This window comes from Aedes aegypti, chromosome 2, assembly GCF_002204515.2.
Source record: "Aedes aegypti strain LVP_AGWG chromosome 2, AaegL5.0 Primary Assembly, whole genome shotgun sequence".
NCBI lineage: Eukaryota > Metazoa > Arthropoda > Insecta > Diptera > Culicidae > Aedes > Aedes aegypti.
Window position 1 is genome coordinate 418,125,327 of NC_035108.1, and position 112,240 is coordinate 418,237,566.

General features: G+C 37.1%; 3 protein-coding genes, 1 non-coding gene and 1 pseudogene across 4 annotated transcripts; 3 read left to right on the forward strand and 2 right to left on the reverse strand.

The window, feature by feature from the left end:
• Positions 1–8,985: 8,985 nt before the first annotated feature.
• On the forward strand, positions 8,986–10,738 carry LOC5573696 (trehalose-phosphate phosphatase B). Its single transcript, XM_001660971.2, has 3 exons — positions 8,986–9,361; positions 9,428–9,755; positions 9,818–10,738. The coding sequence occupies exons 1-3, from the start codon at positions 9,138–9,140 to the stop codon at positions 10,241–10,243; spliced, it is 978 nt and encodes a 325-aa protein (XP_001661021.2). The 5' UTR covers positions 8,986–9,137; the 3' UTR covers positions 10,244–10,738.
• Positions 10,739–35,603: 24,865 nt separating this feature from the next.
• Positions 35,604–79,108, forward strand: LOC5573693 (ras-related and estrogen-regulated growth inhibitor). Its single transcript, XM_001660972.2, has 5 exons — positions 35,604–36,845; positions 68,865–69,001; positions 69,063–69,221; positions 76,302–76,647; positions 77,199–79,108. Exons 2-5 carry the CDS (start codon positions 68,867–68,869, stop codon positions 77,432–77,434), a joined length of 876 nt encoding a protein of 291 aa, XP_001661022.2. The 5' UTR covers positions 35,604–36,845; positions 68,865–68,866; the 3' UTR covers positions 77,435–79,108.
• Positions 79,109–83,440: 4,332 nt separating this feature from the next.
• Positions 83,441–98,529, reverse strand: LOC110677020. The gene is made up of 9 exons (XM_021847431.1): positions 98,350–98,529; positions 86,446–86,807; positions 86,241–86,386; positions 85,109–85,199; positions 84,860–85,039; positions 84,633–84,794; positions 84,454–84,571; positions 84,269–84,387; positions 83,441–84,205 (listed from the first exon to the last, which is right to left on the reverse strand). The coding sequence occupies exons 1-9, from the start codon at positions 98,405–98,407 to the stop codon at positions 84,152–84,154; spliced, it is 1,290 nt and encodes a 429-aa protein (XP_021703123.1). The 5' UTR covers positions 98,408–98,529; the 3' UTR covers positions 83,441–84,151.
• LOC110677021 lies at positions 87,818–88,379 on the reverse strand (annotated as a pseudogene).
• On the forward strand, positions 90,695–90,766 carry Trnad-guc. The gene has a single exon. It is a non-coding gene; the product is annotated as a tRNA-Asp (tRNA).
• Positions 98,530–112,240: the final 13,711 nt, after the last annotated feature.

Sequence of the window (112,240 nt, forward strand, 5' to 3'; positions counted from 1 at the left end):
AGCAAAACCGATTTTTTTAACCACTTTAATGACTACCCATGTTTCTGAGTGTACACAGGACCCAGAACAAAATTTTGTAGATGACTGTAAGACCAAAATATCCTAGTGATGGGTACTTTTTCACCCACTTTGAGAGAAACTAGTTTAACTCATATAAAGAGTAAGTCCTGTACTCTTTAATAAGTAAACCACATATACGTCAAAATATGCATAGATAATCCGTTTAAGACAATTTTGGAGGAATATATCAGTTAAATCTTTAATAAAATCAGTAAAAACGCAAGAAGAAGTTTAAAATAAATAAAAATACGTTATGAATAAATTTACCAAACTGGCGGCATTAAAAAAAACTGGATAAATTTTTAGATGAATTATTCGAAGGAAATTCTTCGGTAAATCCAAGATGATTCAACTCTTTAGCATTTGATGTTTTCCATATTACTAATAGGAATTCATGGATTGCTTAATGAGCAAAGCGATCTAAGACAAAAAAATCCTAGATTAATTAGATTAGATGCGGACATAATGAAAAAGTACAATGACTAAAAATCCTCGAAAATTGCTTTACTCATGACAATAGAAACATAATTATTGCGACGGATATTACATCCCTGAAAACAGAACCTTGAGAACCAGAATGCTTCGCAGTTGTTTGATCTAGAACAAATGTCGGCCAAATCCTCAAACTTTTTTGATTGGCTGAATTTATGTACTCGACATATTTTATACCTTGTTCATGCACTATATGGGATCATGCACAAATTACGTCACGCTCCAAGGGGGGGGGGGGTGAGGTGGTCGAGCCAAGCGTGATAAGCCTTACAAAATTAACGGATGACTCATACAAATAGTTTGCCAAAGGGGAGGTGTTCGATTAAGTTGAAATTTAGCGTGTCATAATTTGTGTACCATCTTTATGGACTTTTATAGTGGTTATCACGCCCAATGGTATGAGTGCCCTAGTGTAGATGTAGTTGTGAACCTTAGAGGAAAACAATATGCACTCAGTCTAGAAAAACACCCAGAAACCGGGTGTAAATATTTTAAATTGGGTAATATTTCCATATGCATTTTGATGAGTCTGGAAAGTGTGTGCAAGTTTCTATGAGGAAAACAAAAACAAACTGTGTATGACGAGCGTATGCTAGTCTACATGTATTCAAATGTCACTAAGCTCTATTTGCAAACGTTTCTTGTTTTGCGCTGATGATTAGAATATACAGTGTTGGAAAATAGTTTCACAACTTTTTCAATTCTCTATACAAAATAATCAACTTGGACAGGCCAGAACTTATATATTGACCGATTTAAATGAAATTTGTACAGCACGTCTGGCATTACAAGAATTTCAACATAAGTTTGTCAATTCCTACATTTACATCACAATTAAACTTGTCCGGCAAACGCCGGAGTTTTCAAAATAGATTTTGCAAAGATTAGCCTCACTTTTATTTGTTAATAACAATTAGACTAAAGTGAAATTTTAGACAGAAAATTACAAACGTTATCCAAAAATACTGCTCTAAGCAAATCTGTTCACCTCGTCTAAATCTATAACTTTGCAGAAGCTGTAATAAAATATCGCCCATTTCATCAGTTCCAGCATTATTATTATGCGTGGGCGTAGACAGGATTTACATCAGGAGAGGGCGAGCGACTTAAAAAGTTCATTTACAAATTTCACGCAAAACGATAATTATACACAACCTCTGCGCGTTAAACTAAGAGAATGCACATTCTTTTTCTTTACCTGTGAGCAAAGTGGAGTCTGAAACGTATCTTTGTTAAATATGTTGGCTGAGTAACGGATCCATAAATATCTTGTTGAACTTCGGATTGGGAAAAAATGAAGATTTGATTTGTTAAAGTCCCAATAACCGGCAGGATAGCTAGTTATTTGAAAGGGATATAAGGATTTCAAACAATTCCAAAAACTCTCCAAAATAGTATATATTTCTTCCAGGAATAATTCCTGAATTTCTCCAGGAATCGCGCAAGTCCAATAAAATTCCGTGGAGGATTTCATCCATCCATCTCTCAGGAATTCTTTTAATAACTTTTTCTAGCATAATTTAAAACATCCTCCAGAATTTCAGAAAGAGGTTTCCACACAAATTTTCCCAAGAATGCTTCAAGAATAAACATAGGAGTTTTTTACGGAATACAAGAATCATATTTTGATAAATTTCCTTTGAACTCTGCAGATGATTTTTTTTATGTTTAGGAGATATTCATAAATGAATGATAGTAAAACCTGAAGAAGCATTATATCAAGTCCTGAAAAATCTTCGAAAAAATTCCTAATGTATCTTAAAAAAAATAACTGAATATTTTGAGAAATTCTGAAAAAATCACTAGATTTTTTCTAGGGAAATCACAGGATTAATTCCTGGACAAATCAATGCAATTGAGGTACTTCTGGTTTGAACTTTTTAACACTTGATAGTTTCTGAAATCTCTATAAGAATTTTCGAGGAATTTTGAAGTGAACTCTAGGGAGAATCCCTAGATTTCAATTTTGAAAAAAATCTCTGTTGGAATTCTAAAGAAATTCCTGGAGAAACTTATGCCAGGAATCGTTATTTAGCATTTTTTTTGTTATGTAGTACTTGGAGTAGTTCAGTGAATAATCCTGAAAAACAAAACGAAAATTCCTATAGAACAATCCTGGAGACATTCTATACTTTCTTTGGAGCAGATGTAAATTTGTTTTCTGGAGATAACCCGACAAAACGATCCAAAAACAAAAACAATAATCTTCTAAACAATTTGTTGGAGAATCATTTCTATAGCAATGTAATGCGTATGATGTTCTAAGCAAAATTTCTGATTATCGTTGAAAAATTCATGCTTAAATTCCTGTAGGAATACTTCGATAGTATTGGCGTTTTCTTGAAAAAAAAAACCAGAATGATAGTAGACAATTGAATCTGGTGAAAATTACGAAGTTACTCATGCATATCAAGAGAGTAATGAGCAGCAATTTCTAAAAATACATGGATTTCACAAGGAATACAAAAATACTACTCAACTTGTTTCTAGAAATATATAATTCCTAATGCAGAACTCAGGATTTATCTCCTGAGCGAGTTTGAAAGGAAATACATGAAAAAAAATTCCTTATATTTAATATGCAGAAAAATCCCGGAGGTGCCTCTTTATAACGAATAATTTAAGGAATCCCTGTAAATGGCCCAGTAAAATCTTTGTTAAAACTCTTGAAACATTTCTTGAAATTATTTCTGATCTGATTTTATTACTGAGTTGCATTCCCAAGAGATACCTTGAGGTATTGCTGACAACACATTGAAAAAATTCGAGGTACTACCAGTGCCGTAGCGTGCGGTTGGCCAGGTTGGCGCCCGCCAAGGGCGCAAGCGATCAGGGGGGGCGCCAAAATGCATGACGCTTTGGTCAATGTTTTGGAAATACATATAAAGTAACGGCATCTTTAAATTCAATGTTTGAATACATGAACATTACAAGTTCTGAAATTTCTGAATCAATTATAACAAAATATATTGTAAGCATCCCACAAGGTGCGGAAGATTCTTTAATTAAAATGCATATTCGAATAATGTCAAATTTGTTAAAGATTGCCTAAAATATTTCTTCATGACAATTATTTGTGAATCAGTTTACGCATGGTGCCTGTGTCAAAAATTAGGCAAATCGAAGCTAATACAGCGGACGCCACAGAAGTCTTGGCTTGAATTTCACACAATCTTAGACGCAATTCCCATTGGAAGTCATGTCAAATAATCCATAACCCTAATAAAAAAATCAAACAGGATGCTTTAGTATTACCTACTGGACGATGTTCTCATGGAACTTGTATAACATTCTCATAGAGTCTTAGCCAAAATTTAGATGAAATACTGAGCACAATTATAAATGAATCGTAAATATAATTCTCAGAGAATTGTTTACCATTGAAAAAACATAAAGTTGATTATTATTCGTAACAACAATCATTCTTTTAAGTTTCTCCAAACCAATGCTTCAAACTGACTGATAACAGTTCGAATTTTCGAAACTTTTCTAGAAATCATAGCAAAATTCTCTAACATTTAAAAAATGTTTTACTGATTAGTTTCAAATTTTTGTTCAATTCCATGCCTCTATTTTTAATGAAATATTTAGATTATAATTTTGTGGAATTTAGGGTAAAATCCTCCTATTCGCTTTGAGTATGTCATTAAATATAAAACTTCATCTATTTTTTACACAAATTCTTTGAACAACTTTCATAAAAATAAAAACCTTGGAATTATTTTAGAATTAATTTATTTATTGTTAATTCTTCAAGAAGTTGAAATTCATTAAAAATATTCACTTTAAAAATATTTTTTTTTCATTTCAACAAAATGTCGATAATATAAGAAATAAGATAATTTAAGAACATTTAAATTGGAATATTGAGCAAATGTATTATACTTATGCAAAATAAATGGTTTGGAAATGCCTACAGAAAAATTTAAGAAAAAGAGTTTTACCGAGATTTTAACGATGATAAAAATACAATAGTTGTTACGAATTCACTTCTAACCATATAAACGGTAATTTTATTAGCTATTTATTAAAGGTTCAGATATTTAAAGCTATACTTCAAAACTTCAGCGTTTCGAAACTTGATCGATAGGTCATTATTAGCTTAAACGGTTGTATGGTTCTCTAGCTTATCTAATTCTCTGTTAATGCTTAAGCTTTATCATTAAGTCTCCATAGACTTTCAAAATTTGATGTTTTTCTGAAATTTTTAGCATTAACTTGTACAATGTTTTGCTGAGATGAACATGCCTTTGGCAGATAATCCGTTAAAAAAGAGAAAGGAAAACATTGTGAACTTTGCTTTGAATAAGGGGCACTCAAATGGTTGTTCGCCTAGGGCGCCATGAGACCACGCTACGGCTCTGGGTACTACGAGGAAAGATTTCTGAAAGAGACCCTGGAGAAAATTTTGATGGAATCCTAGAAGATTCAAAAGCAAATCAACTAGAAGATTCCCAGGATGAATTCCTGGGTAATGTTATGTGGAACTGTCTCTTGCTAAATTCTTCGACGTATTCATGTATGAATACTTCTTAAGAATACTTGACAGATCTATGTTTTTAACCTTTTGAGTTTCATAATAGTTTTTTGACGGATAACTCTCAAGATATACTGACTGTTGATCAAATTTTCGAATGATTTCTGGTAAAATTTTGTACTGAAGTCTGATTATGTGCCGAAGTCCAAGAATTCGCGAAGAAATTAATCATAATGCAATTATTTTATAAAAATGAAGGCTGAAGATAATGTTTGAGAAATTCATTTTTTTTTTCATCGGCTAGGAAGGGGCGAGACAACGCCAAATTCTCTGAATAATTTGTTAACAGAAGTCTGATTTTAAGTAGGAGTCTGATTATTATCTAAGAAGTGATGCATTGTTTTCATTAATATGAATGCTGAAAATTATTTTTGAACAATTCGAACATAATGTATTGTTTAACAAACTGACTGATTTTACTTGTTTATAATTATGAATCGTGGTTTACGGCCAACCAGTCGAGTGGAAGTTTAACAACTACCGAAAAGCTAAACATTACATATAATTTGCAATTGGATTAGATGGACAAATTGATGTGAAGATTTGCGAAAAAGTTACAAGTTTTCTCAGTGAGCATCGAACTCACATCAATTTGTCCATCTAATCCAATTGCAAATTATATGTAATGTTTAGCTTTTCGGTAGTAGTTAAACTTCCACTCGGCTGGTTAGCCGTAAACCACGATTCATAATTAAAAACAAGTATTTATCGAGCAACGGACTCATGTTCCGTAACCGATCGTTTGAGATATATATATATATAGAAAGCGTTGTGTTTGGATGGGCATCTAATTCTTCCGAAAGAGGTGCACTTTGCGAAAAAGGACCACGTGATTATTGAGCTGAAATCGAATTCAGGTTAACTTCTGCGTTCATGAGTCCTCTCATGGCGTAGTGGTAACGCGCCCCAACTAGAGATCGGGGAGTCGTGAGTTCGATTCTCACTGAGAAGACGTGTAACTTTTTCGCAAATCTTCACATCAATTTGTCCATCTAATCCAATTGCAAATTATATGTAATGTTTAGCTTTTCGGTAGTTGTGACTGATTTTTTTTTGTTGGTCATAGGGGGCAGCCTCCCTCTGAATACGCTCATGTTATTATGTCTATAGTTTCGGTCTGTTCACATACTTTTTTTTGGCAATAAAAGCATGTCCATGTAACAAATGGTTTTTCAATTTTGTATTGTTTTATCTGGAGGCTGCATTCCGAAAAAGGAACTTAATTTGACCATCCTAATAAGCCGAGACGATTTATGTTATTGTATTTAACGTATTTATTTAGTTACAATTTTATCCCAAAGTACTCTGACATTTAAGGAACTAAGTAGAGAAATTCTTTTCAAATGCCATACTTCTAAAATATGCCTTGTGCAGTTTCACGTTTTACTCAATGCTGGTAAAGTTAAGTTTTTAATTTTAGCTGAATTCTTTCGTCTTATTCGTTTTTTTTTTATTTCAAAAGCAAAAGAAAGTTGTTTTCATGATTCTTGGATGCATTTATAACACGATGTAATCTTACTACTCGCTGTTATACGTACTACTCGCTGTTATGCCATGATTTGAAACTACTCCTCAATTATATATTTATATAACTCATCAAATGATTGTAGGAGTGTGTCCATAATTACGAAATAAGGCTGATACAAATATTAAATTTCTTTTATGTCCGAGACCTCTTGGAAGGTACGAGGGGGGGGATAAAAATATATAAGGAACAAAAAAATAAAAATGAAAAAAAAGTTATTTTTTCGAATTTTTATTTTTGATGATAGTTGTTAAACTGTTTTTAATCGTCCTCTGGATCATTATTTTACTTGTTTTTTACTTTAGAAATTGAAAAAACCTAGCTGATGTCAAAAAAATGATGAATCTTTTTTTTTCTCCCCTTCAAAATTTTCGGATTTTCGAAGGGGGGGGTGACATAAAAGAAAATTAATATTTGTATCAGCCTAATGTTATTTGAAAATATGATACTAAAGGCGGGATATAGGTATGGATTGAAATGGTCAAATTTTGCGTGAAGTACCGTTTTTATTCATATTACGGACACTTAAGGCCTTAATGAAGTATAAGTCAACATAGAGCACACCAAATAAATCATTCTGTATAATTTTTCAGTGTTATCAAACATCGGTAACCTTTAGTTTTCGAATGGTGGGTAAAGAATACGCTTCCGCAACTTGAATAATTTTAAATAAATTTAAATGTGTGGCCTTTTCATGATTTTTATTCCGGACGCTTTGATTCGAATTCCGGACAGCTCATAGAAATCATTGATAGAAAAGTCAAATCATCAAGCCTCTAAAGAGACGTCTAAGGCAGTTGAACATTTTTAGTTTACATAGATTTTTATGGAAAAAGCTTATTAAAAGGAACCTCGAAAATGAGAACGTTTTAACGGCAAAAATTTAAACGTTTCGCGTGAAATCTTTTCCATGCAAAGTAGAGTGTCCGGAATTTGAAGCTGTCCGTAATATGATTTAAAACGGTAACTAATTAATCTGTAAACCTGTTCAAATCGAACAAATAGGGTAAGTGTTCCCTTAGTTGTGGGTGTTCCTATAGTTGCGGTAGTGCCGTTTTCACTGATTTTATTGCTTGAAAAGAGCGTTCAAATTGCTTTAAAACTAAAATTGCTAAAACTGTTCTTGCTTGTACCAATAGTTGCGGTAAAGTGTTCCTATAGTGGAGGATCCCATAAGAAAACCACGGATATCGTAACTATAGGAACACAAATTAAAAATATACCGCAACTAAAGGAACAGTGTACCGATAGTGGAGGTATTATTTTTCACTGACAAGCCGTGGATTACTGCGATGAAATCATTTTTCTCATTAAGTCAATGGTCGTTACTTCCCGTTACAACATTAAAATGTACTTTAATTGCGCTTCTTGAATTTAGGCGATTAAATGAACTTCAATAGTGCTTAGTACCTCCACTATTGGTACATCTTCCCTAACACCACATGCCATTCATGGCAACTACGATTGCAATGGACGTTTAAGTATATCAGAGTACCTATATCACATAATTCTTTATTCCGAATTGCGCTCCGTACACCATCAAATGTCTATCGCAAAATTCCTCAAAATAAATTGTACCCTTCTTGAAAGCTCTCAAATCAACTTATTCTCAGGGAACTTCCTAAAAAAAAAGTATGTGTTTTGAGGAATTTTTATCCCAACTTACTTTTTATGAATTAAATGATTTTTTTTTAATTCAGGTGTACCTTTTATATTCACAAACTTCTCTAAAGATACCGATGCGGTTTGAGCACCCTTTAAATTCATAAATAGCTGGTGAATTATTTATCGCAAATATAAATTTTCTAGAAAAATCATGTCCACGGTCCCCTCAAAGAGTTGTATAAAATTTCAATTCACCTGTACAAGTTCTGAATAAGCGTATAGATTTCTTACGCGTTATACAAATTATTTTTATTTTTCATACAAAAAGTCTCACCATAGGGAGGGAAGGAGGGCGGGTTGAAAAAATACCAAAATTGTCTTATGTAATAAATGGACAGCCCCTAACACTGATATTTGAGAAAAAAAAAAATAAAAAATAATGATTCAGCCTGTACCTATAGCGTTAGAAAAAACTAGGTCATTTTAATGGTTTAAATCTAATCCGGCTTATTACTGTTTTTGAAACGCGGCTGAATGAATTCTCTGGTTATCAGTACAAAACCTAAATAATAACAAAACGAGACAGTTATTCGTACCAAATGATAACGAATAGAAGAGAGATTGGGAACCAATCTGCTCTCAAAATTCGATTGATGAATTAAAAAGAAAGCGATTATTTAAATGCCTTTGCCTATATTCTCTCCTGTGTCATTATTTTGACAAGGAAAAAATCTCTCGACATTATTTGTCTTCGAACGAGCACTGAGACCACTCGCTGAGCTTCCGTATTTACAGCAGCATCCGAGAGATTAACTATTGTAGAAAAATCACGAGAGTTTTCTCTGTAGTTTTTATAGTTCTATAGATGTAACTATAGACGTTACAGTCAAGTGCGAGCAAATATACCTATTCATCATTATGACGAAACACAACAACACAACTAGCAGAGCCGCGCGGTCGTTAATGATTAGTGTTTTTCTTCTAAGCTGCCTGATTGTGTCGTCTAATTGCCAAGTTGAGCTATCGCAAACTACGAACGCTAGTACGAAAATGCCGGTCGCCGATGAAGACCTAAGTCACTTGAAAGTCGTCAGCGGCGGTGATAAGATGTCACTCGAGGATTTTGATCAGTATCTTGGAAGGTAAGATTCATTCATTACCACACGTTAACCTGAGTGAAATGAGGTGTCCTGTGTGTAATTTCACAGCTATATTGGCGATGAGAGAGAGTTTGCTTTGGTGTTGGATTTTGATGGCACCCTGGCAGAGCTTACGTCGCATCCAAACCTCAGCGCGATGACCCCGGAGATGAAGGAAACTTTGGAGAACATCGCCAACAGTGGACGAGTGTTTGTAACGATCATATCCGGACGTGACGTACATGGAGTGAAAGAAAAGGTCGGGATCAAGAATATAGTGTATTCGGGTAATCATGGCCTAGAGGTGCTGTATCCGGATGGAAGAAGGCATAATCAGGGGATTTCCAAGGAATTGTCAGACAATTTCGGCAAAATGGTTGAGCAACTCACCAATGAGGTATGCGTGTTAAACTAAGATCTACTTAAGTTCTTATATTTGAACTCATGAATAACTTTCAGTTGGCGCATGACGGAGCCTGGGTGGAGAATAAAAAAGTATCACTAACATTTCACATCCGTCAAGTGGATCCCAAACTGGTTCCACAAATGGAAGCGAGAGCGGCGCAGATAATCGAATCGTATGGATATCGGGCAAATAAAGCGCATGCTGCCATAGAAGGCAAACCACCGATCCACTGGAACAAAGGCTTGGCAGCGGAGTTGATATTGAAGTCGAACTTTGATCGCAATTGGGAAACTCGAAAGGTGATTTTTGCCGGTGATGACACCACCGATGAAGATGTGATGATTGTCATTAAAGGATTTGGTAGATCGTTCCGGGTGAGCAACGATGCCAATGTGCAGACCAATGCTGACTTTAGGATTCCTTCGGTAAAATCGGTGTTTTACATGCTCAAATGGATCGAACAGAAGGTGTGTGCATAGTCGAGAAAAGTGGCACGTGGGTAACGGTTGCATGATTCGTGTTTATATTAAGTGATTTTATTAAAGAACTAGTTTGAAACAAAACAAAATACAATTGTTAGCAAAAATAAATGAATTTTCTGAGTGAAAAAAGTGTGGAACGTTCAAAACAACAAACATTATTGAAAAGGCTGTGTACGACACAAAGGTTTACAAGATCTCCTATCAGTTTAACAAAAACAAAAATAATAGTTTTTCGCTATGTTTTGTATCAGTTTTTGTTGAATCTACGATTGTAATATTGACAAATATTTTTTTTTATATGTGGACACCGTGGCGCCCCAAGACAATATTTTTGTGATGGATGATTTACTTCTGATTTTTCTTATCATCATTCGTCTTTGTCTAAAGCTAGGTATGCTACATGCCTTCAACTTGTATGCATGTTCTGCCACAATGCTCACAAGCATTACATATAGAGTTGCAGACAGATATGACGACAGATCACGGCCTTTATATTGCCAGAAAACTAGGATTTCATAGAGGTTTGTCTAGAAAAAAGATGTTGATGAGTCACAGGTTGTTTTTGGATGTTTTTCTGGAAACCACTTTCCTTCTAGGAGGAATATTTCAATAACCGCAGAACAATTAAATGAAAAAAAAAAGATATATCTTAAGTTATGGTATATATCGTAACACAAATAGTACATCGATCTAAAAACTATTGATAATTTCGAAGTAATTAAAATTAATTAAAAAAAACACAGATAATTCCGGTTGCAGTTCTTGGACATACCACAATGCCCTGTTCTGACCACGACCATGGATTTCAGAACATGGCGTCTTGAAGATCACAACATTTTCGTTTGATAACATATGTGAAATATTACAAGGACATAGTGAATTGCCTTCCCTTGTCACGCATTCCGTACGGAATCCCTGAAAATGTTGTATGGCTTGTCACTCTTTCCCTTACACGTCTCTTTTTGCTTCTATAGATTTTTAAAATGTACGTTATTCATCGACGGATCCGAGGAAAGTCAAGCCATATCAAAGCACACCTTCACATCATGTTACTCATCGCAAACAGAATCCATAGAATTCGAAAATGCAACGTAAAAAAAATGATTGTACCCAACTTTCATCCTTTCTCCCATTCACAGTATCACCAGACATCACATTGGGAAGTCTGCCGTTTCCGTTTCGTGTTGTTTTGACCGAAAGCCTGCACGTTCCACGAAATTCCGCTTCCGCGAAAATTATATCTGTTCAGCCATCGCACCTGTTATTCGAGCCCACTGCCTTGAGGCGCGTCGACCCGACGTTCCGACGAAAAATTGGCATCTTGGCTCAAGGCCACCAATTCATTGAACCCGTCATCATCACCGTAATCCCCAAAAAGTAAGCAAGCAACCCAACCTGCCTAACTCGGAATCCCGAAATCCAGGAGCTGCCTTGGGGATCGTCCATGAGCTACGTGGTCATCTATGGAGGAAGGGGGAAATCTAGCCTAGACCACGGTCCATATAAAGTTTAAAATTTGTGTATGGACAAAATACCACTAGGGAGGAATGGGGGGCTGGTTAAATGTCCACGTGGATAACGAACAGCCCCTCACATACTGCTGCATTCCTATCTATGTAGTTCACTGGGCCTGACAAATGATGGCAATTCCATGATCGCCTTTCGCTCACCAACAGAGCCCATGTCATCGGTTTGCCGCAAATCGTCGAGTGATTTTCATCGAGGCAGCCGCTCATAAATTATTCGCGAAGTTACCTATTTTTGCCGGCCACCCAGTTTTCCATGTCCCAAACCAGGTTCAATGGATGGCTTTGCTCTATTTGTGGACTGGGTCGTGAATACGAAAGAAAGGCGTGAGGTAGTTCAGTTGAGGGTTGAAGCAACTTTTCTTGACAGAGGGACTTCTGTTTGAAAATCTCGCATTTAGCATCATATCGAAGGAGGCAAAACTAGAATTGATGATGAACGACATACCCAAGTAACAATGAAAGCTGGACAGCAAGAGTATTTGCTGAACATTGGCTGATTAATGGTGTACAATGCTGAACACCATGACAGCTGAACAATAATTTGAAGAAAAGCTTATTAAACACTCTTATTTAGCAGTATACTCAAAGTTGAATATCAAGTTGAACAAACTATTTTCCATCTACACTTTTTAACCTTTATTCAGCCAACCTGAATGATATTGATTAAAGGTTATTTGAAGCCATTATCGGAAAAATTGTCCAGCTGTAGATTGACAAAAATATACACACCAATGTTTAGGTCAAACACTAAATTAATGATTATAAAACTGTTTCATCAACAAATTTTTACATCCCGAAGCGAATATGCTTTAAACGCTCACGGGCCTATTAACTTTCGAAAAAAAAATCCTGAATTCAAAAATTTCCAATTTTAGCGTTACATAATAAATGGACGCTGCCTAATAGCATTCACCATCGAAATCTTTTGATGGTATCCAAACTGTCTTTTCGACAACCAGTTCTCGCCTTCCGTGTAGATCGTCAGCCTGCCGAAGATGACGTTCTCCAGAAGTTTACCAAGAGTATCCAGCAACAGCAAGCGTATTGGTCTATATGAAACAGGATATCTTGGCAACATCAGCTTCCGCAACTTCCATCTGTCTGGGCAAATTTGGCCAGGTTACTGAATCGATTCAAATTCAATATGTCGAATCGATTCACCGATTAAATAGAATCATTCGAATCGATGTTTTTGAGTCGATTTGTTGTCAAGCTCATATGCAAATTTACAAAAACAAGCTTTCTAAATAAGACCAAGTTAGATTGTATATGATTGTCAAATTTCTTCGATTGAATAACGTTTGAAATTAAAAATTTTATATTAAACATTATAAGCCTTGATATTCAAAACTATGTGAAGTCATCAAAAAATTCTAATGAATTACATAATTTTTAATCGAAACAAAAAACGAATGAAGAATACCGATTCACTCGATTATGAGTGCTCCTAACATCGATTCAAAAAATCGATTAATCGGAACGAAAAAAAAAACGATTTTCGGATTATCGATTCAAAATCGCCCATCGCTACCACAGCGTAACAAAAATGACATTTTTGCGTGTCTCAAGGATCAAATTATGTGTCTCTAGTAGATTTGGGGTTGCTGAATCTGGTGCCATTCTCAGAAAAGTTCCAGCACGTCACAATTTTTAGCTACAGGTCGCCAAAGTTGTATAAAACACTGGTTTTATTAATGTTTACATCAAATTTGAAGTACAATTTATCAAACTTTTTTTGTAATCTAATCCACCAAACATGCAAAATAGAACTTGAACTTTCATTTCAGACATAATTTGATTTAAATTGCGCGATTAAATTTCGATTAAACCTATTTTTTCAACATGCTTGCAGTCTCCATACAAAATTCTTCGTTTCTTCTATATGGCAAAATACAACAATTCTCTAAACCATCAAAAAATAACTTTTCCGTATCGAAAGTAATTCAAACTTTGATGATAAGTATTGTTATACACATAAAGTTTGAATTCTGTGGCAAATTAAGCCAATATATTACCTTACAAGCTGGCAAACTTGCATGCAAGTTGGCTAAAATAGTCATTTTTTGCATTTTCAACAGTCAATATCTCAAAAACTAGACGTGCTATGATATTTCTGAAAACGGCAATGGATTCAGCAACCCTTAATTAAGTGAATAGCGGTATTTTGGTGCCTTCTTTGCATCCTCTTGTTGTCCAGGTGATTCCCTGATCCATTTCTACGAGCGGGTATTTTTATGACTTCTCGGCGTCTCCTGAACATCCGTCGTAGGTCGTTCCGCTGCTTCCGTAAGAGCTTTCTCAGCCGTTTCCGCTCGCATTCTGAGCGCATTCTGCTCACGCTCAGCTGCTGATACGGCGGACCTAATGCTCGTCACCATGTGCTTAATTTTCAAGTGCACATTATTTCTCTCATTCACGAACTCGTAGAGCTCGTTAACCTTCCTCCTAATGTCTGCCAAACTCGACTTCTCTAGTCGCGACTCGTTGTGGGTAGTGCTGCTACTCGAATTGGGTGTGAACACGCGGTTTAGCAACGTCCTCTCCTGCTGTGTTGCTTGTGGCTCACTATGTACTTGGCTAGTACTCGCTACGGTGTCCAGTGGTGTAACTGGTGATCTCGCTACCCTACCACTTCTTGCGAACGCGTTCGCGTCTTCTCCAACTGCCTTGGTGTCATCAATACTCTCCATTTTAGTGGGTCCCCCCTCCGATCCGCTATCTTCATCCGTCGTACATAGTCGCCTTCGCGATCCCATGGTTATCTCGTACCTATGAGCGTTGTAGGCAGTGAGGCCATGCGTGGGTTGACACGGACCCTTATGGGGGCCGGGTACAGTGCCAGATCGGCATAGATCGGGGATGCTACATCCGAACCTATGTACTCATCACGCTTGATGGACAGACGTCGAACGTACTAGAAGGCCTGCCACGGTTTTAACGGGACGGGGGCAACCGCACTATTGGCCCACCCGCCGTTTCAGGGAAGTGTTACCCATCCTTACTAAGGGAGTAGAATAGTGCGGCTGTCAGCTCTGTAGCGTAGATATGTCGTGTTCCTTGTTCCAGTTCCTCAGTCCATGCCGCCAGTATGCCGTAATTAAGATCTTACTGGCGTCGATCCTAATGTGCCGGTTGGCACTCCAGATGATGGGCTAAGGCACTTTGAAAGCGGTACCAGGTCGCTTGTTCAGGGCTACTTGCAGATCTGTGGTTTTTTGTAGAGATTCACAAGAGCCCACTGATGAACCCCCGCCACATCCTAGGTTGACCATGCTTGAGCCCCTGTTCAGATGGACCAGATGCTCGGCCACTTCCCAAGGGAAGTACTAAAGGTGGATCGCAGTACCTAGTGGATCGCTTGATTGTCACTATGGATGTTTTCTCCGCTAACTCTCCAGTTCAAGATCAGCGACGGGCTGCAAAACGTCACGTCGATTATGAATTCCCTACAGTTTTTGCGAAATATGCTAGCGAGATCGTCGTTGCACAGCCTTACGTCGAGCATCGCTAAAGATTCCAGCAAACTGTACCGCCTCGCGTTAACTAGTCTGCCACCCCACTCCACGGCCCAAGGATTGAAGTATCCTTCAATGATTACCGGCGTACGACCTATCAGCTTGTAGATTAGAACATTGAACACCTAGTGGCGTAACAGCTACATACGTGTCCGTTTATTTTGACGATCACAAAATCCTCGTATAAGCGTCCGACTATTTCTTGGATGGAGAATCGGCCTATTACTTGCCCCTGTCTGCTACCCAAATGATGTTATCGGCAGGAACCCGATACGGTTCGCACTTTGTTTCCGTTATCGACTGCCACAACAGTTGTTGTGCGGCGTCACAATGAATGACGGTCACCTGCGATATCTTCATCAACATTACTGAAATACTTTCGCCTCCTGATATTTGGGGCATTTGCAGCCACCCGTCGTTTAGGCGATACCACGCTCCACTTTACACAGCATGTACCTGCGTATCTTCAGACAGTCCCTGCCAACGTGAACTTTCTCTCCACATTTCCTGCAGTGTTCGGACCTGTCCGGGGCTTTGCAGTTATTTTTCCCGGTGGTTAAAATTCATACATCTGCAGCATCTCTTCGCCGAATTTGTCTCCCGAGGGGTCAATTTCAACGGACAGACGGACCATCCCACCTTGATCTTGCCAGCCTCGGCGAGTTTTTGGGTGCTGCGACTGGTAATCGGATCAACGCTATTTGCATACCCCCGTACGCTTTCCTCAGCCGGATGAACTGCTTCGTTGCCCAGCGACCGTCACTTTACTTTCTTCTTCGGTTCCTTTCTGTTTTGTCTTCCTTGTCTTCCGTGCTACATTCTTCTCCTTCTGGCTTTTCAAAGTGCGCCTTTCACTGCCGTTATTCTGCTCGCTGGTGCACTCATTGTCTCTTCTAACACTAGCATATAGAGCTTAGAAGAAGTGTAACAGTATTCGAGGAGATCTTTGAGAGGGGGGGGGCTTCCATAGCCATTTAAGGTATTGCGTTTCAGCGTTTGGGTTGGGGCAGTGACGTTGGATCGATTTTACACTTTTATGTTACCCCTTTACAACCTAGAATTATTTGCATTTATTCCAAAAGTGTTGCCATCCAATGACAGACATGTATCATTTATGGTAGCCTAAGAAAGTCTTCAAGTTTGTGTACAACTTTGCGGGACATCATTACCGTCTAACTTTATACTATGTAAACATATTAAATATTTATAGAAACGGGTCCTTGTAACCTTGTAGTAACATCCACGTTTACGAAGCATAACCATGGTGAAGGTGTCTGAGTGGGGTGTCTGAATTCCTGATCGGTCCAAGATGTTTTCGTAATGGAAGTTTGCTCGACTTTCCTGCGCTTAAGGTATCATTGTATCTTCCATACGATATACGAATGCGGAAACGGCCAAGGTTTGCAAAGTAATCTCTCTTTTAATCACTGTGGAAATATCCATAGAATACTTAGCTGCGAAGCAGGTTCTGTCCCAGTGGGTACTGAATTCCAAGAAAAACAAGTAAAATTTAATTGGAATTTCGGTCGTAAAAAGTAATAAAAGTATTATAAAGCAGAAAAAAGAGCTCTTAAATGAATGTTCGAATCCTCTGAGCAGAATCTCAAATAGAGAAACTTTAAAGTAGATGGAGTACCGTGTACCTTTTAATTCCGCTCCTAAATGCTTATCTTTGACAGATACGCGTATTTCGACTACCACTTGCAGTCTTCTTTAGTGTCAGTTACTCGAAAAAAGAGGAAAATCTAAAAGCCGTTCAGGATCAGGAAGCAGATAAAATAAAAAAAGTAGAAACTCTAAAGAATATAAATGCAGGAATTGTTAAAAGTCTTCTGAAAATAATATTTATAATGATTTATGGCTGCTCCATCTACACCACCGTAAGCTATGAAATTGTGTGGAAATACGTTGACTAAGATTCTCGAATACTGAACAGTCCTGTCGTCCTGCTTAGTCGCGCTTAGTCGACGACTAAGAAGCTTTTCTCAAACTTTTTATTAACGCCCTTTGGGACATCAGTTGAAAATTCAAGCTGTATCATCGACCTGAATTAATTTAACTTTGTTGCATGTAGATCAGGTGCAACTAAACGCCCTGTGTAACATCAATCGAAATTGTCAAGCTGTATCAACGCCCTGGAGTAATTTGACCTTGTCACAATTAGATCAGTGGCGTTTAACGCCCTGTAGGATATCATTAAATAATAACAAGTTATATTAACGCCCTGGAATAGTTTGAACTATGTAGATCAGGTGCATCTTAACGGTCTGAAAACATCAATTCCTAGTTGTATCAACGCCCTGGAGTATTTTAACTTTGTTTAATGTAGATCAAGTGCAACTCAACGCTCTGTATGACATCAATCGATCAAGCCGTATCAACGCCCTGGAATAGTTTGACGTTATTATACATTATATTTTCTTGCTGTATCTAACCCCTACGGTTATTTGACTTTATCCTATGTAGATCATGCGCACCTAATATCCCTGTATAACATCAATCGAGATTGTCAAGCTATATCAACGCTTTGAAGTAATTTGATTTTGCCTCAAATAGATGAGCTGTATCTAAACGCATCATTTAATAAATTAATTGCTGTATCAACGCCCTGGAGTAATTTGTCCTTATCATTTGTCGATTAAGTGCATCTTAACGCCCTGTAGAACTTCAATTGTAAATTACAGGATGTATCAACACCCAGGACAAACTTGACAGTATTCCAAATAAATCAGGTGTATTTGAACGTCCTGTATCAAATTAAAATTGGTCCAACATCAATTAAAATTGGTAATTGAGTATTTGGCCCTTGAGTAATTTTACTTTATCTCACCTATATCTTTGCAAGATCTGAATGATCAAAAAACCCCTTTGGAAAATCAATCGAAATTTTTCATGCTGCTTCAACACACTGAATTTTTTTATCTTGTGTTATGTGAATCAACTGCATTTTAACGTCCTGATTAAGATCAATTGCAAATTCTAATCGGTACATACGACAAATTTGCCCTTATCCTATGTAGATAAAGTGCGCCTTGACGCCCTAAATCAATTAAAAATTCCAAGCTGTATCGACGTCCTGGAGTAATTTGACCTTAATTCAAGAAGATTAGGTGCATCTTAACGCCCTGAAGGATATCAATTGTAAAATACATGCTTCTAAAACACATTAGAGTGATCTGACATTGTCAGACCTGAGGACATAAGCTGAAAATTCAAAGCAGTATCAACGTTCTGGAGTAATTTGACTTTATTATATGTAGATCGGCTGCATCTCGTCGCCCTGTAGTTCATCAATTAAATATTTCAAACTTTATCAACGCTCTGAAGTATATTGAACTAATTCCATGTAGATCATATGCATATCAACGTACTGTATGGTATGTATCAAAATTGTCAAGCTGTATAAATCCCTTGGAGTAAATTTTAAATCAGCTGCATCTTTAATATTGTCTCAGTAACTCAGAATCATCTTAAGTAACTCTTGAAGTTTGATGAGATGTATGAAATTTTTAAGCAGAAAAAAATAATGTTCCTAATATGTTCTAAAGACAATCAGTTCGTATTCTTGTTCATTTTGGGCCAATAGTTAGCCACGGTATTTCCTGAAATGAGTTTGAAAACCTGCTGTAATGAATAATTAACAAGTCTAAAATCCACTAATAGATCCAACGCCAAACTACTATTATAAACGCGTAATATTTTGAAATCATGAGCAATTGTCAAATTTTTTGTACTTTGATATCACGTCAAGAGCGACATTTCATTTTAAAATTAAGCGATATATTTGGCTGAAGTTCGAACCTCTTGTTTAATCCAAAAATTAGGTTCAAACTTTCTAGATGTCCTGCTTTAAGAAACCTTGAGTATTTGTTCGTGAACTTAATTTTTGGATTCTATTTTTCTATCAAATAATATGAGGGAATTTACGCATTTTCAGAAATCTAAGCGAATGCCGTGATTCATTTGTAATTTTATCGGACATACGCAGACCCAGATAGCCGTAGCGGTAAACGCGCAGCTATTCAGCAAGACCAAGCTGAGGGTCGTGGGTTCGAATCCCACCGGTCGAGGATCTTTTCGGGTTGGAAATTTTCTCGACTTCCCAGGGCATAGAGTATCTACGTACCTGCCACACGAAATACACACATGCAAAAATGGTCAATCGGCAAAGAAAGCACTCAGTTAATAACTGTGGAAGTGCTCATTGAACACTGAGCTGAGAAGCAGGCTTTGTCCTAGTTGGGACGTAACGCCAGTAAGAAGAAGAAGAAGAAAAAGAAGAAGAAGAAGAACGCAGACAAACTAAATGTCAGAAAAAAAATCACCATTAGTGCACCATTCGTTTTTAATTTTGTGGTCAGCATCAAAAAGCTAACTACCCGTGCAAAGTTGAATAGCAAAATGATAATAAATCTTGTTACCTGGTTATCATCATTTGATAACTGATTTTATTATGATCTTGGCTGAATTAACAGCCAACATAAAAAATTGAGCACTCAAATTTGTTTGTCAAATAACAAAGTAATAGTAAATTATGTTATCTTTGACTTCATGTTGATTGCCTAATTTACAGTATCATATTTTTATGAAGTTTATGGTCATAAATCACGGACAAGTTTTGGGAAGTGAGTGTTTTGGATTAAACTTATGCTTCAAACAATTTTACAAAATTGTGTATGGCAAAAAGTCAACTTTGTTTATCAACACACACTTTGTTAAAATGTTATTGGAAAGAAGTGTGATAACATATTTTGTTATCAATCTGTTATCAATAATGTCTGTCACGGATACAATTATAACCAATTATGTTATCATTCGGTTATCATTGATAACAGAATATCAAATTGATAACAGTGATAATGAAGGTTGCTATCATTTTGATATCATCCAGTTATCCGCCTTTGCTCGGGTAAGGGGTCACCCAAAAATGACATTCATCATTTGAGGGAGGGCGATGGTCTACGAAAGTGTGACAGTGCTTTTATTAGATATTAAAAGGCATGATAGAGGGAGGTGGGGGGTCTAGAAAATCAGAAAAATGATGAACGTCATATTTGAAACTTCCCTAAGAAAAAACTGAGTTAGAACAGCTGCAAAAACTTGGTGAGCAATGGTATTAGCCGTTTGAAATGAACGGTTTTCTAAATTCATGGAATATGTTGTTTCGTACAACAAAGTAAAAAGTATTGAATCGCTGGTTCTTTCCTCGAGTAAACTGTAAAATTGGATTAAATTTTGGGTAAAAAATCTGGCGGCCGTCTTAATTTTAAGCAAAAGTATGAGTTACTTAGTATGATGATACTCATCATGTTGAAATAAAATAAAAATTGAGTTGAAGCAAATACTCTCCATTTAAAAAAAAAAAACTGTGTGAATTATGATCATTTGTCCCTGGTTTTGAAGATATTCCGATGTATCTAGAGTGCTCGACATAATCCAAATATTTTTTTTTTATTTATAGGTGTTTCTCCGTTTGACATTTGAATTGGAATGAGCATTGAACACAAACTAAACACGTGCAAACGCATATTAGTTCTCATGTGTTTGGAATATATATTAATTTGGTACAATTTTCGTGTGAGACTCCCTCATTAACGCCTGGGAGTACAACCGCCCTCTGGGCTAAAGCAACGCCCTCCTCAAAAGGGAATGACTAAGAAGCTCAAATTTTACGACGACAGGGCTGATACTGAAGCTGTTATTGGATAAACAGTAGAATCCAGTTACAAACGATACCATTACCATTACAACGGCCAAAAAAGTAAACCGATATAATCCTTCTCTGAGCAACAACGAATAACTTTTTCGCCGGCACTGGAATGATGGCGCGACGTGTGCGATCACCGGCAGTGGTGATGCGTATTAGTTGCACTTGATTTACCACGTGTGGGTTAGAACCGAGCAGTCACCTGCCAGTGGCAAGTCACTTGTTTTGATATCAATTTACATAATGCTTAGCACCGCGTACCAAAACCCCCCTACACAGCGCGCAGGCTGAGGGTGTACGATACGATTTTTTTTTATGGCGAAACGAAATGAAACGATACACGGAATTCCTAACGAATGAAATTCCTAGAAACGAAATATGAACGTGTTTCGTTGAACTCGATATAAAATCAAGGAATGAGCGTATTTTTTTAAGTATAAACATATAAGCGCATTTTATTTCCAAATTCTCGATTAATTTTTCAAATCGACGGAAGTAACATCCATACGGTTTTGAGAAAATTAATTCAGACGAATCACAACATGTCTTCTAACTCTGTTTAAAAATGAATCACCTTTTCAACATTTTTTCGACGTGAACATTGCTTAAATTTTGCATACAATGAGCTCGCGTTTGAAAACTATGCACACCAACAAAATCTTAGATTTACACGTAACGTAATTTAAGCTTCAATCATGCAAAGCCATTTCTTATGTATTATTCAATGATAAAACCTACAAACAAATCTATTATATTCAACATTGCTAGCAAAATCCTAAATATTGAACACGAAACGTCTTCTCTTAAAGAACGTTGCATGCAAAACGTCTCGGTTTCACGCTGAAAATTCAATCATAAATAATGCACATCAAATGACAAGCCGTCGATTCATCCATGTGCATTATATATGACAGAATATTTAGCTTAGAATCATGTAAACTGAGAAATCTTGTATGCAATTTCACTTTCTAGATGCAAGAAAGCATGCAATATTGGCGAATGTTGGATAGAAGATCATGGAATGTTTCAGTTTCACTCAAGATTGCAAGCATTTTTGAATGCAATAAGACAGTTAACATCATGTATATATTCAGTTTTAACTTGTTTTACATGATTATCATAAAAGCATACGTGTCACGTAAATTTGAGATTTTTTTGCTATGGAGTTCCTATTATTTCACACAAGAATTTTATGACAAAATGATAAGCCGTTTCATTCAGTTACTTGCGACGTTTTTCTACCAGTGTAAAATCGACTCAAGTAGTGTTTTGTTTTGATTCGTGGTTAAGTCACTTTGTCTCTCCATACAGCGGGGCGGCAAAAGTAGTGGTTAAGTTGCGAAAGTTGAAAATCTTACTCTCGTCGTTTTGTCAATCTGAAAATTAAACGTTCTAAAAGTGAAAAATTGTGTTGGTTGAGAGCGAAAGGGATTCTTAAAGGGGACTGAGTAAGGGCTTCAGAGTTTTCAAATTGGCTCCCAAAAGATTATCACGAGTTTCCAAGGGATTACGAAGGGTTTCCGATAGTTTACAAAGGATTAAACAAAAGGATCTTAGATGTTTTCAGGGATTCTCAAACTCCCCCTACAAAGCCAATAAGGTCATTTTTGAAAAATGCTGTACAGGAAAACGGTTGAAGGTCACTTTTTGAAAGTTGAAATATTTTCTTCGGATTTTCAGGTATCAGTCTTAATAATTGCATTTAATTTGTTTACCGGAATATCGGTCTGTTTTTGCTCAAAGTAATAGGAAGCAAGGAGAAGAAAGCAAAGATAAATATATGGATAACTTCCGTAAGGGAACGGTGAGAGAAATTGGATTAGATATTGAAGAGGACATACCATATGAAACAGTATTACTTGAAACTTCCTTCCCCTTTCCCTATGGGTACGGCTTGGCGTGTTGTTCGAATTAATTAATTGCGTTGCCTAATTTTTGACCGTCACTGACGTTTAGGTCCATATATTAGACCATTCTCACGGCCTAACATTTCTTAGAAATTGGTACAAATAGTAACTCCAACAATTAAATAAACAAATAAACATAACAAAATTCACTCGATACAACAATTTAAAATGTTGGGTTTAAAAGGGTCATGTAGTCTGCTATAATGTTGGGCCATCCGTTCTTTGTAGTTTTGGGAAATCTCTAGTTGGTGCTACTGACTAGTTATTACGAGAGTCAATTTGAAACGCTGGATTAAATTAAGAAAGCACTGTGATGGCGTTTGGGATTGCTGGGAACAACTTGATAACTTCATTTAGAATCCCAGGAAATTTTCAGGAACTTCTGGGTCCAAATAAACTCTCCGAAATATCATAGAAAATATCAGAAATCTTCAAAAACACCCACCCTGGTATCACCTTGATTTTTTTTTTAATCTATGAACACTCTGAAATCCCTACGGTAACTATTGATATGTCCTGGAAGCCCCTTCAAGGCTACTGATAAGGTAATCTCTGGGATCTGCTTATAAAGAATTATTGGAATCAGTGACAAATTCCTTGCAGTCCGTTAGGAGTCACTTGGAAACGGATTTTTTTTTAATTAGACAGAACGAAATTGAACGCCTTCATGGAATTCCATGGTGTTTTGTTTCGCACAGTATACCCTTAAAGCAGGGAATCAAGGTGAACCGTACTTACGTTCGTTGTCGAGACAACGTGTGGAACCACATTGGCGCGAAATTTCCCATTTACAGTTGAATGATCTTGAAGAAAAGGATCGTTCGTGCCAAACGAACTTGGGTCTTTGATTCTAATACTGAATAGCTTTTCCTATTTTCGAAAGATCTGCAAAACTATTGTTGATGGAAGACCCCGAGCAGATCATTACATCGCTTATGAATGACCCACGCTGGGCAACGTGGATTTGCCAAGTGTTCAATTTAGTCACAAATGTGCGTCGTTTGACGCATGATTGGGAGAGATTGGGTCGGTACGTGACCAGCACGTGACGAAAGTTGCGCGGACGTAAGCCCAAAGATGTGACGCTTGGCGGTCGTGATAATCCTAGCACTCAGAGCACACTTCTTAAGAAGATCAATATTTACGCACCACCCCCTGTGCACTGAATTAAAAGTTCGTTGACGGAAGGAAAAGTTTTTTCTAGTAATTTTGGTGCTTTTACAGCTATTAGGATAGCTGTGCACTGTTTTTGTTTGCTGGGCTTTGCCCTCTTCATTCGGTAGGCAACAATTAATTAGAAGGAAAAGCGCAAACAGCCAAGTTCCAAGTTTGACGATCTGCGATTGGGAAATTTCCGGTGCCATCATAAAACGAAAGCAACAACAATAGTGGAGCTGGTTTTGGGACAGCCGTTGAACTTGTCGGGAAATTGAAGCTATGCGGGTGGTTTGAACAGTGGCTGGGGTTCACGGCTGCCGGAGACCTTAGATTTCAAGATTGATCTAATGTAAATATATGGAATCGTTTCTGTGGCACAGTTTTGCGCAGTTATAATCATAGAATTTAATCGCTCATTTTAGGTTTGCGTATAAAATCGTCTGTTTCAATTTCGTAATGACTTTTTTTCAACAAAAAATAATAAACATGAAATTGAAAAAAGTTGAATAAATTGTTTGAATAAAACCTTCAATTCAAACTGATTGACAAGTACAATAAAAATTTTCTTATTAGAAGTTATAAACCAAAAAGAGTAATATATTAATGATTGAACTATCAAAACAAATCTAAAAATAATGAATACGTTAGTCATCAAAAGCCTGAGCATAAGCGGATTTTTCATTCCAAAAATAAAGAATTTATTAAATTGATCGAGCAAAACATTGATTTTTTTCCGATATTATCTCTCTTTAGATATTAAAAACAACGCAACGCTTTTTCCTGTAATTATTAATAAACTTTTTAGAACTGAAAATCGAGTGTCACAATAGAGATCTGATCGTACTTAACTATCTAACAAGGAATAATACCATTGAAATTCAACTGGAGCTTGTATCCTTTAACAAATACACGTATTTCGACCTCAACTGTAAGGCCGTCTTCAGCGTTCCTATGGACTCGACTTAAAATGTACACGACACTGAAGACGGTCTTACAGTAAGCGTCGGAATCTGTCAGGAGATAAAAACTCTAGATGGAATTTAATGATTTCATTTACTTACAGGTATTCAATTAAATATCTCTTAGTTTTTTTTTATTACAAATTTTTCTTTAACTCTTAGCCAAATGCAGATATTCTAGTTGAAACTAATAAATAACGATTTACGATTACATTTATAAAAAAAGTGTTTCACGGTAAGAATTATTTCGTAAGATGTATCACTAGCATATTTTGATAAGAGCTTCCCCGGTATCCTTACAAATCCTTCATAACACTCTGCCAATTCGTGTTTTAGCGGCGGGGGCTCACCTCATCTTCATCCATCTATGGGTCAATATCAAACAATACATCTTTAAGCTGCCGTCTGATTGACAACGAAACAAAATCTATTTTCCAAGAGTTTAAAGCCAAGAGAAAAATTCGTTGGAAAATGAAATTATCCGGCATTTTTCTATATTACCTACTTGGCTGGGCTACTGAAAGAGCCAAATCCGCGGAAGTGGATAAGCTAGAGAGAAAAAAACCTCAAGCCAATAGCATTGTATCATTGAATACCTGGATGGATGGTTTTGATAAGGACATAGTCTGAATTGCTCAGCGGTCGTCGTCGTCGTCTTCGGGCATCGTGGTACACTGCGGAACAAGTTCTCTGTTGTCCACACACCAGTTGTCTGCCACAGTGAGCGGGTATAATGTAAACGTTGCCTCAAATAATATGTTCAACAATGCGCAGTAAGGCGGTTCAAAAAACTGTTCTACTTCAGATCAAATTCTGTGTATCATCCCAACATTTGATTTAGGGCCCTATTTTATACGACTCGACTGGAGTCACTGTCGACCAAAAATTTAGCTCGACTTGGCTATGTCACTCGAGTTTATCGACAGTTGTCACTCTATGTGACTGAATTACTATGGGAGTCAACGGGTGACATCTGAAATATGCATGCTTACTTTGATCAACAATGATTACAGACGAGTCACGTGAATTCGCTCGAATTACAAAATAGACCCCTTAATTTGATTACAAATTGAGACGGCATGCCCTCCTAAGTTTGTATGGGATTAGCTACTCAGCTAAAATATGTTGTGAATTTCAGTTTATTTTCATGCACATATTTGGAGCATAAAAAAATGAAATGTTAACGAGAAATCTCTTATTTTTCAATCGAATGCACTTTAAATTTTCACGATCATGTATTGATGAATTTGATTTACTTTTACTATACTCTTCTGTTCACGCTACATTGAAATTTAAATATTTTCATCTGTGTATGGGAAAAGCAAGCAATTTATTAAATCAGTTATAGGGTTTGCCCAAGTGGGTTACATGTTTAGAGCAAAATTGATTCTGTTAGATTCATATTTTCTGAAGACCGTTTTCAAATCGGACGTCTCAGTAATTGTTATAGATTTATTGAGTTATTGATTAATATCTAACCGGAATTTCTTCAACGATGCTCAGGAGATAAACTGAATAGGCAATATTGCTGCATCTGGCGCACAAGATAGCGCACACACAATTCTCGGCTACTATGTTTCAATACACATATCCATAGTGATGCCTGCAGAGCAGCTAAACTATGGACCAATGCACGAGTTCACTCGTTGACGTTTGAGCGGTGCCGTGTTATTTACGTGACCATGGAAACGAGTGATTTCGGCACCGCTCAAACGTCAACTTAGTGAACTCGTGCATCGGTCCATTATAACCAAAGATTTCCAACTCAAATAAAAATCAATAACTATTTACTGAGGCGACCGATTTGAAAACGGTCTTCGGCAATGTTGGCAATGACGAATATATCTATCAATATTAGCGTTGCTGTAACCCTCAAGAGAACGTGGGCAAACACTAAGACCGATTGAGTGAATTAATTGCTTTTATTTATTTTTTTTAATCAATAATTTTGAAAGAGGGAAAAACCTATTTGAGTGATTTCCTTTCGAAATCTTTCTCAAAGAGGCACAAAACCTCTTTATCTTTTCTTATAACGTTACAAAACAAAAACCATAACAGAGCCAAATACTGCAATATAATGTAGATTTGAGTGTGTATTGATATCTTGAAAAATGGGATGAGGGAGGGGGTTTACTAAACATCATCTTGGTATCCAAACATCATCTTGATATCTAAAAAAAAATACAAAAAAAACGAGTATCAAACAATACATGAGATCTCAATTAAAAATTTATATAAAAGTTTAAGTATAGGGTAGTACTTTGTAATTAATTGCTTTTCTCATAGTAATTTCGATACAAACTTTGAACGGCTTGTGCAGTCTCAAAGTTCATTCAAATGAGTTGAAATTGTGGGAGGACACTCAGAATTCGATCTAGAATCAAATGAGTGATGTGGAGCAAAACCTCTCTTTTGAAGCATCCTAATGCGCAGTCGAGCAGTGCTAGCGAATGACCGCCCAAAAAAGTAGCATGAGCTGAGGCCTTAGTCGAAAAACGGCTTTTTTTTACCAAATATGATAAATTTCTTAAGTAACATGATATTTTTGCTGATAAAAATATAACAAACACAAACTCTGGTGAAAAATGTTTAATAATACGACGCCTAAAAGTTAAGAAATAATGGAAAAAATTGTAAACTAGTGCAATTTTTGAAACTTAATATCTCTGAAAGCGCTAAAAATCTCAAGCTCAAACTTTCAGGCAACATAGAGCAATACTTGATAAAACGGATGTCAACATTTCAAGGAGGTATATTTTGGTGTTTTTGAGATATTTCCATTTTTGTACAATGATTCAAATACATGTATATTTTTCTTCAATGATTCAAATGATATGGTATACCATGAAAAATTAGGTCTTGTGTCAGTTAAATGTCGTTATCATGGCTTGAGGTGAGTAATTTATTTTGTGAATGTGTTACTTTTAATACAGAACATTAAATTATAAACCGTATTCCCGTCGATATATCAAAATACTAAAATTTTAGAGCGCGCTATCTCTTGTCATGAGCTTGTAGATTTGTTTTTAAGCGGAAAGAGCGTTGGTCGATCCTTGGATGTTTTAAACAGAAAGCTATTGTTAGTGGTTTATTTAATGATAAATCCTTTAACTTGACAGATGAGGGGATTTTTTTTATTTCCGTACGGGTTTGGGCCGAAAGGTCTCAGATTTTCATGAAACTTTTTCCACCGGCAGGGCTCATCAATATATGAATAAAAAAAAAATTGAAAAAATTCAGGGTCGCCTATTTTCCCGGAAAACTCAGTTGGAAATTTTTTGTTTTCCCCTGACACTTTTTCCACCGGCAGGGCTCATCAATATATGAATAAAAAAAAATTGAAAAAAATTCAGGGTCGCCTATTTATACTTTGAAAAATCATAACTCAAGAATGAGGCATCTTTTTTTTATGAAAATGAAAGCAAATTTTCTCAGGAATAAAAAAAATAACTGGAAAAAGTTTTCCACAAAATTTTCCACCGTTGAGAAAATTCGTAAAGAAAAGCCGGAAAAACTATGCTCCAACTCGTGGAAAATTAAAAAAAAAATTTTTTTGGGAAGGTAATTTTATAAGCTTTAATTGCTGAAATTTTTGAAATGGTATTTTTTTTCGTTTTTGAGTTATGGCCAATTTTGTAAAAAATGTGCAAATGTGCCATTTTGAGCTTTTTCTTTGAAAAATCATAGCTCAAGAAAGAAATTTGATTTTGTTGACAATCGTTTAGATGAAAATAACGTTGATGAAGTTAAGTATTGTTATTGGATTTTTTCTCCTCGTTGTGAAATTATCAACAAAGAGGAAAATGTAAATGATTTTATTGAAAACTTGCAAAATCTGACCGAGAAGTTTCTTGTGCATCAATTTTAAGTAGAAAAACAAAATAAATTTATAAGATCTGAAAAGGAATCACTTGTAGAAACAAAAGAAATAATGTGCTAGATGGATTTTGCGGAAAATTATTCATGTGTGATACAAGATTCCTCAGATAGCCGTAGCGCTAAACGCGCAGCTATTCAGCAAGACCAAGCTGAGGGTCGTGGGTTCGAATCCCACCGGTCGAGGATCTTTTCGGGTTGGAAATTTTCTCGACTTCCCAGGGCATAGAGTATCTTCGTACCTGCCACACGATATACGCATGCAAAAAATGGTCATTGGCATAGTAAGCTCTCAGTTAATAACTGTGGAAGTGCTCATAAGAACACTAAGCTGAGAAGCAGGCTCTGTCCCAGTGGGGACGTAACGCCAGAAAAGAAGAAGACAAGATTCCATTCAAAGCCATTACTTTCGTACGACCTCAAGTAACAATACATCCATTTGTAATTTATTACAAAGACAAATCTTCGATCAAAGTCTTAAACTTTGTTGTAATTGCTGACATTAAAAAGCATAACACGACATCAGTTTATGCTTTTCAAACAAAACTAATTTCAAGATTGAAAAACAAATTTCCGGAGCTTGAAAAAATCATTTATCTTTCTGATGGTTGCGGAGAGCAATACAATAATAAATTAAATTTCAAAAATGTATGCATGAAAATGATTTTAAAATTAAAGCAGAATGGCACTTTTTCCCAACCTCACATGGAAAAGGTCCTTGTGATGGTATCGGTGGCAACATTAAGCGAATGGCTAGAGATGCTAGTATTAGAAAGTCAGCAGAAATTAATAACGCCAAACAATTTTTCGACTGGGCTGTGTCGCAAAAGGTGAAAGACCAATTTAAAAAAGATTGGGATTTTATCTTTGCAACTGAAAATGACTATTCAGAGGCTGAAAAATTTCTTCAGGAAAGATTTTCTAACCTTGTTCCAATTCCTGGAACACAAAAAATATCATTCATTTATACCAAAAGACGAACGAAGCATTTTTGCTAGTGAGTTCTCAGATGCACATGAAAACCAAGAAAATACAGCATGCTTTGTTCTTAATAATACAAAGAAACGAAAATCTTCTGGTGTTAGCAACCAAACACAATCTTCCCGGTTGAAAAAATAGATAGTATTAAGATGAAAATGTAAGTTATATACTGAATAATTGCATAAATAAAATTAAAAAAAATAATAATAATAATCTTATTTGTTCCATAGAAAAGAAAGAATCCCTTTTCAGTGTAATGAAAAATTGAGGCAGGAAACAGTTTTTTTTCAGTTTTTCTTAGCGGTGTATTTTTCATGAGAAATATCATCCATTCCGACTTATACTTCATTAAAACCAATCCCATATCTTTTTTTCAGTAGTTTAGAAAATTTGCAATTGCTTTGATAAAAAATCTTTGCTTTTCCGATGCTTCGATTGGAATATGGGTTTTCAAAGAAAGGGCTTATATGGTCATAACTGAAAAACGAAAAAAAGTACATTTCAAAAATTTCAGCGATTAAAGCTTATGAAATTATCTTCTCAAAAATGTTTTTTGAAAATTTCCACGAGTTGGGGCATATTTTTTCCAGCTTTTCTTTACGAATTTTCTCAACGGTGGAAAATTTTGTGGAAAACTTTTCCCAGTTAATATTTTTTTTTTAATTCCTGAGAAAATTTGCTTTCATTTTCATAAAAAAAAACTTTGTTTCTACGATGCTTCGTTCTTCAGTGATGATTTTTCAAAGTAAGTAGTGTCAAACAAAAAAAAAAAAAACAAAAAAATTCCAAGTGAGTTTTCATGGAAAATAAGCGACCCTGAACTTTTCTCATTTTTTTATTCATACAGTCAGTGACATAAGTTAGTAACCAAATGCTGTTTTTCCATACAAAATGCTCAAGTTTGGGGTGCTGTATCTCAGCTTCTGGTAGTCCGAATTGGCTGGAATTTGGATGACGAACTACAAATAACTTGAAGTTTTGCCTGTAAAGGAATTATTATCACGAAGTTGTTCAATTTCAGAAGTCACACAAATTTGCAGAACACACCAACTTTCCAAGACTTATCGTTTTCGAATTAAATAAAAAAGTCTCTTGGTTACTTACTTTTGTCTTTGAACAACCCTCTGAAACTCTATGGAAAATGACTGCAATGTAATAATTCCTTTACAGGCAAAACTTCAAGTTATTTGTAGTGTCGTCATCCAAATTCCAGCCAATTCGGACTACCAGAAGCTGAGATACAGCACCCCAAACTTGAGCATTTTGTATGGAAAACAGCATTTTGGTTACTAACTTATGTCACTGACTGTATATTGATGAGCCCTGCCCGTGGGAAAAAAGTTCCATGAAAATCTGAGACCCTTCGGCCCACTTTGAACGGAAATAAAAAAAAAATCTCCCCTTTCTAAAAATCGATTTTGAGATAAATTCTGCTTAATTTTCATAAGCTTCACGGCACACAGAGATATTTATTATTGTGGGGCTTCTACATGTGTCATATACATTGCGAAAAAAACTTTACCACATGCGGAAAGCCTGTGGATGATTGCAAGTTTTCCGAATGTGGTAAAATTGAACACCTGATGTGTTTGGTTCAGAAGTGCTCGATTTTGTATGGAATTGTACCCACATTTAATTTTTTTTTTTTTTGATAACTTTACTCAAAACTAAATTGTGGTCGTGGGAACTACAGTACTGGACAGAATAAAGTACGCATTGCCCGTTTTTCCATACAAAATGATCAAGTTTGGAGTCTTATATCTCGGTTTCTAGTGGTCCGATTGACCTGAAATTTTTCATCGCAGCTTGAAAGTAACCTCAAATTGCTAGGCTAGCAATTCATAGTTTTTCATTAACAAACTTTTAAGTTATCGCAAATCTCAAATTTTAATAAAAATGACAAATTTTTAAAGTAAAAATAATTTTTTAAATGAAAATATTTAGAGCAATATGTCCTTTTTCAAAAAATGTACAATTTGATAAGCACACAAGTTTGCAGAACATTCATTTTTCGGTAAAACTGATTGTTTTCAAAATATTTTCAAAATTAAATTTAGCAATTTTTTGAAAAATTTGAGGAGATTTTCAATAATTTAAAAAATTGTGTTTCAAATGCAGTGATATTTTAATTGAGTAAAATCTATGTTATATCTAGGCTGTGGTGAAAATTTCAGATCAATCGGACCACTAAAAGCTGAGATTCAGATCTCCAAAACTTGATCATTTTGTATGGAAAAACGGCCAATGCGTACTTTATTCTGTCCAGTACTGTATGTGGGATGTCGAAATCCCAAGAAATTTCGTATTATCTTTCAAAACCAGGAAACCAATGATCATAACAAATTCTTAAAATAGAAGAGGTTTTTGAGAACCTGTGAAAAATGGTGCAAACAAGTCAATTAAAAAGAAAGAGTTATAGGGATTTGATATTTTGCGTGGTGAAAAAATGGTGCTGATGGTAAAAGGATAAAATAAATAAAGGGAGAATCAAGATTTTCTCATCATTAACCCGCATAGGAAAAAGCAACTTGTCTTACATTAGAAAACAGTAAACCTCTTGTTTCTGAAAGGTTAATGTATCACAAACAGTTGTTTTGGTGTTCAACTATACGCAATCAAAAGTTTCAGACTATAAAATAATGGTTTGAGTAATCTATACTAAATTGTTGATAATTCATACGGAGTGGTGATATGTGTTAAACAATATTAGCATGAAGGCTTGTGCGATTATGGTGGAAACGTTTCATCACCATCTCGAAAACGGTTTTAGAACACATGCACATTTCACTATATGATACTAAACATCTACAGTTTGGCAAACGGTGGAGTTTGCAGCGCACGCTTAAAAAAAATACAGAGTGGCTGTTTGAATTAATTTACGCTGTTTCCAGGTTAAAAAAAAAACAAAACATGCATCATGGCATTTTTGCACCACCTTTTTGTACTGAAAAATTAAAAAAAAATCCAACATTTAAAATATGTTGTACGTTTTGTGCATTTAAAATTATTAAAAATCTTTAAAGTGAAGTAAAAGTTTTATATCCACAGTGTGTGTTTTTTTAGCGTGTCATGTTGGGTTTTGCTTTTGTAATAAAAAAAAAGTAAAAAATCTGAATCGATTGCAAAAGTTCAAAATAAAAGTTCTTTTCTCAAGAATTGAGGTCTGGTATCTCAAAAATAAGTTAAAAAAATCAAAGCATTTTCGTATACGCAATACAAAATCCTTTGGAGTTTTTCTAGAAAAAAGCAGCAGCTTTAGCCGGATATTTCTGTTCATCACGCTTGAAAACTTCACGCAGGATCCGTCCCGTCGCTGATTAAAAACGTCCTACAGGATTGGACCGTTAATATCGTTTACCGTGCAAAAAATGTGTTTAGTTTGGTAAGTTTTTGTAACTGGATATTGACTTTTATAATTATTATCCATTCTCCTGTAGGACCTGTTTGGTAACGTAGATAGAAGACAACAAGTATTTGGAAGCATTCCAGCACCAATTGTCATTCGGATTAACCAAAATCTTCGCAAAACTGTCGTCTAACAAATTCTTCCGGGGAATAATATGGACCGAAGTTCGAAACTAGTGTGCAAATGACGGGCTCATTTCACAAATTTCATAACGCTGAAGGGGGATTGGTTGGTTGTCTTGGCGATGTTACAGCTCATACAAAATTTGGAAAATGGTCATACAAATAGCGTTACGAGGGGTGAGTGGGTGTCAAAATGACCATTTTTTGGCGTTATAAAATTTGTGAATAAACCCACGTGTTTTTTTTTTTTCAATTCGACTGATCATTTATTATATATATTAAAACAGTGGTATCATTAATACACCAAAATATTACATTTTCAAAATTGTCTTCGTTGATTTATTTCAAAAAAGAAACAAACAGAACAGTATATCATACGGAAAAAATACCATACCGAACCATAAAAAGTTCATTACACATACAGTATTTATTCAGTTTTAAATCAATATAGGTCTACTATTTCAAACAGTTTGCTTTACAGTAAACTGGATGAAACATGGATAGTATATCGACTGTTCGACAATCTGTGAACAAAAAAATTTGTTCGAGAAAATCGACATTTTTAAATGGTTACATAACTTAACCGCCTATTCCCCACATTGTGATTTTCCTATTTACCGTTTTTCAAATTGTTAAAAACGTTTCCCGAATGGTGGGTACATGTTTTTTTCTCAAAGTAACCTAAATCATCAGATATTGTTGCAAATGTTTTGGACCCGTTCGGGAAACTGTTACTGAAATGGTTCATAATTATGCGGGAAATCGACATCTTTTGATGCAGAACCATTTTGATTCTCCATTTGTTTAGTTTAATAGGAAAAAACAGTTTTTAAGTGTTTAGGAACAAAATTTAGAAAGACAAAACGCCGAATGCCAAAACGTTGAGTACCAAATTGTCGAGAGGAGTGATTTTTCAACACCGAGTTTAAATTGTTCTCTAGTTATAATTATTCATTATTGTGGTCGATTCAATTATGCTTTGAATAACGTTTGCGTACAAAGCGAAAATATTTATTCGGAAATGAATTATTCTTCCAAACAATGTTCGTTTTCTTCCAATTACTCCTTTGACGATTATTGATGTTTTCTTCGATTTCGATATTTTTTTTTCTGCTGACGTTTTTTACCCAAATATTTAGGTATAATAGTTCATGAGCGCAAGACAGTTTAAATTTTATTCTAATTCAATACTTCATTTTTTTTAAATAAATTGTCCTGTAAATCAATGATATTAGATAACTGCATAGCTCCTGAAACTTCATAGCAAAACAATAATTTTGATTACGGTTTACAGTAAAAGGGCCGTGAAAAGATACTAGTGCGACTATTAGAGACTGTTTACTATGGAACACTCAATGTAATCTCATTGATCTTTGCAAAATGATGGCACCATTCAAAATCATTGAAACAGTCATTCATGTCAACGTGTAAAAGTTTCAGTAAATTGATGCGTTTATTTTTGAAAATAGATTATTATTTTTTATTTTCATTTCACAGTTTTAGAATAATAATATTACAAAACATGAAAGGATATTTACAAAACATGAGCTTTGAAATTTTCCAGTGACTTTTCACCTCATACAAAATGTATAGGAACCAAAAATTATTGGTAATTCTCCTTTTGAACGAAAACATCTACCAAAAAATACTATTGATGAGCTGATACAATAGAATGCTTCAGTTTCACTCAAAATCGTCCAAAAATGTCACTTACACCCCATTGTATTTAGGCACCTTTATATGAGAACGAGTAAAAATGAAATAAAAATGTGTTGTCAATTTAAAAATATTTGCGAAACAAGAAACAATGTGTTTGTTTTGGCTTTATTCGACTTTATATTGTGAAGTTGTAAGCCTACCTTAGCAATTACCACACAGCAGGGAAGCTGCGAGAGAAACTGCGAAGAGAGCGAGAATTTCATTCAAGTATTTTTCGTTCGATTCAAGTGCTTACTCTACTACAAAACGATATCAACAGGCGGTTGGGAGGATGAGCAAGCACGACGCTCAATGGGTGGGAAAAACAGCGCGTGTGGAAAATCAAAACAGAGAAGCCGGGGCGGTGGGTTGAGTCTAATACTTACTCTGTTTAGAAGAGCACGAGGGAGAGAGAGTTTGAGATGATGCTAACGAAGAGTGAATCGCATGCGTTCATATAAATTGACCGGTAGTACACCCAGCAATAGTTATTTGCGGTTGAAGCGGCAATCGAATTGGTTCGGGAAAAATCAAGGAGATTTTGAAATCGTGCTTCGGAAAAGCAGATGTGTACAGAAGTACAAACGTGTGGTGTGTAAACAAGGATTCGGACTACCAACATATATAACATTTTGCAAAGAAGAGCCGGTTGAGGGAGGATGTTTAATTATCGAGTCTAGCGGTAGGAAGGTGTGCTGTTTCAATCAACTACGTGCTCATGTTTTCTGTTACGGTAGCTGATTTCGGAAGTATGTCGGTTGTGAAGGGTCAACGTTAACGATTCAAGTTCGTTCATAATAGTGTGTATTATATTTGTAGTAATTTGCTATTACTCGACTTGAACCAACAATCACATCCTGCTTTTCTTCTCTGGTGTAGCGAATATTGGGAGCACAAACAAAAGCTTCCACGAAAGGGTCAGATGAAAATTAATTATACACCTCCGTCCAGGATGCAAGAGAAAACACAAAAGAAAAGCAACAACCTATTGTGAATACTGAATCAGCTGGGACTGTTTGTCGATAGCATCTGAACGTGTCCAGGGAAAATTAATTAGTCCATCGCTGGTGGTGGACGCTAATTGCCAATCGACGCCGACTAAGTATCTGAGCTATCAAATTGATTGAAATGCCAAGTGCAAAATTATTGTGCGACGAATGATCCAAAGCAAAAACACATTCCACTCTTTCAAAGACCCTGGTATACGTTAGTATAATTGAAATAATCGTCCAGTCGTTGGAAGTCACAACAGGAAACTTTCAGTTGGAACACAGTGCATGATTATCTATCGGGTTTGTCCTAGACATGCTCCTTCATGGGCAACAACCGTAACGACACATTCCATGACAAGAACGAGTTCAAAGAACTGTTAAGTGACACAAGTGCCGGAAAAGTGAGTGATGTAAAAAACAAACAAAACACAATATAGTAGCGATTTATTGGAAAACTTTGTTCCTGTGACTGTCGTCGGTGATTCGTAAATCTCGTGCCTCCCATTGATATTGCTACTGCCCAAAAGTTTCGTGTACCCGAGCCCATACAATACTCACATGCGGGGGAAATTCTGCGAAGAACGAAGTCAACCCTAGCCATCTTAGAGCGAAGAATTTGCCCTCGCTGAACCAAAACGAACAATGAACACGACGTCGCCTTAAATCGTCGCTGGTGAAGCTGGGATACATTCCAAAACGAAACCCTTCCGGGTGATGGTACTGGGGCAGAGCCGGTGTCGGAAAGACGGGTGAGTTTGCCCACACGTAGGTATTAAATATTAAGGAACATAACCATCAAGGGATGCTGGATATTAAAGACGCGGTGCGCATTGATCTCGTCGGCTTGCCCAGCATAAAGCCGTTGGGAATAAAGTCGTTTGTTTAACGACTTTTTTGGGCGTAAAAGTGTGTAATAGATGGTTACTCGTTTGAAGGTTGGATAATGTGATTGCAGGTATTACGCACTGTTTGGATGGAGGTTATGTCGTTATTACTTTTCGGCTCCAGTCTTTACATATTCGTAAACCAGTCTACTCATTTACATAATGAAATTTTTTGATGTTTCCAGGTTTTGAAACATGATTTTTAGGTTCAAGAAGTACCGTAAAACGGGGGTAACTTTGAAAGTGCGAGACCCCCAACATACTAAACGAAATAACAAAGTAACTGTTAATCAGTTTATGCAAAAGTAATGATTATTAGTATGGACACTTCATGTCAAAGCTATTTTCGTTGGAATCACGTACATTTGAGGATTTATATGCAAATATGAAAAATTTATAAGATTTCAGCATTTTTGAAACAATTTGTTCTACGATCACTATTTGGGTCGGGGTTCTGCTAAACCGCACCAAGTGCCAAAACCATTATGTCAAGATATTCAACTTTAAAGTTCACTCATCTGCGAGTAAATCGCAAATGACTCTTTTTGAAAATTTTACCGATCACAAATAACTGGACTCTGTGTCCAATAAGTAACTCAAAATAGAATATTCAGAAAAATCATAAAATATTTTCCATTTAAATAGATTTGATTTCAAATCAAGAAGCAGTTAGTTAAAAAGACACTACACGTTAATGCTTCCAGTGGGCTATTTGCCCCTTTGAAGGAAGCACCACACTAGACAACGGACTAGCATGCAACGCCAGTGACACAGTTAGAAAAACATTCCTCTCGAAAAGTTTCAGCCTGAGGCGGGAATCGAACCCACGCTCCTTAGCACGATGCGGCTAAATGCCTCGGTGACACTAACCGCACGGCTACGAAGTTCACTCTGGCTGAACGAAAATTGAAGAAATTGGTTTTCAGTTCGGTGTGTTTCATGATTTCCAGGAACACAGGAAAAGAATGAAGACAAAGGGTTCATATCATTGCCATGCATGGTGTAATGCTTGTCACAAAAGTTTATGAACCATGAACGGAAAAGATTTGTAATTTTCCATAGAACTGGCCACAATGTAGTGGCATGAATTGGTACAAGCCAATTCGCATTCTAACGTATTCTACCGTCTTTCTCTTGATGGATTATCTTTTCAATAGAAGAGTTATTGAATCAAGTCCCTCACGCATTCAAACATTCGAAAAAGACAATAATGATGTAGTTAAAGAATGTGACGATCGAAGAAACCATGAATTTGTTCTGCCAGAGCGCACCAAGTTACTCGCTTTTAGCACACTTTGGCTGAATAAGTTCACGATTCTTTATGTGAAGTGGATACCAGGAATGGCATGAAATTCATCATTCCCGTTGTACATGAAACTGCTTGTGCTTTATTGCTCAAAAATAGTCACAAAGGCTGAAAATTGATTGTTTTTTATGACTCACTGTTAGGGACAACCTAAAAAATATTAATCGGGATTCGAACTCGAGTCCTTCGCTTGGTGAGTAGGCGTGCTACCTCTCGATCATTTTGAACTATTGAATTGAGAGCGAATAACTCAAAACAAGATATGCGCGAATCTGATCAAGGAGCTTGATGATGAAAACAGGTGAAAAATCGTCATTTTCTGAACAGCTAAAGCGCACCAAGTGCTTCCAAATTATTCATATAACATCAAATTTAAATATCTTGTTATTTCATTACGGCTCCTGCATGGATCCATCAACATATTATATATGAAGCGAAGGCAAGCGTTTAGCGAATGTTTATATCTTTTCTTCATACAAAAACACGATTTTTATATAAATGGTACTCGGTGCAGTGTGGCTGAACAAAATTTCAATGATACTAGATCAGTACCACCGGAACAATATTGTATTTTTACAAAGCCGTTAACTTACATGATATACTAAAATCTGTTGGTGTTGTTACTGTATGTTGTCCGAAATTAGCAATATTTGAGAAAGAATTTTAAAAAATGCCGTCTTTAATCAGAATACTAAATTACCTCCAATGACAAGCTAAGGTTTTTGGGTTGCTCTGGTTGGATAAAATTTCAGTTTTACATATCCTGCTAGAGAAAATTTTTGAATTTACTCAACGAGGGATGGTTTAATTTATTCGATATCTCAAATGTAGTTAGGTAATGATATCTGAATCCTCTAAGGTAAATAACTCATTTTTGAAAAAAATGGCGTTTGATGCGGTTTAGCAGAACCCCGACCATTTGATGAAGTCATAATAAGTTCGTCACTTATTCTTGACAGCCTAGTTGTAGTAGAACATGAGTTCGGTCTCAAATCTCTTAGCGACAACCAAATCTAAGTCAGAAATTTCTATATAGCGTTAAACGCCTAGAGGTATGCAACGCCCTATAAATGTTCCGTAATTTATTCAATGTTGTTCTATTTAGCGTTGGGCGATTTTGAATCGATGTTCCGAAAATCGATGTTTGCTTTCGATTAATCGATTTTTTGAATCGATGTTTGGAGCACCTAAAATCGAGTGAATTGATTCTCTTCATTCGATTCTTTGATTCGATTATTTTTTTGAAATCGTTAAATATTTCCTAGTGAGTTTGTGGAAAAGAAACCATATTTTGAACTAATCTTGAAGTAGTAAATCTGCTCGATTGATTTTCGAAACCGATTTGATTGAAAGATGTTGAAATTGAATGCAAATGCAATTGGTTTCATGTCCAGCTTTCAAAATGTCATCCGATTCGAATCGATTCGAAAACATCGATTCAAAGGATTCGATTAAATCGGTGAATCGATTCGGCAGTTCAAATGTGAATCGATTCAGTAACATCGATGTTCTGGATAAATTTGCCCACGCTAGTTCCATTTTCAAAGTTACCCCAAAACAGAAAACCGACTTTCGATTATATAGAAAAATTACATATCCATTCGGAATAAATATTTTGGCAATCTCTCAACTGCAATCGATAGGAAGGATGCCAGTACTTGTAATAAAAATATAAGGTACAATTCTTTGAAACAGCATGCATAAATATTCAAGTTTTCTTCGAAAAAACTATCAAAAGTTACCCCGTTTACGGTACTCCAAAATACATCAATGATTGACGAATTTTAAATTTTAGATGACTAAAAAAATATTTTCAAAGATAGGAGTTCGGCTTCGAGACACTTAAACAAAAAATTTAACTATATATTTCACAGTTTTTTCATTTCAATGAAAAATAAATGTTTTAAACATGTAAACAAAATTTGGGGATTTTGATTTAATTTCCACGAAAAGCAAGAGTGCTTATCAAATGGTTTGGATGTTTCATCAATCACCAAAGTCAGAAATAAAGAAAATAGTCTATTCAATCTTTAGAAACAATAGCATTTTCTTTAAAATGGAATTCAGATTTATAGACATCAACGACGTACCCAGAAAATTTACTCTGGAGAGCTTGTTGTATTTTTGATATATGAAATCGGGGCTGGTAGTTACTGGTAAATGACAAGTTCATAGACCTCTTTTCTAAAAAAAAACAAAAAGAAACCTTACAGGAACCACGAAACGGGTTTTTCAATTCCTCATTTAAATAGAAATTTCTTCAAAATTATTTTTAAAACTTTTTGGTGCGATTCTAAGCGACCTTGCGACAAGTATAAATGCTTATTTTGCTGTAGATTTCTTTCAGTAATCGTAGATCGTAGAAATTAGTGAGAGTCATTGTATAGATGAATTTTTTCAAGATTCGTTATGAGAATGTCTGGAATAAGTGAAAAACTTGGCGCAGGAAGTACAGTAGGGTCTCTGGAAAAAATATCAAAATGTTTTTTTTTTTCATTAACTCTGAAATAAACCTACGGACTGGAAAACATTGATGAAAGACTACATGAAAAAAAAAAAAAAAAAAATAAAAAATATATATATATATATATATATATATATATATATATATATATATATATATTATATATATATATATATATATATATATATATATATATATATATATACATGTGAAGGAACACCTGGAATAATTGCTACAATTTTTTCAGAGTAATCTCTGTGAAAATTACTGGCGTTTGAGTGCGCTTGAACTTTCTGCACCAAATTCTGAAAAAAAAAACTCTAAGCAAACCTTGAGAAATCGGTGGTTGCATCCCTGAATCCCCAGAGATTCATTTTGGAATACTTTCAGGTACTTATGAAAGTATTCCAAAATGAATCTCTGGAGAAATCATTTAAATTCCTGAACCGTTCTTCGGGATCTGAGAAAAATATCATTAGGAACTTGTGGAATAGTCACCAAAAAGTCTCGTAAGGCATCCCTGAAGCTTTTAGTATTTTTCACTACAATGCACTGCAAGCAGATTAGGGAAAAAAGTTACATTTGGGGAACATTTTGATTGGAACAGATACTTAAGAGGACCTTCCATAAAAAAATACTTTTAGAGACTTGTATTGAAATAGTGAACAAGACTGTAAAAAGAGACCTGTAGTTTTTGATAATTTTATACAAAATTTATTATTTTTGTAGCATAGGCGAAAAAATATGTTTTTTAAAAAAAATTGAAATGTTCTTAACAATGTTTCATATGCTCATGAACGACTGGATCTGGGAACAGTACTTGGTCATTTTTGCAATCTTAAGTTCTTCTTCATTGTCTAACGAATAAATCAAAATGATTAAAAAATAAAAGACCGAACATCGCAAGTAGCGTTTTGATAGCGGTGGCAGCCGAAATTTTTTTTAATTAATTTGGTTTTGTGGCACAAAACGAACATATCATATCATATTTACTAATTACATTTTTGCTCTGGTTGTACCCAATATTCACTGAAAATTCCCTACCAGTACAGGTTTGAAAAATATTTGAATGATATTCCATACATCTCACACGATATCATAGAACATATCTTAAAAGAGATCAGCTTCAAATCATTTTTACGGTACTTATGATATTTCACTACCATTACATTCACACCAGAAAATTACAAACGTTAGCCAACAGCTGAATCAAATCTGACCATCTGTCAACCAATCAAGGATTTGCCAACAATAATTCAGTGTATTTCGCTAAAATTTTACATGAATCTGCCACAAAATAAAGCCATTAATAATATTAATAAGTAACAAGCTTATTGATCGAATTATGCGTATTTAACCTATTTGATTGAAAAATGAATAGATATTATGTTGGCTACCCACACGTGAAAATTTTTGCAGACTAGTCTTTATGGCTAGTGGAAAATCATAAGAAAGTTGTAGTGTAACTTTTCTTTAAGTACCATGATTTTTAGATTTCGCTTTAAAAACTAATTTTGTATGCATATTTTGACGTATTATATATTAATATTCTATATCTTGAAATAGCATCTGTTGGTCCTTTTACAACATATTTCATGCAGATAGTTCACAATTACAATTTGAATCTCAGCTTGGTACAGATTTATAAAATTTATAACATTTTTCATGAAAAAAAAAGTAAACATTCACAATAAAAATGCCTTTCATGTGAATTTGTTTGAAGCATGTTATTTATTGATTGATGTACAAAGTTGTACCAAAACCTTCTACTTTATTCCTATCATCAATAACCGTTGTAATAAATTGACATATTTTTTCGCAACGCTACAGAAAACGTCAATTCGGTTACATGTTGATTTGTTGCACGCTTTAATCCTGTTTGCAATGCACTCCGTTGGACGGTAAAGTCATTCAAATACCATCAAGCAACCATTCACCGTTCATTCAAGGGAGATTTGCTAATTTCCGAAATTTCTATTACAAATATAATTACCACAATAACGCATAACGTTGAATACCATAAAAAGTAAATAAACAAAAATAAAAATATGTTTTCAAAAATAAGCCATTAGTTGTGTGTGTCCACAAATTAAATTTAACCATTCTACTAGCATCTTATTTTTTTTAATAAAATTTAAAAATTAAGTGTCATACCTTTTTTGTTTTTAAAATATGTTGCTCCATGTTTTCACAACTTCGCATAAAACTCTTCTATTTAAGAAATTTCAAAATATTTTTTTAAAAATGTGTAAAAAATGAAGCATATTGGTGCTACCGTTTTTGATTAATGAGCATTTGTCTATTTATTTCCGATCTGTTCGTATAAAAAAATTGTAAAAACACATTTTGTAATTTTTAGTTTCTTGGATGTAAGACAACCGATCTTAATGATTTTTTCAGAGGAACTAATTATAAATTATTTAATCTTTTTTTTGATAAATTTACTAAAAACAAAATGAGCGATAAATTTGTTCTATATGGGAATGTTTGTACCCCAAAGAATTTCTGAATATCTCCGAAATCAAGTAAGCAATAATCAATATCGGCACAGATTCCAAAGAAGTTTTGAGAATTAGTGAAAAAATGCTGCAAGAATATCGAAGAACAAAAAAGTTATCGCGATTCAAATATTTTTTTCATGGTAAAAAAAATGGTGCTGGCGGTAGAGGAGTTAATGCACCATTCACCGTGCATCAAGTTTTCGTAAATTTTGAGGCAAAATAAAGACCTGCATGTCCTTTGCATTTGTTTTAAATTTTATGGCACATGAAGTTGAAGGTCAAAATCTTAAATGTTATGAAAGTGTACTGTAATCTGTCAAACTTGAGCACCGAGTGCTACATTTGCTATTAATTCTGATCCCAACTACTATGTCTTTATTTCGTCTTTGGTATGACAATGCCCATGGTAATTTTTTCTGACCCCTTCCTCCAGGGAGAACGTGGTGTTTGGTCCAAAACAAAAATATAAAAATGTTCATGGGCAGTGGTCTTTGGACAGCCCTCTCCCGATTCCCCCATAGATAACAGCGTAATTTATGGACGAATCCTGTCCTGAAAAAAAGTTATTGACGTAGCAATCGTATCGTTAGTAGTAAACACACTCAGATGTTAAGTGATTCGACAAGTAAAAATGGAATGGTGTTTAAATATCACGAAATGCAATTTGAATGGTTCTTTCTTCATTTTGTTAAGGCGAAGTAGGCCGTCATTGAAATTTGAACGCGTCGTTGATGATTGTTGCTTATTCATCTCACGATTCTAAATCAAAGAAAATCAGTTTGCTTTGCACTGAAACAGCTTGAAAAGTAGCAGCATACTTTTTACAAGTTAGCGCGTACAGTCATATTTATTCCCGCACTGCATACTTCAGTGCACGAAAGTAGGCCGTTTCATGACAGATTGGCGTGATGGAAAACAGCCTATTATGATGAGAAATTGCAAAAAAAGTCATTACGCAACTGAAATCAATGCTGTAATGATTCATTACGCAACGTTTTATCATTTCGCAACTGTTTTGAGTTGCGTAATTAATCAATATACAATATTTTTTTCAGAAATTGTAAAATAATGGTGAATGCATTCCGATATAATTTCTGATACCCTCAAGTGGTATTCAACGAAATTGCAAAAAATGTTGTACGTAACTCGTTGCAGAACTTGATTTTTACAGCACTCGTTGTAATTATCCTACTCGGCAAGCCTCGTAGGATAAATTTACGATTCGTGTTGTAAAAATCATCATTCTGCAACTTGTTCCGTAAACTACTATTAGTCGCGTAATGACTATTACACAACGGGGGCAAAACAATGGTGAATGCATTCCGGTATAATTTATGATACCCTCGAGTGGTCTTCTACGAAATTGCAAAACAGTTATACCGTAATCCGGGGTTACATTGATCAGCGGGGCAACATAAAAAGTTCAAATCAACATTTACCGATGAAATGTTTTCAATGCATGAATGGTGATTCCCTTCCTTCCATTCATGACCTAATAAACAATAAGGTTTTTGCAAAAATTGAGCTGAGTTTTATGCGTAAATTTTTCAACTTTTGCAAATAATGATTTTCATGATTATGGATGGCATGATCAAAGAATTATGTCTCAAATGCGTTCTCAAAACGATATTAGCAAGAGAAATGTGGGTGTTACAAAAAATGACATCGCTAAAAATGATTCCGTTGTCAAATCCTTCACAAATGTTTCTAATTTTGAATTTACTCAAAAACTAAATGACTTATTTAAGAGTCAGAAAAAACATCGAAAAATCCGAAACATCTCCGATGTTCGGTGGCCAATATGTATGCTAAGCAAGTTACTGGAACTAGACCAAATTTTAACAAGATGCATCCAACTTCATCATTTTTTTTTTCAAAAAGGTTGTGAGCATATGAATTTTGGTAAAATGTTGTCTATCTCAATCATATTGCATATCCCCTGTATGTGTTACTGATGTGCATCAAATATTTCAAAGCTGCTTGACTAAGACTGTGAACCGTTTCACCGATTCGTATATTCGTATTAGCTGTAAAAACTGATATTTTGTTTATTTTCCCCTCAAATGATTAAATTAAACTTCGCGGTAGATCCCTTTGAATATGGACAGACGAACAGTATTTAAGAACAAAGTTGACAGATAGTTAGTTTTTCTCAAATTTACGGGAGCTCAAAAAAAACTTTCCAAATGTCAAGTTTAACCATGGGAAAGAACTATCGAACTGTCAAATTTTAACTAAACGTTAAACAAATAGGTGAAACGGATCACAGCCTCAAAAAATTTGATCGATAGCAAAACTTACTTGGCAAATTTCATCCATGTATAGCTGGAAGATATAGTTAAGCTATACTGCTAAAAAATAGTCTCTTTAATTACGATTTGAGTGGACTGCACCTTAAGATTCTAGATCGTGATGAAATTCTGTACACTTACAAATAAAATAAATTTTCAAATTACTGACGATGCTTCAGCCCAAACAAAAGCGGAAAAATTCTCATCAAAGTGAATGAGAGGCAGAAAACGAATTGTATAGCAATTATTAAAATCAAAAAACTCCTTGACTATCTTTGTTTGAATTTTTACATTAAACTTTTAACTAGATTCAGTCAAACTTTCCTAAATTTAGCAGTTTTTGTAAAAACTACTAACTGAATTTTAACAATTCATTTCATTTTTGCAAAAGAAAAAGTCGAGCACTCGACACTGAAGAAGTCTGAAAATCACTGACGAAATAGGCCTATCTATCAAGATAAGCTACATATTAGAGTTTAAAGGTATTTACTCGCCTTACTAGTGATCTTAAGCATTTTTTTATTGGCAAAAGTGAAGTGAAGTGTTAAAGTTCAATTAGAATTTTTTTTCCGAACATACTTTAATAATCCCTTCCACAAATTTAAAAACAAGTAGTTTTAGTTATTGATTGGAAAAAGCGTGGTGTAGATACACGTGGAATATGTTATATCATAATCTTTTCCATATTGATTCGTTGCTATTCGATTGACCAAAATCAGAGATGGGCGGATGTTATTTCTGATGGCTGTATTCCTGTGACAAACATAGCTTATTTCTCCAAAAATCTACTGTTCCAACACGAACAGTCCAACAGTTTCCATAGTTCGAACAATTTCGCATCTATAATTGGTTTCATACAATGTATCGTTCAGGAAGGTGGAACATGTTCTCTTTATATCGGCAGAGTAATTATATACCTGCGTACTGCGTGGTAGAATAAATAGAAATTTATGGAAATAGAATCTGTCGACACGCAAAGTGTCTGTTGCTGGACAAACAGCCATCTTTATTTCAAGAAATAAGCTCACATTTCACTATGACTGTAAACATTGAGTTTGTCATCTTTTATATGTTATAGAAAAATATAAACTACTTCATTCATGGTCTTGTGAGGGTGATCAGAGCATACCATAACTGAATCATCGAAAATTCATTCAAAAGTGGCGTTCTCTCTTCTCACTTTTAACGCGAGCTGACCTGGTTTTACTGAAAGAAAACACCAAACACCGTTTTCGGTGAAGTGATGGAAAGTGGCTTGAAATCACGCGGTTCCCGTCGGTGGAGGTCCCTTTGGTGTACTGTTCCGTCATCCTTTTCCGAGACGTCGCACGTCATTTGTCGTCGTCAAGGATGTGTAAAACAAGACATAATGCATGGCATATCGGGCTCGCCGATGGCATGTGATCCGTCTAGCTCAATCTGTTCCGAGTGTCTTCACGACACAATCTGCCGATAAAGTATATCTAGGGCAGTGGTTCCCTCCGTTGGAAATATAACATTCTTGATTATTGAAAGATATAAAATTATTCTTGTAAATGTCACGAATATGAAGGAATGAATAGGAACTACAAATCTACACATTTAATACACATATTAAGTATTTTTGACAATTTTTTTACGAGTTCCTATTAAATATTTCCACTGCATCAGCACCCAAAACTTGAGAACTTCTGCTCCAGTAGAGGTATTCGATGGAAACCGGAAAATCCATCAAGCCCAAAATGAACAAGAAAATGGTCTGTGAGTTTTTCGTGGCTGTCACAAAGACGTTATCGTCGCCATCGTCATATGGTTGTGATGATGATGTTGCTTCACACTTTCAATTTTCCAGCCACCAATTTGGAAGACAACAAATGTAAGGAACGTTGACCATCCGACACCACGCGGTCTGAGTTCGTCATTGGTGGAGAAAATCCGCTTAGCTGTGGGCTGGCTGGAGCTGCTCATATTGTTTCAAGAATAAGGCTCTGAGCGGTTCGATTGCACAGACGTTTCGGATTTCAAATTATGAGCTCCGGGATAATTTATTGCCACGAGGACTCAGGAAAGGCGATGGTCGATAAAGTGGTCCCGAGAAATGGGGACAGTGTGCACGGAATACAAATTGTGCGGGTAAAACGTACCGTTGAGGGCGGTGTGGCGTTAGGAATATAAAATGACACGCAATGGAGGAAGCGATTAGTAAAAAGGTAGTGAATTTCCCAGGACATCTTTTGCCGTGATTTATAGAGTCACAGCTGTTCATAAGGGGATTATTAAGCTCGAATAGACACGTCGTGTCCGAGCTTAGCATATTGTTGTCGGAGTTCATGTATTTGGCTCTTTTTCAGATAGTGAAATAAAAGGTTATATTTGTAACTCCAAAAATTGGAAATGCCCAAGACAAACTTTGCCCCTCCTCGCTCTATGCCTTATGTCTTTTTGTTGTTCACTTAGGTGCACCTGTTAGCATTGTTACCACCGATTCGGTCAGATCAAATAGAACGCGAACTGGGAAAAGTGGAAAAATACGTTTATTGCGCTACAAATAAGAACCAATTGACAGCGCGAACAACGGATGGTCATGCTTTGTAGCGAAACACGCATCGTAATTCAAAACAACCCCTCCCCCCTGTTATCGACTCAGACCGAAGAAATGACGACACTCGATTTCGTTCGAACATTTCGATCCTATGGTTGGATTTTTTCCTCTAACTAACCAACTTTCAGGATGAGTCAGAGGGGCAGTAGGGCGGCGTCCATTCGATACGTAATTATAAAATGGTATTTTCCCTTTAGAACGATTCTGCATGGATAACAACGCTTGAACCATACGCCTAATTATTGCGCATTCGGTGTTACGTAATTCATGGATGGCTCTATCGGAAGGAAGAAAAATCTTCCCAAGACCGTAAATATTGTTTTATTGTGGTACTTCCTCACTAATAGAAGATAAGCTTCCACGGTCGCGTTGTACCTTGAACAGTACACCTCTAAGCCGACAGCAGATAGTAGCGGAGTATTTTCTCAAAGCGACAGTAATGAGGCTTGCATTTCAAGCGCGTGTGTCTGCTTAATTTGAAACATCTGTGATACATCTTCCGATCTGTACCTGTTTGGGGGAGGGATTGCGGTCTCTGGCGTGGTATTTTCCTACGCTTTTTCTATGCTGAATCGCACAGGTAAATGTATGTTTATTTCGGAGGAGTATTGAAAAACCGTATTTTGAACAGGAAGTAATTAACTTTTTCGCGAGCAAATGGGTAACTTGGCAAAAGAGACAGAGTGGAATTCCTAGATCAATTAAGCACAATGTTTCGTAATCGTTATTTTCTGTAAGATGTTGTTAGCGTAAGATGATATAAAGTATGAGTAGTAATCTTCTTCTTTTTTCCTGATGGTACGTCACTTCTAGAACAAAATCTTCCCCTCAGCTCAGTATATCTACTATGAACTTTTCCACAGCTAGGGTTTTTTGGTCACTTTTCATGGCATGATGAGACAATGAAAAATAAAATAGAAATATTGGTAAATTCATCATCATTTTTATATTAACAAGAGCCAAAAAAAACAGTAAAAACAAGATATTTTAATCTATAATCACATCAATAAACCATTTTACGAGACGTTTCGAAACAGCTGATCGCCGCAACGGCGTCAATTGACAGAAGATCTGGGATTAAATCCAGCGTGATTTTTAACAACGCCTCATTTTACCAAACGAGGACATGGAGAAAATGACAAAAAAGAGATCCAAAAATGTTCATTACTCAATGAGCCATTTTACGATGCTGGTGAAATGACAGGAGACCTGGGAGAATTTAAGGGGCAGGATCCGTCATTGATTTTGGAATTTTCAAAAGCAGTTTTTTCGTACAAAATCAAGAAAATTTACGGGAAAATGTGTTCACTGTATTCTTTTCTCCAACCGAAACACAGTGAACACATTTTTATCGAATAATGTTTAGTTTTGAACAGAAAAACTGCTTTTGAAGTTTCGTTGATGACGATGATTACGATGACGGAGCGTTGATCGTTAATCATCGTCGTCAGTTTTCGCGATGATGATGGTTGATGACTGTGCGCATTTCTAGCGTAGCTTTTCATACAGGCAAAAACTTAAATGGAGAAAAAATATTAAAATATTTCTGATCACAAAAGTGCCTTTTTATGTGCAATATGGGTAATAAAGAGGTAACTGATACTACAGCTAGGTGTAATGTTGAAGTAAATACCATTTTTGGATCTCTTTTTTGTCATTTTCTCCATGTCCCCGTTTGGTAAGATGAGGCGTTGTTAATAAATCACGCTGGATTTAATCCCTGGTCTCCTGTCAATTGACGTTGCGGCGATCAGCTGTTCCGAAACGTCTCGTAAAATGCTGAATTACTTTTTCAAGAGATTGATTTGTAGATTGTGTTTTTGTTTTGCTAAAAATGTATACGATGCTGTAAGACACTAGTTATTTGATTTTTCCCAAGTAATTCGTTAGAAATGTCATCACAAACTTTGGTTAGGAAGCAGACTGCCAGAGTGTAATAGTTCGTGGCACATCGCATTCGGAGAACGCTATCAATGTTGAGCTCAAATAATGTAAGTAGAATTGCTTTCAGCACTACCAATAATCGCAATGATAAATGATCAGTAGAGATAATTTTTAGCACAAAAATCACATTTGTTAGCAAATTTCGTTAATGAGGCTTCCTGTCGTACTTGTTTTCCTGCATTTAGTTGTTTGGCATTGCCAATATTATAGAAAACAAATAATAAAAATCGTGAAAATTGATCAATTTCACCCAAAATTACGGTACTCACTCTATCACATGGTACGTGACGAGTTCAAGAGCATTAACTCTCGTGGAAGATATCGTGCCATTCGGGAGATTTATGTTTTAATTGAAATGTAGTAATAACATCCTTGTTTTCTGGTAGCAACTTTAATATAATATTATAAGCAATTTATAATCTAACACTCCTTTGGTCGCAAAAATTGTATAGAAAATGGAACACATTCGATTATGTTTCTTGATCACAATGATCAATGATCAACTACAAAAACAAAATTTGTGCTAAATAAATTTATAGAAAAAAATAAGATAAATTTTTGCATTCATTTAAGGAAGAATAATATTTGAGTTATTCTTAAAAAAAAGTTTCAAAGTAATCATTATAATTATAAGATATTTGTTAAAATTCTTGGATAAAAGCCTAGCACAATTTATATATTCCTTAGAGTTTTACAGTATTTGAGGTTCAAGGTAACAAATTCTGAAAAGTACCAGGTAAGAACTTCAGACAGGATAATTTATTGACGAATTTTCTGTGCCTAGATATTGAAGAAAGAATTAAAAAAATAGTATTACTGATATTTTGAAAAAGGTTCTGGTAAAAGTATCTGAGCAAATATTTTAAGAACGCTTTATGAAAACGTCAGAATAACTCATGAAGGAATAGTTGGTAGAATACCTAGAGCAATCTTTGATATTTTCATAGAAGTTCTGAGAATTTTGTCAGAATTTTTTAAATTAAATTCCTGTCCAAATAACAGGTGAATTTTTCCATTTTTTCGAGAACTGCGGTAAAAGTATGGCTGCAGATTTTATAAAAAAAAAGTATGTCAAATTTTCTACAAATTTACTCCAACGAATTTTCCCAAAAGAAATCATAAGCAATTTCTTTATGAAATCCCGTTAGAAAACTTAAAACAAACGTCGATTACTCTTTACGTTCTTCCTGAGACTTAAAATGTTCTTCAAGCATAATTTACATGACAGAAATTTCTTTTACAATATTAACAGATCAGATAAGTCAAATGACAGCTTCTTAGATTAATATTAACATATTTTTAGGCGTTCTGCCAAAAAATATCAAGCTCCAAATTTTTTTCTGACTCTCGCCAATCATAAGAGCTAATGACAATATCTGACAGGTCGGTAAGAGATTCACTGAAAAGCATAATCAGTAATACTTTCAGAAATATTGTAATTCATTACTCAAGGATTTTCATAAACATTTCTCATAAACAATTGTTGATTTCTACATACAATATTTGTTGATGTTTTCCTGGAAATTGTTTATACATTTCCTCAGGTACAGCGATAGCTGTACGCTATAAAATTCTTTGAAAGTTTAACAGGAACATTTCCCAAGAATTCCAATGATTTTTTTTTCATAATCTAATAGTGCAAAACCTTTTAAACATTCCAAATTTCAAAAAAAAAACATGTTCACTCAAGTACGATAGATAGCATTTGAATATAACACTTATGAAAATTCATTAAGGAAATCCAAATAAAAGTCTCTTGAAGTTTCTAGAAAGACCTCGAAATGAAAAGAAAGATTTCCTGTGCGCATTTCCTTAAGAATTTGAATGGTTTCATGAATGAGTTATGAATATCATAGAATGCTCATTTTCTGGAGGAGTTTTAAATTCTAAAAGCTTATTCACGTAAAAAACGCTTTCAAAATTCTTGAATGAATCCCGGGTGGAATTTATGGAATAATCTTTGGACTAAATTCTAGGGAAAGCTGTAAGGATTCTCTGGAGGAAACCCCTGGACAAAAAATAGAGGAATCTCTTTGATAGTTCCTATAGAAGTATAATACATAATGTTTCTGCGAATCTTTCGTAAGATTCTTTAATGTTAGGAAAATGTATAAAAATTTTAAGCGATTCGCCCACAAAAATACTAGAAAACTGGAGAATGTTTAGGGGAACATTTAAACAAAATTGGAAGGAAACGGCGAAGAAATCGCTTGTGGATTTTTTGAAAACGATTGAATTTCTGTAAAATTCCTGTACTATATTTTAAAAAAATGTTTGAAGGAATTCCCACAAATTAAAACAAATAAATCCATGTGAAACGTAAGGAATATGCTTTTTGTGAATAAATGGAAACTGTGTTGTTATGTGAAACTGTAAAGCTGTGAAGCTATGTTGGTGTAATTCCTGGCAAAATTGTTAAAAGGATTTCAAAGAGGATAAATGCGATGACTAAAAATTACCAGTATGATATTTGTAAAACCTATGATTATTGCGACGGATTTTACATTTTCAATACCGAAACAGTGGGATTCGTGACCGTGCGGTTAGCGGCGTCAGTCGCTCAGGCGTATAGTGCTACCAGGTGTGGGTTCGATTCCCGCTCCAGATGGGGGAAACTTTTCGTCAAACGAAAAATTCATCACGGGGTAGTCTGTGCAGCCTTTGGCGGAAGACTATGTAAGTTATCTTTTTAAACATGCTGGGCCCTTACTGGGTCCCCTCCAGAAAAAAAAACTAGCTACACCAACGTTAAAAAGATATATAAAAATGCTGCAGATATTTTTTTCTCATATTAATTTTCCCCTTTTCAATCCTTTTTGGGACGGTGCTATCCCGTTAGGCCGAATGTCATTAGGCCAAAAGCCATTAGGCCGAATGCCGTTAGACCGAAATGGTCGTTAGGCTGAAAGGGTCATTAGGCTGAAAATAATCGATAGTTCTAAAGAACCGTAAGGTCAAATGGGTAGCTAATAGAGATATTTCATTATGATTTGCATTACTTAGAAGCCGCGGAATTAATTTTCAGGTCGAATGAATAGTCAGTTATTAGATCAAGATAATTTGCATTACCTAGAGACCCATAATATCCTTTGTGATTTATAACTAGAAAGAACAGCATTTGATTAAAGGATGGAAAAACACTGATGAATTTGTTAGCCATTTGAAAAAGTAGTAAATGATCAAATGTTATTTCGGCCGAACGACCTTTTTGGCCTAACGGATTTTGGTCTAACGGTATTCGGCCTAACGACCTGCACTCGTTGGGACCCGTGCCTTCTATTTTTCGACGGACCTTAGCGAAAGCGAAATCGTAGCGAAAGCTTGCACCGTCTTGGTAAAAAATTCTTAGAAATTATCGTCGATTATTCACTGATATGGTTGCTACCGTAAACAAACGGACGAGCAAATCTCTGATTTCACAATTTTCTTCCAAAAAAAGTGAGTTTTAAAACTGTCACTAAACTTGACAAAAATGGAAATGTGCGCTTTCTTCCAAAGGTAGATTGAAAATTATATCGAAATGAGCAATCAGTTCGATACTCTAGACACATTTTCCGAACATCAAATAGAAACTGCTTTTAGCCCGGGCTCTTTGATTCAATTGAGGAAACAAAGAGTGCCGCCAATCGTGATTAGTTGTTCCGAATTCGGAGGATTTAGGCAGAAGATCTTGAACTCCATTAGAGGAATCAAGTTTTCCTATCAATTTGCAAAGAAGCCCCGTCCAGACATTTTTCAATCGCAAAGAAATGATTCCATGTTTTGCTAGAAACTTTTAAAGATCGCGAACTTGTTCTCATACATCTTGAAAAGAAGAAGCAGATTTTATTTTACTTATGACAAACGAACTAGTATCTAGGGCTGATGCTAGAAAAAATAACTTTTTTAAATAATTAACATTAAGGTCATTCAAGCAAAATGTAACATGTCTGTTAACACATAAAATCACAGAAAATCGTAACTTTGTCTTGCAACAGCTCTTGGTTTTCAAACAAATTTTCAGGCCAGCCGTTGTATGCTGTACCAACATGAACTAACTGTTTCAATACCAAAAAGCAAGCTCTGCATAGGATTAAAAATAAAATTTTGAAAATGATTTTAAAGCTCCCTCGTTAATACAGTTATAACGAGTTACATATAACATTCAATGTTGAAGAATTGGAACAAATGTCGAATAAAATTATTAATAATTTGGACAAAAATCGTTGCAATCTTCTTTTGCGACGAATAATGCGTTATGTATTTAGGTTAATGTTTGAAATGATACTATTAAAGGTATTTAAAAATCCGACATAAGTTCGCAGTTGGTTACAAAACGGTAAATAGAGTCGTTTTAGACCAAATTCAACATTTATTTTTCATAAGGGCTTTCTTGCAATGATCGTATTCTCTTCTTCGCTGCTTTCTTCGCGTTATAGAAAAAAAAACAAATTGACTTTTAGAAACGTATTTTAGTGTTGTACGATTAATAATCAACAAACTCGCATATTCAATAAATTGTGATGGTATTTTCTTAGTTAATTAACTTTAAATAACTTTAATTAAAATGATTAATCCACCTAAAAGTGAGATAAAAAAAAAATATTTTTTCGATAGTTCGAGATAGAGCTTTGGTGTCTTCAGCAAAGTTGTAGATGTTTTTGATTAGAGCAACTTTGTCGAAGACGCTAAATTTCTATCTCTTATAGTTTTCATGATATGGAGTGTTTTATGAAGAAAGCCCATTAAAATCATATATTTGATTGTAACTTTTTTTCATGATTTTCAAAGCATTTTTCAATACTGAAAACTTTCTCTGAACAAACTATGAGCCTAAAATCAACGACCGAGACGCTATTCAAAAAGCGCATGAAATCGGGGAATTAAAACACAGTGCAAAAGTAGTAAAGAGAACATTACAAATGTTACTCGATGTTCTGTGATATGTCTACTCGCAGAAATTGTTCTTCATTTATTAATTTGTTTATTAATTATAACTAGTTCTATCGCACAACATCAAAACTAGGGATGTTAATAACCGCAGCGAAACTAATTAAGATTAAGACAGCTAAATTTTCACATACATTCATCGTCATTAAATATTATGGAAATGTTCATTTTATGTTGGTGGTAAAACACGCAAGCAAAACAAACATTTTTGAATTTTTTTTCACAGTCCTAAAAAACATCTATGAATGATTATAATCCCTTCGAAAACAATTCTAAAGGTTTCTGCTTCGACATCTTATCATTACGATATTCATCTCATTGAAAAACCTCAACATCTCTGTGCCTAAAATTATATCAGTTTTAATTTCTGATGGTTCTGCCTTCAATTTATCACCGTATCAACAAAAACACTCTTTTTTATGCTCTAAATCAACCGTCCATAATAAAAAATATTGAAATTTGTTGTTCATGCGTAACAAGTTCAGTGTTCATTTTACCATCCTGTTCATTTTTTCACCCCTTCCCCTATGACAAATGGTAAACAAAATTCATGCTGTTACACACATGTGACTTAGCAATCTGTATGTAACCGAGCGTGTTATTTGTTTCTTTGCAATCACAGATTCAATTTCAATGTAACTTATTCATTTTGACAGCTCTAGGTTAAGTTACATGCAAGTAAAAATGTAAACAAAGCGTAAGTTACAATTTAATAGCTTAGTAACCAAAATTAAAAATCATCAATAAGATATGTTACAAATTATTTGAAATACAACGGCAATGTAATTTGTTTTATTTTTCTAAAATATTGCATTTGTTACCAGTGCTACTTGGGAAGTCAGATAAATCCTTATAAAGTAACAGTGACGCCATACGGACATAAGGAAAAGGAGGGAATGTTATTTAGGCAACCATTGTTGCTAGAGACCGAATAAACCATGTCCACAGTTGTCCTGGAAAGGATATTGGGTTAGTGGGATAAGGTAGGGATCTGTAAGTCTCCTATAATTGGTAATGTGACCCCGAATTCACGATGCTACTTGCTAATGCATTGCATGCCAATCGAATGTAATTCCGGTCCAATCGCTTGCCCTCACAAGCGCAAGCGACTCAATCAACGGACCAAACACTACTCATATCTTGAGTATGGTCTATTAAGACATTGAGATATACCCTGAAAAGCGCTCGTCAAATTTTCGCATACTCTGAAGTGCTGTTGATATCTTAAAAGTATTTGTTAAATTTGAATTAAACAGACCGATATTTGCACTACAATAATATCTCGATGCCTCAATCGTCTATTTATGACACATTACGTAGATATCAACATATGATTCAGTTGGACAAACGTGTAGGATTGTGATTCACGTAAAAATGCTGCGGTAAGATGTGACAGTAGTCTTCTGTATAATGCGAATCATTATTGGCATTTCTCGGTTCTCAGTTTGTTGGTTCAAAATCAGAATTACAACAGGATTTCGAAGTTGTGAGAATCATCTTATAATAGCGGACATTGTACAGCTTGATCTTCGCCTCATCCTCATTTACTTAGTATTAGTTAGAAATACTGTGATGCTAGAGAGATTAGATTTCATAAATACTCCTCACTTCACCGATTGAGTTGGTGGTTTCTCCCTTCATGCTCATTCTGTTAAGGAGGATTGATTTCCCCGTAGCAGTCCGCGACTACAAAATACACGTGACGCCTGCAAACGAGACCGAACCCGATCGAGACCTTGACATCAGATCTATCCGCGTTTCGCCGTGTTTGCATTCAGTGAAGGAGGAAGTGCGAAAAGTTTCGGCACAAAAATAAACCGAAATAAACAAATCCCAGCTAGCAACCCGAAACGTGTGTGAGGCAAATGAGAGGCACGCATTACGTACTAAGACAACATTTATATTTTAATTGAGTTCGGTTGAAATATAAATCGTACATACAATTTGAGTTGAGCATTAGATTCGAAGATTCTGCACATATTCAAATGATTTTTACGTTCGAATGAAATCTACATACAATGATAATCACAATTCTGGTTCAATATAAATTCGATCATATAAAATGCAATTTGAGGAGTGATTTACGACTTACTTAATGGCTAATCGATTACCTGGAAAGCTACTATTTATTTCCGCATATTCAGTAGCTAATCGAAAACCACAAGTTTGCTACCGTGCAAAACCCAGAGACATTTCCAGTTTTCGAGCGGAATGATATCGGGTTATAAGGGTAACTTTTTTCACTCTAGCAAGTGAAGATGATTTTATCGGATGACTGTAGGTACTCTCCAATGGCAGAGGGATTTGTTGTGTAGATCCATGTATGCTCATCGCTTTTTCTCCTGACAGTGATGGATGACTGTGGATTCCCTGTTTGATCTGCAGTAATCGACGTTCTCCGTAGAATCTGCTTAGTACCATATTTATCGCAGCCTTTTCGTGCTCAGCTTTCCAAAATAATCCAAACGCTGAAAACACATGATAATGTTTGGTAAACTCTCACAACGATGAGGGACTATTGAACCGGGTCACGTATCGTGACATCGTGGGAAACTCATACCATTGGTGGGTAATAAATAGCGATAAAATAAAATATTAATTACGATGAACTCAATAGTGCTCCCTCCCAGATGGACGCCGTCAGACCGTCCTGAGCGCGTGTCTGGACATCAAGGGCGCACTATGCAGAAGAAACCTACTTTGGTTGGCCAAAACCTTTAGTGATTTGGGGAATGCGCCCTAAAGGTTTGATTTCTTCGGCAAATTAACTTGGGAAAACAAAATCTTTATTGTGAAAATATTGAATTTGATATAGATAACTTGCAACTTATCTAGATCACTTCTATCTCTTGTTAGAAACGTTCAAGCAAAAAGCTTTATTGTGGCGTATTGCTTATTGAAATATTTTGAACAAATATTTCGAAAGCACATATGATCAATACCCTTTGTGAAAAGCGCTTTTTTGGACTTAAGGAAACTTGTCTGAAATAACGTTTCTGATCGTTTTTCGCATGAAATATCCGACACAAAAATATAAAATCGTATATAAGGGATCAATTATCAACGTTTTTGAATAAAAATTGTGAAGTCTATTAATAATTATCCCATAAAACTTAAAAATTTTGCTTAATTTGTTTTGTGTAATTCATGCCTATTGTTTCGAATGATTAGAAATATTTTTGAATTTGGAATCACTTTGAATGATTCCAATCTTTTAATATGTTCCATAAAAGTTTATGTAACTGTGCTATGCTCGAGTTTTTGCCCAATAAAGTAGGTTCCCTGCCCATAGTGTGGCGTCGGCAACGGGCCTCATATTAGTATTGTTGCTATTAACTTTATCCTACCGCTTGTTGCTGTCTCCGTTGGATTCGTCGGGTCACAAAAATAAATACGGCAGCCTATTATTACTGGTACGACATGTGTCTGCGTCGGTCGTGATAGTCAGTCTCTGTAGGTCAAGTAGAAAAGTTCAAAAGGTCCTATATGGACTTATGGGAAAGCAAATTTTGTTATGATTTTCTCGATGATGCCCTAAACTTTTTACATTACATACTTCAACTTACAGCACTGACTGTAGCAGCCCTGCTTGAAAAAAATACGAGTTGCCTTAGCGTACAACACTTTATTACGTTACTAATCAAATTTATATTATAATACAGCCATTCCACGAAAAACCGATCTAGTGGGTCACCGAATTCCGTGAAAATTTGCTATTTTGTTCCTTATCCGAAATAAGGATACACGTATTTTTGAATTTTTTGATTAGGGTGACCATTTCCAAAATAGGGTGACCAGAAAATCGCGATTTTGCAAAATTTTTATTTTTAAAATAATTATAACTTTTGAACCGTTCGACCGATTTTCAATCTTTTTGGTCTGAAAAGTTGAAATTTTAAGCTTTCATTCCATAAAAAAAGTTTGAAAATCGGTTAAGCTGTTCAAAAGTTATGATTTTTTTTAAAATAAATAATGCGCTGAGACCTACAGTGTGTGCCGATGAAAAATGACTGATTTTTTATTTTCAAAAAAATATATCTCAAAAACTAAAAACATACATCGCTGAAAATTTGACAGTAGACATAAAATTTTCTGAACTTTCAAGAAAAAATGAGAACAGCAATAGCCCCTTTGGTCCCGAGGCCTTCAGAACAAAAAAAAAAACGGAAGCTATTGAGTTTTTTTAATGTAAAAAACACACTTTTTGTGAAATTTTATATTTTTCCTGAAAAGTCAAAATATCTAGCCTTCATTTCGTCCAAAAAGATTGAAAATCGGTCGAACGGTTCAAAAGTTATAATTTTTTTAAAAATAAAAATTTTGCAAAATCGCGATTTTTCTGGTCACCCTATTTCGGAAATGGTCACCCTAATAAAAAAATCCAAAAATACGTGTATCCTTATTTCGGATAAGGAACAAAATAGCAAATTTTCACGGAATTTGGAGACCCACTAGATCGGTTTTTCATGGAATGGCTGAATATGTATTCTAATTTTAAAAATGAGTTGAAATCAGAATTTGAACTTTTTTTTCAAATTACATTAACAAAATTCACAATTTGAAGCAAAACCATTTCGTAACAGTACGAGAGATAATGTACAAGCTGGCTTCAGAGAACTTCTGATTGGTCCATTCGCAAAAGTTGCTCTGGTTTGACCACGTGTGTGACGGAATGCTGCAATCAATATCTTACGATGGAAGGATTTGTATTTGGACAATAACACATGCACAGGATTAACGCTTAGGAAAGAAAAACAGTGGTCAGTGGGTGTGGGGATATGCTTACAGGAATGTGCGGGATGTTGCAGTGATATATTATACGCAGAGAAACCTTGGCCGAATTTTGCCCAATGTTATCAAAACCAATTTTTTCAAGTTAAAAGTATTACATTCATTAAATGAATTTAATGAGGACATCAGAATATTTTTCAATTCAATACCCTCATAGCTTTACTTATTTTTCCTCTTCTAGAAATCCTTCTGAGATTACTTTGGTCTTAACCGACTCTAGTCATCTTTGTAGCAAACTTGTTACTCACGCTCTTTTTGATTCGGATCATGTCTCTGTTACATTTCAAACATTCCATGAAACGATTCTCAATCCTATCAGCTCCACTGGAATATCCCTTTCGGGACGGACAATATTTAAGTGATAATTTCAAACTTCACTTTATAAATTCATCATCTCGTAGAACAAAGCTTTCTTTATTTTGGCTATTCTATCAATCCATGAACTCTTTTTAGGGTCAAATTCAGATCATCACAATTGTGCTGGTCCGTCCCCAAGGCGGTCAATGTTCGATTTTTTTTTGAGAAATTTTTACAGTCATTCCTTTTTTTTAAATGTTGGATACGTATTTTTTATTTCGTCCATTAGGGTGCTCTTTCGTGAGATAGGGTGACCCAAAAATTCAAAAATATTTTTTTTCTATGTTAAATGCATTCAAGTTAAAAAAATAAAATATAGGTATATATTATATTTTTTCTTTTTTTTTTACAAATAGAACGGAAACCATGTACGAGATTTAACGATCAACGCTCTGTCATCGTAATCAACGTCATCATCGAAACTTAAAAATAAGTTTTTCTGTTTGAAACTAAACATTATTTGATGAAAATGTGTTCACTGTGTTTCGGTTGGAGAACAGAATACAGCGAACACATTTTTCTGTATATTTTCTAAATTTTGAACAAAAAAACTGCTTTTGAAAATTTTGAAATCGATGACGGATCCTGCCCCCTTAAATTGACATCATATTCACTCTAAGATTCGATAAATTAGGTGACGATGACATTTATCGCGATAATTCAAGAACTAGTCTACATCATCTAATAAAGGGTAAACATACATGTGTGAATAATTTGAAAACCAATTGTCTCAATCAAACCGTCTTGGTTTTCCTATGTTTGTTTCTATCCTCAAAAATTATATGGTATAGATACGCGTAGTTCAACCTCCACTATAAGGCCATTATCAGAGTCATGTACTAGACTCGAAAATTAAGTTAATATTTTAGAGACCCCATCCAACCTCTTTCACTCACATTACCTGTATTCAAAACATACACTATCACTTTTGAAATCACCTAGCCCTCCTTCAAATAATACTTAAACGATGTTTTTGTTAAGGTTGGTAACATGGAACTGATTAATTTTCAATAATTGGAATCATTCATTTTATTCCAAGAATTTAAATGGAAACGTAAAAAATAAATCAATCTGTGTAAGCAACTTTCCTAAAAATTATTGTAATTTACATCATATGTGCCCGACATATTGAAGAAATTAAAATTAAGTTTATTCAAGTCCAAAATGACACAATCCCATTACATTGAACCTAATGCCATCAAAATGAACTTAATTTTATTCGGATCAAATAAATATTCAGATAATTACCATCATATTTCTTTTTCTTCTTTCTGACGTTACAGAAGAGTGCTTTTCAACTTCTCTTGAGCACTTCCACAGTTTTTAAATGACAGCTTTCTTTGTCAATGACCAAGTTTGCAATTTTTCGTGTGAGAGGTACGATCCAAGTAACAAATTTAGTTTTACAAATTATTTTCAAGGTACAATAATTAAACGCCCATAAACGGTCAAAGGTACTCTTGCCTTCATCGCATCCCCTAAAACCTCTTGTAGACTAAAATGTAACTAGTTGACCCACTCTAAAAGTGGTTATGAAGTGTATTATTATGTCTCTACAAGGTTTCGAAAACTAGTAAAAACTGACTTACATAATATCATCTTCTAGCAACGTTAAATGTCGCATCTAGTTATTATAGCATTCACGTAACTGTCATAAAACATAATAACAAACAAATGTCATAATAATAAACAAATGAAAATTGCGTCATTGTTATATTAGTTTTTAGTAGTGTGTAGCACTGAAAGAACTTTGACTGTTAGCTTACATATTACAGAGAATTTTAAAATCCGTTTAAAAAAAATATCAAAATCAGGTCATCTACAAAATTAAAGCATGAATATGCCTTATGTTACATATATTCCAGCTGTTTGAAAATTACATAAAACAATCAAAATTTATTTTTTGATTGTATTTAAATATATGGAAACTATCAGATTTGAAAATAGAGACACTGACAATGCTTCTTAAAGGACAGCTGCGATCAGCAGGCTTTTTGATTGCCATAAGTTTTTGAAATTTCGCGTCGTGACCGTCAAATTACAAAGGAAAATGTAAAGCTCTGACCACACTAGTAAGTTTTGTTTACCCTTTCCTACCTGTTACATGGACACTTTTAGTCATCAATCCTACCATGAAAAGTCTTCCTGGAAAGCATTATGTACAATTATGACTTTTAAATGGAGCATCACACGAATCAAAGGGCTAGCATGCAACGCCAAATTGTACAGCCGTGATACGTTCATGACAAAAAAACACCCAGGCTGAAGTGGGAATCGAACGCACGCCTCTTTGATTGGTGCAGCTTTCCAACACTAAACTTTGCAACTAGACAAAAAAATGTGCTGCTTACTAGGTAATTGGACTTTTCATGAAAATAATTACTCGTTTATTCTCTTTTTATGACGCTTTTCTATTTTATCAAATGAGGCTCAAAGCATAAGCATTGATGATCGCACAATTCGTAGTTGCTACTCCGTGATTGTCCAGAATAATCGAAGTTGCACAAGGAACTAACAGAAGTGCTGGGAGCTATTAGCTTTCCATCTTTAATGTACACTTTCGAGAACCCCAAACATTATAAAGTCAACAACGGCGCCGGCCACGTCCTTACGATCATTGGGGAAATAAATAATTACGAGTGTAACGTATATATTGATATTGGGGAAAAATGTCATTGTTTTTATTGAAATTTAGTGATTTTCATCAAATTCTACGTACATGAACAGAAATCCCGAAATATGTCAAATCCCAGGATTTTTTGTTCCGGGATGGACACTCTATTCGTAAGTTATCACTCATTCATGTTTTAATGCAATATTATGTACTATTGTGGACATAAGAACCAGATTCAGCCACTTAACTTGATCAAAATACTGAAAATGGAAATTGGTAGTCCACAACGAACATCGACCGGGTAAGTGCCGGCACCAGCACAATTGTGCTGGTCTCACTTTATCCCTCCAGAAATTTTTGCTGTGTGAATAAATGGTGTAGTCTAAACACGATATAAACAAAAGCTGCTGCGCTTAATTACAAGTATCAATGATAATTCAATAATCGAAAGCAAAAAGTTTAGTAAAACAATGATTTATTGGCTAAAAGAATCATCAAATGTCACGGGTGCCGAACAGCACAATTGTGCTGGTTCGTCCCAAAAGGGATATATATAAAACATATATTGACTCTAATCTTGATGTTTACATTTCTTTACAAACAAAACTTAAAATGACAATGCTCTTGAAACTTTAACAAATTCCATTGTTGAAGCCAGGAGCATTGCAATTCCAAAATGTGAAGTAAAATTTGACGATCACCTTAAACTCTTGAACCATCTTCAAATATGAGAAGACAACTCATTTTCCTGCTATGAAAAGATCGTGCAAAATTAAACCATGGATCTGAGCCCTTTTGGAAATTTTGAAAAATTATGCAAAGATCTCAGCAGCCAATTCCGGCATTGAAAGAGGAAAATAAACAATTACTAACTGATTGCGAAAAAGCTTAAAAACTTGCTATGAAATTTGAAAGCGCGCGCAATTTCAATCTAGGATTTATTAGTCCAATTGAAAATCATGTTACTCAGGATTTCGAAAGCATTCTCGATCAAAAGAAAGTTTTTGAAAATTCCTTGGAGGCTGTTTCAGAAGTGAGGACTATTTTTGAAAAAAATCTAACATATGAAGTCTCTGGCGGTGAGAAGGTGCCAGACACCTTCAGCATGGTTCGACTAAGAAAAGTTCTACATAGGAGAGAACCACTTTACAAAACGTCTTCCATTGTTAAATTTGCTTACCACAAAAACAAAACACCGAAAAACGACATCAATCTGATCATCTAAGAAGCATAGACCTGTCAATCAGTGACTGTGTGATGTCGCCATTCTAAAGCACGTCAGAAGAAACCGAACTTAATCGACCTCTAAGCCCCGGCAAAAGTCACCCATCAGGAAGTGATAGCAAACGCGAAATACTGTGTCGATTGCTTGCTTCTCCAATCTTCCGTCCCATGCATCGAACTCAGGGAGTTTATTAGGGGAAAGCGGTTCGAAATGTGATGTTAGTTGTATGTTAATTTGTCCCATATTATGCTTATTACTGTTACCCTAAGCCCGAAACGAGCTTTGAATTTTGAAATGGCCACAATTGACCTTCCCTAGGAAATATTTTTAGGAAAATTTATTTGGCTTCCCGATTCTAGGAAAATTTCATGGACTTCCCGGGGCATAGAGTATCTTCGTGAGTACCAGGCTTGATAATTCTCCTCAACATCCTCAGAGTTCGATGACATACTCTAGAGTAGCGTGCTGCCAGTGCCTCTTTGCGAGGGAGCCAAAAAATGCTAAGCAGCGAGGCAACGAAAAATGAGCGAGGAAGATGCAGCACAAAAAAAAGCCGAGTTAAATTCCATCAAAAAAGGGTGCTCTCACAACTCCCCGAGGACTGTCTGTTCGGGTGGCAGACTCGAGAGTTCGTTTGAAGTGTGAGTGATGGTGAGCATCGCAACAAGAGAGAGAGAGTGTCTGAAAAAATCATCGCATTTTTCTGCACTCGCACTCGAATCGCTTGAGGATCTGTGTTGAAAATTTTGAGTTTATTTTTTTCTCCTCAGAAAAACGGCAAAATCGCCTCCTCTTTGCATCGCAGAGGAGTTTCTATCAAGCCTGGTGAGTACCATACGATATACAGTACTGGACAGAATAAAGTACGCATTGGCCGTTTTTCCAAAAATGGTCAAGTTTGGAGATCTGAATCTCAGCTTCTAGAGGTCCGATTGATCTGAAATTTTCACCACAGCCTAGATATAATGTAGATTTTACTCAATTGAAATATCACTGTATTTGAAACACATTAAAAGATTGTTGAAAATCTCTCAATTTGCGAAAAATTGCATAATTTTATTTTGAAAACAATCAGTTTTACCGAAAAATGATGTTCTGCAAACTTGTGTGTCTTATCAAATTGCATTTTTTTTTTTGCAGAAGGACATATTGCTCTAAATATTACCGTTTAAAAATTATTTCTTTTTCAAAATTTTGTCATTTTTATCAAAATTTGAGATTTGCGATAACTTAAAAGTTTGTTTTTGAAAATCTATGAATTTATAGCCTAGCAAATTTGAGGTTACTTTCAAGCTGCGGTGAAAATTTCAGGTCTATCTGACATCTAGAAACCGAGATATAAGCCTCCAAACTTGATCATTTTGTATGGAAAAACGGCCAATGCGTACTTTATTCTGTCCAGTACTGCACGAGTGGAAAATGGCAATTTTGGCAAAGATAAATTGCTTTTAGAACACTAAGCTGAGTAGCAGGATTTGTGGTAGAAAATTTATATGGCATTGATTGTGGCTATAGTTTGGAGATATAAAAAGTGAAACATTAGGATAGATGCGAAAAAAGAAAATCGAATTGGTCCAATGTCCAATATTGAAATACGCAACGTTGATATTTAAGAAACGTTCCAAAAGAAACTGTTAAAATTGTTTGATTAAATTAAATTAAAATTACGTTACCCTTTAGCATCACCTTCCCCTATTTTATGCCCGGTGCGACCGATTCGGATCGCTCGATGACGTGGCAACAGTTTGCGCAATTATTTTCTCCTGTCGCGATAAAGTGACAACGTAGAATGAAAACTGGGAGGATGGTTATCGGGCATCGTAACGTGGTGTCGTCGTAGTAGTATACTACGATGACATACCGCCTACACGTGCAGGAGTTTCGCGCCTTGGTGCTGGAGACAACAACGCTTGGTCTGAAGCGTAGAAAGATAAAAAGAAAACTTTTAATGATCATCCATCGTTCCGATGGGGGTACTGAGGTGAGCTCGCTGGTGATGGATTCAACCGGTAAGCATTATGATCTACACATAGGGTAGAAGGTTCGGTATTGGTCATATTGGTTATTGGTTATTGGATGACCCGATTTTGTCAGCCCCTTTTCCAAAACTTCTTTCTGTTCCCCTTTAAAATGTAAGAAATTTATCAATCAGATTTTTTCCTATGTTATGCGTAATCCGTATGATAAATTTGTTGAATCTTCTTAATATATCAAAATATCAAATAAAACCCTTAAAAAACTGAAACCAGCTTATTTATACATAATATTTTCAACTAAGATGTATCAAACTTTGCTCCTTTTGGAGGAATTAACTCTGATAAAAAATGGTACACTTGCCCTAGCCGTTATAATCCAATTTACTTTAGCTTGATGTTGAAAATATACAGAACTACAGGTGGCAGTTTGTTTTTCTCAACAGACCAATCGCTTTGCAAACAATCGATTTGAGTTTGTTGACAGTTTACGAACGGTATGAAAGATTGAGGGGTCATGTGATTGCATTTATCTAGACGTATTTCAAATAAGTTTTCCAATGGTTAAATTGTATAAAGCTTTGAGAACAAAAGATTATCTTTTTGTTTTTCACAAATTAAAAAAATGTTTGGAGTCCTATTTTTTATGTTTTCAACAATATTTTCGATAAATAAAGCGTTCTATGAAATTTTCAGCAGTTTTGGCAAAAGTGACCCAAAGACGATGTAGACGCAGACGAACATACATAAACCTTAGAACAAGAAATATTTAAAACCATCGCTCATTTCACTGCATCATCGTCCGGTGATCATGTTGCACGAAATCCAGTTTTGTGTAACAAGGTCTGCAGATAGCGTTGGTGTTAAACGACAAGAACGAAGAAAAACGATGCGCGCGCCTCTGGTTGTGAGGTTTGTAACATGTTGAAATTGAATACATCGTTAAATGAGTGGTCAATGGAAATTTCGTTACTGTTACGTCTGTATGTCTGCGGCGCCGGCCAAGTCCTTGGGATGTTGAAGGAATGTAAGCGTGTTGTAATTGTTGCTTCTAGAGACCGAGCATACGTCTGCATTAGGGCGATTCAAATTTTAAAAATGTTTGAAATTTCAATCTCCCATATGCTCCTTACCATAAAAATAGTGTTCTGTGAAATTTTCAGCTTTCTAGGTGGTGATTTAAAGGTGGCCCAAAGACAATGTAGGTTTGCATGAAAATAACTATGGAGAAATTTTGAGAAATGTTCCAAACACGCTAGTACTGTAATGTGTGTAGAAACTTATCATCCCATATTTAAAACTCATTCTTCAAACCTTAATTCAGGATGTTGCTGAAGAAACAAATCCTTTTTGAGTTAATTTTGTTTGGAATTTTTGAACATTTTTGCAGGGCTATAATCCCATATTAAGCTAAATAATAGCAAATAAACTCATAACTATTTCTTCTGCTATCCGTCGGATTGAGTTTATCTCTTCAGCAATTTTTTTTTCTTATGGTGTGAAGAATAAGTTTTTACTATGAGATAATAAGTTTGCACTGACATTATAGTACTGACGTGTTTGGAACATATTTCAAAATTTCTCCATAGTACTTTCATATAAACCTACATAGTCTTTAGGCCACCTTTAAATCACCACCTAGAAAGCTGAAAATTTCACAGAACACTATTTTTATGGTAAGGATGGTAAGGAACATATGGGAGATTGGATTCTCAAACATTTTTAAATTTTGAACCGTCCTAGTCTGCATCTCCAAAATCACCTCAGTAAGGGTGTTGATTAGTGAGGAAGGAAAAAGATCTAGGAGTCACTTTTTGTCAGTGATGTGGGCCATGGATAAGCAGGAAAAATACGACTCATACTTAAAACTAGTTTTGAAGTTTATTCGCACGGTGAAAACTGGTAGTTTAATCGCGCGGTGAACATATTGGTAGAAGATTAAAAATAAGTACGTCGAATTCATAATATCGAACTATTCAAAGGTTATTTTTATAATGACGAAAGTTATTTTGTATATTGAAACAGGAATAAAAGTTTATTTAGACATTTGTAGTGACGAACTATAGATAGTTTGTTTGAAAATAACATAAACGTAACGTTGCCAGTATAAACATGTGCTAAGCATGAAACGAGCTCATCATCCATCCTGGACTGGACACGAATATTTACGATTTGAGCTTCCCTACAAATTTACGATTCAAACCTATCTACTGGGCATAAAAAGTAATTAATTGAAGTTATCCAAAAACAATAATTTTTGCATAAATAATGGAAAATATTTTTTATATGAAACATTAAAACCATTTTAAAATTCATAAGAATTAACAATCAATGGAGTCGTCTGTCGGCCGCCGCACTTGAAGGTAAATTTAAATACTGCGCACTTCCACGCCACGTAAACGTGTTCATACTTTCATCGACTTCAGATATTGATCAATTGTTTGCTGTAATCATCACAAGCAGTCAACGGCGACGACGACGGTTGTCGTTCTGCGAGGCGGAAAATGTAAACCGTCAATCGGTTTTCCACCAAAGGCAAGAACGAACGACAGCGTGTTTTGCGTTGCCTTCCGGTATTTTTTCTTCAACTGCCAACGTGTGCTGCTACTTCTGCAGATTAGGGTGGTTCAATCTGAAAAAATCTCGTATTTTTAGTAAATTGAAAACCGCATTTACGCATACCTTTCAATCATGGTTTGCAGAACAAGTTTTTCGCTTCAAGATGATTTGTTTCTAACATCCATTTCACTCGTAAGGATGACAATTTTCTTTTTTTTGTAATTTGTTCCGCCCTACTGCAGATAGATCGACATCGAGGATGTTTTTTCGTGATCGTGATTAAGAATGTTGTTTGCCGTTTGAATTAAAGAGTTTTCTTTTATGTATTTTTTTCTCTTCCATTTCCCAGCAATGGTGGTGCGTTTCATAACGAAACGTTTCATCGGCGAATATGACCCGAATCTGGAAAAAGTGTACACATTTCACACCTTGGTGGATAACGAGGTGGTACAGTTCGAAATTCTGGATGCCGCTGGGCAACCAAATGTGAGTAAACGGATTTTTGTTTTCGGCAAAACAGTAAGCTCATGACTTGAATAATTCGCAGGAAGCTGATTGCATGACATTGGAAGCGAATATCCGATGGGCGGAAGCGTTCATACTCATGTACTCGGTAGCAGATAAATGCAGCTTTGATGAATGTAATCGTTTAAAGTTTCTAATCAATTACAATAAACGGAGACGTCGATTGGGATCGTACAGCAAGGTATGTATTCGTTCCAGTTTATGGATGTTCCTTCTTTGCAACTGAATGCACGTTTCTCCATTTGTGATAACCAAATAAAATATGCCATAATAAATCTTCGAGCTGTTTAGTAGAATACCTATAAATAGATGAAAAAACCGAATTTAGTACTAAACCATTTAATTCCACTCCATTCTAAATGTCAAAGGATACAAACAATAGTGGAATTAAATGGTATAGTACTAAATTCGGTTTTTTTCATCTACTTAAAATATGCCGTCGAGCAAATACTCGACCTTAGCTGTGATTCAATTTTCGGTGAAAAATAAATTTTGAATGCTTACACTGAGAAATCCTAATAACTCAGAACCAATGTGACTCAGAACAGCTTCAAACACTTGACATTTCTTTTCTGACAGCATTGTCGGATCTTGAAAAACTAGATGTCTCTTAATTTATGGAAAACTAAGGATTCGTTTCCTCAATACAGTCTTTGATTCCCATGATTCAAATAATTGAATATAAAAAAAACCTTCAGAACTCACTCAAAGAATTTAGGGATGAAATGTTTAATTTAAACAAACGTTTTGTCTTGTTTTTTTTACTCAAAAGAGGTCATGTTTTCATGATGACATCGAAACATTCAGCATCCTTGGGAGGAAACTCTATTTGGTACCAAGCAGAACAAGTTCCTCCCAGTTCACGAATGCACAAAACAGTGACTTTTTTTATTGGTATGGCGACGTCTTCGGATGAAAAATTCAAAAAAAAAAAGTATTCTACATTGGGTGACCAGAAAATATAGTTTGGAATCCCGCCACACATGGATTTTTTATTTAACGATTTTCAAATATGGCGTCTTTGACAAAGCTGTAAATTAATCAAATTGAAACAAGTTTGCTCTCTAGTTGATTACCCTGCCGAAATACAATGATATTTTATCGAAGGACCTCGAAGTATCGTGAAGCTTGAATAGTTTCAATATTTGAAGCTTCTGATGATAACAATGTTCTACAAAATGGTGTAAATAATCAAAATATACAACATTGTGCAAGTGCACAAAAAATGATTTTGTTGTTATCAAGGAGGCAACTGGATTCAGACAAAACCCTCCTGAGTTCAAATTACATCTAAATCAGTTGCATATTCTAATGGCTTCTATTATTATTCTATTTAAGGTGAAGATGAATCGAAGCCAAAGTTCTAGTTTTCAAGAGCACGGATCTGGAGAACCAAACATCCGTTTGAGCTGAAAACCTAATCGATTGGTTACCACCAGCTAGTGACCAATCGATTAAGTTTTCAGCTTAAATGGAAGTTTGATTCTCTAGATCCGTGCTCTTGATAATTTGAAGTTTGGATTCGATTCATCTTCACCTTAACCTTCCTAAGGTGTTCAAAAAAAGTTACGTTTAAGGACGAATTCCATGTCAAATCGGTCAGTCACAGAACTCGATCATCTTCGATTTGGATTAAATTTTGCACATGTTTTTGGTATGGTAGAATAAGTGTTGACTCAAGTGTAACTTTTGAAAATGGCCTATACATTTTTGCATGCAACTTATTTGAAAAATTCTTACTCCGAAACTGTTGATTTTAGAGAAAAATGTTCTATGAAGAAGTTGTAGTAAACCATTTGGGCTATAAGAAAAAAATATACACTAAAAAAATATTTTTTTTTCCATAAAAAATTCAAAAATAAAACTTAAATTTTAAATTAAACAAAAACTCGATTTTTAATATTTTTTAAATTTTCACCATAGAATCTTGATAGTAAACAAATGTTTGGGACAAAGTTTCATGTTGGAGAAATTTTTAATAAAAAAGTTTTTCTAAGAACAACTTTTGGTCGATTTTAAAATTTTGATTTTTTTTGTCAAAATAAATACGTTCTGATGATACAGTAAGCATCTTGAAATGATTCTAAGCCATAATGATTATATAAATAATTTCTCTAGAAGTAGTCATTTTCGAATTAGAATTGGAAGATGTCTTCAATTATCTGAGGCAACATTGGCCACCTATTGGTTGCGTAACAAGTTTCGGGATTCCCGGAGAAGAGGTCAATTCTTTAATTTGATGCAACAATAACATGCGACACATCTAACTTTTCAGAAGTTCATACAGAATTCATGAAATATTCACTTAGTTCTTCTTCTTCTTTCAGGCGTTACGTTTCCACTGGGACAGAGTCTGCTTCTCAGCTTATTGTTCTTATGAGCGTTTCCACAGTTATTCACTGAGAGCTTACTATACCAATGATCATTTTTGTATGTGTATATCGTGAGGCAGGTACGAAGATACTCTATGCCCTGGGAAGTCGAGAAAATTTCCAACCCGAAAAGATCCTCGACCGGTGGGATTTGAACCCACGACCACTTAGTTACCTAAGTCAATATTAGTCACATTAGTAGTGGTTCCGGAACATGTTTCGGGATTCCCGCAGAAGTGGCCAATTATGATAGAACAGAGCAGTGTGGCAAATCAAAATTTGCAGAATTTCATACAGAATTCATCAGACCCGCCTAGCAGTTCCGTAACAGATTCCGGGGTTCTCGGATAAGTGACCTATTTGAAAATATGGCAGAGCTGAGCTGTGAATTACATCAAAATTTGTTGAATTCCATATAGAATTTATCAGAATTATCATCAAGTATCAAAAGCAACATTGGTCAAATTCAAACATTTGGTAGAAGCCATGTAATACGTCAAAATTTTTAGAATCCGTGGAGAATTTATCAGATAAATCTTCAGTTATGTAAAGTAACATTGGCCACCTATCGCTTCTGGAATAGGTTGCATGATTCTCGGATAAAAGGCCAATTCATTAAAAAGATAGATCTGCAGAAATTTGCAGAGTTCCATAGATAATTCATCAGAGATCAATTTCCAATTACCTAAAGTAACATTGGTCACTTGGTGGTTTTCGTAGTAGGTTCCGGGATTCCCGAAAAAGTGATCAATCCAAACATTTCATAGAGCTGAACCGTGCGGAATGTCGAAATTTTTAGAATTCCATTTTGAATTTATCAAAAATATTGTTATTGGGTAACATTGAACATTTAGTAGTGGCCTATTCAAATAGTTGATGGATTTTTTTGAGCTGTCTATCATAAATAGCTCCAGTTGTCTCACACAACATTTGGTGTACATGCTAAGATCAACATCAAAATGTACATAACTGATTAGAAAATTCACCAGCTACCTTTTCTGAAAATATTACCTCCTTAGTCACCTGGTGCTTCATGAACTGTTTACAGGAACTCGGAAAAATAGCACCACTAGACTGCCCCCATCAAATGCGTTAGCCAGGTTTGATGACAAGTGTTGTTACCAAAGCAGTTACGCCATTTTGAAAAGTTTTTACTGATTTGGAAACACGTGAAACAAACGCGAATAAAAATGTTATCATTTTTTTTTTGACAGAACAAAGTCATCATACACATTAAATCTAACGGCATTTTATGGAGAATTTTCCATTTTTCGGTAGCGGCAGAGTTGTACCGCAGCTGTCAAAGTTCTACCGCAGGCTTGAGAATCATTCTATCATTGAATAAAACCTTTTAATCGAAGTATGATATGAAGCCATGAAATGCAGCAGAAAACAACAGTCATCAGCGTGATTCCCGAAATATCATCGCAGCCAACAGTTGTACGAGTGACAGCTGTGCAAAACATCGAAGAATTTTACAGCAAAATAGATATTGTTCTGTGGCTTTCTGAACAAATTAGTACATCATCAATTTATAATGTTCATCTCGAAATGTCTGTGATAAATCTATGTCTGTGTAGAATTTATTTGAATTAATCATTAATCTGTGACTCCTAGAACCTGTTACGGAACCGCTAGGTTATCAAAATTACTCATGATTACTGAATACATCGCTGATGAATTGCCCATTAAATTTTAAAAGATTCCATAAATGGCGTGGTTGGGTTCAATCAAATATTTAAATTATTCACTTATCCAATACTCTCGAAACCACTGAGTAGCCACCTTATATAACTGTGGACATCTCTGATGAATTTTGACTTTATACTCTTCAAGAATCTTTTTCAAGAATCCTATTTTGCAGAACGACTGCCTGACCACTATTTTTTAGAACTGAAGATATCCTTGATAAATTATCACAAAATATTGATGAGCCGCACTCAATCATATCAAATATTAGATTCAATAACTTTTTCGCGAATCTCGTGTTACGAGACCGCTAGGTTCACAAATTTATTTGGGATAACTGCAGACATTTAAGATTTAGGAATTAGGAATTTTAAAAGATATGTTCTGTTACAAGGCTCGGTTCCATCAAATTTTCGAATGGGTAGTTTTTTCGGAGCCCATTAGTGAGTGCCCAATATTACTTTACATAACTTGAAGATTTCTGTTATCAGTTCTGTATCAAATTGTGAGAGTTTCTGCAGTTCTATTATATGTTTGAATTGACCATATTTTCGTGTGTCCTGTAACCTGTTATGGAACCGTTAGAAGGTCAATGTTACCGAAGATATCTCCTTTGAACTCGCTATGGAATTCGGTTTTTTTTTTGTATGTGCCACAAGGCTCAGATCTATCTAATTAATAAATTGGTCATTTAATTTATATTATCACCAACAATGAGAAGTTGGCTTCTTCCTTTTCTACTTTTCGTTTCGTCGTTTTGAATTTCCCTCGCTTCCGCAGGTTGTGTTTATTAACCGAATTTCTCCTTTCTTTCGTTCAGCTAGCGTGGTCGTATGGTTATGGCGCGCGCTCTGAAAACGTTTTTGCTCATGGGCATAGGTTCGAATCCCGTCAGTGACGACAATTTTTGCTATTTTCCTTGTGATAATTATCGCGATAAGTTTAGAGCCGATAAATCTGGATCAGTGGAAAAGATCAGATTGATCTTGACTTATCATCAGTACTATGATCAACAATTATAGCAGTTCACCATATACAGTATTGGCTAAAACATTTGCAAATTTTTAAATCTTCCGTACAAAATAATCAACTTTGATAGACTAGATCTCGCCTCTTTCTACACCCATTTGAATGAAATTAGCACAGCACTTCAGGCATATCTTGAATTTGAACATATATTTTTGAACGATTTTTCCAATCAGGAGTTCAAAAGTAACGATGGTATATGACTAAAGTGAAATTTTTGACGAAATATTATACACGATTTATCGGAAAATAGGAAAGCCCTACAAAAACTGTCTTCAGCAAATATGTTCATTTTGTCTAAATCTACAACTTTCTCTGAATATACCATAGAGCAATAACTTCAACACTTTAGGTTTCAGTACTGGACAGAATAAAGTACGCATTGGCCGTTTTTTCCTTACAAAAAAGTCAAGTTTGGAGACTTATATATCGGTTTCTAGATGTCCGATTGACCTGAAATTTTCACCGCAGCTTGAAAGTAACCTGAAATTTGCTAGGCTAAAAATTCTTAGTTTTTCATTAAAAAAACTTTTATGTTATCGCAAATCTCATTTTTTTTTTATAAAAATGACAAAATAATTTTCAAAAGGAAATATTTGGAGCAATATGTCCTGCAAAAATTTGCAATTTGATGAGACACACAAGTTTGCAGAACATGATTTTTCGGTAAAACTGATTGTTTCCAAAATATTTTCAAAATAAAATTATGCAATTTTTCGCAAATTGAGAGATTTTCAATAATTCAAAAGATTGTGTTTCAAATACAGTGATATTCCAATTGAGTAAAATCTATGTTATATCTAGGCTGTGGTGAAAATTTCAGATCAATCGGATAACTAGAAGCTGAGACTCAGATCTCCAAACTTGACCATTTTGTATGGAAAAACGGCCAATGCGTACTGTATTCTGTCCAGTACTGTACGTCTATTACTAAAATTTTTCAAAAAAGCGCTTTAGGGAAACCGTTATTGCTTTTAAAATCGTGTTTGGAAAAACTGCTTTACAATGTCTGTTCAAATTCAAGTTATTTCTGCCGTGCTGTGTAAATTTCATCCAAAATGGTCTAAACATAACTGAGATCTAGCCTACGAAAGTTAGCCATTTTGTGTGAAAAATAAATAAATTGCAAATGTTTTGTCAAATACTGTATATTTCTAGCAGATAAAAACTGCAACGAATTGTCGAGTGGCTGAAAAATGCCCATTTTCATCTAATTTACGCGATAATGTCATTCACTGGTTTGAAAACCCTAACAAAACCAGTCCTAAGTATACGGATGTATCAAACACATTTTGTTGATCCATGGTATGCAGTGTCTATTTAAATTAAAGTGAAACATTTCGGAATCCAAAGATGGCCGATTTGTGCCCCTATTCACGTTTTCTAAGGCAATAAACCGAAGAAATAGTTGGCTTACGTTTCTGATTTTCTTATTTTAAGCTTTCTGCTAGTGCTCAAAGCCAAAATACATAAATAGTGCACTGTTGATGCATGTTTTCTTCGCGTGATTGGTGCCTTTGAATCCGATCAGTGAATTACAACAAAATCATGTCACAATTATATCAAAATGTGTTACAAATAACAAATTGTGTTTAATTTTTGTTAGAAGCACTTTGAGTTGATGGAGGAAATTAGGTTTTATACAATTACAACAAAATCAGTTATAATAACAAAAGCTGTTTCAAGTTTGTTACAATTAAAAACTTAATTATAACACAGTTTGTTATAAAAAATCAAAAAGCAAACAAATTTATAAATTTTGTTATAATTCAGTTATGAAAAATTACAAGATGAGTTATAATTTGATTTGATTTGAAACATAATGAGTTATATTTTTGTTTAAATTATAACATATTTTTCTTCAATTTTGTTCAGTGTACAATAAATTGTGTTATATTTTCTGTTATTATAACTACTAACCAGCCAGAATTAAAACACATTTTGTTAGGTCACTGGGTAATAAAATCTGTTACAACTCTGTTATAATCCACTAGTCGGGAAGTTTTAAAGCAATCTTAGAAGTTGATTCCAAACTGTTTCACCTTGAATCAAATGCTAAATTCACCATCAAGTCGTTTAGATGACTCCTAGAATCTGTAGATATGTGAAAGTTCAACGTATTTGCTTCTCTTTGGTAAACACTAAAACTATATTATTTTCATTTAACTTTGTAGGACACTCTGCTAGATGTACCGGTCATTCTCGTTGGCAACAAGATCGACCAGATCGGCGACCGCATGGTGTCCACCGAGGAGGGCCAACGACGGGCGCGGGAGATTTCCTGCGCGTGCTTCCACGAAATTTCCGTCCGGGAAAGCATCGACCAGGTGACGGGTGTCTTCCGGGATGCGTGTCGCTTCTGGAGGGTACTCAACCGGTACCCCAAGTTGAAGCGATCCACCAGCGACGTGCACGATCTGCACTCGGAGGTCGAGCTTATTCTTAGTCCGGACAGTGTTCATCCGTTCTGCAACTGTGATTTGAGCCATCACGAAAAGCGACGTTCCATCATTGTGCTAGGTTGGTATTATTGGAAGTAAGGACTGTGACGAATTGAACTTGCGTTAAACGATTATAACTTTTAAACCAATCTATCTCTATGCTTCATTTTTATTCTTTGTGTGAAGAATTTTAATGTCTCAAATGAATCGAATAAGCAGAAATTTTGTAGACCAACATTTTTTAAACGTTCGAAACAAAACTGATAAATTTATAAAGCTGATGTTAAGAGATGTAATAAAAAAAGCATTTAAAAAAAAGCTTCATTTCTGTTTTGTGAGTGTCTTAAGTTGTAAAGAGAAAATCGCGTTTTATCATTATTATTTCATCCTTGAAACTTTGCTTTATTGATTTAATCCATTGTGCAATTATTACGACTAAAAGTAATCTTGCTCACATTCAACAATAATCAATTAAAATTAAATAATAATCCTGAAGCATATTCTCAAACTACAATAACATTCAAAGAAAATAAAGTTATTTAAATATATATAGGACTTTGAATTCCTCAAACTAAGTTAGTCACAACTTTAGTGGCATACTGCATTTATAAAATAATCGCACATTTTTAGGCCGCCCATGGACCGAAGAGGAACCAGACGAAACGGACGAGTCCGAGTCGAGTTGCTGCTCGTCGCAAAAATCCGATGTTGAAGAACCATTCCGAGGTAGAGCGTCAACCGATGGGACGTTGCTGTCCAGACCAAGGCGATGGCGTTTTGCGCCGCCAGGATCTCTGATGCCCCACGTGAGCCGAGTTGAGCGACGAATGAGCATTTCCATGAGGGGCAGTAACGCTAGCTATTGAATAAGTGGTTTATTTTATAATTTGCATGACAATATTGTGATTTAGTGGATGTAAATGTTGCTGTGCTTTTTTGATAAAAAAAAGATCAAAGTCCACATGTCGAATAATTAGCTGGGAGAAAATACTACAAGTATTCAATTTTACTGTAGATTTGTTCAAATGAAAGGCCTACAATATCAAAGAAATCGCGGAACCTCAAATATACACTGTTTAACGTATCAGGGTTTTTTTCTTGTTCTCAAAGTAAAGAAAGCCGTGCTTTGGATTTATCATCGTTTATTGCTTTTAATGTACTCTTCTAAAAATTTGACGGTATCTAGATCTTCCCAGTTATTTGCATAGTTCAAGGCTGTAATGGAATCGGTATTCCATTCGCCAACTGTCTTAGAATATTCAAGCAACACTTGTAGTGCCTCCAAAGAATGTTCCTGTATGGCAACTTCAACAGCAGTCATTCCTTGTACGTTTCGATGGCTCAGATCAGCTCCATTTTCTAGGAACAAGCTTGTCAACCTACAATGGTTTATTTGGGCTGCTTTCTCTAACGCGGATTCATTGAGATCTGTATTGACTGGTTCATGGATAAGCTGTGGACTGTGACTCAACAACAGAATAATCATTTGCTCACTGCGGTTCAATATGGCATCCTGAAGAATCCCAGCCTTGCCTTCTGGACTGGCTATGCTAGGATCTGCACCGTTTTGAAGTATGTACTCCACCGCCTTAAAATTGCAAACCCTTACAGCATGGCACAGTGGAGTGTATCCATCGATGTCGGGAAAGTTGAATACATGAACTCCGTCGGAGGAGTGCGTCCGATTAGTTTCGATACAATGCTGGTAGAGAAGCTTGAAATGTTCAAGAAGATGGTTCTTCAACAAAATAACATGGAAAGCAGTTCTTTTTGATCTTCCCATTCTCCAAGGATCTGCTCCAAGTTTCAAAATATTTTGGAGGAAAATAGTTGGCGCAGTTGGTGGTATAATGTGAACTACCGAAAAATTGTTGGTATTCATTAAGTCGTTTAAATCGACAAAGCTCTGTTCAGATTCATTTGTCATGCAGCATGTAGAATGTGTATAAATGAATTGAAAATGGGTTTTCGAATCTGTTCCATTGCAGACGACTAAATTTCCAGTAATTATTGCACAGCAGTCAACATGAGGTTCCAAAAGTCCACGTAAGAAGGTAACTAGAGAGCTCATTAAATCATTCGAATTGCGAACCACAAAATCCAGACCATCTAGGCAAATATCATGTACCGGTCCGATTGAATGTATAATGAAATCAACAGATATATCGATATTATTGCTTTGATCACCATATTTTGCGCTGAACCTGTTTGTTTCCATGCGAGAGCTGTTCGATAAGCTGAAGATTTCATTGATCACATTAGTGCACAGCTCTATTATTTTCGATGGTTCCAGTGACTGTCCTTGTTTTTGATCGTCTGTCACGAAACTTGTTGACTTTTTTAAGCAAGAAAACTCCAACATTTGTTGAATGATTCTTTCCGCAGCTACCATATTGCTCTCAACGGCTTTTAGTAAAATAGTTGATTCTGATTTGAGAAACTCTAAAATTCGTACCTCGTTCATCGTTTTCGCCCAGTTGCGAAGCACTGGACTTTCGACGGAAGTTTCTATGGAGTAGAAGATCTTATCCAACAGAAAACGAACGACCTCAGAATCTGTATTCGACAATGCACATCCCAGAAGATTAACGCACTGCCACATGTTCTCTACCCTGTTGATCACAAATTTGAACAGCGAAAGAGAGCCTCTTCTTGCGACGCACCTCAAGATGTCATGATGGAACTCCGACGGAAAAGATTTCCTGACGATTCGCCGCAAAAGTTTGAAGTTATGTTCAATTACCGATGCAAACATCAATATTCCATCATCATGCCATGGATCTGTGCCGCTGTTGAGTAGATGCTTGATAATATTCCACCGGCGATGGTGAATGGCAACCATTGTTTGAACACATTCCTTGGGCACACCATGCGAAAGTAATATTTTGACCATCTCTAGTCGACCAGACATACAACAAGCTTTCATTATTCCACTCAATACTGGTTCTTTTAACGAATCTCGGTGATAACCCACAGCAACGCGGAAGGTTTCCAAGTTGTTACTTCTTACGATAAACAGCCAATTCTGTGTGGTACAGATTTCAGCAGGGATGGAGGTGTCAGCTCCTTGGTTCATAATAACATTGAGGATCTGCTCGGCAAAATCTCCGTAGTCTTCGAGCAATTCTTGACTTGATGAAAAGCTTCCATTCGCAACCAAATATTTTAGGGCAGCACCTAGGCAAGGGTTAACAAGTTCAGGCTGGAAGTATTTGAACTGCTCGATTGCATCAACTATATCTATGCAATCGAATTGCTCTAAATTCAGCAAAAGATTTGTGTTAATCTCAGCTCGGTGGATGATATGACTGTAGATCGGGTCGCTCATGCTTAGTTCGACGGCTGTTGGATTGATATACGGTGTGTCATGAGCTAGAACTTCTGCAATTGAACATAGTCTATGTTTCAGGAACTTTCCTGCAGGGCAGTAGAATCTTCCCCAAGTGTCGGCATTCATTTGCAAGAAATTATCGATATCCGCTTGATTCCTCTGTCGGTAGGCTTTAAGTAGGTTTGCTTGAATATCTATCCATTCAAAGCCTTGTTTATCAATTCTCGTAAATCCTTGCAGATCTAAGTTGCAAGCTCTGGAAAATATTTTCAAGTCATCTGAATCGAAGGCTAAAACAAAACCATTAACGAAGATTCTGTACGGATTTGAAACAGTGATCAGATCGTAAGATAAGGAGTCGTGGGCAAGATAGTTTCTGTACGTTTTTCCCCAAACTATTGGTATGAAGCACTTCAGGGTGCCGAAGTTGTCTCCGAAATACTTTGTTTTTATCAGCATTTCCATGGCCTGCATTTGCCAATACTCCAATGCTAGTCGATGTTTCAAAGGGATCTTCCTGAAGTGCAAACAGAACGTTTCGAATGTACTGCAATCGTTTTCGATGAAAATGTTTCGAATGCACCGGATAACTCTTCGATACTCGCTTTCAAGTTGAATCTCATCATTTATTCGAATTTTGTCTAATATCGACTTAAATTCACGATTTCGAGATTTGAATCCTGGAGAATCTTTTGCGCCAGTGAAGTGCGATTTGAGGGTCTTTGTAATGGCTTGTGCCTTGTGGTCAATTCCAAAAATGTTGTGATAATACCCATTGATCAAACTTTCATGTAATTCTGATTTCAGCTTATTGGAATTTTCGTTGACCGCGGTGTGCTCTTTTGTAAAATGAGCAAATATCTTATCCGTTTCTTCTTGATATCTTTTTTCGTCGGAGTATATTTGATCAAGTTCGATGTTTAGATGAATGTACCGTTGCATACTTATTGCCGTTCTTGTGAAGTAATCGGATTTCATCGTTTCACCAGTTCGCCATTGAGAAATAATCCTTCGAAAGGAATCTTTGCTTAAAAATGTTTGAAGCATTGAATCTATCAGGGCGTGAATGTATTGAACGGAGGAGTTTGCAAACGCAGCGATTTCTACCATAGTCATATGCTTTTCTATATCTCGATGAACTTCATTAAGGTCTTCCACTAAGATTTGCTTTTGAAGATATCTGTCTTTTGTTTCTTTTATGGTTTGATCATTAGAATCTGTATCCAAATCCAGTTGATGTATGCAATATTCGAGGAATCGAAAAATGTTCCGGAACAGAATCTTTTGATTAGCATTCAATTTACTGTTTCCAGCATATCTCACTAGGGATCGAACATCTTCAATTGATGTGGTACGTCTCATCAATCCAAAAAGGTTCTGAGTGCAATCAAGGAAAATGTAGACCGTGAATACCAAGCTTGATATTGCTATCAGCATCATGTATTGCTTCAAGTGACGATAGTAGAAGATTTGATTAAAGTCTTGCATATATAAGCACGACAATGGATACCCATGACTAGAAAGATCTCGGTACTTGGAATTAAGCCAAAGTGAGTCATGAAACAGAACAGGAAGCATCTTGTTGAGCTTTGTCGGGAAGTTTGGTGAATCTGGAGTATTCTTAATGGCTTCACCAAATACCTGGATGAACCGTTTCATAGCGGCAATGGTCATAGGCGCTCCTGCACGTTCGTAGTCCCGATCGCTGAATTCGTCTAACTTAGCCGGAACATTCTGCACAAGTTTCATAACGGATCGAATTTGTTTCAGCTTCCGATAAACTTTAGTAATTTTTTTCAGCATATGCCTCTTTGAACAACATTTTCCGTTCTTCTGTAACTCCTTCATAACAGCATAAACTGCCACTAAAAATTGAATCAAGTTACGTTGATTGATGATCGTTTTGTATAAGAAGTCCCCGGGACATTCATTAGCACTTTTCACAAATACAGCCACACAAAATATCGCTTCTTTTAAGGGAATCTTTTTCAATTCCTTGCAGTCCTTAATGAAAAACAACTCGTTGTGGATCATTCTCAGCCGGAACTCTACGTCGTTATCGAAATCCAAATAATCATACCACCGTTTACGAGTACGTAGATCTTCAGTCCATTGGACCACCAATCGAATCGATTGCATCAAGCTGCGTCCACCATTAATTTGCCTCACATCCAAATTTCCGCGTAAATGGTGCAAACCGTACGACGCAAACATCCGCAACAGATACAAATGCATATCATAGGGAATGCATACCTGTTTGATTTGTAGCTCGTGAAATGCATTTGTGCAGAGAACCATCATATCCCGGTCGGAGCAAAACTTTTGCGTTCGTAACAAGGCCAGCACTGGAACCGAACCACTTCGGATGATTCCGTAGATTGTGAGAGGGGCGCCTAATCGGTTCCATTCGCAGGATATTAGATTGATAGCCAGTTCCAACTGGTTAGCTTCCACCGCATTTTCAATATCGTTGAAAGACATCGCAGAAATGTCTTACACTTCTACGGTTCACGAGGGTGCAATTGCAACTGGATGCGTCTGATAGTTTGTGAGCATTTGGAGTGGCTGAGTCATACGGGGGTTCACAGAAGCCTTTGCTAGTGTATGTTTGATTTGAGTATATTGATGGGTGACGATAAGAGTTATAGTGGGGTAGTTGAATATTATGAATGCTCAGAAAAATTGTAATGGTTCGACATAAATTATGTTCGTGAAAAGATAAGATACGATTTATCTCAAAAACAAGTCGGTGGACTTGGAAATACGTCGGCCGTTGTGTATGTCTGACAGTTCTATACGTTTATGTATTAGTGGGGGTTGAGAGTTTAGTAGTAATGAAGATTTCAAATAGATCTCAGCATTGGCGTAGCTAAGATTTTTTACTGGAGGGAGTCCAGGAGTGGCCTAGCAAATCTCTATTTTTTTAAAATAGTATCACTCGCAATATTCACGATTTTCACAAATACGTTTGAATATATTTGTATTGTGATATTTGTAAATTTCAATTTCCATCACGGAAAATTTTCAATCTTTGTCTAATCACGTGGAAAAATCCTTCTAGAATTCGTCCAGCGAACAGACGAAGCATGTACCTAGTGATTCTTCCACGAACCATGTGCTTTTAAGAGAATCCTCTGAGAATTCCCTCGGAGATTTCTCCATAAATTATTTAGGTATTTTTAAAGTGAATTTCCCAAGAACTCTTTAACTAGTTTTTAGTGAGTTCTTCCAGGGATTTCCACGGAAAATCATTCCTGGAGTTAGTATTTATTATTCAACAGATTTTTTTCTTAAATTTCTTTAGGCTTTCTGATCTTACCAGAAAATAACTCGAAAATTCTATATCAAATTACTATAAATTCTTTCAAACATTTCTACACACTTAAAAAAAATTACGGATTACGGTGAAATTTCACCGTAATCTCAACAGCTGAACGATCGGTGAATCGTTCGGTGATTTTTCGAATCACAGTACGTACTGCGAAACGCAGAAAATCACATCTGTCAAAATTACCGTAACGTTCGGTGATTTTTACGTACCTACTGTAAACATTACCGAACACTCCAGCATATTTTCACTAATTTACTGCGATTTTGTGCTACTCTTGTGGATAGTTTACAGTAAGGGTCGGTGTTTTTTTACAAATGTACTGTAACTTCCATGTATTTTACCGCACGGATATTGTACTTTTTCACGGTATTTCCACGATTTTGGATTATCAACGACAATGTAGATTTTGGGTTTTTAAACAAAAGTTTATTATTAGACGTTTTTAATACAAATTTTGTTTTATTCTTTTCATTCATCAATGAATAATCTCACCTCGGATTATTCTTATGTTGAAACTTTTATACTCTTAAAATTAGTGGTATTATGCACTTAAATGTGTTTAAAACATCTAGTTAATTAAAGGACATCATTGCATCTAAAACAATACAATTAAAGGCGTTCAAAATATGTACGTACATTTGAAAACAACAATACGAAATTGAGTTGATCGTAATCGACCTAAAACTCACATCACCACTTGTAAAAATTTCGAGCCCGTCGTAGTTAATTGCTCAACGCCAATAACTGCCCCACCTACAAACAAAAAAAATTGTTTGTCACATGGTGCCGCCGGGACACTGAAAACGTAGAATGATTCGGCGAGAATCGAAAAGGCTGATTTGATGTCCATATTAAGAGGAATCACAGTTGATCCCCAAACAATCGCGCATTCATTTGAATCTTCCAGCATGGAACCCTCACTTACATAGTTGGCACACTTTTTTCGTCACGATTCGATGGGAAGTCGTCTTCAGCCTGTTGAAGAATGAGACAAATATATAAGAAGCATGGTCATTTTAGAAACACTCAAAAACCTACATTGATCCACTGCACAATTCCATTCAACGGATTCTTGCGGTTAGCATTTTCTTCACGGACTCTTTTCGATCCTCGAGATGGGTTTTTCAAGCGAATAATGGAAAGGGCTCGAACGAAATCTAGTAGTCATATAAATTTAATGTTATCATTTGCAAGTAGTTCTGTCATCAGTTTAGATAACTTACCATTTTTCAATTCTGTGTAGACTTCGCGGTTGTTAGAAATTATTTTACCCTCCATTGCGGTCCAGGTTTCGACGAACGGCTTCGCCGATGGTTTTAGTTTGTGGAAGTCATTCGTGATCTGAAAATTTGTAATATTTATCTTGTCGAAATATTATTTCAAGAAGAATCTTTATCACTACCAGTTTTCCATTGAAGGCCGTCAAAACAGGATGATTCTGTACATATGAATAGAAACTACCTTCCGAGCGATATTTCTGTCGGTTCTCAAATGTGGCGTTCCACAATTCAAAAACGCGTGATTTTATTTGCTGGCTTGGTACAATGAATCGGAGTTCATTTTCCTAAAAAAAATATTGATAAATATAGGAATACAATTAATTTTCAAATCATATTTCAGATAACTTACCGCTTCATCAAGATTGACAGAAGAGCCGTTACTGAAGTTTGGTATTTCTTGCGATTCCGAGATGGTACGACGTGGTGGCCTTATTCGTTCTTGGCTCATCCTTGCCAAATACTCCATCCTATAATGGATCCGACCTGCGTGACGATTAGTGCCACGTGCGTGAAGATGGAACCAAAGAGCCTATTCCAAATGATAACAAATTTAAATATGAAGCGGTTTAGGACACTTCCAATTATAAGTATAATTTACCTGCGGGGTGTCTGAAGAATCAGCCGCAAGAGCAGGATACGAGCAAACCAGCGAAACAGCAACCTGATTCTTATGAAAGTTACTCGGACGACTGAAACATAAATCAAATTAGTTAGACTAGAAATATCATCAAAGCATTAGTACAGTCAACTGTCTCTAACTTGAAATTGAAGGGACCATCAAGTTAGGGAGGTATCGAGTTAAATTGAAGATGAATCGAAGCCAAACCTAACATTTTCAAGAGCTTTCTAATTTAGAGAACCAGACAGCGGTTCAAACTGAAAATTCAATCGATTAATCACCACCACCGAGAAATTGATGAATTAAGTTTTCAGGTTGAACCACTGCCTAGATCTCTAGTTTTGTGCTCTTAAAAATTTTAGATTTGGCTTCGATTCATCTTCACCTTATTGAACACAAAATCAGTACTACTGCGGTACAAGGGTCCACTGGAAAACAATCATTTACTATGGTTTCATAACTCGATATCGAGTTAGGGAGAATTTACTGTATATGTTACTGAAAAGTGCACAATAACAATAGAGATAGAAAACTATAGAGAACGAATGTCGCTGGTGTTCCCTTTGTTCTCGCTCAGAAACATGTCGGGTACATAAGTGTCAAACTGCATACTTTTTCGCGTTGACATTTATAGCCCCGCCTATCTCCGCCAGCAAAAGATGATCCTGCAGCGACGCCAGCGACATTCTTCCTCTATAGTTTATTACCTCTATTACAATAACTCATGCAAGTGTGCGTCAAAGACTACAACAACGAATACAAAAACAAATCAGAAGAAGAATCGGCGAAGTCTGGAATCAAAAATTAACGAATGACACAATAATTTTTATCTTTGCTTTCGAGATCAGGAACAGCTAACTTCATTGTAACACTTGAGATTTATAAGTAGATCGGTTAGCGCCAAACTCAGTGGTCTAACTGTACTTCGTGCTAATGTCATAGTTTCTCTTGCCGTATAGTACAGCCACATATGATGCATTGGTTAGCAAAAATCTACTCCTTATAGAACTTAAGTTTAACAGTCGCGATTTATGTCATGTTCTTCAAATAAGGCTTTATAAAAGCTCTTACGATAATAAAACTATTTTAACATGCGTAAAATTCAACTTACCAGCCGTACTGTGATTTCAAAAAGTCACAAAGTACGTTAACGATTTCTTTAATTGTTGATTCTTTGGGTTTAGCCTTTTCCTTGAGAATTTCCATGATAACACGACCTTTCTCTGATTTCTCCAGTACGTGATCAATGTTGATGGGCTGAAATAGTAGAAATTCAACTGATTACATAGATACATCCATTTTTTGCAGAGTCTTACTTTCTCAAGCGATATTTTTTGGTCCGATTCATCAGGATTAGCAAACGCCAATTGTGCAAGTGAAGGGGTTGTATTTTTTGAGCACGGAGTATTTGGAGACGTTGGAAGCACATGAGAAGATGATGCAGTCGATGGACCAGGATCAGTTAGTGTACATACATCGACAGTAGATTCTTGAGACACAATTGGGACTTGAGTTGCAACTGCGGACTGTTCTTCGTTCAACCATTCTACAGTCACCAATCGGTAATGCTGTTGTAGTCGCTGAATAAATTTGATCTGTTTTGTGGTCAAGTTTAATCGTACGTAATCTCTTTCGTCCAACTGGAGGAATGTTTCCAGATCATCGATTTCTTCACGGTCTAATTTAATATAAAATAATGAATGAAAAGATAAATTACAAAGCTAGACACAATTATGAAATACATAATTTAATAATCACGGTTGTATATTCGCCGAGATATATACTTTTTGTTACAGTTATAGGACGACCAACAGGAGAACACAGTATGGGTGAAGCACAGTTCGGAGGAGAACAACTTATCAACCTCCGATATTTCCACCTCGTATGCTTCGTAAAAATCATTGTACGAGACCGTTTCCATCAACGTTAGCATAAAATGCATTTTGCCATCGATAACAACAATTTCCTTTATAAGTCCATATACTGGAAAAGTATCATTAAGGGTATTCACTTAACAGCGTAAAATGCTGCGTAAATCACGATTATTTGACTATTTTAAATCTTTCACAAAATTGTGTTAACTGCACATGAAACATTTCCGACTGTCAAAAATCGACACAAAATCAATTAAAGAATGCGTTCGTCGTCGTAACAACTATTATCAGAGAATAAATAAACATTCAAATAAATGATTATCCAGAAGTCCGCGAATACTTCCGCAACAGAAAATGATCTAAACTTTCATAAACCAGACCTGAGAAATGGGCCAATTAAACATTAGGTGGAAGCGTCTGTTCTAACCATCTAACCAATAAGTGGTTACGACGCTCATGATGGAAGCAAGTTTACTTGAGCAATTATTTAATTGGTTGCACATTTGCTAAAATAAGTCAATTTATTTACTCATCTTTGTTGCACGGAACATGAGAGTTTTAGAGGAATGTCCCACAATGCCATGTTATCATCGAAAATTTCAAGTAAATATGATATATGTGCCTCAGGTTTCGCATGTCCACAAATCGGTGATAATGTCAGTGATTTAAGCATTGAGCGAAGCCAGATCATTTGATGAAGCATTTTATCCATATAATCCGAGCTATCGAAAGAGTTGCTATTGGGAAACTTTTTGTGTTGTTCAGGTTATTTGAGTATCTCGGATTACAGATCAGAAAAAATGACCTTCTCATCTTTTATATGTGCTTTAACTATTGATTTATTGATTATGACTATACATGTTTTTATTATTCAATTAGAGCACTTGTTTCACTCCCTAAGAAGAGTGGAATCAACAGAAAAATGAACGGCGAATCCGAATTCTTCACTGGTAGTAGGTATCCGGTTGGCAGAACGAGAACAGTTTCCGGTAGCGCTTGTAGTGGTTCTTCGAGTCGTAGAACTATTTGATGTGAACACGACGGGTCTTGGATCTTCGATTCAACCTTTATGATTTGGATAGAGCGGGCACGGACACGGTGACTCGAAGGCGTGTCGCTCTAGCACTGAGTGATAGTGCGGTATGCGTATCGGAGCAGGAATCGTAGGGCAGTCAGATGCCTAAGTTCATGACGCGTAGTGGAGTCTTTTCGAGGATGAATTAACGCAGCTGCTGCAGGAAGTTCCAGAAACGGCACTTGGTCACGATCTGAGCCGGTGCAAAGATTTTGGTCTTGCACAGCGAAGGGTTCCGATCCTTTTCGGCCAGCTTTCGCGCAATAACCTGATATTCCTTCAGCATTTCCTAAGCTTTCATTTTGAGTGCGCTTCTTGAAGGTACCGCGAACGAAAATTCAAAAAATCAAACAATAACAAATTCTTTAAACGTTTTTGGTTGGATAACTAGATTATAAATTTGTCAACAATCAGGCAAGAAAGGAATTATTTCATTTGAAATATTTCTCTTGCCAATAATACGCAGAACCTTAGTTACGCAGCTTTAAGTGAATACCCCTATTGTGATGTTTTATGCCTATTACTGCATTGGCTCTAAACTCAATCCCATTCAGTATAGCAGTTTTCGGTACGAACACATATTGTACCATTGGATCAAGAAGCTTGAAGCTTAGGCATTCATTTGGTCCAACTAGTATTCCGGACGTAAAGCTTAGTTTATCACAGAATGGGTTATCCAAGACGTTTATAATCATTCTTGTACATTGCCTTTTAGCCAAACTATGGCAAATATTTTTGAAATTCCGACATGTATTAGCTTGATTCTTGGCAACTTTGTTGGTTTGTTCGAACTGCAGGCAATTGAATGGTTTCATAGGGCCACTTTTTTGGATACATGTGATATAATGCTTGAGGTGATGTAGTTTATTGATTCGGCGATTAAATGTTGAATAAAATGTTTGTTCAAAGTAGTACAGGTGCTCTTGTAATTGATAAATTAAGTGTTGCGAGATAACTGGAGACATTATTATTCTCACGATATTGATCAGGTTACCGATCATGGCCATTAATTTGCAATTGGGTTGGACTTTATGCCCAAACAGAAATGGAAAAACTCATAACAGCAGTAATGATTGCGATGATGTTTGCTTTAATTTGTGTTTGGTTGGGTTTATTAGCATATCGTGAGTAAAATTAGCAGAAGGCTTGTTGTGGCGATCAGTATAGCCATACATAAAAGTATTTATACGGTTGTTAATGAACTGAACATCAAATTTTAAATCCTTTTGCTTATAAAAATGCGACATAACCAGTTGCACGGTTAAAGGAACAACGCCTTCGGCTAGATCATGCATTCCATCAAGGTTATAGTTGTCAGTAATGTGGTAATTCTGCAGCTCGTTAAGTATACACCCTGTTAGCTTCAACCCACAATCCTTTGGGCTGATGGATCCATTTTGCACAGCTTCGAAATTTTAGTTGTACCATTCTCTAGTACGCAGATCGAATTCATCAGTTGGGTTCTTATGGAATTCTTCTCTAGATATTTGACAAATTCGACAGAAATACTTCGCGCTTGGTCCTAGAAGCCCGAATACGTCATGAACCGCAAGAGTGTCTCCGCAAAACATAGTGACAACCGCTTTGAGTAAGAACTCTTCGTTTCCGTAGTAAACGATGATACCTTCCTCGAGTTTTTTAAGATCTTCTACTAGAGGCCGTACAATTTTTTGAAATCCTTGTTTTTTAGCGTCAATGGCATTACAGAAGAGAAGAGGATATACCGTTTTTGGAGAGCTGTTCCATTTCTCAGGAAGATTCTGTATTTTGAAGTTAAAGTTACACACTTTGTTAATGCCAGCTCGCGAGCTGAATGCGTTGCCTAGTTCAACGTCGTCTTGATACAAACTAAGTCGAATGCAATGAGGATTTTCTTGGAAAAAATTACTGTTTTTGAATAGTTCTCCCGATTCAAATGAGCTGAATTCTTTTACACATGGGGTATCAGCTTCTTCCGATTCCATTAGAAGCTTTCTATTGCAAGGATTCCGAAACAGAAACTTTAGCGTATCTATGATACTTATATAGGATGCCGTCTCATTTACCAGTATTTTTTTGGGAACCGATTTTACATGTCGAACATCTTGTCGGCGGTTCAACAAAACATCTCGTGGAACTGGAGCTGTTCCACTCAAACTGTCCAAGAACTTGGACTGTTTTTGAAATGTGTCAATATCCGAAAAAAGTTCTAACTGAAAATGGTTTCTCAGCTCGATGACGTCCTTATTAAGTGCCTGGATATTATGAGTATTTAAAAATTCGAGTACCCGTTCCTCCAAATATTCTGTGACATGATGAACGACAGTGTCGCAAATTTTTATGACTTCTGCGATTTTTGACTGGGGTAAGCCAACGTCACTAGAAAGCCGGCAAATGCTCAGGCCAATCAGCTTTCGGATTTCACCTAAATCGATTTTATCCGTCTTATTAAAAGGAACATCCTCTTCCTGCTCCTCAAATTCTTCTTGAATATCAAGTTCTTTACTACGTTCTATGTCGCGTGTATCCTGAGGCGTTCCTATCGGATGCTTTTCGATTATATGTCGTTTGAGGGTATAGAATTTCCCATAACGAGCATTACATTTAGCGAAAGTACAATCGTAAAATATATCCCCGGATCTGATAGTATAGTGGTCAGTATCCCCGCCTGTCACGCGGGAGACCGGGGTTCAATTCCCCGTCGGGGAGCCAGCGCCCATTGTGAGGACGAGGCGTGCGCCCATGGAGCGCAGATATGCAGGGTATGGCAGTGACAAGATAGCTGAGAAGCAATATCAACATTGTATTATAATAGAGGATGAATTGGAAAGTCATTGTCGATCTAGCCAGATTGTGCTCATGCAGTGTAAATCAAATATTAATCATTCAGTTAAATATTGTAGTTTATTATGCTAATTAGCTTAATCTATAGATATCACAGTATGTATGGGTGTTTATCTTAAAATTACATTTATTACTATCTAAGTATTCCTTCTTCAGATTTCGTGCTTTAAACTACATATAAACCTAACCCTAAATAGCTGTTGAAGTAACTCGAGCTAAAGGTAAAATAATTGAATTGGCATAAATATCTTGAAATTCATTAAAGCAATAATTTAGACCTCAAAGCGCCAGTGAAGACCGCGAACATAAGGCTTCAACAAACAGAATTGTCGTAAACGCGAGAGAGATTTGACTAAACGTAAGTTTTTATAATTAAGTTAAATTGTGGATTAAAGCTTATTAAACTATTGCAGGATATTAAAACTCCACCAAAATAAAGGTTGTTTTGAAATCTCGGAATTTCTGTTTTCTCTCTGCTGCGGAAGACAACAATTTTTAATATCGTTTACGGTGGTGCTAACGAGGTCTTGCCGAAGCCGACGTTGGTTAGCTGCTGCGATTACAGCCGTTTATCGGAATCTTCGTGCTGAATTCTTTACGTAGAGCACGGCCTTCTTCTGGCAAGAAGATGTCCGAGATGAACGTGAAAACAGCAGGTAAGGCAGGTGAAACGTCTAACGGTAAATCAGGAGATCAAATCTCCAAAAATACCGAAATCCCCCCATCTCACCCCTCTTGCTCATACAGTAAATCTCCCCTTGATAACCAAGACCCAAAGACCGTAATCACGTACGAACCGAATAGTTGTCGTACCTGTAACAAGGCCGATAACAGCCTCATGGTCCAGTGTGACTCGTGTGATGATTGGCATCATTTTGACTGTGTAGGAGTGACCAGAGAGGTCGAACAAAATAGCTGGAATTGCTGTAGATGCGTAACCGCGGCGGCGTACCAGAAGAAGTCGAACCCGAAGTTGGAAACCCTGAAGTCACGGAAGCCCAAGAAAGTCAGCACGAAGACGAAGGAGAAGAAACCGTGCAAATCGGCCAAGCACTCCGTGGACAAGAAAAAGGCGCAGAAGGTGGACAAGGTGACTACGAGTGGTAGGCAGCGGAGTAAGGTAATTGAGCAGGAATTTGGTACGACGAGGACCAACAAAATACCGGAGGTCTCTTCGAAATCAGGAAAGGATAAACCAGTAGCTGGAACAAAGGACGCCAAATCAATTATGTCGACGTCATCAAGAAGGTCGGAGCGGATGGTGTTAGAAGTGCAGCTGAAGAAACTTGAAGCAGAGCAAACCCTTATGGAAGAAGAGATGAAGAGGAAGCGAGAGTTGTTGGAGAGGAAATTCAGTTTGCTGGAGGAAATAGCCGAAGTTGCATCGAACCGAAGTGTACGTTCCTGCGTAGCTGATGACCAGCAAGATCCAGCGGAAAAGGTGTCATCGTGGTTACAGGACCAAGAAACGGACGAAAGTTCACGGTCAGACGATTCAAGATCAACATCCGATACAAGTGAGGATTCGAGCGTTGATGACGAGACGAGCGAGGAAGAATCATCCACTGGACTCCCGGAAGATGACAGCGACGAGAGTGAAGTACCATTCAAGCCTTGCAAGCAATCAACGCCGAAAGGTTCCTGTCGTCCAAAAGCAACATCGGTGGTCCAGAGCAAATCATGTCCTGCACTAGTGGCACTCTCACCGGAACAAATAGCTGCCCGGCAAGTTGTTCCACGAGATTTACCGAAATTTAGCGGAAACCCGGAGGAGTGGCCGATGTTCTTGTCAACCTATGAGAGCACAACGAGGATGTGCGGTTATAGAGATGAAGAAAATATGATTCGGTTACGGAACTGTCTGAAAGACGATGCTCTCAACACTGTCCGAAGTTTTCTCATGCTTCCTTCGACGGTACCAAAGGCAATCAGTGCTCTGAAGTTACGATTCGGTCAGCCTCAAGCTATCATCAATACGTTACGAGCAAAGGTACTGGGAATGTCACCGATCAAAGCGGATGCGATGGACAAGCTGATTGAACATGCGTTGGCAGTACAGAACTTGTGTAGCACAATAGATGCCTGCGGGAGAAAGGAGTACAAGCGAGACGTTACCTTGCTCAATGAGCTTGTTGGTAAGCTGCCACCTTCTCTCAAACTTGATTGGGCGAGGCATCAAAGGAAGTTGAACAAGGTAAGCTTGTTCGCTTACAGCAAATGGATCTATTCCGTGGCGGAGGATGCTTGTTTGGTTTGTGGCACTCAGTCTACTGAACAGCAAGCTCACAGCAAACCAAAAAACAAAGCGTTCTTGAATACACATTCTAACTTCTCAACTTCAGATGTTCCAAGACAGAAACCTTCGGAATACCAGTGCTATAAACCGGAAAAGAAGATTACCGAAGCCGCTTCTACCAAATGTTGCGCGGTTTGTAAGGGAGGATGCAGGAATGCTGGAAAATGTCCGCGGTTTTTAGAACTTTCCTATGAGGCGAGGTGGGCTACTGTTCGTGAACTTCGCATATGCCGCCGGTGTCTCAGGCAACACAGCGGAAAATGTGATGCTAAGCCATGTGGAAAGAATAATTGCACTTTCAAGCATCATGAACTGTTGCATAAAGACTTGGCAGTTGCTTCTGGGCCCAGCAACGGTACAAGACGACCTTTGCAAGAAGAAACGAACGTGAACACTCATTTGTCGAGCTCCGGGGTAAGAATGTTCCGTTATCTTCCGGTTACGTTGTTCGGAATCAAGAAACAGATTGATTGCTATGCATTTCTGGATGACGGTTCGGAACTGACATTGATTGATCAAGACTTAGCAAAGGATTTAGAAGTGTCGGGTAAGTCAGCGCCACTTTGTCTGAAATGGACTGGCGGGACTCATCGGTTTGAAGCGGAATCCCTAAGCGTTGATGTTGCGATAAGTGGACAATCTGGAAAGAAATTTCTGCTCAATGATGTTCGCACAGTTGGAGACTTGCAGTTGCCGGCTCAGACTCTCGATGTGGATATGCTGAGAGAGCATTTCCCATATCTTCGCAACCTCCCGGTACAATCCTATCAGGACGTCCGACCCCGAATCCTGATCGGGGTGAAACATGCCAAGGTAGCACTCGTCCGAAACAGTCGTGAAGGCAAGGAGGGCGAACCAATTGCCGTTAAAACCCTACTAGGATGGACAATATACGGTAGTTGCAACCGTCCAGAGTCGAAGAATGTGGTATTTCGAACCTATCACATCTGCGAGTGTAATCTGCGTTCCGATGAAGGACTGCATGACGCAGTGAAGAAATTCTTCAGCCTCGAAGCTCTAGGTATATCGAAACCAGAGAAGAACTGTGTATCAAGTGAAAACGAACGTGCTCAAACTATGTTGCAGGCATTGACACTCTTCGATGGTGACCGATACGAAACTGGGCTATTATGGCGCTACGAGAAGATTCGATTGCCGGATAATAAGCCGATGGCATTACAGCGGTTCAGCTGCTTAGAGAAGCGAATGGAACGGGATCCTGAGTTGGCGAGTACATTACATGAAAAGATTGCTGACTATTTGGCTAAGGGTTATATTCGTAAATTGACTACCGAGGAACTTGAGGAAAAACAACAACGAGTCTGGTATCTTCCAGTCTTCCCTGTGGTTAATCAGAATAAACCTGGAAAGGTGCGTATTGTCTGGGACGCTGCAGCGGCCTTTCACGGTGTGTCGCTGAACTCAGCGTTACTGACAGGACCAGATGAGCTGACATCCCTACCAGCTGTACTGTGTCAGTTTAGAAAATACCGAATCGGAATATGCGGAGATATCCGCGAAATGTTCCACCAGGTTCGAATACGACCGGTGGACCAACACTGCCAACGATTTCTTTGGAGGGGAACCGCAGATCAGGAACCGGACACATACGTTATGAACGTCATGACATTCGGCGCTTGCTGCTCTCCGAGTACAGCTCAGTTCGTTAAGAACCACAATGCAGAAAGGTTTAAACAACAATATCCAGCAGCTACCGACGCAATAGTAAAGAAACATTATGTAGATGATATGTTGGCGAGTGAGGAGACAGAGGAAGCTGCTATTGAACTGGCAAAAGCCGTGCGGTTTGTTCACGCGGAAGGAGGATTTGAGATAAGGAACTGGATATCGAATTCGCCTCGTGTTCTAGCAGAATTGCGAAGGAATGACGAACGAACTGCGCAGAAGAATCTGGACTTGACAGCGGAGTTGGAGACAGAGAAAGTCTTAGGAATGTGGTGGAACACAGCAAACGACTGTTTCACGTTCAAGGTTTCCTGGACACGTTTTGATGAAGCTCTGCTCGAAGGAACACGTCGTCCTACAAAGAATGAAGTACTCCGAGTTCTGATGACAGTTTTCGACCCTTTAGGTCTAATATCAAACTATCTGATGCACCTTAAAATCGTTCTACAGGAAGTCTGGCGCTCTGGAGTTCAATGGGGACAGCTGATCCAAGACAAACAATTTGAAGCGTGGAAAGCTTGGGTCAAACTACTTCCTTTACTGGAACAAGTTAGTTTACCGCGTTGCTATCGTAAGGTAACATCGGCCGGCTCAGCAACGGAAATACAAGCACACATTTTCGTGGACGCCAGCGAGAATGGTATGGCTGCAGCTGTTTATCTTCGTTTTGAAGAAGCAGGCCAAATAGAGTGCATGTTGATGTGTGCCAAGACTCGCGTCGCCCCTCTTAAATATCTCTCTATTCCACGACTGGAGCTTACAGCCGCTGTAATCGGAACGAGGCTGATCAACAGCATGATGCCAGAGCTGGCGTTGCCGATATCCAAACGTTTCTTTTGGTCGGACTCTAGAAATGTCCTATGTTGGCTACAGTCTGACCATCGCAGATACAGCCCATACGTAGCCGTGCGGATAAGCGAAATTTTGGATTCAACGGAAGAGTGGGAATGGAGATGGGTTCCATCCAAACTCAACGTGGCGGACGATGGAACTAAGTGGCAGCGGAGACCGGATCTGAGTGAAACCAGCAGATGGTTTAGAGGTCCGGAATATCTGTGGCAGCCCCCGGAATTCTGGCCTCCACCGTCATATAAAGATAGCACTACAGAGGAAGAACTACGACCCAGTGCTCTCTTCCATTGCCATGCATCAGAACCACTGATTCCAGCAAGCCACTTTTCAAGCTGGAAACGCCTCTTGCGAGTGACATGCTATGTAAAACGCTTCGTAACCAATTGTCAACGTCTTGTGAAGAAGAATGGCATGATTACGGGGCCATTTTCTAGTGACGAGCTACAGCAAGCAGAGATCCATCAATACCGAGCTGCACAATACGACGTCTACGCCGATGAAATAGAACTCCTCAAGTCGAACAGCAACCATAATCAACAGTGCCAGCAAATATTGAAGAGTAGTGTCATCTACAAGCTCAGTCCTTTTTTAGATGCAAATAATGTGCTAAGGATGAAAGGGAGAGTTGACGCCTGCGAATTTCTGCTGGACGATGCAAAGAACCCGATCATCTTGCCACGAGATCATCCTCTCACACGACTAGTGATCATATACTATCACGAAAAATTCCATCATCGAAATCAAAGAACCGTTTTGAACGAGGTACGACAACGCTTCTGCATCGCTCGCTTGCGAGTAGCTCTCAAGAAAGTTAGAAGCAATTGTCAACGATGCAAAAATCGAGATGCGATTCCAAAGCCACCGGAGATGGCAGACCTTCCCCCAGCCAGATTGGCTGCCTATACTCGTCCGTTCTCTCATGTAGGGGTCGACTATTTCGGTCCCATTGAGGTCACATTGGGAAGAAGGGTTGAGAAGAGGTGGGGGGTCTTACTAACCTGCCTTACTGTTCGGGCCGTACATTTGGAGATTGCCCACTCATTGAGCACTAACTCGTGCATTATGGCACTCCGAAACTTCGTCGTTCGACGAGGTACTCCGGTGTCGTTCTATAGCGACAGAGGCACGAATTTTATTGGAGCAGATCGTGAGTTACGCGAAGCACTTAAAACCGTAGACCAAGAGATGATTATGAAGGAGTTCACCAGCCCACAAACGGCTTGGCATTTCAATCCCCCTGCCTCGCCGCACATGGGTGGTAGCTGGGAGCGATTGATTCAAAGTGTGAAAAGAAATCTGGGAGAAATCGTGGGAAACAGACGTCCTAATGACGAGGAGCTAAGAAATGCGCTGGTAGAAGTGGAAGGAGTGTTGAATGCACGGCCGCTAACAGATGTACCGGTCGATGATGAATCTGCGCCAGCCCTGACACCCAATCATTTTTTGCTTGGGTCGTCTGACGGTGCTAAACCGTTGACGCTCTGTAGCGACAACCTTGTGGTTAGACGGCACGGACACGAGCTGTCCCAAGTTATGGCCAATCGTTTCTGGAAACGATGGCTACAAGAGTACCTTCCAGAAATCACAAGACGTACTAAGTGGCATCAGAAGGTAAAAGCGATTGAAGTCGGCGATATAGTGGTAATTACCGATCCGGAACATCCCAGGAACTGCTGGCCGAAAGGTCGGGTAATAGGAACAACCAATCGAGACGGACAAGTGCGTAGAGCAACGATTCAAACGATGAAGGGGATCTACGAGAGACCTGCCGTTAAGATAGCGGTTCTCGACGTCAAGAGCGAAGTTGAGTAAGCCGATCCTGATGTCGGCATACTGGGGGGGACTGTTGCGACCCCTCGGTGCTACAGCGCTCTTTCGACATGTATACAAGCCGCGCCCATTGTGAGGACGAGGCGTGCGCCCATGGAGCGCAGATATGCAGGGTATGGCAGTGACAAGATAGCTGAGAAGCAATATCAACATTGTATTATAATAGAGGATGAATTGGAAAGTCATTGTCGATCTAGCCAGATTGTGCTCATGCAGTGTAAATCAAATATTAATCATTCAGTTAAATATTGTAGTTTATTATGCTAATTAGCTTAATCTATAGATATCACAGTATGTATGGGTGTTTATCTTAAAATTACATTTATTACTATCTAAGTATTCCTTCTTCAGATTTCGTGCTTTAAACTACATATAAACCTAACCCTAAATAGCTGTTGAAGTAACTCGAGCTAAAGGTAAAATAATTGAATTGGCATAAATATCTTGAAATTCATTAAAGCAATAATTTAGACCTCAAAGCGCCAGTGAAGACCGCGAACATAAGGCTTCAACAAACAGAATTGTCGTAAACGCGAGAGAGATTTGACTAAACGTAAGTTTTTATAATTAAGTTAAATTGTGGATTAAAGCTTATTAAACTATTGCAGGATATTAAAACTCCACCAAAATAAAGGTTGTTTTGAAATCTCGGAATTTCTGTTTTCTCTCTGCTGCGGAAGACAACATCTGTCACATAACCCGGAACTATAGCCCGACAGTAACAACAGATGATTGACTAGAAAAACAAAAAAAATGGCTTGAAATGCGTGTCTGTGATACTTACGGAAAACACCGACCAGCCTGTCGTCCTGATTCTCGAGTTGTTCCAGAATTTCTTCCATTTCCGCTGCTTTTCACGGCCACTCTTGCTTCCACAGAACTTTTTTGTTATTGCCACTTTTTGTTTTGACAGATTCCTCGATTTCAAATATGGCGTCCTGCCGTTATTACAGTAGTTCGGTAAAAATCACAGTATACGGTGAAATATTTCCATTCACCGAACATTCTGTAGTTATTTTACAGGTATACGTGATTTTTTTTTGCGCCGCTGATAGTTCGGTAATTTTTTACCAATATACGGTAATTTTCTAGATTTCACGGGAGAACCGGTTAATTGATCTTTTACAGATTTAGTTCGGTATTTTATTTCACCGTAATCCGTATTTTTTTTAAGTGTGTACAGTTAGGCCCTCTACGTACTTTGTGCATATAAATACAATTGTTATTTTAAATTTTCATCCAGTTGGTCCTTGAAAATTTGTGCGAACATCTCTAGGAGTATCACCAAAATAGTTTTCATGAACACCAAGCAAAGAATCCTTACTAGAAAAATTTCAAAGAGTTCATCCACAGTTTTTCCATGTTTTCCTTAGAGGTTCTTCCTAAAGTTTCTGTTCAAAATTCCTTCAACAAGTTTTTCAAAAAAGCCTTCATAGATCTTCCAAAAACAATTCTCAGCCAAAATTATCAAATGGTTAAATGTCCTTAACGATATTTCACATAAGTTTTCAACAGATCAATCTGTATTTTAAAAGAAATTTCTCTAAGAATGTCAGATTCCACTACAAATCAATTTGATATTGCTCTCCGCAATTCTTCAAAACTATCTCGAAAGTAATATTTTAAAATTTTATCAAAGATGTCTATCAAAGAAAACACAAACAAACATTTTTTACAATTTTTAGCGGAATTCCTTCAATTGTTCTTTCAATAACTCTTCCGCGATTTATTAAGGGATTTGTTTAGAGAATTATATTATTGTTTCTTCTGAGATGTTGTCCTAGGATTCTTCCGAAAACATCACCAGAGATGTGTCCAGTTTCCAGTCATTTTTTTCTATGAACAGCACTTACGATTTTGCAGGGAATCAATAAATTTAGGATTTTGCAGTTCATTCTTGAGATTTTCTAAAAAAAATTACGAAAGTTTTGGCGATATACCTCACAGAAAAGCTTAAGTGGTTTTTGTAGGATTTTCAAAATATCTTATTCTTTTTTCGTGTCTTATAATAAACAATCATTGGCCTTAAAACTGATCGAATTTTGACTGAAGGCATTTGTATTTAACATCTTAGAATGGTTTTGCATGAACTCAGAAGTTTCATGATACTTTGGTGAACAAATTGATGTAGAAACAAGCTTTTTCGTACTTGCTGAGATTGAAAAAAAAATCATTTGGAGGGACCGTAGGGTTCAAAGATATGACGTCTAAATAATGGGTTACTGTAGTTTTTATGAAACATCCTTATTATGCTGAGAATCACTCAACATGCAGTGTCCATATGTTGAGGAGTTTCTGATAGGCTTTCGGAAATCAGGAATCATACGTATACAATTTTTATCAATTTAAAAAAGTCCCACTTCAGCTTTACATAATTTGTGTACATCCCTAAACTCCTCCAGGGACTTCGGTAATTCCTTCACAGATTTCACCTTGGCATAATTCAGATATTTTTCCGAAGGGTTCATTCGAGAATTCTCCCGTGGGGTTCCTCTAGAATTTCACCAGGGATTCTTCAGAGGTTTACTTCTTCAATTTGTCCAGGGTTTCTTCCAGGATTTCACCTGGAATTTTTCAAGGGATTCCCTCAGGAATTTATTCAAAATCCACTTCAAAGATATCTTGAGGATTTTTTCTTAGATCATTTTGCCAGGAAATAAGAGATATTCGGGAACTCCTCCGAGTATTCCAGAAATTCCAGTGATTCCTTCAAAGCTTTTCCAAAAAAATTACCAAGAAATAATTAAAATATACCCCCCCGGAATTCCTCCAGAGAATGCTTCAGAAATTTCAATTACACAGCGCAACAAAAATGACATTTTTGCGTGTCTCAAGGATCAAATTATGTGTCTCTAGTAGGTTTAGGTTTGCTGAATCTGATGCCGTTCTCAGAAATTTCCCAGCACGTCACAATTTTTGGCTACAGGTCGCCAAAGTTGTATAAAACATTGGTTTTATTGATGATTACCTAAAATTTGAAGCACGTTTTATCAAACTTTTTTGTGATCTTATTTACCAAGCATGCAAAAGAGCTTTCGTTTTAGATATATTTTGGTTGAAATTTCACGATTAAATTTAGATTAATCCGATCTTTTTCAACATGCTTGCAGTCTCCATACAAAATTGTTCATTTCTCTTATATGGCAAAATACAATACTTTTCTAAACCATCAAAAAATAACTTTTCCGCATCAAAAATATTATAAACTTTGATGATAAGTATTGTTATACACATAAAGTTTGAATTCTGTGGCAAATTAAGCAAGTGAATTGCCTTACAAGCTGGCAAACTTGCATGCAAGTTGGCTGAAATAGTCAATTTTTGCATTTTCAACAATCAATATCTCAAAAACTAGACGTGTTATGACATTTCTGTAAACGGCAATGGATTCAGCATCCCTTAATTGAGTAAATAGAGGTATTTTCATGCTGGAGACAAAAACGTGTTCCGCAGTGTTATGATTCATCCAGGGATTCTTCCAGAAATGCCCACGGAGACTCCTCTAGAGATTAACCAAGGCCTCCTCCAGGAATCCATCATACAAATGTATCCAGGGATATCTCCACAGTATTCCTCAAGAAAATCCATCATAGATTTCTCAAGGAATTTCTCGAGAGAAATTTCACCATGAAATAATTCAAAGATTCTGTCGAAAACTTCTTCGAGGATTTCAGTAATTATTTCAAAGACTTCACCTAGACATAATTCAGATATTTCCCACAAATTTCTCAACAGGGCCCTAATGAGACTCCTATAGAAATTTCTGAACGAATTTCTCTAGCAGCATTTCTCGGCTATCAATCTCAAATTAACGTTTAGAACCTGATTCCCTACCAGGTGTTACACCTACAGAGCTTCTGCCAGGAAATCTTCAAGCTGTTACTTCTATAATGCTTCAGAAGTTTCAGAGTTCCTAACTTGTTCAAACTTTTGTAGGGATATGTGTCATCAACTAACAAATAAATCCTCAATTAGATTTAAGCCTTCAACATGCTGAATGTCTTTGCCGAAGACACCAACCTTCTAGCTGTTAAGAATGTGGAGACAGATAAGATTGAAGATTTCTTTTAACTAGCGCCACCTAGCGGATGAATTCCTAATCAGACTCTTCACCGCCAGATAGCCCTAACTCTGCCGAACAGCTCTGTTGAAGACACCAACCATCTAGATAATTGAAAAATAAACATTGTTACGAATACATTCTGGTTTAGACTTTTCTCCGCCAGATAGCCGTCAATCTGCTGACAAACTTTACCGAAGTCACTAACCTTTTAGCTGATAAGTATCTTGAGGTAGAGAAGATTGAAGATTTCTTTTCACTAGCGTCACCTGGGGGATGACTCTTCGCCGCCAAATAGCTTTTGATCTACTGAACAGCTTCGCCGAAGGCATTAATCTTCTAGCTGAACTAGATGTTGAGATATCCATTTAAGACCGATTTTGGACCCCTCGTGTCCATGCTGTTTCCGTTGCCTAGAAAAGAAGGAGGGGTCAGGGGGATGTCTTCCTCAAAGATTGTATGACCAACCAAAGAAAGCATTTACTTTAACCTTTTGCATTGAAATTAATTGATCTATTAGTCTTAAACTAGTTTTAAACATTACATTAATTTCTAATATCTAGGTGCTCTGTGTTAGGCAACACTTTCGTTTCAATTCGGTTAAACTAAATTGAATATCACAACTAATTTTCCGTGGTAGTACATAATTTTTACAGGTAAGTTTTTTAATAAAAAATAACGCTTTCAATCAACTAAATATATAACATACTAGTGGACCCGGCAAACTTCGTCTTGCCATCAAGTAGGCTGTTGAAAAACGCTATGGATCGTCCCATACAAAATGACAGTTCCATATAAGCACGTTTTTTCAACTTTCCCGGTGAATATCCTGGGATTTTTATACAAACAAACACGTCGGAACACTTGGCGAACAAAACGGAAAAATAATCATTCAAATCGGTTCACCCGTTCGGAAGCTATTTCGTGACATACAAACACCACTCCATTTTTATTTATATAGATTAATCGTGGCAATAGAAGATTGCAACGATGTTCGTCTGAAATCTTCTTCTTCTTTATAAATAAAAATGGAGTGGTGTTCGTATGTCACGAAATGGCTTGAGAACGGATAGACGGTTTAACGTAAGTTTTCCACTGTTGCACACGACAAGGGATGTGCCGTGATCGTGCAGCGAAAAAGTTGGGGAAAGTATCCGGAATAATCGGGAAAACGGGAGAAAAATATTGCGCCATTTTGTCTGGGGGACATTACGTTTTATAGGTTATAGCCTACTTGATGGCAAGACAAAGTTTGCCGGGACCACTACTTATTCAGCCATTTCATGAAAAATTCCATGAAATTCCGTGAAAATTTGCTACAGTCAACTCTTTATAACTCGATATTGAAGGGACCATCAAGTTAGGGAGGTATCGAGTTACAGAACACAAAACCAGTGCATATGCGATCCAAGGGACCTTCGAGGTAGCCATGGAAACCAACTTTTACTATGGTTCTCTAACTCGATATCGAGATACCGAATATCGAGTAAGGGAGAGATGGCTATATTTTGTTCCTTATCCGAAATAAAGATACACGTGTTTTTAATTTTTTTTATTAGGGTGACCATTTCTGAAATCCGTTTTTATTTTTAAAAAAATCATAAATTTTGAACCGCTTGACCGATTTTAAATTTTCTTGGACGAAATGAAAGCTAAAGATTTGAGCTAAAGATTTTTCTTGACTTTTCAAGGAAATTTAAATTTTACAAAAATTGGTTTATTACATGAAAAAAAAAAGTTTTTACGTGTTTTGAAGGCCTCGGGACAACAGGGGCTATTTCTGTTTTCATTATTCCTTGAAAGTTCAGAGATTTTTATATTTACTGTTGTTACGGAACGGACGGATGGAGTTTCGAAAACCTCTTTAGACGAACTCGTTTTTTTTGGCGGAGTAAGCTTCAAGAGTTTTTAGTTTTCTTCGTTCGTTTTCCGTCTGTTGTAACTGTTTATTCTTCTGTGTTTTGTGTCTTTTATTTTAACATGTTTGGGGGGAAAATAAGATTTTAACAATAATTGGATAGTTCACGTTCTCGTGTTGAAATTTTAGGTTGTTTTGTTAGAGATAGGCTTCAAAAATTCTCCAACTTGAACGTTTCGCAACTCTCCAAACCATTTGGATTGAGGCGATATAACTGGAAGGTACTTCTTCAGCCAACGCCTCCAGAAGTTATCCAGCATTACCTGAATCGAATGCCAACTGGAACGAAGAGCAGCAGCTTCATCGGTAGGCCTCGAAACTGGTTGAACCACCCCGCTGGAGCTCAAGAGCAAAAAATGATTGGGCGTTAAAGCCTCGTGTTCTTCGCTCTCCAAGGGTAGGTAGGTCAGGGGGCGTGAGTTCACAAGCGATTCTACCTCAGCAAGCACTGTCGACAAAGTTTCATCATCAGGGTGTCTATCCGTCAGTAAACAGCTTAGACCCTTTTTGACGGATCGTACAAGTCTCTCCCACACGCCTCCCATGTGTGGAGCGTACGGAGGATTGAACTTCCACTGGGTCCTGTGGTTGGTGATGGTAGAAGCGAGGGTTTCGTTGGTGGACTGTATTTGCCTTGCCAATTCACCGCTAACTCCTTGGAAATTAGTTCCTTGATCCAAATAAATCTCCTGAGGAGCCCCTCTCCGTGCAATGAATCTACGAATAGCCTGTTTACATGATTCTGTGAACAACGACGCCGCAACTTCTATGTGAACTGCCCTAGTTGTCAGGCAAGTAAACCTTTGTCCACCCAAGGCGAACAGTCAAAGGTCCAAAATAATCTAGCCCTACGAAAGTGAAGGCTGTCACATAGGGCGTAAGGCCCCAAGCACAATGTGAACGGCAACGCGGTACAACGGCAAAACGGCATGCCCATCTTGATCTACACTTTAGTTATCAATCCCATGTTGACTAAATCCTTATCAACATTGACTTGACAAGTAGAGTGTAGCTCAAGATGGGCTTGCCGTAATGCCGTTGTACCGCGCTGCCGCTCACATTGTGCGTGGGGCTTAAGTCTTGCCAAAGGTAGAGGACCCATTCTCGGAACCTGAGGTACAGATCTATAGACCAAGCACCAATTGCAGCGTTTTGTGGCCTTTCTTACAACAACTCTAAGCTCCGGAACGTCGTATTTTTGTCGTATTTCATTGACCACCGTTTCTCCGTTCGCGTGGCCATTTTTTCGGTGATACCAGTTTACCAGTAGCTGTGTAACGTGGTGCTCTTTACGTATGACAACCGGAAATTTGGTATCGTACGGAAGTATGGTGATGCTGCAATTCGTCCATTCTTCCGTATAACTTCTCCTTCACCAATAAACGGCAACAGTTTATAGATACGGCTGCTTTTCTCCACAGTTTTCTGCTGACTTTCTGGAACGTTTTGATTTTTACCTAATACAAGGACTTCTTCTGGGAACATTTCCAATTGTACCAACTTCCAGACCGTATATTCGGCCAATTTTAGCTCTTCGCTTCCTACAGAACCCACGTTGATTGTAGAGCCAGACCTTTTGCGTTGGCAATTGCTGTAGAAACGGCGTACATAAGCAACGGTTCTGATAAGCCTCTCCCATTTGGAAAATCGTTGAAACTCTACTATCGGCTCTGCTGAAGTTTGGACGTGAATTTGAGCGTTTCTCAGTTCTTCGGTGGTACACTCTACTACGCCTTCCACTGGCCACTGACTTTCGTCCTCGTACAAGAAGGAAGGTCCTTTGAACCATCGGCAGCTCTCGAAGTAGTGAGGACCTTTGCCCCATTTGGTGGCCTCGTCTGCCACATTCTGCTTGGTTGGTACCCACCTCCAGTCTGCAACGTTCTTTTCTTCAAGTATCTCTGTGACGCGAAACGCCACAAACTGTCGATACCGCCTTTGGTCTGACCGAAGCCACGCCAACACCGTTTTTGAATCGCTCCACATGACTCTGCGTCTAATCGGGATAGTATGGTTGTCTACGATGGTCTTCATCAACCGCGCTCCAATTGTAGCCGCCTGAAGTTCTAAGCGGGGTATAGAGAGCGATTTCAATGGAGCCACCTTAGTTTTCGCTCCAACTAAACTGCATCGTACCTCTCCTTTGTCGACAATTCTGAAGTAGGCGGCGGTAGCGTACGCACTTTCACTTGCGTTGACAAATACGTGTAGTTCGAGTGTTTCGTAAGCCTTCTTGCTATATCCTGGGAAGTAGCATCGGGGAATCTTCACTCTATCGAGCGAACTTAACACTTCCAGCCACTGCTGCCAACGTGGAAGAATTTCAGAGGGAATATGCTCGTCCCAACCGACATTGTCTCTCCAGATTTCTTGGATAATCACCTTTCCTTCGACGACACAAGATGCGATGAGACCAAGCGGATCAAATAGGCTCATCACTAGCCTCAAAACTTCCCGTTTAGTAGGGACCACAGCTGCACCAAAAAGGCGTTCCAGATCGCTGTGGAAACTTGTCTTATACGAAAACATGTCTTCGTTGGGTAGCCAGACCATTCTCAAAATGCGTTCTTGCTGACTGCCTTTGTCCATCACGAAACTTTTCACCGCTTGAGTGTTCTGGTCCCCGATTTGCCTCAATACTTTCGGAGAGTTCGACAACCAATGCCGTATCTGGAAACCAGCTCTTTCGTGGACAGTTTTCACGTCGGACGCAAGTTGAACCGCTTCGTCGACGCTGTCGACGCTATCCAAATAATCGTCGACGTAGTGGTTCTCTTTTATCGCAACAGCTGCTTTTGGGAACTCCTCTGCATGTTCTTCGGCGTTGATGTTCTTCGCAAACTGTGTGGAACACGGCGAACACGTCGATCCAAATATTGCCACAAACATCACAAAAACTTTTGCTGGCTCTGCTGGATTGTCCCGCCACAAGAACCTTTGGGCTTGTCGATCTTCTTGTCTGATCTGCACCTGATGGAACATTTCCATAATGTCGGCGCTAATCGCTATTTCTTTTTGTCGATACCGGCAAAGCACAGTCTGAAGAGGCACTAGTAAATCCGGTCCTTTCAAAAGAACCGAATTGAACGAGACTCCTTGAACAGTGGCGGCCGCATCCCAGACGACGCGCAGTTTATCGGGTTTGCGAGGGTTTACGACGATGCCTAAAGGCAGGTACCAGACCCGTTTGGGATCCGATTCTTCCAACTCCTGTGGCGTAGCTTGATGGGCGTAACCTTTTGCCTGATATTCGGCCATCTGCTGTCGCATTTTCTCGTAAAGGCTGGGTGACTTGGCGAGACGATGTTCGAGGCATTTGAGACGACGTTCAGCCATTGGTCGGCTGTTTGGAAAATTGATTTCATCGTATCTCCACAGCAGGCCTGTTTCATATCTTCCGGAGGGCGTACGAACCGTCGTTGTCTGGAGTATTTCTCGTGCTCGTCTATCATCTATCGACTCAGTTGGATTTGAAGCAGACACTCCAACGCTTTCTGTCGAGAAAAACTGCTTGACTAAATCATTGAGGTTGTCGTTATAAGAACGGGTACAAACGTGGAGTACTATATTGGGTTGAGCATGATCTTTGGAGCCGGAATGGCCAAACACAACCCAACCCAGCCTGGTTTTGGTGGCTACAGGTTCATTGGTCTTTCCTTCACGTTGTTTCAGCGAAGTCTTCACTTTGGTATTATCGAGGCCGATGAGGATACCTGGAACACCGTCACGGTAACTCATGACAGGTAATCCACGCAGATGAGGAAAACGGCATTCCAGTTCTTTGAAGTGAATCGATTGTCGAGGAAGGTCCAGACTTTCCACTGTCTGTACGCCTCTCAGTGGAAACTGTTTGCTCTGCCCTACTCCAGAAATGTGGAATTGAACTTTCCTGGAATTTTCTTCGGTTCGCTTGACACCATTGGTCCATTGCATGCACAAAGGGGATACAGTACCCTCCACGCCGAGTTGCTCAACCAGCGACTTCTCCACCAACGTTGAGTCTGAACCACTGTCAAGGAACACAAATGTTTCGACGGATTTGCCGTTGGCGTGTAACATGATCGGAATGATTCTGAACAAAACTTTGTTGTGACAGTGTTGATGAACAGAAACCACACCTGTTACAGCGCTAGCAGATGCAGTAGACTCTTGCTCCTGCGCTGCGTTTCCGGGATGCAGAAGTTTATGATGACGTTGTTGACATCCTTCGGCACCACACAACGATGCTTTGCAAGGCCACTTGCCGTGTGGGTAGAGACATCTTTTGCAAAGGTGAAGTTCTTGCGCGATCTTCCATCGGTTCTCCAGTGTTTTGGATTTGAAAGACGTACAGTCCTTCGGTTTGTGACCACTTATCTTGCAAACCATGCAAGGCTTTTCACTGACCCCTGTTGACTTGTCCACGTACGCTTTCGTCGACATAGGCTTGCGTTCCCCTTGACTCTTGCTGCCGTAGCCTTCCGATGTATGGGCATTTACATGAGCTTTACTCTTCGGTTTCTCCGATTTATCCGTCACTCGACTCGCTGCATCCACAATGACGTTCATATAATCCGAAAATGCTCGCAAATCGGCTCTTGCGACGCGCTGGGTGTACAACGCCCAGTCTAACTAAATATTTGCTGGAAGTTTATCCACCAATTCATTCATCAACATTGGGTTTGCTAAATGCAACTCTTGCCCAGTTGCGACCAAGTGGGCGCACAGATTTCGCACGGCTAATCCGATTGATGACAGTTTCCAATTTTTCGGATCGTGGTGCTGGCGTGGATCGTACTTCTGACAGCAAGGTTCCAATGATGGCCTCTGGTCGTCCATAGAGAGTGCTCAGCGTGCGTAAGATCTCCGGAACATTCAACGGATGGAGCAGAAAACAGTTGACCGCTTTCCTTGCTTCTCCCTTGAGACAGCGTTGAAGCCTCATGAGATTCTCTGACTCACTGTACCCGCAGATTCTCGTTGACATCTCGTAGCTGCTCCAAAATAATGGCCACTCAGCCGGATTCCCCGAAAAAGAGGGAAGCTCCTTCGGGACGACGTGGCGTGCTGCCAGCTGCTGTGCGGTCGGATTGTTGAACGATTGAGCATCGAAACTTGATGAAGGTCCAGAATGCCCTGCGCCAGTTCTTTCTGCGTGTTGAAACGGTGGATTGCTGAAGCCTTGCATTGGATTCACCGAAGTAGCGTTGATCGCCGCTGGGTAGACTCCTGACGCTGAATTCATCCCCATAGGGTTCACTGATACTGAACCGGCCCCTGGATGAAGATGGGTTGGTTGCCATTAGAGTGTCCATTTCCCGGCCATTATGCTCGTCCCGGGATTCGTGACAAAAATCTATGCTTAACCCGGGAAATCCCGGGATCCCGGGATTTATCAAATTTTCAACAAAACTAGCATTTCGGTTGAAATGTAAGTATAAGTTTAACAAAACATTTTTTCTAATGAAATAAACAAGTAAAGTAACTTTTCAAAATAATATGTTAATTATAGCAAATCACATTTCAGATAAGACTTTCTTATTCTGATGAAGTAACCTAACAAAAATCAAAACTTAGCTTAACTTATTATGGGTTTGTTATGGATTTTTTTTTTCAAATTCTCTATAACACTTATGAATGGAAGTATGATAAAAACTAAAGTCATAATTTTAAAGCAATTTGCTTCGAACATGTGCATGTGAAAAGTCATAAAAACTTTAGAACAAAAGAAACGATTAAATATCATTGAAGGTATTGTAGATCATGCTGAAAGTTAATTACTGAAAATTATTGACTGAAGTTTACTGCCGTGAATCGCAAGTCAGTCCCATCTGCATTTTGGTCAAAATTGATATGATATCAATTTTTATTAAATCTTCTAATAATCATTCAGCTGCACTAACTAGAAATCACTTTTTTTCAGTAAAATCAGGGAGACACCTTGTCGATTTTTCCCATAATGAAAACTATGGCATGAAACACGTCAGTCAAACTGCTGATTTTCGCATCGTGTAACACAAAAATGAATAGTTATTTGGTCATCTTTATTTTTTTCTTGGAAAGAAGTGAACGGAGTGAAAAGCAAATTATGAAAGTTTCATTGAGATCTAAATAGGGTAGGTGTACCAGTTATGGCCATAGTGGTTCCCTATTTCGCCATACGTGATATCTTGAATGCCTTCACATTTTGAAAAATCTTTTGTGTTTTAGCAGTAAAATAAAGGATAAATCTTGATGTTTAAATATTCAAAAAGATTAAAAATGTAAAAGTTATCCAAATTTTGCATATGGCCAAATAGGGAACCACTATGGCCATAACTGGTACACTTTCCCTATGTTCCAATCTCCTGGAATGTTTTGAATATTTGTATGGAAAACGAGATTGAAAACTTCTCAGTCAATTTTCCCAATGCCTACTTTTTACAGATGGTACTGACTTGCGATTTGTGTCAGTTTAGGTGTACTTTCAAATTTGTTATCTCAGTATAGGCTTCTAAAAATGGCTTATGTTGAAAAGAAACCATTGAAACTTTGTATCTAGACAAATAAAAATATATGTTGCTTACTTGGTAAATAGATCTTTTCATGAATATAATTAGGGTAGGTGTACCAGTTATGGACATAGTGGTTCCCTATTTCGCCATACGTAATAACTTTAATGTCTTCAAATTTTGAAAATTTTTGTATGCTGTAGTAGTTAGATTTAAGATAAATCTTGATGTTAAAACATTCAAAAAGATTTAAAATGTGAAAGTTATCAAAATTTCAACTATGGCCAAATAGGGAACCACTATGGCCATAACTGGTACACTTTCCCTACTCGTTTATTCTTTTTTTTCAATATGCCTTTCTACTTTTTAAAATAAGCTTAATAGTGAGGAAAAATGTCATTGTTTTTCATTGAAAGTTAAAGGGTTTCATCAAATTCTACGTACATTTCGGGAATCCCGGGATTCCCGAGATGTCACAAATATAATCACGGGAAACGGGAAATCCCGAAATTTATCAAATCCCGGGATTTTTTGTCCCGGGATGGACACTCTAGTTGCCATAAGTTTTCCAATCTTGAATTGACCACTGGGGCCGAGTATATCGTTCCAGTGTTGTAACGGTTGCCGATAAGTGGAGCTGAGTTCACCGTTCTTTCATTAACACCCGCGTACAACGTATTTGAAATAACGGTAGTATGACTGACGGTAGGACCGATCGGATCACCCACGAACGATTGGACGTTTGACAGAGGAGGGAAAGGAGGAGCAGAGGAACCCATTGGAAGAGAGAATATTGGGCCCTGATTGCTCGATACGCTCAGCATTGGAGCACTGTTAGTGTGTAGCAGTCTTACAGGCATTTGATTTGCTTTTGTAATGGATGGGAGTGTTATGGTGCCGTTCGATGCCCTATATTGAGTTGGCGCAACTCTGTCTACTGTTTGAGAACCACTAGCTACAACGTTAGAACTAAGATGGTACAATTGATCGTTTGCATTCGAATTCAATGTCGATGTAACTACACCCTGAGATGCCCTACTATCTTCGTTTGTATCGGTGACGATTCTAACGTGTCTATTTGGTCTATTTGGTGTACTTACCGGAGCCAAACCAGACCTTACATTAAAACCTTGTTCGACTTCCAGTGGGTTGCCTGTGCTGTTCGTCGGATCGATTTCCACCGAATAGGTACGATTATGGGGATCCTCGTGAGTGACATCGACATCATCTGGTTGGTTCCGTTGACTCGCAGCTAACGGTGCCACGAAGGGAGTGGATTGACATGTTGGTAGTAATGGCGCGGCACTCGTCGATGGACCTAGGTTGGTACTGGAAAACGGTGAAATCATATTCATCAACTCGCTAGGTAGCTGATTCATCGCGGCGGCAGATTGATCTCCGATTGTGCTGATATCATTCCGTTCGGTTCGGTGATGTTGTGGCTCTGGATTCTGGATGGGTGCCGCTGTATCTATTCGCTGGATTGATGAACCTCTCTGCTGTGACGTGATTCCAGTGGGGGTGCGTCCCCCAGATTTAGAATTCAGGGTCACTTGCTGGTTGTCAATCCAGGCCTGAACTTTTTCGACGCTTTTGCTACTGCTTCGCCGACTGCGCACGCTTCTGCCTTCCTCCTCCTCGTCCACTTGCGCAAGTAGCAAATCGAACTTGCGCGTTATATACACCTTCTCCAGCTCAATCTTGTCAACGATTGCCTTCTCACTCCTCTCCTTTTCGAGACGCAGCGCCTTCTCCTGCAGTTCTTTATCTGCCTTTTCCCGTTCAGCCAACAACTTTTCCTGGAGACGTTTCTCCTCAGCGAGCTTTTGCATTTGCAACTGCAATCTTGCTTCCCGTGCACTGGCTGAGGTCGAGGCGGACGAGGACATGGAGACGGATGGTGCAGGGTCCCTTGGCATACACAACTCGCAGTAGTAAGGGCTAGATGTAGCTGACGTACCATCCTGGACACCGGCGCATGAATTATGGTACCGATTGTGACATCTGGCACACTCAATCATCGGCTTTCGACTATTGATCTGCCCGCAGAGAGTACAATGCCGATATGCGGCCGACTCGGTCGACATCTATTGAGGTTACCGGAGGCAATCGGTTGATTGTAATAAAAACTCTTGAAGTTTTTTACGGAACGGACGGATGGAGTTCGTCTAAAGAGGTTTCCGAAACTCCATCCGTCCGTTCCGTAACAACTGTCAAATTTTCAGCG

Coding starts and splice junctions, on each gene's coding strand:
- LOC5573696 (XM_001660971.2), top strand. CDS start 9,138: ATGACGAAACACAACAACACAACTAGCAGAGCCGCGCGGTCGTTAATG. Junction 9,362..9,427: donor TTTGATCAGTATCTTGGAAG/GTAAGATTCATT, acceptor GTAATTTCACAG/CTATATTGGCGATGAGAGAG. Junction 9,756..9,817: donor TTGAGCAACTCACCAATGAG/GTATGCGTGTTA, acceptor AATAACTTTCAG/TTGGCGCATGACGGAGCCTG.
- LOC5573693 (XM_001660972.2), top strand. CDS start 68,867: ATGGTGGTGCGTTTCATAACGAAACGTTTCATCGGCGAATATGACCCG. Junction 69,002..69,062: donor ATGCCGCTGGGCAACCAAAT/GTGAGTAAACGG, acceptor AATAATTCGCAG/GAAGCTGATTGCATGACATT. Junction 76,648..77,198: donor ACGTTCCATCATTGTGCTAG/GTTGGTATTATT, acceptor GCACATTTTTAG/GCCGCCCATGGACCGAAGAG.
- LOC110677020 (XM_021847431.1), bottom strand. CDS start 98,407: ATGGAAGAAATTCTGGAACAACTCGAGAATCAGGACGACAGGCTGGTC. Junction 85,040..85,108: donor ATTCTTCAGACACCCCGCAG/GTAAATTATACT, acceptor CATTTGGAATAG/GCTCTTTGGTTCCATCTTCA. Junction 84,572..84,632: donor CGGCCTTCAATGGAAAACTG/GTAGTGATAAAG, acceptor ACAAATTTTCAG/ATCACGAATGACTTCCACAA.